The sequence below is a fragment of the Atheta coriaria genome, unplaced genomic scaffold (genome assembly GCF_025399875.1).
Source record: "Atheta coriaria isolate IRGN ID8LTWV9N9 unplaced genomic scaffold, Caltech_Dcor_3.1 hic_scaffold_7_pilon, whole genome shotgun sequence".
NCBI lineage: Eukaryota > Metazoa > Arthropoda > Insecta > Coleoptera > Staphylinidae > Dalotia > Dalotia coriaria.
The window spans coordinates 8,778,836-8,906,651 of NW_027045449.1; the positions used below are offsets into that span (position 1 = coordinate 8,778,836).

Genomic DNA, 127,816 nt, shown 5'->3' on the forward strand with positions numbered 1-127,816 from the left:
TCATAGACACGATCACAAAGCACACAAATTCACTTTGTGTGCCAGGAAAAGTTTAATGCACTTTAATGTTCGCCTGGACGAAATCGTCCAAGTCGATATCAGAAAGCGCACTCGCTCACAACACAACACAAGCGGGGTTGAGTGAGTAGTATTGCAAAATGTTGCAGCCTACGCTGCTTGCAAATATATAGGTGGAGTATTATTGTTGACGTTGATAGGGGTTTATGACCAAGTGGCGGGCGCGTATGCGGGTTAATGCCGTTTAATGCCAGCGGGCTAAGCGTCGCTTTGCATGACCACCCGTTGCGCCAGTTTTTAATAGTTATTCGTTTCAAGTCGACGGCGACGTTTTATTTTCTTGTTTTCTTTTTATTGTTATTTCCAACGGGGTTAATGTATGTTTTTACCATCGCAGAGGGGATTTTTTAATGTCGAAAATGTATTGCATGAATACGTAAAATGGAACAAATCCGAACTAATGTTATAAATGCATAGAATGTAAAATTGTATGTTTGTGACTCTACTATGGAAAAACCACTCGATGAATTTTGATAAATTTTGATTTGGAGATAGTTTAGACCAAGGAGAATAACATAGGCTACTTTTTATCGCGTAAATATAACTTGAAGGGTGTGTAAAATAGTTTGCAAGTTTGTGCAGTGAAAAAAGCGTATTGAAGATGACCGCCGGTACTTACATATTGTATATAACACATCCCTACTCCCTACTAATATTATAAATGCGAAAGTCCTGATGTTTGTTACACTTTCACGCAAAAACTACTTAACCTATCATCATGAAAATTTGTACACATATTATAAGTGGTCCCCGAATAGTTATAGGCTACTTTTTATTTAATAAAAAAAAATATTTATTAAAAATTGTTTAGCCAATAATACCTCTGCATCTGGCTATTTGACTACTTTAACGCCATCTGGCATTCCAGCAATGAAGCTCAAACCTAAGCACTATAGTACCATCACACTGTATTATCACACTGTATTACCGACAGCTACGTCAACATCAAATCCAATTGACTACACTATGGAGACTGTACACTATACTTCCATAGACTATACTTTCAGCCATTTTAAACTTCCCGCCATTCTACTTCATTGTTACTTCTTCTGTGACTACAGACGCGTACGTAAAGCTAGTATAAAATAAAGAAAAGCCATATTTCACCCAGGATCAACTAAATATAGCCAATTCGCGTCATATTTCGTGAATTGATAAGTTTTTCAAGGAAATTATTTAAAGAAAAGAGACTAACGATGATTATACTCTCTCAGAATAAAGTATAAAGATGATAACTCTATTTTTATCCACGTATCTTTGAATAAAAGTCCATAATTGTAAATTACAACCCTATTTGTTGATCAAACCTGTTTGTCTTGTATTTTTCCTGAATACTATTTTTATATTCACTAAAAATGCAACTACAAACCTATTTTCTCCACATTCAACCTGAAATAAACAAATATTTCCATTTTCCACCTCCATTGTATCCCAGACACAAAAAAAACATGTTTTACCAAAGAAATACACGATATTAGATCAAATACAATTTGTAAGAGCGCCGCACGACTCACGTCATCCTATGATTGACAAAATGTGCTCCGCCTTTGAAAGCGTTGCATGTCTTCTTTGAGTTGAAGTATAACGCCGAGCATACAATGTGCGCCAATGTGAGTGGCAATCAAGTTAATTAAACCTGATAATTAAATAACAAATATGTGTGTATCGCGTATCGTGTGACAGAATTCGACTTGAAGGGGAATAAGTGTGTATTATCACATTACTTAATGCGTAATTCGATTTTCTTCCGAGACTTCCATGTATGAAGCCAACGAGAATGAAAGAAATTGCCATCCAGGGGAAATTCAACGCGTGCAAGTTATTTGATCATTTAGAAATGACAAAAACGCGCAGAATTCGTTTCGAAGCAAATCAAGGAGATGTTTATCTTGTTTACGATTTTTTTTCATCCGCGTCAAGAGTTAAATCAATATTTATCAATAGGAATTAAAAGAAGGAAGGAAATTTAGAAATTTAGGTTTTACCTTATCAGATTGTGAAGTTGTTTCATCTTCGTGATCACTGCAGCAGAAATCATCGGATAACTCGCGCACAGGAGACCAAGTTCTGTTTAAAACAACAATGTTTTCTTCGTCGCTAAGCAACACATCCCCGCACTGAATAATTACGTTTCTTTTCCTTACCACTTCACTAGAATTCGACATGTTTGTAGAGTTTTTCCTTTTAAATCCGCGCGATAAAAACTGTGAACAAAAAATAAACAAAACACGAAGAAACAAAAATGTTTCTCAAGCGAATTTCGTACACCTTGTAACTGAAACTCAAAATAAATATAAAATATTATTATTATTACAATAGTATTAACTATTAAGCGCTACTTTTAAATTATAAATTAGTTATTTGTTGCAAAATTTACACCGCACGCGGTATTTGTATTTTAAGGTTATATAGTTAACTAACATATTTCGTCTGATCTTGGCACTAACAGATAAAAACAGCATGCAAAAATCAAATGTTATTGTTTGTTTTTCACCTTGGAATCAACGATACACCCAGCAATAGTTTAAATATAATCACAAACACTTGTTTTATCAGAGTCACCTCACATGCCGATACAAATAAATACCGCCAACAGACTCAAGTTGCCATCTAGCGAATATTTACTAAAACTTTAACAAAATCTAAAGCTACCTGCACCCAATTGTAATACTTCACACTTTTAAAACTTTTTAAGTCATAAAAAAATTATCGATTTATTTAATTAATCTCAGTGATTATTATGCCTAACTTTATTAAAATTGATAGAAAACATATGAATACACAAGATGCATCAATAAATCGTAAAATTTTACAATGAATAACAAATGGTGATGTCGCATATCATCATACATTCAATAAAACAAGAATAAAATTATCCCTGAACACATTGGACGGTTAGCAAATTAAAAACTAAGTAATTCATTATAAAATATAGATTGCAGCACCTAATAATTAATCTTCGATTGTTACGCGTCTAGCATAGAAAACGATTCTCTAACTCTGTTCAATTTTTAACTAATTATCATCTAAGCAAATACTACAACGTGCATTGGCCGTCAAATGTAGATATAAAATATAAAATAACAATTAGAACAAATGTATACTGCTAGAATCTTAGATACTTGAATGATTTAACATTGCGTTTACATCTAAAGTAGCCTAAAAAGTTCAGACACTCATTGAATCGCTTGGACGATCAGCAAATGCTGCTTTTGTAGACACTTGCATAGTACGGGGTTATCCACTGTGATTTTCTTTCATATCGAAAGTCTTATGTACACTTACTTTGCACATTATTACATTACATGCATTACGAGTTTACAATTACAGCTAACTTAAGTAAAATACATTTACATAAACATTCTTACCATTTTGATGGTTATAGATAGATCTCAATTAAGTAATTTGTATAAATTTAGGCATAATTTACATATAGCATTTGTAACACAAGTTTATTTCGTTTTTCTGTTCTTTTGTTTCGCTTCCACGAAGATAATTTTTAATGTTTAATCAACTTGGTTGTAGTGTTTGTACTATCATTCATTCCTTTTGCATAAGAAGCGTTGTTGAGAGTATTCTCACAATAAGAGTATGAAAACATGTATATTATGGCATTTGGTAGCTTGGATGTGAACATGTGAACATGTGAACTGTTTCGATCTGAAATGATAGCCTAGATGTTAATATATCCAATTAACAGGCACCCACTGATGCTCAGAGGACAATGCATCTAATGCATCAACAATTTGGCGGAAAGTCGAGTCGAAATCATTGTTGGTGATGACGAGATCGATGTATTTATCATAAGTTCGTTGCAGTGATGCTGAATCTTCAAGAGTTTTCTTTAAATCTTCTTCCTAAAACGTTAAAATAACATTAAACAACTCATAACCTGCATAAAGCACTAAATATTACAATACTGAACAAATTTATTGATTGTCGTGCAAATATGATATGATTTTTCATTACCTGTGCATTTAGTGAGTGCTAATCAAGCTAGATTTGCATTAATATGTAAAATAAACAAATTACATACCTCATATAGTGATGCTAAAGACTCCAATGTTCTGGCTCTTCGAGAACTGTACCTAATTGAGCTTTGGCGATCAAACTACATGCCAAAATCAAAATTGAAACGAAATTAAAACAAAATCACAATCACAAAACATGAAAATATTAATGATTAACAAGATGCATAAACATTATTGGAAATCTTTTGATTCTTACCGCAAGATTTCTGCTGGAATTCCTCAAATTCGAATTGTTCTTGCCAACATCATATAAAGTCTTTAAATGTTCCATTCCGGGCGCAGCAATAAAAATAACATACGGTAGAAACTCCGTACTGTTATGCAGTATCTTTAAAGATGTCGGACTACAATCCAAGACACACATTTTTCCTTGTTTGATAATCTCTCTCATCGTATCCAAGTGTGTGCCATACAAATAATTATTATACTCTCCATATTCTAAGAATTTGTGCTTTTTGATCTCCTCGTCCATCGTTTCAACATCTGTAAACCAATAATTCACACCATTCTCTTCCAAAACTCGTTGTGGTCGCGTTGTCCATGGAATAACAGCTCCAAATTTATTGGGATCTGAATTAATCAGACGATTCTTCATAGTTCGACGTCCAACGCCTTGTGTTCCAATCAAAACAAGTGTTTTTCGCTTGAATGGTGGCATTCGTGTGACTTCTTCATAGATAGACAACTCAGCTTTATCAAAATCAGTGTTACTCTTCGACTGATAGATGATTTTCTTCTTTTTCTTTGAGATCCTTGCTCCGCATATACTGATTTTGTGGACGTAGTCTGCTTCGGGATGGACGAATGCTTTACGACGTTCTTCTAATTCGATTGATGGAATGAGACCCACTGGGCCTTCAGTGCCGACCTTTTTAGCCTGCCACCAGTTGGGATCTTTTTGGTCTAGAATTTGCAGGATGTCTCCACGTTCAAAATGTAATCCAATTTCTTTGCATGGAAGAAGTGTGTCTTCATCAGGGTTATACTCAAATAATGCACGCATATAACACTAGAATTAATAAACAATTAGTAATAAATTAAGTTTAGAAGTAAAGAATAAATATTTACAGTTAGTTTTTTAGCAGCGCCATGTTTTGCATTGCCGTTTGCCATGATTAAAGGTGAATGTGTGACAACCTCCTCTTCATTTTGCATTTGGCCGATTTTCAACGTGACTGAATCCTTGGATTTGGCAATTTCTGTTTGTAGGTCTTCAGGGGTATACACCGAGACATTATTCACTTCAAGAATTACATCTCCGGCATGCAGAAGGCCTTGTTTATCAATCATTCCGCCTTCTAGTATTCTAGCAACGACTAGATTCTCATGATCATCAACTTGTACCTATAAATTCACAATTTTTAAGTAAAAATTTTTAAATTTTTAAATTTTGAATAAAAACTTTTTCTTACAGTTAATCCAAGTGGTTCACCAGGCTTTCGCCTAAGCCCAACCATCCGGAAGGTTTCCCCCGTCATCCCGTTCAAATCTGGCAGGATATCTTCGACTTTGGGACTGGAGACTTTCGGGCCAAGTATCACCTTGGCGATCTGGTCGTGCGTGTCGATGAGTGCGCGAAAATGCGGGCTCTTGATAAGCGTGGCCAATTCACGGACGTCTCGGGATCTTGATAGATGATTACAGCGGATTATCAGCTCGTGCTGCAGTTCCTTACAGTTGGACGTCAGCGGTTCTGGTAACTTTGGTGGCTCTTCCAATCGGTCTTGCACCTTGAAGAAACAAAAGAATTTAATGTTGAGTTTTGATTAAAAGTACATTCACTCGGTGTGTTTATTGTTCTAAAAGTTGTAACCGTGACCGGAGTGTCGACATGTTTCATGTTACTTGTTTCTTCATTGCGTTCAACGGCTTGTTATTTTGCAATTGCATTTTGTACTGGCTTGGATTACAGTTTGTAATAATAATAACATAACTGTTGAAATGGAAGCTTGGTATACGAAATTAAAGAAAACAAAAGTGAGAAGTGATTTATTTTTATTATCATATTATTAATATTATTTGTTATCACGTAGCTTAAATTTAAAATAATTATTATTATGACTTGCAATTCACATGTGTTTATTGTTTATGCTTGAATTTCATATGAATTGTTATTGGGAATTGTTATGAGAGCGTAAGAAATGTTTGCTGTTGCGTGTTTGTTTATTTTACTTTTACTATCAAAATTATTAGCGCTTGACGCCATATTGCTTTGGCTTCTGTTACGATTTCGATTACAAAATGATTTGTGAGGTCAATAGACACAATTTAAGAAAAAAAAAACGTCTGTATTTTAAAAGACAGTTCAAAAAGAGCGTACGAAGGTAGCAGTAGAAGTGACTCGTGTTTAGGGCACCGTACGAAGGTAGCGGTAGAAGTGACTCGGGTTCAGAGCACCGTAGGTACAGAAGGTAAAAGTGACTCGTGTTCAGGGCACCGTACGAAGGTAGCGGTAAAAGTGACTCGATTCAGGGCACCGTACAAGGGTAGCGGTAGAAGTGACTCGTGTTCCGAGCACCGTAGGTACAGACGGTAGAAGTGACTTGTGTTCAGGGCATCGTACGAGGGCATCGGTAGAAATGACTGGTGTTCGAGCACCTTACGATGCCCTCCAACGCCCTCCAACAGAAGACACAGGGCATTTAAACCTTGTAGACATTACTACAGACACTTTTGTAAACAATCAATCATATTGACCGGATCGCACCCTCACTTTTACACTCCTAAACTAGTTTTCTTTTCTTTTCCGAGTTGTCTACACTTCGTCTACATTTTGTCCGTCTGAGCGGTCAAACGACCCAAAAGTTTTGAAGTCAAGCGCATCCAAAGGGTTTACTACCTTTACTACACCTTCCGAGCAGGTAGTTTTAGGTAGACGTATAAAAAACTGTCTGGCCAGTGAAGAATAAACGTTACTTTGGACTTTAGGCTTTAGGGGAACTAAGAAAAAGTGAAAAAAAAGTTTACTTTCAGTTTTTGTTTGTTTCAGACTTTGGAATACACACGAAACGAAAGTCATAAACTTATACTATCGCCATTTATACATTTTTTCCTACTTTATGATAATCATAAGAGTTACTCAGGTGTAACACCACAAACGACGTGGAATGGCCGTTGAGTTACTCTACATCGTGCCACAAACAGGTTTTATCCCTTGATTACTCAGCCGTTAAGAGTTAAGAGGTTCATGAGAACAAAGAACTTGATAAAAACCTTCAAGAAAGTTAGAAAGGCAAGACATTCAACACTTCCAACGGTAATCTACCTTTTATATATTCAAAAAACGTATTTTTGTTCTTTTTTCCCCAAAAAAATTAAATTATGACGCGTGCTTTGACGTCTGTCGTATTTCTTCACATCTTCACACAAAATTATAAAACCCTGAAGCGTGCGTGATACAACCAGGTAATAATTCACTTTCTACGGTGCTACCACCCCTACTGAGCTACCCCAAACAAAAAAAACGTTAAAATTATAAAGATAAGCGAAAAATTGTTTGAGTTGAATTTTATCTTGAAAAGAAAATATCTTTATCTATCTCTTTGTCACAATCCTCTTCTTTTTATATAAGATTACTACTAAAGTCTCCGTTTTATAAATTGTTCTTCTTCCCAGACTATTATGACAACAGGTGTTGTTCATTTACATTCCGCGCGCGTGTCGCCCGGCTGTCGGATATTTTTATTTGCAGAAGCCAGAGGAATGCGGTGTGGAGCAGCAAGGAGAACATACTAGAGCAACAAAGCATTCGTACTGAAGAAGTGAACAAGTAAACAAGTAAATAAAAGAAAAACGAACGCAGAGGACCGTTATTACCGTTATGATTCTTTTGCAACTTTCGAGCTCTTCTGCTTTATGAGCAGTGCGTGGGCAAAATAAGTTCAATAAAGTAATAATCAATTATTTTAGGATAATAAAAACATTAGTCATCTAAAAATAACAGGATTTAAACAATATTTATTTTTATAATAATACTAGCTTTAACCCGCGGCTTCACTCGCGAATATCTAAAATAATGAAGTTGCTTCCGTACGCGTCTGTAGTCACAGAAGAAGTAACAATGAAGTAGAATGGCGGGAAGTTTAAAATGGCTGAAAGTATAGTCTATGGAAGTATAGTGTACAGTCTCCATAGTGTAGTCAATTGGATTTGATGTTGACGTAGCTGTCGGTAATACAGTGTGATAATACAGTGTGATGGTACTATAGTACTTAGGTTTGAGCTTCATTGCTGGAATGCTAGATGGCGTTAAAGTAGTCGAATAGCCAGATGCAGAGGTATTATTGGCTAAACTATTTCTTTATTTTATTTAAAAAATATTTTTTTTTATTAAATAAAAAGTAGCCTATAACCATTCGGGGACCTCTAAGAATATGTGTACAAATTTTCATGATGATCGGTTAAGTAGTTTTTGCGTGAAAGTGTAACAAACATCAGAACTCTCGCATTTATAATATTAGTAGGGATTAGAGTAGAAAACAATGATTTACATGTTTGTTTATTATTTTTAAATTAATATTTTTTGTTTCCTTTGTGATTCATCAATGTGAATCATAAAATTTGAATAAAAAAAAATCAAAATAGATTACGAATTGAATGATTGATAGAAGAACATGAAACTAGGTCACAGTTGTTACTTCATGTTGCACGTACTGGTACACAGCATGACTAACACATTAATTCGCTGCAATAAATAGCAATCTCGTGCGTTAATTAACCGCACGTTATTAACGTTTAACTCGCTTGACCTGCGCGCGTACAGCAGCAGCGAGGAGGAATTCGTACGTGCGATGTTCTCAGGTCACGCGTAACGAGTGTCATATTGCACATATCTACTAGCAACAATAATAAAAACATTCAAACATTCATAGTGATGTATATAGCTATTTATAAAAATATACATCATGTTTTGCTATTTGAAATCAGGTTAATTTTAAAAATTTAATAAAATTGTCATTTTCAGGTCTTTTAATGATTTTTTTCTGTAAAATTGTGTGTCATAATAATATGTATATTAATAAGAATTAATTGTATGTTAATACCATGCGAAATGTATGTTATTAGAGCGATTATTGCATGTTACACATACATAATGTGTTCGTCATTTCGCATGTTCACCTAATCACGCAACTGGCATGAAATTCCGGCGAATTTTCGAATTAAATAATAGCGAATCAAATAAACAATAGGGAAGAGAAGAGTTGTGCACTCAACACGCAACTTTTTCTCGTCTATTATTTCATGTTTCCTCGTAATAATATTTTAGAATTTAAAATGAAAGAAAAAGAAAATCCTGAGAATGTGAAATCAAAAAGAAATAGTTTACTAAAACATACTGTATTATAGTTATGGTTATTGTGTTAGTCATCCTTGTAGACTCATTATTAACTTTTGTTCTTTTGATTCACGAATTTCACAGTCATATGTTATGAATATGACTCAGAATTAACTCCAAAGTGCATTTTTCTGCATTTTTACAATAAAAACAAAAAATAATCGCGTTTAATTTGATTATAACTTGAATTTATAATTATTATTTATGTAAATAATATGCCAATGTGCTATTGCGCTACAAAAACAGTTTTAATTGAGAACAAAACTGTGGGAATGTTTGCAACTAGATTTTTCACTCACAATAATAATTATCCTGCTTAGTGTAGTGCCCTTTTTATTTATTTTCGCATGAAAAGAAAAAGTTTGAGAACAAACGTTGTTATAACTTGTCACAGATTTACAATATAAATGTGTACCAACTAATAATTTGTTCATTAGTTTCTAATCTAAAGTTTAAAAAATACTACGAGATGAAAATTATAGCATAATCTTTGTAAAATGTTAAAAATGTTAAAAATAAAAGAATATTTTACTCAAACCATCGATTTTTGTGGTTAAACTTAGCATATTTAACAGCCACGTTGTAATTTATGCAAAAATAATTCTAAATGTTTAGTGAGAGCGTCAAGCATGAAATATTTCATGTTTGTACTGCTCTAAAGTATCTTTTAAAATATGTTGTGATATTTTATTCGCTCACCAACTCAAAGTATAAGTTAAAAACTAAAAAAACTAAAAAAAAAACTAAAATAAACTTTTTTCTATCACAAATTTTGTTATCTTTGAGTCATGATAGAACAAAACATGAATATTCTCTTATTGTACACAAAACGTTTTGTCGTGAATCGTGAATATGATACTCAAATGCAATAAAATAAGAATTTAATGATAATGGCGCATTGTGTATGCATGATATGTACTCAAATCGCCTTGCATTTTGCATTTACTATCAAACAACATTTGCAAATGGCCTGGCATAAAGTTACCGCATAGAGTAATAAACTTTTGTTATTTTTAACATGATATCTCCTTAGATTAATAAAATATTCGTCGGAATAATGCTTGCATAACTAAACTAAAAATAATTGGACAAAAAACGAATTTCCTCTGCGCAGCAACGCATAAAAAATGAGAAAAAATAAGAAAAGTCACGTTATGAACTCAGGCAGTGTGAATCCGAAAGGAAAAGGAAGTGAGCATGAAATAACGTTACATTTTCAACGAAAAAATATTTAATTAAACTTGAAAACCTTTCTAAAAATTCAAAAAATCAACTTTTTAGTATCCCAAAGTTTTATTTATTATTTTAGAGTAAAAATCGTTTCAAAACGTTTAGGAATTTAATATAAACCAAGATAATTTTATCAAAACCCCAAGTACTCCATATTTATGATCCATTTCACCACAAAGTCGCCGAAAACGCGCCGCAATGTGCAAAATTACAACCCACAGAGCCCTATTTAATGAAAACATGAATTAAGTTTGGGGTTTTTGTCCTGACCCAAGTAAAAACACATTATGTTGATAAGATATAAGAAATATGCCCTCATTTTCCTCACACTGAAGTTTTACATAAAAAAAAGAAAAAAAATCGCTTAAAAAGTCCATAAAAGTCTATAATAATAAATTATTGTAAAATATCTTAAAGAAAACCTAAAAATGATTCCACGTCTAGTAAGATGCGCAGTGTTGCCAGCTCGCGAAGCGTTGCGCGGCGCGTCAACCGCGACTTTCACAGGTGTGGCCCACGGCCAGGTAACAACGCGCTTAATCCAATCGTAGACGCCTTTCGCACGTACGCTTATCATTCCTACACCTGTCCTATACGCGATAACGCGCCCTCAAATGATAATGCATAATATTCAAACATTTATCATTATCCTGCGTTATCCTTTTTATTCTACCGCAAAATAATCAACCTATAACACGTAAAAAACTAGTTTTACCTTGTTTTTCGACCATTCGTAATCCTATATGCGGCGGTGCGTCATCCAGGCGGAATGTACACTTTATACACTCAATAACTACACTAATATTCAACCAAATTAATTTTTTTTTCTTCAATAATATTAAATGAATAAATTTGTTTGTAAATATTGTAAATTTTTGTGAGTCATTTAAAGGTGCGCGTCGCATGAGGTGTGTTCACCAACCGCTAACGAATGGGCAAGCAAGACTAAACTATACGTCTTTCGTTTGCGTCCGCGATGGGCGATGGACGATGGTAGGAGTAGAATGCTTCGCGTGTGGTGATGGTAAAGTTGGTAATGTATCAACTGCCGCGGCGCGTCGTTTTTGTTTCGTTGTTTCGTCGTCGGTGGGGACCGATGCATACGATTGCATCGGTGTAAGTGGTCCCGTGAGTCCAACGCACAGGTTAATTGCGATGGGGTATGGTAATACCACGGCAACGATGAATTACAACACAAAAATTAAAAAAATGTTTTTTATATCTATTAATGAGTGAATAAATGACGAAAATATAAAAAACTTACCATTTCTTTAAATAATTCTTCGTAATTTTCCATTTTTTGTTATTTTTTGTTATTTTTTGGATAAAAAATATAAAGTTGTTGTTTGTGTCAAGGAGAAAATTGAAATTGCTTAGCCCTGCGACACTCCACAAGATAAATAGAAAAACATACAAAGTTTGCGCAAGAAAATAAAGAAAACACCGCAAAAACGCTGTGGAAATAATGAAACTTCAGCCGGGCGCAAATGTCGCTGGAATTCCACGACAAACACTTCAATAATTCAGCGTTTCGAGTTTCTTTGAGTTCGCACAGTTTCCTTTCCGTCCTCTGAGGACGTTTTTTCTTCCCGGACAGTTTTCTTCCATCAATGGAAGACGAAAACTTGTAACTCTTAGAAAGCTTTTAACTTTTCACAACATTCACAAATTTATTTCGTATAATCAACAAAAAAATAAATAATTTTTGTTTTTCTGGAGTATTATGAACGTGCATGGATGAAAAGCTTGGGTAAACTAACTTTAAATTGCACTTTAGATGTTGTAGAACGTAAAAATCGCTTTTGTTACCAGGTTACCGCCTCATGTTCCGCCTTTATTGCCAAACAAGCTAATAAATATCGATGTAACAGACGCCAACTTAAAATCAGCAAAGATTTGATTCTACATAACAGTCGTCCTAGTTGGGCAGCAATTTCCAATATCCTGGCAACTTTGCCAAACATCATAAATCACGCAAAATCACAACATTTTTCTACTTGAAAAAGCAATTTAGGTTATTTTTCCTTACAAATCTGAATATTTTTGCCAAAAAGCTGTATTTTTCAAACATTTACCTTAATATTTTTGTGAAATATAAAATCCTCTATTTATTTATGAGTACTTCTCACAATTTTCTCGTTTCCTGGGGGAATGGAGTACTATTTCGTGTAAAAATTGTCGATGCAGAATGCATTCGCGTCGTGCTCGTAAAGTTGGCGAGATTGAGAAAAACAGCTGCGTACATAGTTTATTGTACCCGGCGCGAGCTGCATGCATGTCTGGTCCTTTGAGGACGCCGCAAACCACTGCGATTTCAGGATTTGAGGTTGTGGCGCGATGCCGGCGTGCTTTTGCCGCATCGGAAAGGCGACAAGTCGATCAATACTGTCTTGGGGCTGCCGCCAGTTGCCAGACTAGTCACGGTAATGATAACAGACAAAATATTAATGAAAAAAATATTTTTTTTACTTTTAGCAGTTTTTCTATGGTTTTGAGGCACGAAAAGTGGTACTTTAGTCACGGATAACCAAAAAAGTACTTTAGTCACGGGTTTTAGTAACGGGGTGGAGCTTACGCCTGCGTATTTGCCTACGGTGCAACACAAAAATATAAGAAACTAGCTTTAACCCGCGGCTTCGCTCGCGAATATCTAAAATAATGAAGTTGCTTCCGTCGCGTCTGTTGTCACAGAAGAAGTAACAATGAAGTAGAATGGCGGGAAGTTTAAAATGGCTGAAAGTATAGTCTATGGAAGTATAGTGTACAGTCTCCATAGTGTAGTCAATTGGATATGATGTTGACGTAGCTGTCGGTAAAACAGTGTGATAATACAGTGTGATGGTACTATAGTACTTAGGTTTGAGCTTCATTGCTGGAATGCTAGATGGCGTTAAAGTAGTCAAATAGCCGGATATAGAAGTATTATTGGCTAAACAATTTCTTTATTTTATTTCATAAATAATTTTTTTTATTAAATTAAAAGTAGCATATAACCATTCGGGGACCACTAAGAATATGTGTACAAATTTTCATGATGATCGGTTAAGTAGTTTTTGCGTGAAAGTGTAACAAACATCAGGGCTTTCGCATTTATAATATTAGTAGGGATGTAATGTGCCGTTGTAAAAACGTTGTTAAAGTGCCATTTAGCGCACTTGATACTTAATATTCGATTTTCGACTATTATTTACAGAAATAAAGAGAAAAGCAAGATAAAATAAATCTGTTGTAATAATGCATGGCATTATGCATTAATGTGAGGTCGTTACTTGAACATGAGGGCAAAACTTCCCCACATAAAGTGGTGGAAGGGAAATTCGAGTCGAGTGCAACGCCAACTAGCCAGTAATGAGGATTATAATGTCTACAGACGCAGATAATTATTTGGCGCCGGATAATTGCACGTTTCAGGTTTTTACTCCGATGATAAATTGTTCTCCAAAGAAATCTGAGTGAAAATTCATTTAAATAATTAAGTAAAAAATTAACTTCATTGTCTCTTTAAGAGATTAAGTGACTGAGTAATAATGAATGACATTCTCTCAAGTATTTTAAAGTGGCATACGTAATTGAATTAATCCACTGCACAAATTTAAATTTATTTAAATAATAAATACGGAAGATTATTTTATGTTATGTTGGAATAATCTGTACTTAAATTTAGTTGGTTGGTGTTTTAGTGTTTTAGATTGCCGTTGGCGCAATTTGCCCAGCGGATTTTCGAATAGCCGCTTTCAGCAGATCATAATTTCCGATTCACTCCGTTGTGTAAATAGACTGCGCGGTGTTGAAAGACATGTGTAAACGTAAACAGTGAGTGCAACTTTGTGTGAACATTTTTAAAGTCGTTACAAGCACGCAGTGAAAACTTGAACATTCGAAACATGATCGTATTTATTTTAGGTTTTAGCGTATTGCAAATGACCTATTTTATCGATTTTCAATAGTAACTGATAATTAGTAAAAAAATTATCAGAAAATTGCCTAGAGGTGTGAAATAACCGGTATTGACACCCGGTATACCGGTGTTTCTATGAATAACCGGTATTTTTTATATACAATTTATAGTTTACTGATTTCAATCAAATATTTTGTTAATTTACTGATTGTAGAAATACTTAATTTTATAAACACCGGTATTAATATCGGTAAACCGGTATTTTTGTCGAAAACCGACTTTTTGCAATACAATTTATAGTTTATTAATTTTAATCAATTATTTTGTTAATATACCGATTACTTTTATAAATACCGGTTTTTAAAAACAAGAATACCGGTATTAAGCCGGTTTTTTATGTATTGCAAAATAAAATGTCTCAAATTCATCATAAATTGTAAAACACTTTTCAGATAAATTTTTTTTATGTTACCTTGACTAAATTTTGAAATACAGGACTATCCATCAACCCCTTGAGAAAGACCAGATCGGTTTCGTTGATCCCATCAGTGCCGTCCAGCTCGTCGATGTTATCTCGTACGTGCTGAAAAGCAGCTGAAACAAAAATAAAAACATTCCCTTTAGCAACTTATTCAACGTGAGTTTTCTTTTTCTTTTTTTCCCTTTTTTATTTATTTTTATTTTTCGTTTGTAGAATGTTAAGAAGATAATCTAATTCGGCTTACTTCCTTTCGCTTTTAGCACTTCGCATTTCGCGTTTCGGCGAAACCGAGAAAGGCGGAAATTCGATTCGCATGTGTAAATAATCGATTAGGCCCCTTAATGCATTTTATATTTCACCGTTGAGCTGTTAAGTAAACGAGAGTGTGTTTTATTTAAAGCCATCGACTTCTCTCGACGATTTCATGCATTTGAAAATAGCCGCGTGCGGAAATTATGCGCCTGCGATGATTTCCAATCGGAGTTTATTGATATTTGATTTGTAAACATAATAAACATTAAATTCAATCAATTTTTCCATTTTCAGTTTTAAAACGTCAGTTTTTTACGGTTTTGAGACACAAAAAGTGGTACTTTATGCACGGGCGTGACTAAAGTACTTTAATCACGAGTTTTAGTCACGGTATGGAGATTGCACCCTAAAATTTACAGAAATTACCTTCAGATTTGTTAAATCTTTTGCAAATCGTATAAAAAGGGTTGAATTGCTTGAGAAATTGCATTGCGCCTTAATCTCAACCAGAAATCTCATAAAAACAACCTTTGGATTCCTTATCCACCTAGCTTCGCACCGAAATTCAAAACGTGAATTCCTCCATAAAATAAATCGCATCAGCACGAAACGCAAACCCAAAAAGAAGCGCAAATCAATATCAAACTTGGTTACCACTGGAAACTAAAAATGCGTACGAGTCCTTTGAGTCCTTCGATTCCTTAGGTAACGGGAAACAAAGGTCGGTAACAAAAGAAACATTAATTCTCGCATTCCCTGTTTTGATTTACGACTTAATTCCAATAAAAACTGCTCCGACATAAAAACAGAAAAAAGGGCAAAACCGAAACCGCACGTTGGCACAGGATGTTACTTTTTAACGTTGATTTATACGCTCGCCCATGGAAAAATTCTATTTCCGTGAAGAATTGAAATTAGATGTACATTTTGTTCGTTTTCAATCCCAAGTGAATAAAGTGTAAAGTGTAGATAAAGTCGAGATGAGAGAACGTTGACGTCTTGAATTATACTCGTATACTCTCATTGATGCGGTTCATTGGGCCGTGAATATGGGCATTCATTTCCGCATGACGGATATTCATGGTAATAACATGGAAATTACCTCTGGAGGTGCAAAAAACCAAAATGAATAAAATTTGTATAAAATTAATTAAAAACTAGCTTTAACCCTTGGCTTCGCTCGCGAATATCTAAAATAATGAAGTTGCTTTAGTCACGGACCACCAAAAAAGTACTTTAGTCACGGGTTTTAGTCACGGGTGGAACTCGCGCCTGCGCATTTGCCTACGGTGCAACACAAAAATATAAGAAACTAGCTTTAACCCGCGGCTTCGCTCGCGAATATCTAAAATAATGAAGTTGCTTCCGTACGCGTCTGTAGTCACAGAAGAAGTAACAATGAAGTAGAATGGCGGGAAGTTTAAAATGGCTGAAAGTATAGTCTATGGAAGTATAGTGTACAGTCTCCATAGTGTAGTCAATTGGATTTGATGTTGACGTAGCTGTCGGTAATACAGTGTGATAATACAGTGTGATGGTACTATAGTACTTAGGTTTGAGCTTCATTGCTGGAATGCTAGATGGCGTTAAAGTAGTCAAATAGCCAGATGCAGAGGTATTATTGGCTAAACAATTTCTTTATTTTATTTTAAAAATAATTTTTTTTATTAAATAAAAAGTAGCCTATAACCATTCGGGGACCACTAAGAATATGTGTACAAATTTTCATGATGATCGGTTAAGTAGTTTTTGCGTGAAAGTGTAACAAACATCAGGACTTTCGCATTTATAATATTAGTAGGGATTAAACGTAAATATATATTTTTGAAGAAATTGTTGGTTTAGGTGAAGATATTTGCTTTGATATTGCGTGTAATGTCAAAATTTTGTCAAAAAACAGTGAAAAACTGTGTAAAATTGTGAAAACTTGATAGCACATGACCGGGAAGTGACGTCAGTGTTGAGTTGTGCTTTCTGATTGGTGCTTTACATGTTTTGCCATATTTTTGACATTTTTTTGCCTTTTTTCCTTCATTTTTATTAAAATTATCATGAAACTTGCATTAAAAATCCAAAAAACGTTTTTTTGTGTTCCAAGCCTCAATTATCATTAAATAATTCCATAATTATTAAAATCTTTACTTAATAATAATATATTTTATTGTTATTAACCGACAGATGCAATACCACGCGCCTCTTCTGCTTTTTTCCGCTTTTTTCTCATTTTTTCCTATTTTTTGCTAAAAAATATAATTTATTAAATAAAAAGTAGCCTATAACCATTCGGGGACCACTAAGAATATGTGTAGAAATTTTCATGATGATCGGTTAAGTAGTTTTTGCGTGAAAGTGTAACAAACATCAGGACTTTCGCATTTATAATATTAGTAGGGATTATAACCAAACCTCAATAAATGTATCATTTATAGAATAATTAGAAAAATCAATAACCTCACATTGCAACTACTTGACGATTGCACCTTTCCTTTGTATGTGCAACACCACGTCACCTGTGCGTTTTATCAGGTCAAGGTAAATGCTAATTGCAGGCCTGCGGTGACTTTGTAAAGTCTTTAAGAACTATTTTAGTACTCGTACACAAGCAATTCTAGCCTTTGAAGTATTCAAGTACATAACCTCATAAAGTTCCCCTCTGCAGTATAAAATATTCTTCTCTATTGTGTTCCAAATGGCAAAATCGATTTGTGGCTAATCTCAATCTAGGCAACCCTAAATACACGTAATGAAGACAAAGTAGGTTGGTGGTTGCTGGTAATTTGATGATGCAAATGCAGGTAAAGAGGGAAATTTAATCAAAACACCAATCTTCGAGGTGAAACTGCATCAGCGTTAATATAAACATCGTAAAATGGATTACGTGACGTTTTGTTTGGAGGAGATGACGTCTGATGGTGTGCAGAACAACACGGACATCATACTGACTTTAGAATGAAGTGTTTTACAATATTTTAAGTAAAATTTTATAAATATTGGTTTAAAGGATCGAATATTGGAGATATTATTAGATATTGTTCATAAAATCACTTTTAATCAACTTTTGGGGATGTATTAAAGTAGCAGGAAAAAATATAAAAGCTTTTTTGTGTTCCTGTCCTGGAAATTGATCATACACATTGGATTTTATGTCAAAAGTAATCAATATTAACGATTATGATGAAAGTACCTCTAAAAAAGTATATTTTTCTACTTACACTTTTAAAATTTTAGTTTTTCAAGGTTTTAACATACAAAAAGTGACACTTTATACACGGTCGGCCATAACCGTGACTAAAGTACTTTAATCACGGATTTTAGTCACGGGGTGAAACTTACGCCTGCGTATTTACCTACAATGCACCAAAAAACAAATTTTATGATAAATTTAATAAATTTATCAACAATTATAATAACATAACCTCTAAAATTATATTTTATAACTTCCTATATATCTTTCATGATAATATCATGAAGTTTGTGTCACGTTTTGTTTTGAAGTGTGAAATAAAAATATGTCCTTTAATTAAAACCGTCACCAGTGTATCCACCCGGTGGCCATTTTGTAACACGATGCTCTTTAGTGTTATTATGCGTGCGCGCTCGCAGGGGTAAAATTAAAGTTTAAATGTTTTCTACGTGCGCGGGCGGCGTGCGTGCCTCGTATTCAACTTTTCCAACTGCAAACTGAACTGAAACCCACTCTGAGGCACACCCCGACGATGGTCGTCCTATTATGTTACATTTTCAATGGCTACTCCGGCGTCCTTTTCACATTTTGGCGTGTTTCATGTTTGCTTTTATTACTTTTAAACCGAATAAAGGCAACACGTTCAGAATATACAAGCATAGAGAAACGAAAATGAGTGAATGAGGTTAGAGGTTGAATTGACGCATGCAGGAAATGATTTTCAAGTTTTTGCGTGTTTGGATTGTTGGAAAAGTACGCATTATGTTAATTTCTATGTAATAATAGCTGGGTATTTACATAATGTCTTCAGATTTGCAAAAAAAATTTTTTTTGTTCTAAAAACAAATAAAACATAAAAAAATTAATTTTAAGCTAAAAGTAATTATTTATTAATTATTCGAGGCATAAAATGTAATTCCTGGCACTCTAGAAGTTATAAATCATTTTCCGCGTAATAATAATACACAAAAGCTGTAAATTTCACTCTGGAAAGCTTTCTAAATTGTAATTCTAAATATAACCAAATAAAATGAAGTGTTAATACTCCGCCACTTTGTACTTTCTGCTCTTTCACTACTTTCGTGCTTTATCACTGTAGTATAATGCAGCAGAACGTTTTTGTTTGCACTCAAAAATGCGCAGTGAAGCAAGAAAGCAAGCAAACATAAACTTAACATATAAGTTGTACGAGTGTCTAGTATTGTACAGGAAGAAAGAAATTATGCATTGTGCAGTCATTTGTTTGAATGTTTTAATGTTTCAAGATGAAGATGAAGCACGAGTGAGCTTTTACTTAACTGCACTGTATTGTGTTCTACTATCTATGAGGGAACTAGAATAGAGACGAAGTGACTGGATCACTTTATACTACTTTAGTTAAAAGGGTAAAAGCATTTATTTTATGTTTATACTCAGAGATGTAGTTCAACTTGGACAGATCTCTAGGAAATGAAGAATGAAGACTTAACAATTAAAATAAATTGTATTTTTTATTGTTTTGTTTTATTTTCTAATTATTTTACTTTTTATTTCTAAATCTATATATATATAAAAATGAATTGCTGTTCGTTAGTCTCGCTAAAACTCGAGAACGGCTGAACGGATTTATGTTATCTTGGTCTTGAATTATTCGTGGAGGTCTAGGGAAGGTTTAAAAGGTGCGAAAAATTCGAATAATTGCCGGGAAAATCCTCAAAACAGCTCTTTTCTATAGAATAAAATTTGACATTGAGATATAATCATAGTTATAGTTAAATAGTTGAATTCGAGATGGCGCGCTGAAGTGCATTATTGACAAAACTTTGTATAATTAATTTCTTTAAATTAAAATTGCTAATCTTATTGTTAGAATTGACTCTTACTACGAGTATGTCTAGAACAAGAGAGTAAAAACGAATTACATTTTTATTAAACACAGCCGGAACGAAGTCGCGGGCAACAGCTAGTTTTGTATAAATTTGTTACTAAAGTTTATATTTTTAATAAATATAGAAGTGTACGTCGTAAAAATGATGAATTTAATAAATTATTGTGATTTATCTCAGCATTTCAAGATGCTGAGATTCTCTTGAGATTCGGAGGATTTCTGTATGAGTTATTACCGGGTATGAAGCGGAAAAATGAGCAGAAATAGTAATAAAATGTAAAAGAAGCAGAGCAATCGTGCTGGCTAAAGAAAAGCAAACAGGGATATTAACTAAGAAATGCGGAGCGTATAAAAATAAAAATTTTATTTTACTGCTGCATGTGTGAAATGTTGTGATCTTTATTGCTTTGGAAAGTATTCGTAATATTCGTGAAAGTGCAAAAAAGTAATGAGTTATAAAAGATTTGATTAGTTTTACTCGTAATTTAATAAAATTCATAGGATTTTAGTAGTGCACGTGTGAAATATAACCTCAAACTTCCCCTTCTTTAATTATGTTACACGGAACTACTACTGCATATCCCCCACTACTTTTTGCGGGTAGTACGCAGGTATAAAGGGTAGTGCAGAGCGACCACAGCGCTCAGTCGTACCTAACTCATCTAGTAACCCAATTTTTACTTTTTTTTGCGTTGTTTGGGTTGCCTATACTTATAATTTATGTAAAAACTCAACAAAAAAAAATGAATGATTTCTAGTATAATCCAAGCACGTAAAAGATAGACCACTCCTAAACCACATGTAGGAATCTCGAGTATCATGATTCATCTTGTCTGAAAGTACGCGTACGAATTGTTAATGTTACCCAAAAACGTGAGAAAATTCTCCAATTAAGTAAACAGTAATTATGCAGCGCACAAACGCAAGAGAGTTGATACAACATCTGCTTTCATCCAAAAAATACGTAAAAGTGCTGCGGGGCATAATTTCATTTTGGTTTATCGCAGTAATTGCACTTGAAATTGCAACTTTCCTTCAACGCGCTGAATCTCGGTTAAATAAACAAACCGTTAATGTTTAGTATCAATTTAAACTAAATTAAATTATTTTACTTTAGTTATTTATGAAAATATTCAATATAAAACGCCTGACGTACTTTTAATCATAAAAATAATAATTGCAAATGATTATTTTATTGTTTATTGCATAAATTTATCGCAAACACAAGATTAAATGCTGTTATCATAGTGGTAGTCGAGCATTACCGTTATCGTTGTGCTTATCATCACAATTCATTTCCTTCATGCTCGCGAGCAGCTCCCGCTTGTCCTGCCTCTCCTTCCTCGAGCCAAACTTAACCATATTCGCCACTTTTTCACTTATCATTTTATCACCACACAAAACAATCACATTTTATATTTGTTACAAACGCACATGTGACTATCGCGCGTCGACCGACTTAAGTCAGGTTGATCACACTCACTCACAGGTAAACACACGTACAACAAGAGGTATGCATGAAACCAGTTCTCTTCTCCTCGCGTGCTTGACTCACTTCAATTCAAGAACTAAACCTCCAACTGGCTTTAGAAAGAGTTAAGTTGACTCTACACACCTCAAGGAGAAAACGCGTCTGGTGCAGATGAAAGAGGTGGCAACACGATGTTTTCGTAAAAAGTGCGCGAGTTGTGCGTCGCGATGTGACGCAGTCAACGCCCGCGTGGTAAATGAAGCGCCGCGTTTTCATTTCCCGACGGTGGCGTCGGCGTGGGCGTCGCGCCTACCCGGCAGGCCGGGTGCGGATGCGCGCGAAATGGAGAAAAGCGCGGAAAAGCCGGCGTTGCTATAGATACACGCTTCATTGGCGGCTGCTGCCAACCCCAACGCCAGCCGTAATCCCGGCTGTTTCGCGGGTATGTCATGCGGAAAGCTTAAATGTGAATTGTTACGCCCGGAGCGAGACGGATGGGGAAATAACAACCGGAAGTCGCCAAAAATTTCTAAACACATACAGAGAAATACAAAAAATGTGAAAAAACATCGAAAAAATCATTTATCAATGTTAAAAATGACAAAACGTGTTTTTTTCTTTGATATTAGGTATCCTTTTTATAGAGTTTCTAGACGAGTAGTGATGTAGTATATCCCTACTAATATTATAAATGCGAAAGTCCTGATGTTTGTTACACTTTCATGCAAAAACTACTTAACCGATCATCATGAAAATTTGTACACAGATTCTTAGTGGTCCCCGAATGGTTATAGGCTACTTTTTATTTAATAAAAAAAATTATTTTTTAAATAAAATAAAGAAATTGTTTAGCCAATAATACCTCTGCATCTGGCTATTTGACTACTTTAACGCCATCTAGCATTCCAGCAATGAAGCTCAAACCTAAGTACTATAGTACCATCACACTGTATTACCACACTGTATTACCGACAGCTACGTCAACATCAAATCCAATTGTCTACACTATGGAGACTGTACACTATACTTCCATAGACTATACTTTCAGCCATTTTAAACTTCCCGCCATTCTACTTCATTGTTACTTCTTCTGTGACAACAGACGCGTACGGAAGCAACTTCATTATTTTAGATATTCGCGAGCGAAGCCAAGGGTTAAAGCTAGTAATTTATATCCTTCCAAGAAGTGAGCACTTGAGTGAAACACATATATTTCCTGTTTTTGTGTTTTTAGGGTGACTGGGCAACTGGAAAATTGAAACAACGATAGGGAAATGACGAAAAAGTCGAAACAAAGCACCGTGCGTGTTATACATACATAATATGTACTAAAGTGACACCCACACTATTTATTAAAAGGGTGCGGGTGCGTTTTTCGATTTTCCGTGTGTCCCACATTTTACTTTTACTTCCTGCTTGCTTGCAACGCCGATAATTGATTATTTTTCAATTGGAAAGCACAGAATTTAATGAAAATCAATCGATTCATGATTACTTTATGAAAAAAACAAAGAAAATCAATACTTTGCGCGTATTTTTCACTGGAAATCACTTAATATTAAATTATTATTTAATTCATTTAATAAATGTCATATTGTGGTTGGTTTAACGTGTGTTATTCTTTCATATTTTGTTGAATCATACGGACTGCTCGTAAATTTGATGAAACTTTGCGAAATTTACGACCTGTGAGCCGCTGAACGCCGTGAAATGCGACTATAAATAATATTACTTTGCCGCCCCCAGAGTTTTCATCTTTGCAACTATATTTACCTATCAAATGTTGTATAAAAGTGGTTTTCATTTGTTTCTCTTGTTAAATCTTAATATTTAGCAGGGATATAATGAAATATTAAATATTAATATTTCTGGAACTGTTTTGATGTGAAATATTTTTATTTTTAGCGTTTTCAATAATAGACAAATGCGTCACCGAGTTTCCCACACACTTTTTGAATATTGATTTGTTTCCAGCTCGCAACACGACTGCGAATATTGCAATCAAATCAAATCATAACTTTTGTATTTAAAAATATTGTTTTTATAAGGATTGATGTTAAGATTTATTTAATAAATTGAACATACCTGATCCGGTGAGTTCTTTGCCCTTTCGCCGCCGCTTCTTACTGAATCTCCCCATGACCGGCGCCGCCGCACGCAAACCGCACGCTTTCCACCCGCGAAATAACGCGCCAAGAGAACAAACAACCGCGGGAAAAGCATCGATCACATCGCCACGACATTCTGTTTTCCGCGCCGGTTTTCCGAACGACGACGTCGAACGCCGTCACGATCGACCAAACCAGCGCCGGTACGCATATAGAAACTCACCTGCTTGCTGGAAATCGTTGCAGTAACATCAGCGTGGGCGCTTGAATAAGGATTAATCGATGATTACAGTTTTTGCATGGTGCACATGCAAAGGACCAAACACTAATAAGTCGATATGTATTCAACTGTTGAATATTTAACGACTATAGTACAGCTAGCGACATCTACAGGTTATTATTGTAACTTGTTTGTGACGGTTAGAGTTTCGCATGCGCACTTTGTGTTTTAAAGCACAACAAAACCATAACCTAAGTTTATTTTTGCACTGGCGGTATTTCACGTTCATTTTCTTTCGTATTTTCTCAAAGAGTGTTAGTAATTATAGTGTAAAGTTACTTAAATATAAGTTTAGTGTATTATTTTGTGCCAAGTATGTTATAATTATTGATTTTATGAGGACAATTAGATTATTTTATGTTTTAGAATGTCTTCTGACTTCTCAGACTTGCTTTTTGAAGCTGAGAAGCTCACTCATGATATTGAGGGGCCTTCAGAGCTTCCTAAGGTAGATAGGTCATTAAGACAAGTTTTGGAAGCTTCCTCTGATTTGTACACAAGAGTGGCACAGTCTGGATCAAAAGATATTCAAGCGTAAGTTATTTTTGTATATAAAATAAAGAATTAAAGGATTAATATTTAATTTTTTGTCTTAGAAACCTTCTCTTGGGTTCAAAAGGCATAGATTTACCAAGAATTTCACAAAAGTTAGATGCCATCAGCAGCAAAAGAACTTTAGAAGCTATTGAACCAGTTGATGAGTTTGATTTGGACTCACTGTTGGAAAATGAACTCAGAAATTGCATTTTGGGTGTGATAGAAAGCGAACATAAATTAGTAAGTGTAGAAAATATAATATTTAAATATTTATATAAAATGTTGGTTAAAAATGAATTATGACTTTAGTGTTACAAGCAAATTGCTGAACAAGCATGGGAACATGAATGGGCTGAATGGAAACAGGAAAAACGCAAGATAATGAACGCCATGGTTGGCCCATCTGGCAATTTCATCCATCTTGCAACTCCTGATTCCATTGTAATGGACAATCCAGTGATTGCTTCACAATTTATGACTCAACAGGAGGCAGTCTATGCTGGAAAAGTCATCGAAATGAATAAAAGACAAGCTAAAAATGAAACCAAACCAAATCTGGTTAAGTATTTCGCTGCTACAGCTGAAGAATTTAAAGACACTGTAAGTATATTAAAATATCATCAAATATTTCTTAAAAAAACAATTTTTATTTTTTTAAATTCAATAATGTAGAAAGTTAATGATATGTGGGAAATAATGAAATTCATGACGAATGTAACACTCACCACACACGGAGAAGACCCAATCACAGCTCGTAAACACAATCTAGTAGTAATGGACCTCGTAAATCAAGCGAAAAAATACTTGGAAACGCGTTACAAGACCTACATGTGTAATGTTATCACTGAAAATCTGGCAGCTGCACAGCGAGGAGGTATTCCCGGTACTTACACTCTGGTGAGGAGTTATCTTGGTGTTAGGCTCCAAGGAGGATATGTTGGTTTCCTCGACGGGACAATCGATGAGCGCCCTCTGTGGCCTATGGTGTATTATTGTTTAAGAAGCGGTGATATTCCAGCTGCAATTGAGTGTTTAAACAAAGCAAAGTAATTTTATTCCAAAAATCATCATAATTTCTTAGCTAATGTATTAATTTATAATTTAGCGGACGTCAAAGATTCCCAGATTTACTGGAACTCCTCGAAGCACTGAATAAAAACCCCAAACATCCAGATTTGCACAAATTAGAAGCAGCAGTTCGTTTCCATTATCGTCGATTGATACGCAACGACACTGATCCATTCAAACGCATTGTATTTGCTGTAATGGGTTGTTGTGACATTTCTGATGAACATTCCGAAGTTGCACGCACGGCGGATGATTGGCTATGGTTGAAACTATCTCTGGTTCGCGTTGATTACGAAAAGGAAGACCACATTGATTATTTCGAGTTTCAACGCACGATTATTGAAGAATACGGCGAATCACACTACGATGCAGCCAAACAACCACATTTATATTTTCAGGTGTTAGCTTTGACCGGGCAATTCGAAGCGGCCATTGAATTTCTATCTCGTATTGAACGTTATAAAGTACACGCAGTTCACATGGCGATTGCACTTAATGATTGCTATTTATTAGCTGGCCCAGAAGATTATTCATCACCTCTGCGTAAGTTAACACTAAAAATGTTTATGTTTTCAAGTATTAATGTGTTTTATATTAGTTATTGTGGATCCCGCCGATCCGAAACCAGCAAGACGCTTGAATCTCGTCCGATTAATTTTGGTTTACGTGCAGAGGTTTGAAATCCACTGTATTCTCGAAGCATGCAATTATTTCTATCTCCTGCATAAGATTCATGACTCGGAGAAGAAGAATATGTTCCAAGTTTGCATCTGTGATCTCGTGCAGGAGACCAGAGAGTTTGAGAAAGTGTTCGGTAAGGTTCAACGCAACGGGATTAGAACTAAAGGTATCCTGGATCAGTTTAGGCATCCGGAGATCACTGTTGAGAAAACAGCGCATATGTTGGCTGATCAATTGGTGCGCAAGGGAATGTATGAGGATGCTATTGATTTGTATGATATTGCAAATGTAAGTTTACGATTTTTGTCATTTTTTATTGTGTTTGTGATTGTTTTCTTAATTTTTTGTTATTATTAGAACCAAACTGAGGTTTTGAATCTTCTATCGTCACTCTTGGCTCAAGTTATAACCCAACCATCATCTCAAGGTTCTCTAAGGGATAGAATGACAATGAAAGTGAAAGAAATCTATGAAAGATACTCCATGGATACATCTAGGTGTTCTGCTGCATCAGCAAACGCTTTCTGTAACCTTAAAGATTTGTTGATTTTCTTTGATCAGTACCACAGTAAGAATTTCACTGCTGCTCTAAAGGTAAATGTTTTATTGTTTTATTATCTGCGTTTTTTTTTTCATTATGAAGCTTATTTTATTGTTTAAAGTGTTTAAACGAGTTGAAAATCATCCCAACGCAAGCCTACGAGGTAGATGATCGTGTCTCAAGTTTCAAATCACTTACATCTGATGTTTGCAAAGTAATTCCGGACGTTTTACTCGCCACAATGAATATTTACTTTGCTCAATATCAGAAAATCAAAGATAATGAACACTTACCAACAAGATTGCAGGATTATTCAATTGACAAAGTAAGTTTTGAAATAATTACACATTTATTGTTATTTTATAAATATTTTTCAGCAATTGGGTGTTATAAAAGAGCAGGCACGCGTACTGACCAACTTTACAGGGCTCTTACCGTACAGAATGCCAGGAGACACTAACAGTCGACTTGTCCAAATGGAAATACTGATGAATTAATTAATATTTGTTGCTTTTCTTTACAATTCAGCCACTTCAGGAGTGGTGATGTATTTTGATACGCATAAATCCGATGAAAAGTCTATTGTTTTGCCTTCTTTCATCTGAAACATATAATATTATTATAATGAATTTAGATAGCGTTGTTTATACGTTTTTGTAATCAATGAACATTGTTTTGAAGGCGCAGAAGTCGCTGAACGTTGCAAGAATTTCAAATATTTCGCCTTCAAGATCATTCTGCCGCGTCCTGGAAGCAAAAACATGATTTTTGTTATGATATCAAGCTAGAAATAGGTTTTAATTTAAATACTTCAGCTCCTGCTCGAATTCGCTCATTTTAAAGTGTTGCACTCGATTGGTCAACTCGTTTTCCAGATATTTTTCTACCGTTTCAATATATTCATTGAAAATATCCGTGTATGAGAATTTATTCTCTTCTGTGTCTTCGAATTCATGCCAGTGTTTCTCCATGAATGCCCCGTGCATGTCTAGAAACTCTGTGTCCATCAATATGTCTTCGATGTGACCGATTATGGAGTGGAAATGTTTCTCATCGTCGTCCAAACAATGATTTGCATAGTAAGTTTCCTCTGTAAATACGTGAAACATGTAGAGAATTGTTTAATATGTGTTTCTTTGTTTGATTTATCAGTTAAAATGAAGATATTGCAAGATAATTTACCAAAAACTTCAACCATTTTGATGAAGCACGTGGAACGAATAAATTTGGGTAGTTTTTGTTTGAGGTATGATAGATAATGCTTTTTGCAAATAATTTGTCTAATTTTGTTGAGGTGGAATGAGTTTATTCGTTGCTTAGTGACACTGTGGGATACAAACAAAACATCAAACTAACATGATTGAATTTTTTGTATTGTGAACGCATTTTACTTGCAAGTTTGATCAATAATTTGCATAGAGGCTTACACTGCATGCAAAAGTATGTAATACTGTAATAACAGAAGTGGAAATCACTGAAATTATCTGGTATTTCCTAATAAACAATGTTGCTGTAGACTTTAAGCATAATTACAACAATTGCAAGCTGATTATGGCAAAGTAAGATAAGCAGTCTTAGCTTTGGCTCAAAAAAGCGATAAAATGCATATTTGCTACACTAATGTGGTGCAATTTTGTGCAATTGTTATTTTAAGATATTAACAGCTTGTCATCAGCTTGTATTGTTTGTATTGCATGGGTTTAAAGATGATTGCATGGGTACCTACTTCACCTGTGGACCTTCCCTCATTTTAACCTAAATACTCGAAGATGTTTCGATTAATAGCGCTAAACATGTGCTCTAAAATTTAATTTATGTTATTCCAATCAAGTATTATTATAAATAACTACTTATAATGCCAGACGATGATGACATTGATTTTTCTAGCATTGAGCTACCCATCCAAAAATACGAATGTAAGTTGCTTACAAACAAAGTAAAAAAAGTACATAAACATGCTAATTGTTTTATTTTAGATCTAGATCACACTGCAGATGTTCAGTAAGTATATTCAACTTTATTTTAATAAAGTAAATCATATATTAATACATTTTTTATTACATACAGATTACATTCTTGGGGAGATAGTCTTAAGGAAGCATTTGAACAATGTGGCATTTCAATGTTTGGATACATGACTGAGTTGGAAACTGTGGAAATAAAACAAAGAGTAGAGATAAAAGCCACAGGGCATGATTTAGAAAGTTTACTGTATGGATTTCTTGATGAGTTATTGTACTTATTTAGTTGTGAACCTAATTTAATTTGTTCTAAGTTAGAGATAACACAATTCATTACAGAAGGTGAAGACTTTTCAATTACTTGTTTGTGTTATGGGGAAGAATTCCACCTTGGAAAGCATCCCCAAGGCACTGAGGTGAAAGCAATCACTTATTCTGCAATGGAAATTGTGAATGATATTGAACATCAGGATTATGAAATATTTGTCATTATTGATATATGAAAAAAGAATAAGAATAAATGTTTATTTAGGCAGACTAGGTGTATGACTCCAAGAAAATTCATAATGTACTTGAAAAATCCATGAATTTGCAAATTGCAATTGTAATATGAACAAATAATTGCAAAAACATAATTTTCTTCCTTAAAGATTAGGAATCATGCTTTGTGGTATCATAACCTAAATGTAATCTGATTAAATTTTCCATCACGCGTTGCGGCATCTGTTTTCATATATAACAGATTCATTAATATTAAATCTTAAAATACAATAAAGATGACACAAAAATATCCAACTGATTGGGATGTGGATAAGTACTACGACGATACAGAACCAGATCAACATTGGGAACTAAGAAAACAATTTATGATCACTCACAAAGGCACTTTTTCCGAAGAATATCTTGTAGCATTGGCTAGAACATTCACCAACATTGAATTTATGGGCTGCAGGTAAACAAATTATCAATTATTTAATAAACAATCATTTATTAACACTCTGAATAGTTATCCAGGTCCATTAATGGTAAGAATTGCTGAACTTTCCAAAGATGTTGCTAAGGACTACAGAGAAGCAAAGAAGGGAAAATTACAGAGAACATTTGTGAGTGCGAAGAGTGCTGCTGAGACAAGATATGGAGGAGGTAATAACATGTTATAATAATATGTTATAATAGCCAATAACATAATTTTATATTGTTTTATTAATATTCTTAGATAATAAATTAAATTTGCATTGAATTTTCAGGCAAGAAGGAAGAATCACGTCCAGGCAAATCTCGCTAACGTTTCATATTAAATCCACTCATAATCTTTTCATATTTTCATAACTTTTTATATAAATTAATAGATTACTTGTCACTATTCTGCAATCCTTCAATCGAGACACTCAACTGCTCCAATCTTTGAATTAAATGACTCATAGTATTATAAGACTGCCGGAGATTATCCTCGGCGAGTGACGGCGCGCTGGTTGTACCCAAATCAAAGTGTAGCTTGGCGAGTTTCTCTTGCTGCTCGCGAATATTTGTCATTTGCTCCATGGTACAGCCACTGGCAAACGCACGCAGTTTCCCTGAATGGAAGTCGTCGAGGAGTCCAAGCAGGGCGCGTTCCATGTGACGCACATCGGGAACTTCGGATAAAAATGAGTGATGATGCACTGGTTTGTGTGGTGGATCTACTACTTTAAATTTCATGCAAAACATAAAGTAAATAAACTGAATACACTCATAATAAACAATAAAATAAATGAATTATGAAGCAAATCATAACTATTGTGATTGTTTTGTTGTATAATTCATACCTTTGTGAATATTTCTTGGTCTAACTGTAGCTGTGGTTTTTGTTGGCTCCTTAGCAGCTCTCTGCTTTTCATTCACAAAGAGAATACTTGAATTTGTTGTGTTTGTGCTCTTTTTATTCAGATGATTTCTATGCTGTTTGGATGCAGAGCTGTGACTTGTATTGCCTGATGAGGAAATCTACCAGAAACGTTAATTTATCTATTTTTATGCTTTAAATGGTTTTATTAACTACCTTATTGCTTCTAACTGGTGAAATGACTTTAATTTCAGTCACTGTGTTGTCTGTGTCATCCTGAACAATGCTATCTTCATTATCACCATCTGAAGATACTAACTGCTGGAGTTCTGACTCACGATCACCTCGGGATTCCATCGTGGATGTTCTAATTCAATTAGAATTGCTGACAAAACTTATTAGCAGTCAATAAAGTTGACTTCAAATCTTTGCGGCTAGACAAGTGAATAAATACTGGTTTAAACACTCAAAATGACCATTTGTACTAAATATCTCATAAATATTACAGTATTATGACTTTCGGAGTAGTGTTACTAAATATCTAATGTATATAACAAAGGAATTAAATGATAAGCAGTGATTATTGATAATAAAGTTAATATTGTATGGTTAGGTGGTATTGACAAACATCTGTCAAACATCAATTCAAAGTTAAGCAAGTTTTTTGTTTTTAAAACTTTTTACAATGAAAAATTCCTCAAAGAAATTAATAACTACTATTAGTATATACATTATATATCATTTTATTCATAATTATCTATGTTTTTATAAAAATATTGTGACATTTCATTGACAGCATTCCATGTGTATGACTGGTTTCGCATTCGCTTCGTTTGTTTGAAAATGGCGTCCACGCAAAGGGCGTTCACGCAGAAATTATCCAAGTAAATAACATAAAAATACATCAAACACATAAAATATTAACGTGGTTTCATGTTTCCAGGGCTCATCCAGCAGAAGTGCGTCGAAATGTCTCTTGTCATGCCTCGAAATGCAGTCGATTGTCCCCGTCTTCTTCAGCGGTATGTCTGCATTCATTTGTTATTTTTAGAAATAAATGTATGGGTATAATATTTTAGAGCTGGGCTTCTGATGTAATCGAACCTATTGAGTTTGAAGACTTTCTATCACAATATCAACTGCTGATTGATAGAGATCCATTAAGAGGAATACTTGATATTCCACCAGGGGATGTTAGTGTTGAGATTATCGAGAGACCCATCAGGACAATCAGACCTATAATACCAGAAGAAAAAAGGTTTTTAGTTGTTTTCTTTGATTATTTTATATTTTAATGAGTAATTGTTATTTATAGTGAGAGTTTACCACCACATGTACAAGCATGTGTTTCCTGTTATACTTCTGATTGGCAAGTTGTGAAATATCAGCAGAGAAATTTGAGCAGCAGCTATGGATCAAGACACAATCTACCAAAAGCTTTGCATTCAAGCCCAAAACAAGAGTTTGAGGTTGATTTTCAGCCTACTTTATCTGAAGTTAGTTCAGAATTTGGTAATTAATATATAAACTTAATTTACATGCAAATTATTAACGAAATATTTTATTAAGACTTGACCTCAGCGCCTGGAAGCAGTCGTCAGAGTGTAATATCAATTAGTTCATCATGTAGTGAAACATTGACGCCCAGAAACTCCTGGGCTTCCTTAGATTTGCGGCATTCAGCTGGCGATCCGTTGATTCCTGAAATTCTCGAGCATTCCGCTCCGGAAGCTTTGGATCAACTCAACGAAAGTCGCAGGCAAGTTGAGCGGCAGGAAGCTTTGATGTCTCTTTCACCTCAGCCTCAACAACCCGATGAGGAACCAGTAGAAAGACGATTGACTGCTGGACCACCAATGGAACACATTGGACATCGGATTTTAGTCAAATGTCTTCAATTAAAGTAAGTTTAACTTAAATTTACGAATAAAAACACAAAATAATATAAATATTTTAGTCTTGAACTGGAAGTTGAGCCACTCTTTGCATCCCTTGCTTTATACGACGCCAAAGAGAAGAAAAAAGTATCGGAGACTTTCTACTTTGATTTGAATAAAGAAAATTTAAAGAGAATGCTAGATGATCATATTCCACTGAATGACACCAGTACATTGGCAAGAGGATGTATATTTGACATCACAAACCCATCTCCGGATCTTTTTCTTGTGATTCGACTGGAAAAAGTTCTTCAAGGGGATTTGAATGAGTGTATAGAACCATACTTAAAAGATGACAGAGTAAGACTTAAAAATATCACATTTTCCAAACAAATTATTAATTTTCTGCTTCCAGAATCGTGATAAAATCAAAGCAAGCGCTGTAGCAACCTGTGAACGCCTTGGAAAATACCGTCAGGCATTCGCCTGGACAGCAATCTACTTGATGAACGTAATCAACGGCGGAGTGAATGAACCTGACCGTGAAAGCACCGGTTCCAACAGTAGCACAAACAGTCTGGATCGTAAAACAGCCAGCGGTGGTCTAGAACAATTACGTCGACGTGCCCAAGATATGGGCACACTCACCCGGCGTGGATCTCTGGAACGTCGTGAAAAACGCCGCTCTTGGTCACCGGATCACCTCGCGAACAGTCTGGATAACTTCAGACCCATCACACTCACAGTCACTTCATTCTTCAAACAGGAATTTGAGAAATTAAAAGATGACGACCTGTATAAATTTCTACATGAGTTAAAACGTCCGAATTTAATCATCAAGAAGATGAAATGCATTCCTGCAACACTGCGATTGGAAATAATGCCTTGTCCATCCGAGGTAAAACATTCTTTGACTTCGGAATTAGAAAAGATACATCCGTATCATGATGATACAGCACGACCTGTGAAGGAATTACTAGAGTTTCCGGTTAAGGAGTTATTGAATCCGCATTATTTGTATAGGAATTTGCTGTTTGTAAGTCCGAAGGAGTTGAATTTCTCGAATCGTGGTGGATCAGCGAGGAATCTAGCTGTCCGGGTGCAGTTGATGGCTGGAGAAGGTGAACAGCATGCTTTGCATAATATTTTCGGCAAGAGTAGTTGTCCAGAGTTCACGAATGAAGTGTACACAGCTGTGACATACCACAGTAAGACTCCAGTGTTTTATGATGAGATTAAAATGAAGCTGCCGAATGCCCTGGCTGATAATCATCATATTCTCTTTACTTTTTATCATATTTCGTGTCAGAAGAAGGTGGAACAGACGCAGGTTGATACACCAGTTGGTTATACAGTAAGTGAAACGATTTATTTAAATTTTTATTAATTTTTTTATAAAAATTCATATTTTATTGTTAATTTTACAGTGGTTGCCACTTTTAAGAGAAGGCAGATTAGTCTCTGGAGAATTCTGTCTTCCTGTAATGCTAGAACCACCTCCCTTGAACTACAGCTACATTCCTGCTGATGTATGTCTACCAGGAACAAAATGGTTGGACAATCACAAAGGATTGTTCACTGTGTGCTTGGATACTGTCTCATCAGTACACACGCATGATCAAGCAGTTGAGCGATTTCTTGCTGCTTACGATTGTGTGCATACTGGTATCATTCCATCGAGATTAGGTGAAGCTGGATTGGCGCAAGAACTCCGGTCTTCGATGAGTGGCCTAGCTGGTGCGAAACCCGAGTTAATCGTTCAAAATCTCCCGTTGATTTTTGACAGTATCATTCAATTACTTGTACAGCCACCGCGCCTAGCCGAGAAGACGTTGAATATCGCACATATTGCTTTTGAAGCTTTATGTTTACTCCTAGAAAGAATTCAGGTAAAAAAATATCAGTTTTTTAATTTTTTTTTATAATTTTTATTGTTTAGACGTTGCAAGACTTACAAATGGATCACCACGGAAGAATTGGTCTTCTTTCAACTTACATCCAATACCAATGTCGAATTCCCCACGCAATGTGCAACAGCGCACAAAATTCTCCAACTTATGAAACATCATTAACTCGCAGCAGTTCAAACCCTGATTTAGAGATATCACAACAACTCTCTCCGCGTGGTATTGATCGCGTTGCGAGCATGCGTTCCAATATGGCGGGCGAACCAACTCCGATTTATAATAACTGCCAACGCATCCTCTATGAGGAACTTGCAGTTCAATGGGGGATTTGCAACGGAAGATCACGTGATCAAAGCATGCAGAATGCTTGGTTCCTCTTTGATTTGATCATCAAAAGTATGATTGAACACTTGGCACATACCGGTAGTCTTGATGCACCGCGACGTTTGCGTTTCTCACAACAATTCATGGATGATATCGTTCATTTGGTGAATTGTGTGACGTCTGATATAATTTCGCATGCGAATGATGGAGATATTCGACGTGCGCATAAGTTAAACGCAGGATTAGCCTTCTTTTTCTTTGATTTGGTGTCGATTGTCGATCGGGGGTTTGTAATGCAATTATTGCGGACTTACACGAAACAAGTCCAGGCGAAAATCTCATCGATGCAAGATCCTGCGATGTTGTTCAGTCTGAAAGTTGAATGTGTGAGGATAATGTGTAGTCATGAGCATTATGTGCCTTTGAATTTGCCTTTTGCGACGCCATTCATGACGTCCGGAGCGAGTGTCTCGCCCAGTCCGAGTGTAACTTCATCAACAAGTCAGAATTCCTTCCTGTCGGGACCTCCGGCGAGTCAGGAGAGAGTCAGCACCTTTGCGGAATTATCATCGGAATATCGCCAGCATCATTATTTAACTGGCTTGGTCCTAACTGATCTTGCAACTGTTTTATTGGAAATGCAGTGAGTGTATACTGGGTTGCCTGTTGTCTGCATGCAATTTATACTTAACCTATTTTATGCGCTTGCAGTAATCCGAATCTTCACGCAAAGGCAGTCGACACGATTCGATCACTGTTATCCTGGCACGATAACGATCCGCGCTACATTTCGCCGGAAGCACGTCGGCGTGTTGCGGCGCTTTATCTGCCGCTGTTATCGGTGGCGATGGATGTGCTCCCGATCCTCCATCAATTCAACCACGACCGGAACGATCGTTTCGTGGAAGACACGCCAAGCACCAACATTAATCAAGCTGTGGCGTTGGCTATCGCTGGTGCGCCAACAAATTGTGATGGATTTCAAACGGTAATTACTAAAACTCACATATAATCACTTTAAAAGCAAAAATTTTATTATATTACACAGTTACAACATCGAAAAACTGCTGTGTCATCAGACGTCACCCGCCAACTTCTACTCTGTGTGTTGTGGGTGCTCAAAAACGTGGAGACTGAATCCCTCAGTCATTGGATGGGTGAGTTGTCCACAAATCGCATGGCTACACTTTTCCATCTTTTGGACGCGTGCACATCTTGCTTTGAATACAAACCGCGTCGACGAAGTCATCAACCCTCGGGATATGCGCATGCACAAGTCCCGCAAGATGTAAAAAGTCGTCTGGAGGACATGATTCTCGGTCAGGGATCCGCTCGGGAAATGATGCAAAGGCGCAAAGCGCAAAATACTTCATCTGCATCATCAACCACTTCGGAAAAAGTACGTTGGCGTAAGGAACAGATGACATATCGTCCATCGGAAAATGTAGATCGACCGCGCGAGGATATGTCTATTGATGTGCATTTAGAGGGACATTTAGCTACGGAAGCGTCTTTTATTGTACTGGATACTTTGGAGAGATGTGTGGCGACTGTTTCACTCTGGGATAATCAACAACATTTGGTTGGGTTGGCTCTGACTGTGTTATTGCATGCATTGGCTAAGAATCAGAGCACTACTGTCCTACCACATATGTTTGCATCGCAAAGATCTTTAGTTTTCAAGGTAAGGATGATTAATATAAAGATACATTGCATAGTGCTCTAAATAATCGGTAAAAATATTAGTTTCACAGTGCTTTGTTTGATGAGGAGAGTGATCACTGCGCAGACTTGTGTTTGTTGTTACTGAAACATTGTGGGTCACACATTGCTTCAGTGCGTTCACAGGCAGCAGCTTCATTGTATTTACTCATGAGGCAAACATTCCAGATTGGTAATGTAAGTACAAGTACATAACCTTATTTTAAAGCTATAGAATACATCATAATTTTCCTAATAGAACTTTGCGCGTATTAAAATGCAAGTCACGATGTCCCTGAGTTCACTTGTCGGTACATCAGCTTCATTCAGTGATGATTCTCTCCGGCGTTCATTGAAAACCATTCTGGAATATGGCGAGCGTGATGCAGAGTTTCAAGAAACTAGTTTCCCTGAACAAGTACGCGATTTAGTCTTTAATCTGCACATGATTCTCTCTGATACGGTGAAAATGAAAGAGTTCCAAGAGGATCCGGAAATGCTGCTTGATTTGATGTATCGCATTGCGAAAGGTTATCAAAACTCGCCGGATCTGCGCCTTACATGGCTTGCCAACATGGCGCAGAAACACATGGAGCGTGGTAATCACTGCGAGGCAGGAATGTGTCTCGTGCACTCTGCTGCATTAGTCGCTGAATATCTTGCAATGTTAGAGCCACTGCCGCATTTACCACCGGGTGCAGCAGCGTTGGAAAAAGTCTCGCCGAATGTACTCGAAGAAAGCGCTGTTTCCGATGATGTTTTAAGTCCTGACAGAGAAGGCGGTTGTCTTGGATTTTCCGAAGGTGGTTTCCTTGGTTTATTGGAACACGCTGCAAATTCTCTATTTGCTGCGGCCATGTATGAACCCATGAATGATATTTACAAGGTTTTGATTCCCATCGCCGAAAACAGTCGCGATTTTAAAAGTTGTCGAATATTCACGGAAAGTTACACGATGCGTACACTAGAATCGAGCAATTGCATGGAAAACGTGTGTTTGGCACGTATTTTCGCGTAGGATTTTACGGATCGAAGTTTGGTGACTTAGACAAGGAGGAATTCGTGTATAAAGAGCCAACGTTGACGAAACTGCCGGAGATATTCAGTCGTTTAGAGGTAAGTCAAATATTCGCGTCATAGATGAATGATGAGTTATTGTTGGAGGCAAGTTTAATGAGATATTAACTTTGTATGCGTGCAGAACTTTTACGCGGAGCGCTTCGGATCTGACAACGTCGTGATCATTAAAGATTCGAATACAGTCGACGAGTCGAAATTAGATCCTGATAAGGCATACATTCAGATCACCTACGTCGAGCCGTACTTCGAGACGTACGAACTGCGATATCGCCAGACGCATTTCGATAAGAACTTTAACATTAGTAAGTTTCACATCAAAACCGTCTGCGATTTTTCGGTTTTAAATGATTCATTTCAGAGCGTTTTGTGTATTCAACGCCATTCACGCCGAGTGGTCGTGCGCACGGTGAATTACACGAGCAGTATAAGAGGAAAACCATTCTCACTACAGCCGTGCATTTCCCGTACGTGAAGACACGCATACAAGTTGTGCACCGCGCACAAATCACACTCACACCGATCGAGGTGGCGATCGAAGACATACAAAAGAAAACAACCGAATTGGCTACGGCCACCACACAGGAACCCCCGGATCCGAAAATCCTGCAAATGGTTCTACAGGGATGCATTGGTACGACGGTTAATCAAGGCCCGCTTGAAATGGCGCTTACCTTCCTGCCTTCCGATGGCAAACCGCTAACAAAGCATCAGAATAAATTACGGCTGTGTTTTAAAGACTTCTCAAAGAAGTAAGCATTTATTTTTTCATCTTGTTTAGTTATTAATGTATTGAATATTAATTCTGTGCAGATGTCACGATGCACTGAAAAAGAATCGCAATCTCATCGGCGCAGATCAAAAAGAATACCAAAGAGAACTGGATAGGAATTATAAGCGTTTTACAGAACGTTTGCAACCGCTGGTTAATCCGCAAAACGTTACGGTTATTAATTCTTCCAGTCCGCAGAGACAACGACAAGAAGCAACGCTACGATGGTAATTGATTAAATAATTCGTCCCAGGTGAGTCGCTGCAATATCAAGGAAAGATTCTCATCAATATTTAAACATATTTATACGCTAGTAATCTACGAGTATTCCAAAGCTAATTTAATTTATTTACTGCGAATATCAGATTTGCAATTTATATATTCTCTAGGATAAGTACTTATTTTTATACTTGCACCCGAATATAGTATTATATTTGCTACGAAACTAGAATAAATCATGATTGTGCTTGAGAATTGCGAATTTGTTTGTTTTGTGCGTTTAAATGGTTGCCTATTACAATATTGCGTTAATTATTACTCTGGCACTAATTCAATTATTTATAACATTGTGCTGAGCTTAATTGAATTTACTTAAGCAGATAAAGCAGGCATTTACACTGCGCCATCGGACAATTACCATAAATTGAATTCAATCAGTCGACCCGCAATGTTTGGTTATGCGGGCGCTGGGGAATATTCGGCTAATATGTATTATCAGCCCTAAAGTATATTGCAATGATACTGATTTTCAATAAGAATCTTGTTTTGTTTATTTCTGATGCTTTGTAAAGCATCAAAACATTGTTGTTGATGAAAATATTGTTTAGGTGTGTACATAGGCAACCAACAATACACGTAAAAACCGTTACTTGTACATAACCTACAGAGCATCATTGTAAAAAAGTTGAGTGTGTGGATGCGTGCATTTTGAAAAGTTCCGAGTTTTTAAGAAAACAAGTTTAATTGCAATGATTTGTCACGAAAATCCAATCCTGTGCGTGGGCGGTGCCGGCGCGAGATGTATTCTCGTCGATTGTGGGTGAGTTGTAAATGCACACATGTAAATGCATGCGATTCTTTGCGGAGCGTGGGGATGCGGTTAGCGGATGTAATGGCGCGGGCGTCGGGTAGAGATAGATGCTGCTACAAACGATGCGAAACACAGAAGCGCCGTATGTTGTTTGCTGTATCGCAGATGCGCTTGGGAGGAAGGAAAGGAGCGCGAGGGCTGCGCGCGGCAGCCAGCCAGCCAAACCCGCTTAACTTAAGTCTTTTCTGCGCTCTTTTCATTGTTGAATGAACCCGGGCGTCGGTTGTGCGTTGCAGTAGCCGGTCACACAATCAACACACACAACGCATTCACCATAAATCATGTGTACATGAAATAAAAATTTAAACATACAAGTGAAGATATACAAGACAACAAATCGTGGAATGGAACAATCGCAAGTGAGAAATTCAGCACGAATCTCCCTCATCGCTCACGACGAATGCAACAACGGAGGGGAACATTCAAGAGAACACGAAATGTTACCTCAACTAAAATACATCCACACACATATTCAACAGCGTGAATAACGTGCACTATGTTCCGGTGGTGATAGCACTCGCAGTCGCATCGCATTTGCGGCACCTCCCGGCCCCGATGGTAGTAGGATGGTAGGATTTGAATATCACCGGACTCTCTCGTCTAGGAAAGCACGCGCCGCGAGCTCGAATGCGATAGTTGTGTAAGAGCACGCGGTGCGGTGTGTCGTGCCGGCGCGGATCGGGTGCCGAAGGTCGCGATTTTTACTATTGTGCCGATGCGCACGTTGCTCAACCACCGGCCGACATCGCGACTTAACTTAACTGTTAAGTCAGGACAGAAACATTGGAATTCTGCGGGCGGTGCGAAAATGTCAACAATGGGGACAAGTTAAAAGTCTTTAATATTAATATTTGTGTGCGTTTACAAAGTGTTTTGTGGTGTAGTGGATCGAACATTTGTGGATTATAATAAATACAATCATGGTAAGTATAAATTTTATTTTTAAACATAATAATTGGCTCGTTTTATGAAAAAAATGAATTTTTGCTTCCCAGAAGTAGGAGTTTATTATTGGTAAAGTTTAATGATCTTTGTTGACCACAACGAGGATTTTCTGAGGTTTAACTGCTTAAAATTAATTTATTTTAAGTAACTTATTGAGAAATTCAATTTTGTTTATGTTAGCATATTAGTCATCGAATTTCGAAGAACATAAACAAAATACTGTGTAATCAAGACGCAAATGACTAAGTTTTCAGAAGAAGTTATAACGTCACACATGGTTTTCATTGTGAATCGTTTGAACTTGGGCCACTTTCAGGCTTCGCTTTGGTTAATTAGCTGCAATTACAACTTCCTGCCGGCTTCGGCAATTTCAACCCAAGATCACGCCATGCCATGCCAAACCAACCGTTAGTCGAATCTTCATCTTCTTCACGCTAATCACAGCTTGTTAAATCTTTTGTTTACCAATCACGCGATGAAAAAATTAGTAAAACTTGCGTAAGTTCACATTTTTAGCACGTTTAGTCAACTTTGCACAATGGCGTAATACCTACGCTCGTAAATGTTGTAATATCACTGCCAGTAATAAACTTTAACGATGAATTATCGCGCGGTGCGGTGAAAAAATTCGATTCCATAACTGAGCCGTGACATTCCAAGGTCAACGCTGTTCCGCGTTTGATGTAAAATTTATTGTAACAATCCCACTTCGCGCTAGGATTGTGTATTTCTTTAATAGTCATTTCATGCGACATATTCGGCTTTTGTTCTCGATAACAATGGCGCACAATAATCGTCTTTAATGAAAAATGTGTAGAAAATAACGATCACGAAATCTCGTTTGGTTCTAAAAATTTATTTAATTACATTTGCACGCGGTTGAAACGCGAAACAATTACGAGCAACAAATTGGTATTTTTATTATAGCTCAACGGAGTACAAATACTCCTGTATCCTTGTAGTTTTTGTAACAAGTTTCGTGTTCGAGTTCTTGTTTCGGATGTTTTTGTATGGAGTATTCGTATGTTTGCATCTTTTGTTCATGTTGCTCTTCAGGATCACGTAGAACACATTTAAATTTCTGTTCTTCTTTTTTTGTTCACCCAGTGAATTTCGAGTACAATGGTCTGTTACCTTACGATTAAGTAAACTGGGCATTAAATTGTCGTAGCGAAGAACAAGTGGTTCACAAGTTTGGTTTGCTTGATGCTCGCATCGTCGACGTCTTCGTTTTGGCTGCAAACCAGTCCGGTTTCTTTTGAATTCCACCCGAAAATCTTCCAGTCTTTCCACTACCTGCTCGTAAATATCTTTTGCGAATATTTTTCTTCACGAAATTCTATTGTTGACAATCCGCGTTGACCACACACCGGAGGGTCGCTGAGAGATGAAAGAAGTACATAATGACGCAGTGTACGTAGGAAAGCGAGAATGTGATTTGACTTCTTTGGTTTGTAAATCATTTACAGCTTCTTTGCACCTGGCAGGTTGGAATTTTAAGTATCGCCAGGGCAAGATCACGGCCAGTTACCGTTTTATTACACGTACAAATTCTCGGTCATATTGTGTTTGCACACATTATTAAAATATTAATACACTAGCTTTAACCCTTGGCTTCGCTCGCGAATATCTAAAATAATGAAGTTGCTTCCGTACGCGTCTGTAGTCACAGAAGAAGTAACAATGAAGTAGAATGGCGGGAAGTTTAAAATGGCTGAAAGTATAGTCTATGGAAGTATAGTGTACAGTCTCCATAGTGTAGTCAATTGGATTTGATGTTGACGTAGCTGTCGGTAATACAGTGTGATAATACAGTGTGATGGTACTATAGTACTTAGGTTTGAGCTTCATTGCTGGAATGCTAGATGGCGTTAAAGTAGTCAAATAGCCAGATGCAGAGGTATTATTGGCTAAACAATTTCTTTATTTTATTTAAAAAACAATTTTTTTTATTAAATAAAAAGTAGCCTATAACCATTCGGGGACCACTAAGAATATGTGTACAAATTTTCATGATGATCGGTTAAGTAGTTTTTGCGTGAAAGTGTAACAAACATCAGGACTTTCGCATTTATAATATTAGTAGGGATTAAAATATTCATCGATGCTTAACTAAATTTTATGTTTATGCTTAATTAACTATCATCCTGATAAGCATATAAACTTTACTAGACGTTTACTAGTTTAGTAAATTGTATAGTCCAGAAGTTTGCTTCTGTCCGATGCACGCAGCGAAGTTAATTTATTAAATGCAAATACGCTCTGTAATAATATAGGTGAAGCCGGGATGCAGGGTTCGTTCATCTTGGTAAATGCTAATTGAAGCCGGTCGTGTAAGCGCAACAAAACAAAAAACATCGTCTTCCGTTTTATTCGTGTTTATCCGGCACACTTTGATATTAGTCACATCTTGTGCGCCACATGTTCGAGGATAAAAGTCGCCATGCGTCACAGATGTAGAATGTAAAATGTAAAATGTGTTAAAACATTGTAAGCAAAGATGTGAGGGATCATATGATCACATCCAGCTTGAGCTGGAAGCTTTAAATTGAAGCAGATGACAAGTTATGCATGCGACCAGAAGCAGAAACCTCTAGATAGGCTCAAATGAAGTGAGAAACCCGACGCAACATGATATTCACTACGCATACTAATTTGGAAGCAATAGTTGAAGGAAATTATGATGTGATGATGAAAACAACGACATAAATTCGTTTCTAAAAACTAAAAAAACTTAAAAAAATATTCAGCTGTTTCCGTTAATTTTTTTTAACTTAAAAAACTTTTTTTTGTTATTTATACATGTAACATCTCGTGATTGCCAAGTGCAGACAGGTATCGCACTTAAACGACACATAAAAAGTCGCCTCTGCATTTAAAGTGCCCGCTTCGAGTATCTCTTTGTCATGGCGCGACATTTACATACCCGCGCTGTAAATATTCAAAGCGATGGCAGGCACGGTAGCCGTCCGAGTTGAAAATATGAAATAAATATGAAACTTTAACTTCCCTGCACGGTCGCATTCTTTCTCGCTCGTTGAGGCGTTTGTTGGTGTGATTGCGAAGACCCCGCGGTGTTTGCTTGTCTCTTCCGATAGCGCCTTCAACGCCTTCGAGGAGCAGCGCATGCATGATGCATGTAATGTAAACTTAGCTTACCGAGATTCCAAAGCGGTGAACACGTAATGGAAAATAAGGGACATTCCTCGACATGTGACGCACCTATATCAATATTTTCGAAGGCTTCGGGGACGTCTTCATGGAATATTCAAACTTGTTTTACTGATTTACATTATTCTTTGAGTGTTCCATTAGATTTTTTTATTTTTAACTTTAAAAGAAGTTTTGAGACAGAAAAAGTGATTAAATTACTTTAGTCACGAGTTTTAGTCACGGGTTGAAGCTTCTTAATCAATCTCGTGACAAAAACTCTTGTTTTTGTTTAAATTTAAAAATTCGGTTTTATTTCTTCATTTTCATCGCGAATTTCAACTTAAAAACTCACATCCTCTTCGGCTGACCTTTTGTACCTCGAAAACTCTCTTTTTACCTGCGTTTTACTATCTTCCAAGCATCAGGTCCACATTCTCGGCGAGACTTCTGTTGATTGAACCGCGGTGCCGCTTGAGGCTGCCCGGGAGTTTTATCACTTTCCTGATTTATACGTGAAGTTGGTGTAATTTTTATTATAATCACATTACGCAGGAGTAAAAGAAGTCGGTAACTGTAAGATAATTGATCGTGAAAATTACGTCGTAAACCGCTCGCCTCATTACCGAACGTTTCGGAAAGTTCTTCGTGGAAGCAAAAAAAAGTCGTGCACGAAGGACACGTAATGAAGTTGTATTTAATAGGTGTAGGTGCAATTACTTGGAAAGAAATTTAATGAAATTTAATTTAAGTTTACCACAGAAATAATTTTCTTATTCGTGAAAAAGCTCTGTGTCCGTAAACATTTCACAATCATCAAGTTCAAGAGATGCTCAAGTTTCGCATTACAACCGCCCACATAAAGCTCTTCAACAAGCGGATCCAGGTGAAAAGAGTTGAATACTCGAAACGAAACGCAAAATTTCATCCTGTTTAGTTTTTATTTCGATAAATATCTACGATCCTGTTTAGTTCTTGTTGCTTTTATAAAGATAATCGGCATAAAAGGGCAAATGAAACCTTCTTCTTCTTCTTTCGCGAGAGAACACGACGCAAACATGAGGAATGAACGCAACAAGACGTGTACTTACACGTCAAGCAGGACGTGCAAGAACTAATGGTGCACAACTTGCGCGCGAGATAAGTTCACGTCTCGCAAACAATTATTAAACCCACGCGCACATTTTCACTCGTCAATTATCATCAAACATAACCTAACATTTGAACCTCTTGCTAGGCAACCAAGATATTACATAATGTCATCATAAATATTCAATCGGTGTGTTTTGTATTTGTATTGTTTTAGTTTCCTTTGTGTTGTGCGAGTAAAAGTTCATTGTTTTGTTTTACTTCACTCGGAGATCAATTTTCTTGTCATGTGCCATTAGTATCACGGAAATACGATGTATAGTGCATTGTGCGGATAATTATAATTATCTATCAAGTGTCTTTGTCGGAGTCGCACGAAAATTACATCTGATTAGTCTGGGGACTAAAATTAAATTGACTTACGATCGCGCGCCGACGTTGACTTGACTCTCAACTTAAATGGTTATTACATTGCGCTTTTGCACGATGATCGTTTGTTTGAGCCCGGTACAGTTATATTCTTAAGTTAATAACGCGAATATCAAACACACGCCGCGCGCTTGATGGCGTGTACTTGTGTATGAAAATGTCCAAGTCGCATGTGCGCACTTGAACGCATCGAGTGCACCTACTGGCGTGGACGTCGAGTTAATGACACATTAAATTCTATAATGAGTATCGAGCACGGGCTCGCAGCGACGATATTTGAATATTCGTCACGATTGATTAAGCGTGACACCCTTTAATATGGAGAGTTATTTTCGTGCTTTGTTTGTTTTAATTTAATTTTAATTTAATTCAACGAAAAACAGTTTATTGTAGGCAACCCAAAATACATCTATATATGGTTCTGAACCCTCTAAATGCATTTTTAACAAATAACAGTTATGCTTACATTTATCAATCAGGCAAGCAGAAAACATCTGCCCCGGCCGGAATTCAAGCTGCATTCTGATGCACTCGTATCTCAGGCGTATAATGAAAGGGTTGGGGTCCGTAGGTAATTCCTAATGTAACGCTCGGCATTTTCGAACACACAATATCTATACTAGTGATGGTTTGAGTTAATTTTGTTCGAAACAGACACGAGCCACAAGGTGGCAAGTGGTCATCACCAAAATCCGGCTTATCCTACAGCTGGTTCACAGTTGGTTGGCTGAATATCTGATTTCAACAAGTTTCTACCATCTAACCAAGCCACGAACTCATTTTGAAACTCATCACTGCTTACGAGCATTACATATTAATGTGTGTGGTGCAGTAGATGCACTTTAGGCATATCTACGCGTAGAATGGCTTGGAATTAATGTTAATCGGAGTGCTCACGATGTAATAATCGGGTGTGGAATCACAAAACTTCTATCCAAGACTATAAAAGCAGAGATTACGCTTTGGAAAGTATTTAAATCTGTAACACTCGATAAAATTTTATTTTAAACGAAATTTTCATTTAAAACGTGTTAAATTCTGCATCAGCTGGCGAATAATTTATACTTTTACATATTGTAACATTTAATGTCGATGTATGTATTATGGAAGCGGTTAAACTGATTAAATCTCGGGGTAATGATGATGTATTGCCTCCCGCATACAAGATATTCGTCGAATAAGTCACTCGGCAAAGATATATAGCGGCGCGTAAAATCCAAAGCCGAATTTGTCACACGACACACACACTCACACATGTGCAGGTGGTCGGTTATATTTACTATCGAGCACACGCGGCGCATTTTATTGGCGACATTCAACAAAGCACCCACTATAATCTAGCGCTTACGTAATACACACGCAAATATAAGCGGGCACCGTGCGCGTGGAACTACCTTTTCGAGTTTTCATTATTGTGTATATTTGCACATTATTCTCTGTTGCAGTGGTTGCCTGTGAGGAATACTAATTTATTTCTCGAATAAAGTGCTCAGGTTTGACAAAAAAAATGCGAAAAATTAGTTTTAAGGCATTTTAAAAAGAATTTTTGAATTTTTATTTAAAAAATAAGAAATATTGGGATTTTACGCGGATATACATTTGTTTAATCTTTGTAAGCTGGTTATAAACTCAATTATTCTTGGAAAAATGCCGGTAAATATTTCCTGAAGTCTAAATATGAATTCCGCGTCGCTCAGTTGTATTCACTTGTGTTTTGTTGTGACGCAACGTGCACCCCAACAAATTAGCTGAAAAGTCGTGCTTAAGTTATAAAATTTGCATTGCAATTTTCCGGGATGTTGGGATCATAATTACAACAATATTTCAAATGTTTCCATCGATGTCATGCCTTTAAAAAATATTCTACCTCATAATTGCTTGAAATGAAAATATTTTTCGTCGTTACACAGAGGAAATTACACGTTGTACCTATTGATTTGTGGTTTTTCGTTGATATAAATTGCGCCTTGTACAACGCACGTGATTGTGAATGGTTAGCCATTTCCTAGACAGTCAGCGATTGATGTTATGCCAGCTTGTTGCATCCTTGCAACATCGTGAAATCTCCCGATAACACTAGAACAATGCGCGCTCGGTGTACTCGTATTCCATTCCTCTCCACCTTCGGACGCTTTATTTATTCGCCGATCCTCCGATTCAATGTTCAATAGCAATCGGAATACCAAGTTTCGATTGTTGCTCGAGGATATTCGATCCTCTCATCTCTTCGGCTTCAACTTCTTGCCGTTCATGCGGCTGTTACCGTTGTGTGCGCCTTGTTTATCGACTCGACGGGGGCCGACAATAACCCAATGAAACTATGAATAAATCCAGCGCTGTTTGCGCGAGCATTTATGAGATTTGTGAGTATGGGGTACGATGGTCTTGCGGCGCGCCGTGTATTGATGGTTAAACGCATCGCCCGCTTTCATAAATCAATTTGTCGTTATTGCAAAGCGCTTGTTACGAAATCGTGCGCGCACGAAAAAGCATCAATAACGTTTTTGTCGTCGTCGATATCCAGATATCCAAACCGTTTCCGATTCAATTACGTTGATACTTTTACAAAATGCAGAAAAATGATTAATGCATTACTTTAAAAAGTTATTACTTATTAAATCACAGGTTTTACTGATACCAACCTACAAGTATAATATTTTTACGATGCAAAGTCTTTATTTATAACTAGCTTTAACCCGCGGCTTCGCTCGCGAATATCTAAAATAATGAAGTTGCTTCCGTACGCGTCTGTAGTCACAGAAGAAGTAACAATGAAGTTGAATGGCGATAAGTTTAAAATGGCTGAAAGTATAGTCTATGGAAGTATAGTGTACAGTCTCCATAGTGTAGTCAATTGGATTTGATGTTGACGTAGCTGTCGGTAATACAGTGTGATAATACAGTGTGATGGTACTATAGTACTTAGGTTTGAACTTCATTGCTGGAATGCTAGATGGCGTTAAAGTAGTCAAATAGCCAGATGCAGAGGTATTATTGTCTAAACAATTTCTTTATTTTATTTAAAAAATAATTTTTTTATTAAATAAAAAGTACCCTATAACCATTCGGGGACCACTAAGAATATGTGTACAAATTTTCATGATGATCGGTTAAGTAGTTTTTGCGTGAAAGTGTAACAAACATCAGGACTTTCGCATTTATAATATTAGTAGGGATTAAATCTCACGTTTATACTTATACCAACCTACAAGTATAATATTTTTACGATGCAAGTGTATATACCTTATTTATAATTCAATCTTGCGCACAGCGAGTGTGAGACTAAATAAGATTTTCTTTCCGAACGAAAATAATCAAGTCAGCATTGATGAAAATGGAAATGTTTACGCCCAATGGGCGGCTGGGCGACTGCCGACCGGTAGCATGTGTTGTATATTGTAAATAAACACGTGCGCGCACGTACCGAACGTGCATACTCGACCATTGTATAATGGATTAATTAGACGGCGCGCGCGACGCCAGATCGAAAACCGAATTGTGAATGCAACAGTCGACGGGACGCAGCCTGCAGAAAAACATGCGATGCATGTTTTCAACAAAAATTAGACAAGGCAAGTTGTGTACACAATCGGGAAGACGCAAACAATGTAAGTTTGATTGTTAATTGTCTACGAGTACGTAAAACAAACATTGAAAATTTTAAGTTTACTGAACTTATTTTTACAATTATAAAGAAATAGGTTACCGAAACAATCCAAAGTAAAGTTTAATTTAGTATACTTAAGTCACTTTATCATTTTTTATGTTTAGGTAATATTAATTCGGTATTATCTACTTAAATTCTTACGTTTTACGTAATTTTTTATTTTACGAATAGCAAAGTATTGATTTTAACTGCGTTGGGAATTATTGCGATACATTTATTTGATTAGCGTTAAGATAAAGCGATATCATTTAGATAACACAAAATGTTAAGTACCACACTGCGTATTTTTATTATGTTTCATGTTTGTTCAGTGATAAAAACGTAAATTTGCACGCATAGGTGTCGTTGTGCAGTGATATCAGTCGTGAGATTGTCGGGGCGGTGACCAGCGGCCACAATCGATTGCATTGTTTTTTCAGCGTTTTCTAAGCGCGTTTCAAATGATGTAATATGTTAATGTGTTACTTAAGGTGTAAAAGTTAATTCGCGGACATTCAAAGGCTTTTATTTGCTCGCGCGCGCTGATAGCGGATTGTTTTTACGAAACTAAGTCAACTTGGGTTGTGACACACGTAGCTCAGTCAGATGTAGACACTAGTACTGAACAGATATCGAGTGTATGACTGAAAACATCGTACGTTTTCGTTTTTGTGAAAATGTATTGGATGTTCTCTGGAGTTTAACCTTAGGATAATTTGAGTTTTATTATTGAGTAAGTCATTGATTGAATTAAATTTAATCTGAAAATGATTAAAATAAAACGAGCCAATTATTTTGAAGTAGATTTATGATTATTATGATGATTATGTTGGATTTGATGAATTTGCAGGCTTCCCACACGTCAGCACGTCCTTTGACTTGTCAAAATGGCGCCTACGGAAGACTCCAACTCGGAGACGGCCGATGATTCGCTATCACCAGCTGCAGAAAAGAGAAATTCTCTAAACAACAAATTCCGTGCGCAGTATCATAAGTTACATCGATCGAAAAGTCTGACTGGTAATGTGGAGAGTTTGAGAAGCCGTTTTGAAGAAGTACAAGTAGAACCCGAAGAGAAACAAGGACCAAAACCTAAAATTTCACTTGTGAATAAAGCAGACTTCAAAGTTGAAGTGAAATCAGAAGTTGAGGAGGATAAGTCAATTCCCATACCTAAAAAGCGACTGAGTAAAGTACCAGTTGCAGTTCCAGTGCCAGAAAATAAACAGGTTGAAGAGAAACCCAAGGAACCTTTAAAGAAGTCTGTTTCCATTGAAGTGGATACAGTCAAAGAAGAAAAGAAAGAAAAACGAGTATCATTTTCGTTTGAGTCTAAGAATGATTCACCGCCAGTGCCTAAACCTAGGGTGTCGTTACCAATCACACAGGTGATAGTCGAGACAACAGTCATTGAACCGGAGAAAGTCTCCCAAGTGGAAACTGTGATAATCAACGAACCGCCGACGCCAATTAATTTGGATCAGATTGATTTCGCTGCACCCGAGGACAGGCATCTTGTAACTCGATACGACGATTTCGAAGTTGGATCAGTGGAGAACATTAAAAGGGCTCTTGACGTTTTCACAATGGAACCGAAAAAGAAACGCAGTCCGAGTTTCCGCTCCAAGTTGATGACTATCTTCAGTAAGGATAAAGACAAGAAACCGAAGGATAAAGAAGACACGAAGAAAACGAAAAAGACTGAAAATGCTGTGTTTGCTGATAATGCGCAGAATGAGAATTTTAATAGACATTCCACTCAAAGGCATACCATTGATACACCTAGAAGAGATCCCAAATCTTTACCAGCTAATCATCAACAGAGTTTTCATGATGCAATGCATCCGGATCAGAGGATGGATTTGGAGCATCGATATGCAGCGATGCATATTCAGAATTTCCAACAGGCTAGGAATAGTTTTGAAGCACATCAGAATCAACAACAGTTGATGAGGAAACTTCCACCAGATCATGGTGTTTATAACCCTAGTGAAGATTATGTGTGTATGGATAATAAAAACGACTCGAAGAATTATATCAATGTTCCTAAGTATGATAGTTCGTCAACTAATACGATAGAGAGTGAGAATTCGACGACTTCTGTTAATCCTCTGCAACAACTTCAACAGGAGCGTTTGGCAATCAGATCCAAGTTTTTCAACGAAACTGGAACTCCTCCTAGAGCACAGGAGACCAATCAGAATGTTCAACTTATTCATCCCAAGGCTGCTATTCCGATTAATTCTGAAAGACCTTTGCCGAATCCTTTCCAACAGTCGCAACCTAGCCCACAGCAGAGGAATGAAAGTCCTTATCAATTACAGCAACAACCACAGCGTTTGCAAGATGAGAATGACTTGGCTGATAGTGGTTATGGTACAGTTTATGACAGAAACTCACGACCTATGAGTGCTGGTTCTAGTGACATTAGTGCTGGATCTATGAACGGCCCACGAAGTCCCAGTGTAGAAAGAACCAAGTTGAGGTTACCACAGAATCGAGAGAAAGTTGAATTGCAGCCGAGGCTTAGAAGTCCTATACCTCCGAGTGAGGTCAGTACTGATAAGTTGATTGCTACTGAATTATTGAAGACGAATAAGAAGAATGATAAAAAGGATAGGTCTAGCCCAAGTCATCAAAAGTTACAACTTGAAATTGATTATCCTGAGCTGCACGAAACAATTTGTGATGTGGTTGATCAAACTTCTACAAATCAGAATCAAAACGAGTTGTCTATTACTTCGTTTAATAAAAATGATGTTTCTTCAAGTTCATTTAACGTCACAGACAATAATACTAATGGTAATATGACTGATAATGAAATATCCCGGAGTACTTTATTGGAAGCAGGGGATTGGCACCGGGTGCAAAGAGATTTGGCCAGTTCACCTTCATTGAAGAATGTGCAAATCACTACTAATGCTTTGGTGCATGTTGATTCACCTCACAGGGCTAATACACCAAGTCAAGATGGTCGCTCGCGATCAATAACACCTAATATGATGGTGCGACGTAATTCAAACACCTCTTTACAGAGGAGTCCACCAAAACAAGAAATACGTCAGAATGTAGAAGCTTTCTGTTGGAAGGAGTTGAAGAAATTAAAAGAGCAAGAGGAACAACAAATGCAAAGGTTGGTTGGACCAATGATCAGTTCCTGTGGATACGCTGAAGATCCTATTAGAAGATCTAGAAGCATGGCTGTTACTCCAAGGGATACCAGACGCAGTAGTAGTTTACCCAGGGAGATTCGTCAGAGAAGAGTTGATGATATCGAACTGAATGCTCGAAGAATGGCGCAGCAACAGAGGTTTAATACTGGTCCCCAAAGAGGAGGTGATGGACAGACTAGACCTATTTTTAATCGTGGTAGTCTCACCCAGCAAAATGCTATCGATCAACCTATTTATAGCAAAAAGGTTAGCTTCAGAAGTCACAATACGCAGAATAATACAGCGTGGCCTACCAAGAATGGTTTCACGCAGAGTCCTCCACAAAGACGCTTGGATGCTGATTCTAATGGGGTTACGGGAAGGGAAAGTTTGGAGGATGATGTGTTTCTGCCGCCGGAAGGTGGGCCTCCATCAAGGGATGAAATATTTTTGTTGAATCAACAGAGGCAGAAAGAATTATTACTTGCAAAGGCACAAAGAAGTAATGCGCCTGTATCTACTATTGATAGTGGTACTGCATCGGTTGTGGACTCTGCGAGTGTTATCAGTGAAGTACCTCCGATGAGGACTATCAGGGAACCAATTTATGCAGCTCGACCTCCCATGCAAAGTCAAATTCCTAATAAAGTTATGAATGAAAACATTTATGGTTCAAGGGGTCCACATAATGAACCAATCTATGGTTCTAGAAATGGTGGTATGCCTCGAATTAACGAAGGTGCTTACAATGGCAACATGGTTCGGAATGAAGAGCCCTATGGGACAAGACAAGCGAATGAAAGCATTTATGGTTCTCGTCCTAGTCACAATGAGCCTATATACACTTCAAGGCCAGCACCTCCTCCAAGTCGTAGTATGACTGAAAGCCCTTATGGGTCTAGAATGTATCCCAATGGTATGCCCCAAAGAGATGAGTCTATCTATGGTTCAAAGTCATCCAACATGGTACCTGAGAGTGTTTACGGTACTAGAGGTTCTGTGCAAAGGGAACCCATTTATGGGTCAAGACAGATCCAGCCTCCAAGAATGGAGAGTCCCTATGGTACTATGCAGAATGGTCAGAGATATCTGCCTGGATATCCACCACCAGGTCATCAAGAACCCGTGTATGGTTCTAGGCCTCATCTTCAAGCTCACCCTCATTTTCACCCTCAAAATACAGAAGAAATATATGGTTATCGTAGGGGCAGTGGGTCAGTTAGATCAGAATCACCTTATGGTGCAAGACCACCCATTCCAAACCAACAATATTACAACAGACCACGGCTGAGTCCTTCCAGTATAGGACCACCGTTACCCCAGGTGGTCCAGGAAGAGGTACCATGTTACCAGGGTTAAAACGTAGTAATTCCCTACGTCAACCTGTAAGCCCCGAGTCTTTGTACGGTGGTCGTCCGAATTTCAACAAACCACCTTCGGGTGTACAATACCGTCAACGTCAAATTGACCTATCACCTCCTGGTCAGAGGTATGATCTTCCACCAGGTGATTCACTTCCAAGGCAACAGGAACCAATTTATGGCACCAGGAAAATAAACACTGTTAATAATAAAGTTTGCGATATTTATGGGAATATCTATGATGCAAACAAACAGACTCCTTTATCACCACCACCCTTACAAAAAGCGGGTGTGTTGTATGGTCAACTCCAACGCAATTCAAACGCACAACCAGTGGCGTATCAAAGCCACCAACAACTACAACCGAACAATAATTTCCAACGTGGTACACGTCTCACTGCTAGTGTGAACGATATGCATCGATATAACTCCAATGGTAATATGGGACAGATTACACAAAGGACCGAACCTCCTTCGCGTCCTTTACCCCCAATACCAGATGAACAACAGAAAAAATCACGATTTGGTTTCGGACGCAAGAACAAGAACGAGAGCGGCAAGGGTAAGTGAGCAACGAGTTTACAAACTCATCTCATCTCACACACTTGCATTCTTCACTTGAATGGGTTATTAGTAGAATTGAAATGGCAATTAGGTTGTTTTGATTATGAGATTCATGTTGTAAGTTTAATAATTTATGAGCACGAGAAACAAATATTGGAAAAATATGAGTTATTATCAGTTTTTCTTCGTTTGCATACAATTTGCGATAATATGCACTAGTTAGGTTCTTGTTTAATATTATTTCATATGATAATGACGATACAGTACAGAGTATGATGATATATAACGTAATTTATGCAATGCACAGGTATAAATAATTGTGATTGTACGTACGATGATATTTTGTATGATTATTTTTTGATTGTTTTGTCAATAAAAACGATTTTGCGATGAATGTTATGTGTCGGTCGCAGTTTATTTTGTTTGTGCAATTTATTTATACCCGTCGTATTCCTTCCCTAATACATTTCAATTCTACGAGTATCCTTTTCACACACGTAGGTTATGTATATGATTTTTTTAATTTTATGTATGTGGGAATTGTTTTTGTGGTTATTACTTAAAAATTTACCCGAAGAGAGAAAAAAGGGGAGATGTTACCTGCGAGGTACCCGCAAAAAGTGGAGGGGGTAGTTGCTAGCAATGCACTCCGGTTGCATATCTTCCCCCACCACTTTTTCCTGGTACAGAGCTGTGAATACTCTCTAGATCCCCCTTTCTCTTCTCGTTTTGGGTCCGTGATGTTTGAATACTCATCAGTCGTATAAAACAACACCACTGTCGGGTCTATACTCGTCGGTTTAAACATAATCCCTGTTTCACTCTGGATTTCGGTTTGTTCGGAATGTTTCGATAGTTTAGCACATTCTAGTCGCCGTAAACGACAATGTGTATTTACTATTTGTTTAAGCGACCGCATCTGTCTATTTATCAACTCGGGGATGCTCTCCGACGCCCGAGCAAAATTTCCTACCACCCGGGTTTCTAATGGAGAATGTAGTATTCGCAAACAGTCACCAACAATTCTCAATGTCTGTACTCGTATTTCTAAAAGTGTGTGTGGATTGCAAGCTGGCATGACGGGTGCATGTCCCAACAAACGCACACGACGTTTACGAGCATTCAACTGCTTTCATTGTTTTGTTAGACTGGACTATGGCCAATCGTGGTAATAAATAAACACAGATTTGTCAACTGACTACTTCATTAATACACGCTACGAGTAAAACGAGTGCTTGGGAAATAATTCTCAAACATTTTGACGCGAAATAAAGTTTAGATAAAATTTATTACTCTTGCAATCTCGAAAATCTAAAAGTATTGACCATGTACCATTTAACTACATACCCTGTGGATAATAGTGATAATGGTTATTAATATTCGAAGCAAATTCAATTAGTAATTTCATTTCACGCCAATTTATCGCAGCGAATGGCCCAATTTTTCGCAACCCGGAAGTCTGATATTATTTTAAGGCAAACTTCGGACAGTTTCATTCTTGCCCTTTCTGCTTTCTTGCTTTCTACACGGGTAAACGAAGTGAAATATGCCGCACACATTTATTTAGTTTTCTTATCTTCATTTCGCTTGTTCTACCGCTGATAGCAAAGTTCTGGGTGTTCACCGAATAAAGTAATTCATTTCTACGAATAAAACTCTATTGCTAGTTCAATTTCTGCCAACAGCAGCAGGGTTTGTTAGTATTCTACTAGTGTTTGTCTCTGGTTGTTTTACAGAATTTGATTTAGAGTCAAAAATTTGATATTCCGTATTAAAATCGTGTGGATTTAGGTTTTGATGGATTAGTTGTAAATGAAAAGTGTTGTTTTGCTTGGATTAGAGTTTTCTGGACTTGGATGGTCTGATTTTGCAAGGGCGTGATAGTCAGGGCGTTCACCCTCTTCTCTGGAGCTCGGCTCGCAGCTCCTGAACTCAGCCCACCTACGTTCGCACGTTCTCCCCGCTTTTGTTACTGCACCGCACGGCCACAATCGGCGAGAGCGTGGCCAGGCCTAGTTCAACGGGCGGCCGTCGTTTGGCGTCGCAGCGCCTCTATCGATTATCGCGGGCGTGACGTCACCCTCCAGCATCCCACCCTGATGCTGGATGCTGGCGATGCCGGCGCCGCCGTCGAGCGTTGCTCTCGCCGGTCGCACCCACACACGCTTAATGTCGCGCCGGGGCGATTCACACATACGTGCGCACATCCACCCCTGCTGCTACTGCTACTGCTCCTGGATGATTCCGGCATCCTCCGGCGGCCTACTACAACACATCCGCGCTCGCGACTTCGTGCAGCTAGCACGACTTGCACCACGGCCTAGTTCGACGGACATTGCACGCCGAGATACCGCGATTGTAGTGATAAGTTGTTCGCGACGCGACACCGCACGCGATTGCAGTACAATAATAACAGTGCGACGACAAGGTGTGCGCCGCTATTGCATCCATTGAGGCTATTGAATAATTGAAGCGGAATTGCGACTATTCCGACAACAACAACATTGCGTAAGAGGCTGAGAAATTGGAATTTGAAGCGGTTAGATAAGGGGGCGGGTATTGACGTAACGCCTACGTTTATTCTGTTAATAAGGAAATTATATTCAATTATTGATTAAGGTGAGGATAGGATAGATTAAAATTTACGCTCATAAGTGTTGGTTTATCATCGGAATATTGTAGTGATTGTGAGGGTTTCATTCATGTTATGACGTAATTGATGTTCGGGGTTGTTTCGTCATGCTTGTCACGTTTTGAAAACGCCCAATGTTTGTCAACAAATCGAAAATCTTGACTGCGGCATTCAAAAATAGAAAAAACATTATATTTTGTTAGTTATCACCTTCAAAAGTGGTTATTTGTTAGTTTAAAGCAGAGTTTTGTAAAATTTTACGTTTTTTTCGTTTTCTGAGCGCGTTTTTCATGTTTTTCCTGCGATTTCTTTAGATTTAATCTTTTATACTGATACATTCGACATTAAAGTAGTTTTCCCGCAGATAGTATTGTCCAAACGGGATTATTTCTTAGTTCAAAGCAGAGTTTTTTAAAAATTTGTTTTTTTCTTGTTTTTTGAGTGATATTTTCGTTTTTCTTTGGCGATTTCTTCAGATTTAATCTTTGATTCTGATACATTCGACATTAAAGTGTTTTTCCCGCAGATAGTATTGTAGATATTTGAAAAAGTATCCAAAACTTTGGCGAAACTATTCCGAACATTCGGTTTCACACTTTCAAACATCTAGATTGAATTTTTTAACATCTGCCCGCCGGCGGTTTGATCGCTTTTTATCGACACGCTTTCCCGGAGCTTTTTCGGCGAGTCCGTAACTCAATCCCAAGATAGCAACTTTGACTCCAACTTGGTGAACTTTTTGCCGAGTGTGAGCGCATTGTAACGACATGCTAATAAAGATTTCAATGGTCTTTTCACTTCACTCACAGCACCACAAGCGTCATCCGAAGGCGAAGTTATAAATGAGCTTAAGATAAGATTCGGCGACAGTCAAAAGCGGAGCAAAAAGCTTGTTTAAAACGACAAGAAAAGACGAATAACTTATTCGAATCAAAAGTTTCCAGTGTCACTTCTTTCGATTTTTAATTTTAAGTTGAAAAAAGTTAATCACCGTCGCGAAAACGTTTTAAATAATAAATTTAAATTCCAAACACCGACATGAATATAAATTGTATCAACTAGTTTTCATAGTGGAAATATTACACGTTTCAATCTTCATTTATTCGCGGCATCAAATTGAAAATCGACCGGGCGCCTCCGCCAAAAGTGATAAAATTTTACGCTTTTCATATATTAGACGCGACTGTCATCCACGGCGACACCTTATCACTATTAATATTCACTTTGGCATTGTTGGCAAAGTAAAACTATTTTTGCCACTCTGGAAAGAAAATAATTGAATTTTAACGCAAAATATTAAAATTCCAAAACATCTAATGAGTTACAGAAGCACAACTTGCGAATCTAAACTAAAGTTTTGTCGAAAACTTTTACGAACGAGTCTCTTGAGTCCCCTTGTTACTAAGCACGGTTGAAGGAGCCGCAGCAGCGGCTGGAATATGCAAAATCTTCTTGTTTGCTATTTGTCCTCATCCAGGACAACGGTGTATTGCGCTGACGTTATATTGCAGTTTAGTTACTCGCTGAGCGTCGAGAGGAACTCAAGTTAATTGCCTGCTTTGTGCATACAAGCAAGCCTTCAACTAGGAATATTTTACGCAACAGCTAACTTATTGCGCTTTAAGGTTATACCCGCTCACGCCATCTATATCCGCCTAGTCGTAGTCATAATTTTCTGTTATGTATCGTTGAGTAATGTTGGTTGTTTTGTGTATTAAACAGGTAAACGAATGTAACTTGCTTGTAACCGAGTAAATTAAAACGTAACGCGAGTGCGAAGCGCGAGAGTGTGGGAAACTAAACAGACAGCGGCGCCATGTTGATACGGTGGAAGAAGGACAAGGACAAGGAGAAGGGCGATAAATCTTCGAGCGGACAAAAGAATTCGTCCTCGAAGAAGAAACGCCGCGGCCGAGACGGAGGTAAATAACGTTAATGCACTATTATATGATATCATATCATGTTTTTTTTTCGTTAAAAATTTTCTTATTTGTTTACGTTTTTGTATCCGGTTGTTTGTTTAGAGGAAATTCACCTAAAACTATTTAAATTGGATTGTTTTTCTTCTTGTTATTGTACAAAATGCGCAAATAAGCAGTATCGACGAAGCATCTCATTTCCGCGTTTTCCGATTTTCCGCATCGTCGGCCTACGGTTTACCACCGCAGTGGGTAGTGAGTTTTGCAGAGTCAATCGATTCCGTCTACTCGAGCATTGGAATATTCCAATATTCGTCTATATCCCAAACATTTGCCATCCTGGGATCACCAGGGAACTCCTCACATTGGCATTACGTTCGAATTTCCTTTGCGGTTTGCATCTTAGCTATCAGATACCATCTTCTTCTATTACACATATTAAATCTTGCATTACGTGTCTCAACAATTTCAATATTCAAACATTGTGGATGTGTATGATGACATAGTTTTCAATTTTGGGAAATTCGAGACATACGCCATGTGTTTAGCACTTTGATGCTAATTAATGCTAAATTATTTGCGCAAACATCAACAATTCAACAGTGTGTTTCATGTTGATAAAGTTGCCTATGTTGCTGAAGCTAAAATTTAATTTTAGTGAATATTTTTATATTTTTGGCATGGATTTCAAGGAGAATATTCTCCAAGGACACTTTAGTCACGCACAATTCAGTTTTTATAGCAATATTCACCATGCACGAACGCACACATGATTACAACTCATCTCTACAACTTTTTTATATCCGGCCATTATCCTTTTTTCATCAGGGTAGTAACACACTACGATTACGGGCCCTTTGAACGCTTTCACTGATTTATCATTTATTGGTAGTAGTCCTCTACCTGGGTTTGACGCTTTGAAACCCTTTTCCTCTTCCGGGAGAAGGGCTAAATGTACTTTTGACAGTTCGACTACGTGTAGTACTTATTTTCGGGTTTACCCTTTACAGATGACTAGCTTTAACCCGCGGCTTCGCTCGCGAATATCTAAAATAATGAAGTTGTTTCCGTACGCGTCTGTAGTCACAGAAGAAGTAACAGTGAAGTAGAATGGCGGGAAGTTTAAAATGGCTGAAAGTATAGTCTATGGAAGTATAGTGTACAGTCTCCATAGTGTAGTCAATAGGATTTGATGTTGACGTAGCTGTCGGTAATACAGTGTGATAATACAGTGTGATGGTACTATAGTACTTAGGTTTGAGCTGCATTGCTGGAATGCTAGATGGCGTTAAAGTAGTCAATTAGCCAGATGCAGAGGTATTATTGGCTAAACAATTTCTTTATTTTATTTCAAAAATAATTTTTTTATTAAAGAAAAAGTAGCCTATAACCATTCGGGGACCACTAAGAATATGTGTAGAAATTTTCATGATGATCGGTTAAGTAGTTTTTGCGTGAAAGTGTAACAAACATCAGGACTTTCGCAATTATAATATTAGTAGGGATATGCTTTCAATTTTTTTTTGAGTTGAAACACTCTGTATGTGAATATCTGTAGGCTACAGTTTAGTCCATTGAACTCTTCACCCTGCTTTACTCCTTTTTTCTCATTTATTCGGGATTTCTATTGGACTGCTCCCTTTTTTTCGGATTTCCGGCTCGACTGCACTCTGAAATGTTTTTATATCAGCGGTAATTTCGCCGCTGATACTCCAGAGAAAAAACGAAAACGTTTTGCTATTTACAGAGGTAATTAGAAGCGATAGAATTATGAAAAATTTACGCAGCCTAAAATGAATTATTCAACGCGAAAAACACTCCGACCGCGCCCTGAAACCTTTTTTTATTTTTTCTTCTTATTGCTAATCACGAAGCGCGTTAACTATTATCCCCACGCATTTTATTATCATTAGCCATTAAACCTTTATGTTTACGTTTGTGTTTTGACTCTTGGTGTGCAATTTAATTTTTTTTTAAAACGAATTTTTTGCTTTGCATAATTCCCGTTTATGATGCATAAATTCGCGCTTTACGATTTGCGAAAATTTTAATTTTCATACACGTGGCACTCGCGAATGCATAAATATTGTGTTTATACTCGAGAGTTTGAAAAAGCCAACGCCGCGATAAAACAAACCGACGGGAAATAAATGATCGTAAACTGTGCGAAAAGCGGCGCTGCGTTCTTTAATTGTTTGCTCATGTTTAGGTGTGTAAACGTGGACATTTGCAGGAATAACACTCTAGATGGCGCTGTGTGCACCGTTTCCGCCGCGAATTGCGCTTGTGTCGTTATTTTATGGAAATGTGAAAATCCAATTATAAATTGTGCGCCGCGATAAAAATTTCCTGCTAACGAATACAACAGCGGTGAACGCTTGTTATTAAGTACAAATTGCTCCCGGTTGCAATGAATTAAAGTAAATTAATATTAAAAAACACATTTTGAATTGTTTAAATTTTTTTTTATTAAAAAACAAATTTATTGTTTTTTCATTTTTGATATTCATATATTGTTTTGTCCAGATCTCGGCGTAGAATTCAAAGAACGATTTATCGTCCTGCGCCGCAGTTTCTTACGTTGTCCAATTTCGCGTGCGGCCATATTTCACTTAGGCGCGTGTTGGGATTGTTGGGCGCATCCCGAACATTCTAAACAACAAAGCATGCGCGCCTTGTTACGGCTCCTAAGTTCGCCGCGTTCTTGTTCTAAGGTACAGCTGTACGCTTGTATCGTCGTGCCTTGCAAATAAGCGTCGCCGTGAGAAATTGCCGCCGATGATATATGTAGTTTTGAGTGTGTATGCCGTGCCATCGGGGACGGTAATTTCGTGCGTTTGCCGGCGGAATAACTCGTGAGTAGCACAGCTACCAGTGTGTTACCGGTCATAGGTTATATTGTTTTCTCAGGTTGCAGTGTAATAACTCCCAGCGAAGTAGAATCGAAATTTATTTCGCATTCCAATGGTAAAACTTTTCGAATTGGGGCAGAATTTACGCATTGGTTGCCTATGTTAAATACTTAACATGAATTCCAATAGATGGCGTTACTTGTAAATCGTAAATCTTTGATTTTTAAATGTATCGAAGTGGATTGACCTAATTATTCACAACCCTCGTGAACATTGTGTGCATACATCATGCGAGGGTGAATCCACACTCCTCCAAGCGTGTATGCTTATTAGGCCGAGGCCGTCGCACAATAAACGCGCATGAGTTGTCCAAAATACTACAACAGTCACTGGGGTGACACCCAAAGGGGGCGGAAAGTCAACGAACTCCCAAAGGATCGGCCTTTCCGCGCTATTAACTCATCTATGTCATTCGCGTCGACATCGATCTGCATACTGCGCGTGTCACCAATTTAACCATTAGCCATTGATATAAAAACGAGGATAAATTATGCATAGCTATGGCTGGAAAGAAAGTCATTAGGGATTTGTAAAAATGGCGTAGTTTTTGCATAAAAGGGTAGCGTAATAAAATGAAATATAAGTAATAAAAGTTATGATGGAGGGCGGAAAGTAATGAAATGCAAATAAGTGCGAATGAAATTGAAATACTAGGTCAAATGTTGAATTGTAGCCAGGGAGTAGTCCTAGGATTCATGAGATCAGATTTTAAAGTCATGGAAGTAGGATTAATGAAATTTTTATTAATTTTTCCTAAAAAAAATATTTTTTTAAATTTTGTTGACCTATTTTCTTCCAGTTTGAATTTGCTTCTTACTTTTACACTAGTTGAGCTCTTCGTCTTCTCTTAAAATATAAATATCTCAACCAGCGTGGGTTTTCCCTTCTGATACCTTCGGATATTTACCCCGCGTATGGCGTATCGGTGTTGTTGTGGCGTTTTGCGTCATCGCGTTTCTTGCCTTTTTCCGCTTCCACTTACCGGCTGACTGGAGTTGATACCGATACCCAGCGTCGTCGTCCTTCGTCCGCCGTCGAGTTACGACGCATCCAACCTGCTGAAATATTTATTAGGGGATGTTGTCCGTAAATAAATAACATAACGAAGAGTGCGCGCTAGTGAAAGCCGGAAAGTTTTCCTCCCACTAGGCCTGAAACTGGTACAATTTTAACAAATATTTATATTATATACAATATACAACTAGCTTTAACCCGCGGCTTCGCTCGCGAATATCTAAAATAATGAAGTTGCTTCCGTACGCGTCTGTAGTCACAGAAGAAGTAACAATGAAGTAGAATGGCGGGAAGTTTAAAATGGCTGAAAGTATAGTCTATGGAAGTATAGTGTACAGTCTCCATAGTGTAGTCAATTGGATTTGATGTTGACGTAGCTGTCGGTAATACAGTGTGATAATACAGTGTGATGGTACTATAGTACTTAGGTTTGAGCTTCATTGCTGGAATGCTAGATGGCGTTAAAGTAGTCAAATAGCCAGATGCAGAGGTATTATTGGCTAAACTATTTCTTTATTTTATTTAAAAAATAATTTTTTTTATTAAATAAAAAGTAGCCTATAACCATTCGGGGACCACTAAGAATATGTGTACAAATTTTCATGATGATCGGTTAAGTAGTTTTTGGGTGAAAGTGTAACAAACATCAGGACTTACGCATTTATAATATTAGTAGGGATGTGTTTAGAAATTTTCAATATTTCTTCACCACTACACCGCCCCATGTAATAATCTATGTTTACTCTTCGGTAATACACTTCGACTCCGCCGGTTCTACTTCTACTTGTATTTACAAGCGCAGGTGTACGAATGCTCGGGTACTCTACTCTCCCTGGCACAGGTGAAAGTCATGCGCGTGTCATACGAGTCCGCCCCGCGCGTCCAGCATCCCGGCGCCGCCACCACCCGAAGCAGCCGCACTCGCCGCGAAATGCTCTCGTCGCGAGCAGCCGCCGACCGAGTCTGCAAGTGCAAGCGTGGCGGGGGTGGCGCACAACAGGTACTCGGGATGCACTTACACCCAACGCAGCGATCTAACTTGTTGTGAAATTTGAAATATGTGCGCCGGCGATGAAACGCTGTAATTAGTGCTGTGCATTTACTACGCTAAATTAATTGGATATATTTATAAACATGTTTGTGTGGAGGCAATGCGTATCGTTAGATGGAGGTAAGAAATGATGAAAATTATTTTCTTTTGTTTTGATTTTGGAGAAAACTTGATTGAATTAATAATAAATTCATCACTGTGTGTGGGTTTTCAATTTTCTTTTCATACCGCAACGGATCAATTTAATTTTCCGCCCGTGAATTAAGCACGAATCTCGCGTGTGCGAAAAACGCCCTGTTTGCGTTTCACCTCAGAAACTGCGCAGATTAAAGATTCGTATTCGTATCGTAACCAAAATGAAACTCTCATACAAATATAGCGTGTGGTAAAGTTTAAATTACTCATATTACATTTTAAAGTACAAATCCACATATAAAATATATTTTATTCAAAATATCATAATTTTTTAATTAAATTACAAAATATTTTTGTGTTTTTGTTATCACTCGGTATTAAAACACACATAAAATGCTTGTTCATGCTCATACACACAGCGTATGCCCCTCTATAGACATAAAAAGCAAAAAAATTGAAAAGCGTTGCTTCATGGTGTTTTTCGCCGATGAGAAATCCGATGAGATAACGCCGTCTTCCAGGCGGTGAAAACTTTTTATGTGCCAGTCATGACACCGCATTCTCTGTTACGATTCCTGCTTGTTTTTCTTATATATGCTTGTTTATTCTTTGTGATTTTCACGTTCCCAGCACGAGAAAATATTGATTTCTTTCATCGATATAATTTAATCACATCTAATGATTGCTAATTTAATTTGTGGTGAAAAAAAACTTAACGAAGATAAACGGAACTTCTTATTTCGTTAGTATTTCATTGTCTTTTATTAAGCGAAATAAATGTGTACTTAGTTAATGAAAACTGAAGAATTGTACGAATTTAATCCTCATTCTCGTCCTCTCGGACGTTTAATTAATTTATAAGCTTTCTTAACTTATATTTTGCAATTTAAAACTTTGTAGTGCGGTTGCAAAATGAGTTATTTTAATTTTTAATTATTCCAACGCAAATTTTTGTTTGTTGGCGTTGGCGTTGGAATTTTTATATTCCAGAATCGTCTGCCATGTTTGCCCGGCCGACGCTAAGCGCTTTTTAAGTCTTTCCACTCTTCCAGCTCAAATTGCACTCGACGCGTTTTATTTGTCGTGCGACTATTCAGTTTCGTCCTTTACGACCAATGTCCTACGTTCTTATATTTTGTTACTCTACATTTCCGGCTCTTTGTTATGTGACCTCGCGGTGATAAAAACACGAAACGATCACATTTACATCATATTCTGTTTTTAAACGAATAAAAATGAAAATAAGACTTCAAACACACAAGAAAAAAAAACACTGCAAAAGACGTTAGATGTAAGATATAAGATATAAGGAAAGTGAAGAGGGGTTGCTGGGTGGTGCCGGAGAGAAATGTTCGTGACTGAAATATTTATTCGCAATATTTTCGCCGAGATGCATTAAACGTTCCGCTCGCATGTGGCGTAAACGTTTGCGTCGTTCAAACCATCATACGTGCTTACCTCGCTGCCACCAAACCCACCAACAACCCTTGTTGACCGTATAAGTAGGAATAGAACTATGCACGTGCCCGACTTCAATCATTTTCGCAATTCTTTCGAATACAGAACTATTTATTTAAATTTAAAAAATGCGCTGTATTCGCGTTCTGGTTTAAATAATCCGGAAAAGTGCTTTAATCAAAGTTCCAGACGTGTGGGTACATGTAACTAGGGATTCACTCGGAGAAATTTATGCGGACGAGATGAGAAAACCGCGTAAACTCGAGCAGCATCGCGGCTAAGTTAGTTAAACGACACCGGTGGACCATATTTAAACCGTCGGCGGTGGAGACGGCTTCCGCGGTGAATGCTTTTTCTTTGGAGACACCGCCTGCAATATTCGGCTTTTGAAAAGCGGAGAACCATAGCTAATGCAGTGTACGGAACATATTTACCAGATGTTGCAAAATTTTTAATTTTTTGGGTAAAATCATTGAAATTTAATTAAAACTTTAAGTAAATAGTTTGTAAAAAATAATTTTTATATATTTGGGACACTCTGTATATAAAACAAGTCTAAAGGAATACTCCACACGTCTGAAACGCATTTTCCCAGAAAAAAACCGAAAAACTCGATTTTAACCACATGCGACCGATAAAAGGGTTTCTTACCCTTTCAAGCACCAACAAACAATCCAATGGTGTGAAATAAGACCGTTTGAAGTGATCACACTGAAATCGAACGTTAAACCGCGCGAAAATGAGCCAAGTTTTAATTAAAACCGAAATGATGAAGGATTTCACTCTGAATTTCCCAAGAAACCCGAAAAAATATTGAATTTCAAGTATTTTGAGTATAATTGTAAGCTTTTATCATAAAACTTGACCTCGTTCCCGCCCAGCCGTTGCTGAATTATTAATCGACTCGGTTTCGCCTCACTCAGTCAACTTGTGAGTGAGTTTAATATCCAATTCAAAACGGGCGCGATGGGGGAGTACATTCCCGCTTCAATTTCTCACCGTCTAGCCGCTTTCGCAGGCTAAGGTAGTGGAAAACAAACGCACACTTAACGTTTTCGTCGGTTTGCTCAATTCGCATTCGATCTTATAATGCTGATTGCTTTGATCGTGCCGGGGGGTGGAAATCGAACGACTTCCTGTTGGGGTAATCATATTGAAAGACTTAAGTGGAACGCAAAATTGATTCTTTATTGAGTTTATTTACCTCCAAGAGGGTTGAAATGGGAAATTTTTGTAAAAATTTTTAAATGTTTTTAAAAAATTCGATAGAAAAATAATAGCGGCGTTTGGAGGATTGTGGCGTTGATGTGTGTGCTCGCGCGTTGCTATTATCGACCCCTCGCGATAGTGGGGAGGCGCGGGCACACGCAGCACCCGGCGGCGGCAGCAGCAGGGCGGCGTCGTCGCCGTGGTCGCTGCCGCCGCGACGACGTAGTCACGCGGCGTTGCTCGTCGACTGCGGTACGCAGCGGCTCGCACCACCTCGCGAGTGCGTTCATACCATCCTCGTCATTATCCCACGTGCCAAAAATGTCATGACAACCACAACACTATAATTTCATAATTAATATCTATTTAAAAACCTGTTGATTTTAGTGATTTTATTAAATGTAAATGAAATGTGTTCATAATAGTGGTTTTATTAGTGTGGTGACAGTTGTATTAAATTTAAACAAATTACAGCATATAAAAGTATGAATGGTTCGTTCACTCGCGTCCGGCTTGCATGTCCGCATGCTTAACGCAATAATGGCGAATGTAAATAAACGTGACGCGTCGTATTTGCGGCGCTGAAAGTGCGCGAGACTCGTGAAACATTTCACGACCGTCTTGTCTTGTCTCTCCGTGGCGTTTCAAGTGTGTGGTGGATGTGTTTACGAAAATAGTTTCGAGTTGCTCGGTTTATTACTTATTATAGCTGTACACATAAAATTGCATCACTCGAGTTGATTTCATGTTTTTTTCTTGTTGTGTCTGGTCAGAGAAATGGAAGAGTTTTTCACTTAACTGAGCAATTATCGATCGGGGTTTTAGGGGTTTTCAATAAATAATCAAGACAAAAATAATCAAAATTTTATTTTTGCTTAAAACTTTGTAAATAAAACTTAATTCACTTAATTTTTCGTTGTCATATTTACATTTAGTAAAACTTTTGTTTTATGTTTATTTTGAGGCTGAAAATATGCGTTTTCTTTGTTTGTGCAGGCATTACGGAAACTGCCTACCATATACAAGTACATAATTTAAATATAGAACACACACTCATTTTTATTGATATATGCATTCAATTTTCCGCTCAAAACGTTTACGCAACATGAAACCGAAAAACATGCAAAACACATGCAATGCATAAAAATATGTAAATATGGCGCCTCCACCATTTTGTGAGTTTTTAATTGTTTTTGTTAAATTCGTGCGAATTTACTGGCTGCGAGTTTCGGCGGAGTTGAAGTTTCGCGCGCGCGCGGGTGTTCATAAACATATTTCATATTAAACAGCATTATAACCTGAGAGCGTGTGCCGTCCCCGTGCAAACATCCCGCGGCGCCCCGAAAAGAACGAAAATTACGCGCGCGCACGCATTATGCCCTCCTAAGCACCTCGGGTAATTGGATGGCGAGGGTGCAAATTCTCATACACCGAGATATCCGCGAGCGTGAAAAGCAAAGCCAAAGGTGTATTAATATTCACGGCAAACATACATTCACACACGTACCATGATTCATTATTTTCCAATCAGGGATTTAACTTAGTTAATATGGAATAATGAGAGGAAATTGTATCAAGACAATGGAAAAATTAATATTTTTTTACTTTTTGAGGAAAAAATTAATATTTTGAATCAATTTTTGAGAAAATTTAATTTTTGTGATTTATTCTTAAATTTTTTATTTTGTGGGTTTAGGTCTATCCAATTTGACATATTATACAATCCGGAGTTGTGAAGTTGTCGCTGCGATATGATATGTAGGCGGCTAGCACGAAATTGTGTCTGTATTATATAGCAGTCAAAGGACGCTGGGACATTGCATCATAAATACGTCCCTTCGTTGTTTCTCTCTCGCTTTTCATCCAGATTCGGCTTCCCACTCGGTTTCCCACTGACATACCAACTTGCATTGCGTTGTGGGCTAATTTCGAATAAATATTAACGATTTTTCGCATAAAATTGATTCCATTCTGTTTGCCAGGCGATAATTAATTAACAAACCTATATTATTTGCACTAAAACAACATGAAATGTTTATTTAAAAAGTTATGATGTTTAATTATAACTTTTGAATAAAAAAACAAAATTTACGTTTTTTTTGTTTCGGATTAATTTAATGAGTTAATAATTAATTTTCCGGAAGTAAAATATCACGATTGATAGTAATCATCATTCAGCAACAAACAGAAACATGAATATTATCAGCTGCATCGATATTTTTGCTGACTAAAACAAGTGCAACAAAGAAAAGCACCCGCATTACTTTTTACCCTTAGTGAACAGCGAAACAAAGCATTCCCCAACACGCAATTTATTTCCACCGAGTGTTTCATGTTGTATTTTTTATTTCGCTTGTCTTTTGACAATCGTAGGCCCTAATTGGCCGAGACAACCTGTAATGGATTAATACGTGCGTGTTAGAATTATGTGAGGAATTAAATGGCCAGCGAGTTGGTAAATTACAAGCCGCGCGACGCACGATTGTAGTAAGTGTATTACTTTGCCATCCGAGGGCATTAAGGGCGGAAAGGGTGCAGTCGATGGTCATGCTCAGACTACGAGTAGTGAATTATGATGTGGCTTAATGTGCATTGCACACGCGGTGTAAGGTGATTGATAAAAAGGGATACAAAGTTGAAATCTTATGATTTTATGTTTTTTTTTTTAATTTATTCGGAAATCTTTGAATATTTTGTATGTTTTTTTTCTTTGTGGTGTATGTGAGTATTAGTATATCACCTCCGCAATGGATTATTTATTCACAACGCAATGAATGAAAAGCGTCCGAAGCGCCCGACGGACGAATGAATGAATTCGCCGGCGAACACAATTTCCAGTTTAACTGCAAACCCCAAATCGAAATTGAAATGCACCCGCCTCGATGCTGATGGTGTTCTATTTTAGCTGATCTCTCGACTGCCAAATAAAAACGAACAAAATGAGAGAAAACAGTTTCAACTGCAATTGCAAACAATGTATTATGGCGGGGAATATTCACAAAAGTTTAAATTTGCGTATATTTTTAAAATTATTAGATTTTGGCATGGGAAAAATAGGAAAATCGCGTAATTTTCAAATTTACAAACAAAAAGTTGTTTAGTTGCTTGTTTATTGAAAAGTCAATTTAAAATCCCATCAACAGCGCTAATCAATGATAGAATTTCTATTTTTTGCGTTTTTCTACTTTAATTTAGTTTTTTTCACGTTTTTGAAACATTAAAAATTGTATTTTAGACACGGTCGTGACAAAAGTACTTTAGTCACGGGTTTTAGTCACGGAGTGGAGCTTGCGCCTGCGCATTTGCTTTCCGTACAGCACAAAAACACAAAAATTGCGTAATTTTAAAATTTACGAACAAAAAACTCTTTCTATTCGTTTGTTTATTGAAAACCCAATTAAAAATCCCATCAAAAGCACTAATCAATACCACAGTTTTTATTATAATGTTTTTCTAGCAAAACCAAAAAAAAAAATCCGTCCGGAAATCATTTTCCATCGAAAACACCACTAATATTTAAAAACCTACTAAACTCTAATTAATTAACGAACATGCATCACTAAAACGTGCGCCCCGGGCGTTTCCAATCAGTGAATGTCAAGGATATTTATGATAGGAAAAAACAATTAAAATTAAAATGTGTTCACGATGCAGTCGCTGCTGTAACAACGACGAAGACGAGGATCGCGCGCCTGATTCGGAAACGTGTTCAGGTACTACACAAACTGGGGGCGCAGATGAAATTACGCACTAAATTAATTGCTCATTTGTTTGATTAACGATGTATATTGCGAAGGTGTATCGTTTGCAAATTGCCATCTATTTAATCTTATAATATCTAATACGGTTAATTGATTCATATTATTAATGTGTTTTTAATTTTCGTCGATTTATTTTTATTTCTTGATAATTTAATGAATTAATTTGCGTTGTTTAACTTGTTGTAATGTTTTGATTGTTAATCGAATTCGTTTGGTGTGTTTGCAGAAGAAGAATGGAATTCAGACGGAAAACGAGGCGGATTGTCCGGCAGCGAGTCTGGTGAGTACTTTTTTTTTATTCTTTCGTTTTTCATTAGTTTTGTTGACATTGTCGTCGTTATTGTCACGTTCGACATTCGCGTGCTCCTGGCGTGTCATTTTCTCTGCTGCTGGTGCATTTTTAAAATGCTTGCGCAAACATTTCTATGCCGGCTTGATTGTTAATTGATCTTAATGTTTTAATTGAATTATACTAGTCACGATAGCAGGAATTTTGTTTACGTTAGTAAACTGGTTTGTGCAGATTTAATGCAAAAAGTGATTAATTAAATTACACACACACAGTGTGTCAGAGTTTATCATATATTGATAAGTTTATTTTATTTTTACTTATCTATCATATTTAAGTAGCACTTAATTTTGCACTTAAGTAAGAATAAATAAACCAATTGGTGTTTTGATATATTTTGTGATTGAATATCACCTTCGATAGCTCAGTTGGTAGAGCGGTGGACTGTAGAATTATAAATACTGTGGACATCCATAGGTCACTGGTTCAAATCCGGTTCGAAGGAAACTTTTAAGTTTTCTTTTTCAAAAAATTAGACATTTACAATTTAATTGTATTTATTTGCTTGTAATTATCTTGGATTGCTTTTTATTGCGGTTTTATTTTTAAATATTATCACACAAGTTTTAAAAAATGTTAAAGAGTGACATAGAAGAGCTAAGTTTGTACGCGAAATCAATCACAGTCATATAGTTATATATTTCAACGTAAGATGGCGCTAATATGCACTTATTTGCATTAAATTCGCGGAAGGTGATACCTGGGCCTTTTCTAGCTCAACGCGTAATCTCAAGTTGAAGGCCAGCGCAGGTAAAGATCAACTGTTCATAAAAGAATTGCATCGTTTTATTTTCGACTCGATATTTATAACAACCTTCGATAGCTCAGTTGGTAGAGCGGTGGACTGTAGAATTGAAATAATTGTGAACATCCATAGGTCACTGGTTCAAATCCGGTTCGAAGGAAACTTTTTAAGTTTTCTTTTGTTAAAATATTAGGAATTTACAATTTAATTGTATTTTTCACTTGTAATTATCTTGGATTGCTTTTCATTGCTGTTTTATTCTTAAATATTATCGCACAAGTTTTAAAAATGTTAAAGAGTGACATAGAGGAGCTAAGTTTGTACGTGAAATCAATCATAGGCATATAGTTATATATTTCATCGTAAGATGGCGCTAATATTCACTTATTTGCATTAAATTCGCGGAAGGTGATACCTGGGCCTTTCCTAGCTCAACGCGTAATCTCTAGTTGAAGGCTAGCGCAGGTAAAGATCAACTGTTCATAAAAGAATTGCATCGTTTTATTTTCGACTCGATATTTGCAACAACCTTCGATAGCTCAGTTGGTAGAGCGGTGGACTGTAGAATTATAAAAATCGTAGGCATCCATAGGTCACTGGTTCAAATCCGGTTCGAAGGAAACTTTTTACATTTCCTTCAATTTTTCTATTATCTCCAATTTGATTAAAAGATGCGTCATGAAAAATGATCCAAATACATTCGAATACATTTTCATTCGGTTCGCGTATTTCACTGCTTATTGCTTATTGCACATTTCTCATACGACAACACCGAGATCGACTCGTAAGACCGAAAATATTTCCCCACACGCGTGGTGGTGCACGATGTGTGCGTCGTGTCGCCGGCGAAGAGCACGATGTTTGAATAAAAGTTAACAAGCTCCCTTTCACAATCCGACGCTTCCTTCGTCGGCTGTGTCGTTTTCGGTCATGCATTCATTCCGTGTTCCAGCCGCCATCCCGGGACGACGACACACGCACGCAGGGTGTCGCATTTGCAATTCGTACCGACCTTCCATTCGTCTCCAGCGCTGCCTTTTTCGTTTTTCATATTATCCTCGAGCACATTCTTATGCGAAAACCAGCAAACCGTACGAATAGAAATAAACCAAAAACACACAAGATTTAAATGGAATAAAAAGCAACCAAAAAATAAAACTTTAGAAAAAAGTGCTTTAAAACGAAACCGTATTTATATTATGGTCAACATTTTGTGCACTTTTCGTGTGACAAAATGGTTAATGGCGCACGTTCGCCACGCTGACAGTCTGGGAAAAGACTCAGACTCAGAGAAATTCGATGCGTAGTTTTATCGACGCGCTGGCGAATTTCACACTTTTTCACGTTTCGCCGGCGCCGTAAATAGTTGTGACTCGTGACACCGGTAACATCCCTTCGAGCATCCAGCGACAGGGCGATGAAAGCCGCAAAGCCGACATGCGCTAGGTTTTCTTTTATGATTAAATTTCGTGTTTCTCAATTCTCATATTAGATATTACATGTTTACACTCCTGGGAGTGGTAGACATTTTTCTGTATTTTTTTATTAACAACTAGAGACACATAAGTGTTTTTTTCATACCCACAGCGCCATCTAACGATGTTTATCTCAAGTTAACGTTGTATAAACATAACCTCATTTGAGTGTTTATTTCACGCGTACATTTTTCAATTTTCTTCAATTCCACACATCTTACGGCTCCAGTTGACTAGATGAAGAGGTTTTCTAGACACCCCCTCACTCGGACTCGCACAACACGTTCGCAGTCTCTTGAGGAGACAGTTTGTATCGATTTTTTGTCCGCCGGCGGTATAATGCCCCAACGAGGATACGCCTCATCCCCGCACACGCGTTTCGCATCCTTTCGTTCTACGGTATGCTTTTGAGGCGAACTTACTCTTTTGCGCAAAGTTATGTGTACGTAGGCGGCGGCAGCGGCGGCGGCAGTGGGAACAAAAAGTGCGCGCAGTGAACGCGTGTTTTTGTTGCTATTGCTGCGAGCGTTTACTGGGAGCTTCCAACTAAACTATCTTTGCAAAATGGGCAAGAAGTGCGAGGTGAAAAAATTGCACGAGGGTAAAAAAGCGTTGGCTGCAGACTCTAAGCGCTTTAAAATGGAAATTGTTAATTGAAGCGTAAATTTAACGAAAATATTATGAGGATAGTTTAGTTTGGGATTAATGTTTTTGATCGGTTGTAATCTCGAGCAATTTTAGATAAGGTCTTTATTTTTAACTAGCTGTTGCCTGCGACTCCGTCCCGGCAGTGTTTAATAAAAATGTAATTCGTTTTTACTCTCTTGTTCTGGACATACTCGTAGTAAGAGTCAATTCTATCAATAAGATTAGCAATTTTAATTTAAAGAAATTAATTATATTAAGTTTTGTCAATAATGCACTTCGGCGCGCCATCTCGAATTCAACTATTTAACTATAACTATGATTGAATCTCAATGTCAAATTTTATTCTATAGAAAAGAGCTGTTTTGAGGATTTTCCCGGCAATTATTCGAATTTTTCTCACCTTTTAAACCTTCCTAGACCTCCACGAATAATTCAAGACCAAGATAAGATAAATCCGTTCAGCCGTTCTCGAGTTTTAGCGAGACTAACGAACAGCAATTCATTTATATATATATATAGATAGATTTTGGAAAGTTGGGGAGTTATTAATTAAGTGGGCTTATCAAAGGAGAATATTTTTATAAACAAAAGCGATTAACAACCTTCGATAGCTCAGTTGGTAGAGCGGTGGACTGTAGAATTGTTAATAATTGTAGACATCCATAGGTCACTGGTTCAAATCCGGTTCGAAGGAAGCTTTTAACTTTTCTTTTCTCTAAACATTAGGGATTTACAATTTAATTATCATTTTTTGCTTGTAATTATGTCGGATTGTCTTTTATAGCGGTTTTATTCTGAAATATTACCAAACAAGTTTAAAACATGTTAAAAAGTGACATAGAAGAGCTAAGTTTGTACGTGAAATCAATCATAGTCATATAGTTATATATTTCATCGTAAGATGGCGCTAATATTCACTTATTTGCATTAAATTCGCGGAAGGTGACACCTGGGCCTTTGCTGCTCAACGCGTAATCTCTAGTTGAAGGCTAGCGCAGGTAAAGATCAACTGTTTATAAAAGAATTGCATCGTTTTATTTTCGACTCGGTATTTGTAACAACCTTCGATAGCTCAGTTGGTAGAGCGGTGGACTGTAGAATTATAAAAATCGTGGACATCCATAGGTCACTGGTTCAAATCCGGTTCGAAGGAATCCTTTTTTTGTTTATTTGGCATTTTTGGAACACAATTCCTATGAAATTGATTAACTCCATCAAAGATATACTTGATGAAAAGATTCTTGGCGGTAATAAAGCCTCAAATTCAGTTTTGAAAAGTCGATCCAACTATCTATCCATCGTAAAGTTTCCGGCGTTGGTGGCCGCTATCATGCGGTATGTAATAGCCTGCTAATTGAAACTACTTGCTGGTAGCTGAGCTGCTACTTGCTGCTCGAGTAACCCAGCGCGAGCCCAGCCGACCGAGAGTCAATTATTTAAGAACTTTCACCAAACTTGTTGGATCTCCCTCTACCAACTGACTCAAAACCAGGCTTTGTATTCGTATTCTTGTCTGGCAGTACAGGCGACGAAACTGTATCTCATTCTACTACTCTGGTAGATTTAGCAGGAGTATAATTTTGATCTACTTTCGCTTGAAATTTTTGGGCTGTGCTCTCGGTGCATTCATAAGTTTGCAACAACCTTCGATAGCTCAGTTGGTAGAGCGGTGGACTGTAGAATTGTAAAAATTATGGGCATCCATAGGTCACTGGTTCAAATCCGGTTCGAAGGAAACTTTTTGAGTTTTCTTTTGTGAAAAAATTAAGAATTTAAAATTTAATTGTATTTTTTGCTTGGAATTATCTTGGATTGCTTTTTATGGCAATTTTATTCTTAAATATTATCACACAAGTTTTAAAAATGTTAAAGAGTGACATTGAGGAGCTAAGTTTGTACGGGAAATCAATCATAGTCATATAGTTATATATTTCATCGTAAGATGGCGCTAATATTCACTTATTTGCATTAAATTCGCGGAAGGTGACACCTGGGCCTTTGCTAGCTCAACGCGTAATCTCTAGTTGAAGGCTAGCGCAGGTAAAGATCAACTGTTCATAAAAGAATTATATCGTTTTATTTTCGACTCGATATGTATAACAACCTTCGATAGCTCAGTTGGTAGAGCGGTGGACTGTAGAATTATAAAAATCGTAGACATCCATAGGTCACTGGTTCAAATCCGGTTCGAAGGAAACCTTTTTTCCATTTTGTTGCTCAATTTCCTCCGCTTTAATAACTTAATAAATTCCCTTTTATTGAATTTACTGATTTTTCCATTACAAGTAATTTCCGGCCGAAAGGTAAAACATATTAATGTCCAACGAGGGTCATTTCCCCAGCACCCCTTCTGATATAATGTTTCTTATAATGCTCCAACCAGGTTCAACTCGCTACAACTATTAAAGACTCTAACGACTCCTGCGCGCTGCACCGAACTTTACAGAAATAATCTCTGCGCTGCTTTATGCCGACGCAAAGAACTTCCACTTCCGGCGGTACGTATGTCGCGTCGGGGGCTACTTTGCGGCTTCGCGACTCTTTCCGAATTGCCCCGTGCGTCTCATCGTGTTGAGTTACAATTTGCCCTTTCATTACGGCCAGCCGTGCACTTCCGTTGTGATCATTTTGTTCTTTTTCTTTATATTCTTTTACTCATTACTCGTACGTTTTACTTTAGAGTTTTGCAGGTTCAGCAAGTTCTAGTTTTTTTGCAACTCAGCAAATTACTTTTCGAAAAAAAAAATAACAAAAAAGAATTAATCCCTACTAATATTATAAATGCGAAAGTGTTGATGTTTGTTACACTTTCACGCAAAAACTACTTAAGCTATCATCATGAAAATTTGTACACATATTCTTAGTGGTCCCCGAATGGTTATAGGCTACTTTTTATTTAATAAAAAAAATTATTTTTTAAATAAAATAAAGAAATTGTTTAGCCAATAATACCTCTGCATCTGGCTATTTGACTACATTAACGCCATCTAGCATTCCAGCAATGAAGCTCAAACCTAAGTACTATAGTACCATCACACTGTATTATCACACTGTATTACCGACAGCTACGTCAACATCAAATCCAATTGACTACACTATGGAGACAGTACACTATACTTCCATAGACTATACTTTCAGCCATTTTAAACTTCCCGCCATTCTACTTCATTGTTACTTCTTCTGTGACTACAGACGCGTACGGAAGCAACTTCATTATTTTAGACATTCGCGAGCGAAGCCAAGGGTTGAAGCTAGTAAGAAATAAACCAAAATCACTCTTCTAATATTTTCCATGTTTATTTTACTTCCGAGATGAAATATGTACTGAAAATGTATGTCAAGTTATCATCCCTGCGTGTTGGGAGCAAATTCGTGGTTTTGAATTTACGAGTGTGTAATACTTTTGCGTTTATGAATCCGAGAATTCCGCGTAAAGTAATGGCGCCCCAAAGTAATAACACCGCCCCGGAGCGCAAAGCCGTCGCTAGTGAAACACCCACGCACCGACGGTCGCGGTGATCCGGTGATGAAATAGTGTTTGGGGATTTCTCTCCCTACGCAGTGCAAACATGTTTGGCAATTCGTCTTAAACTTTAAATACTCAAAACGTCAAAATATCTACATAACACCAACATACTCGTAAAATACTAATTTTTTATTATTTTAATGTTTTTAGTCTTCACTTACCTGATTTTTGAAGAATTGGTGATTACTTTCTTTTGGTATGTTGTTAGTGCCAAAAAATGTTAAAGTATCAACAACAACCTTCGATAGCTCAGTTGGTAGAGCGGTGGACTGTAGAATTGTTAAATTGTGGGCATCCATAGGTCACTGGTTCAAATCCGGTTCGAAGGAAACTTTTTAATTTGTTAATGTTTTTTTGCTGTGAATTTCACTGCCAAAAACATCAATTTTCTATTTTTCATTATTTGATTTACGTCAAAAACATGTTTTGTGTTGGGGTCTATTGTTTTGACAATTGTAAACATCGACTGTTACAAAATATTGATTTTCTTCTAAACCATTGAATGAATTTTGATACATTTTTATATAGAGGTAGATTAGACCTTTGAGAAGGACATGAGTTACTGTTTTCCGCGGAAATGTACCTTATACCTTATAAAATAATTGATTAAAGTTTATATTACAAATCAATTAATCTAGTTGAATATTTCAACGCGAGATGTCGCTAAGATGCACTAATTCCCATTAAATCAAGTTTTACATGTGGTAGTGAAGAGTTACTTGTTGGTGTTAGTGAATGCACATACAGTTCATGTCCCCGTGTGAACCCACATAATACATATTACTGATACACATAACTTTCTGCATGCTTTCTTTGACCCTTGTCCTTGATAACGTAATTTCGCACCCGATATCGATTTGCATTCCGCGTAGTGCGATTGTGACACATTGTATGCCCGCAGATTGTGTGATTGCACGCTGCACACACACCCACACACCACACACATCGAGAGAGTAATACTCGAAGTGCGTTTGCCCTTCGCGTCGCGACGCCGTGTGCAGGCCGCGTGCGCTGTGCGCCGCCAGCCCGCAATCATCGACTCGCGCCGCGACGCGCCGTCTCTCTCGCCGTCGCGGCGTGCATATCGGAGGCGCGCGTCGCGACGCCGCCGCCACCGGCACACGGCGCTTACTCATCCGGCCGTGTGCGCCGAGAATATCGTATTTTAGCGTCGCCGCTGTTAGTCGTTTGTCGCCGGGGACGCGACGCGAGTCGGCAAAGGCATTCGCACCGCGTGTTGTATAAATACACCCCGGTAATAATTTAATACGCATATTAAAAGCAATAATAAAAATTACACAAACAGTAATTAATTATGATAATGTGTTTACTTAACTAGTAATATAATTAGTATAAATATAAAAATACAGTCGGTTGAATTTCACCCTTGAAGAGTAAAAAAAAAAATTGAAATTTGATCTGTGGATTAACAAGTGCCCGACAAGTGAGTTAAAGTAAAAGTAAATTTTGTGACTCAATACTCCCCTCACGGATTATGTAATTAATACTTAGACAAAGGTAAATAATGGTTATTTTTTTAAATAAAAAATCAATTTAATTCGTTAAATTGTGCTGAACTAAACCGAAATGAAATGAAATGAACCGAACTCAAGCTTAACTAAAAATGGTTTTGTCGTTGTCGTTGTCGTTGATGGAGGCACAATGCGAAGAAAGTTACAATGCGTATAATCGCCCTGCATGGACAATAGGCTAGGATCGAAGCCAACGTGGTCGGTGTTCCATTTTCCTTTTCTATGAGTGAAAATGACGAAATTTAAAAATAGCATATATTGAATATTTTTTTGCTTCAAAAATTGCTTTTCAATTTATTCACGAAACATCTGCGTGCATTATTGATCAAAGTAATGCTTTTTACGATAAAGCTACTCGTACATACATACTCGTACATAGAGACAGTTTATTGGATACTTAAAGAAGTATCCAACATTTTCCTATACATAATCAATAACCTGACATTTGTGGTAATATAAAATGTATGAAAATGATGCATTTTTGGTGTTTCTAATACCATTATTACCCTGTTATCTGACTCTAATCATTCTATCTGAGGTGTTTTAATAAATGATGAATGCAATGATATTTCTAGCCCCGGTGCGGCGCGGAATGAAATTTATTCGTCTCGTGTTTGAATGCGCATTCATTGCGCGCCTACCCGGGAGTGGCAGTGAGCATAAAAATTCTTTCTTTCATATACGCTGTGTGTGCGTTATTGGAATTGTGATTCTCTGTGCTTCAGTTATTTCAGTCGCATTGAACTCCGCGTACGAGTACAATCGCACTACACACGCAGGAATCATTGTGCGTTTGGTGTGTTGTGTTGTGTTTGCCCCAAGTTGAGTTTGACATGATATTCATAAAATGTATGAGTTGGTTTCGGATTTTCGGCGTGCTTGCATGTTACATTGTGTCGTGAGTGGCGACGCAAATTCCAAGCTTTCCCAGTTATGATTTAATCGATTCGCGGGCTTTTTTTGGTATACAAAGTGGAGTTACCCTTGGAGTTGTTGGGGTTTTATCGTTTATCGCTTGTTAGGGTTTAAATAAAAATATATTTTATTATATTTCTACTTCTAAGCCAGTTTTCAAGGGTTTTAGACACAAAAAGTGGTATTTTAAATACGGGGAGTCAAAGCTGTGACTAAAGTACTTTAGTCACGGGTTTTAGTCACGGGATGGAGTTTGCGCCTGCGCATTTGTCTACAGTGCAGCACAAAACCATATAAAATGCCATTCGTCGTCAGTTTTAATATACTATTTCTCTTTGAACCAAAAAATTAATTTTAAAGCCTTTAATTCAGCTTATATAAGTAGTTTTCCATGTTGAGGTTGGCGTAAAAATTTGCTTGAAAATTCCAATGTATTCACGGATTAACTTTTTTAAATTGCGCGCCTTATACTCTACTCCTTTCAGGATTTCAGAATCACTTTGCGCTTCTACGAGTATATATATATATATATTGTATCAGTATCAGTATCCCTTGGTGCCTTGCCCTTTTCGCAAATTCTTTTCTAAGACCTTTTTAAGATGCGCCTTTTATTCAGTTAACTACAGTCTACAGTTAAATGTTTCATGCAAACGGCGACAAATTCAAGCAAAACTCTCTTAGGTGCTGGTATTTTCGCACTTTTCCTTAGCCCTGTTGTAGATTATGGGTCAAAAGGCTGCGCGCTGGAGATTGAATACATTCCAGACCTTCGAGGCTTTGGATATTTGCATAAATAATCAAGTTATATCTACAATTTGCATGCCAATACGCCTGACCTCATTGGGATATTGTACTGCGCTGTTCACTTGGTTAATCAGAGCGTAATTTTGGTTTTGATTATGGCGTATTACAAGCAAATTTGGTGAAAGGAATCGATGGCTATCTCTTTAAATATTACGACTTGCTTTCAACCTTCGATAGCTCAGTTGGTAGAGCGGTGGACTGTAGAATTATTAAAATTGTGGACATCCATAGGTCACTGGTTCAAATCCGGTTCGAAGGAAACTTTTTGAGTTTTCTTTTCTCAAAATATTAGGAATTTACTATTTAATTGTATTTTTTGCTTGTAATTATAGACTAAGAGCCCGTGACGGCCTGACTTTCGTCATTTTAGGAAAGCTGAAATTTTGTCCATGTGTTTCTCCAACACAGGTAAGAACGATCCCCAATTATGAAACCTGGATCGTGGTTCCTTTGGCAGTTAACAGCTAACAAAGATGTACACTTGATGACCTATGTTTCGTTATTTTAACAAACTCCATTTTTGCATATTTTGTTCGTAACATTATTATAACATGCGCTGCTCATTGCCAGATACCTGGTATGGTTCCAACCCTAGCCAGACACCCCTAAAGTATAATATTTTTTAACTTTTTTACTTTCGTTATATTAGGAAAGCTGAATTTGATACACATTATGCAGAGAACAATGAAATGTTACGAACAAAATATGCAAAAATGGAGTTTGCTACAATAACGAAACATAGGTCATCAAGTGTACATCTTTGTTAGCTGTTAACTGCCAAAGGAACCACGATCCAGGTTTCATAATTGGGGATCGTTCTTACCTGTGTTGGAGAAACACATGGACAAAATTTCATCTTTCCTAAAATGACGAAAGTCTGGCCGTCACTGGCTCTCGCTCTATTATCTTGGATTGCTTTTCATTGCGGTTTTATTCTTAAATATTATCGTACAAGTTTAAAAAATGTTAAAGAGTGACATAGTGGAGCTAAGTTTGTACGTGAAATCAATCATAGTCATATAGTTATATATTTTATCGTAAGATGGCGATAATATTCACTTATTTGCATTAAATTCGCGGAAGGTGACACCTGGGCCTTTGCTGCCTCAACGCGTAATCTCTAGTTGAAGGCTAGCGCAGGTAAAGATCAACTGTTCATAAAAGAATTGCATCGTTTTATTTTCTACTCGATATTTGTAACAACCTTCGATAGCTCAGTTGGTAGAGCGGTGGACTGTAGAATTATAAAAATCGTAGACATCCATAGGTCACTGGTTCAAATCCGGTTCGAAGGAAACCTTTTTCATGTTAAATTTGAAAAAATAAAAATTTTGTTTTAAGTTATCATATTTTTATTGATCTGACAGCACATTCGTTTTAAATAAGATGATCATTTGGAAATATCGACATTATTTTGGGAAACGATTCATGCGCACAGCCATGTGCACTCTTCTCCGCTCGAGTGGTAGGTAGCATAATGGATCAGGTGCTAAAGTGGCCGAAATGTATTCAACCGCACGAGCCATCGCTCCCTGCGTGCTCGATTGAAATTCAAATGCGTCAACTGCGCCAATCTCGATGATACCGCAGCACATGGCTGCACCAAGAGCACCGCCATCGCATTTTCTACAAAATGCCGAGTTCCTACCAATATATCCGCCATTTTCTCCTTTGTTCCAACATTCTTCTCTTCTTTATTTATTTCGCTTGTATGTCTCTTGAATTGGAACCATTATTGCTCAGCAGTTTACTGATGATGATCCTCGGTATCCGCGAGATATGCGGCGTGCTCTTGGCGTGCTGCTTCAAAAGGACTTCAGACGAATGCACTTCATGCTTGTCCATGGTATACCTGCAAAGTGGACAAATTTCATCATCATATTTTATTTTATTCATTGTAATCACTGTTGATGATTCTCTAGCGCAACATTTGTATGGCAACAAAATTTGAAATTGAATACGCACGGATCATCGTCCTGCGGGTCTGAGCTAGGCGTTAACGATGCCGCACTGTCAGATCGTGGGTCGCTGTGGTCGATAGCGTCCTGGAATATGTCTTTAGTGGGAATTTTGCTGCCACACAAACGCAGCTTCATCAATTTCTTGTTGTACATGTCGCGGACTGAGGTGGTTTTCAGAGAAGGTTGTTTGCTCTTACTGAGTTTGAAGCGTGATGACTCCTTCTGAGCTGGTGGTGGTGGGGGTAGATGTGATGATTGTTTTACCGCTGATCGAGCAGGAGGTACCTTTGCATGGGACACATGGTGTGATTTATAGTTGACTCCGATACCTACATCAACAGTTGTGTAGGTTGCTCTTAAAAGATCCAGGATTTCTTCTTTTGTAAGTTTTTTAATATCCGGTTGGCGAATTGTTTGCGTTCCGAGATGTCTCTGCGACATGGATGCAATTGTTTGATCATACTGTGCCTGGGAGTCTGCCATAATAATGTCATGTTGGACTTCAGCCTCAATGGTCCTTATTCCATTACATTGTATTCCCCTGGTTACTCTTTTCACACGTTTTTTACCATCTGGGCAGTCTTTATGTTTCTTTTGATTTGCTTTCGAGGGTTTCTCATTAACAAGCCCTGAATTCATTATTTTCTCTACCAGGATACCATCGGAAGGTATTTCACCATCAATGGTGATATCTGATAGATTGATGTAGTCTCTTACTCTTCGATGTCTCAACTTGCGTTGTCTCGCCTGTTGAATCTGGTTGCTGCGAAGAGTATCATGTATTAAGAGCATACGTTGGATCATTTTGGTGACGGGTGGTTTCCGATCATACATGTTATTGGGGCTGTAGAGTTTGGCATTTTTTCGAGCAGCTACTGCATCCGTCAGTGGGTTTATCGGAGAGTCAAAATCACTAACTTTACAGAGGGAATTTGCTGCTTTGTGGTACACTTCGTACTGTTGACGTGGTTGGCGGAACACTCCACGCTGGGGCCGTGTGTAACTTTCTGTTATGATGGAATACCGCGATTGTTGACCCGGCCTCTCGGAGGGCGCAAATTTTGATTGCATTTTCTTTTCGGGTCAACATAAGAATTGAGTTTTTCCCACTAATACATTGCCTGATTTTATTGTTGGTTATTATACGTAGAATTTTAAATGTGCTCGAGTCGAGAGGTATCTATACTAAATTAATTTGTTGAATATTTGAAATTGTCAAAAAATAGGAATCTATCATCGTTGCCTTGGAAATTTTTGTTTTTTGTACTAAATTTTTGAATATTAGTAGAATATATTTAATTTTAAGTATCTGTGTGCTAAACTGCACTTTAACAACGTTTAGCGACGTGATAAAGTACTTTAGTCACAGTTTTAGCCATCCGTTATTAAAGTTCCCCTTTTTGTGTCTTAAAACCGTGAAAAAAAGTGGCGCTTTAAAGGTGGAAATATAAATATTTACTACAAACATTAAACTTGAACCTTTCATGATGTTTTCCAATAGATAAACCAAAAAGTCCATTAACATCTAATTTTAATGAAGATGAAAATTGGTTCCTTAAGTACCCGCAATCATGCAATGCGGTTTACCGCACAACTTGCACTTGCTGCTCAATTATTAACGAACCACTGCAAGCTTAACAATCAGACAATGAAACTTTCAACTGGTGGTTGATTGCTTCTCGGTTGGCAGTCGGGCCAATTGAATTATTAATTCACTTATCGACACCATCGGTGATTATTCGTACGTTGGCTTTTATTTATCCATAAAAAAAACGAAATTATAGCGCTTTCCCTAATGATAATAACGATGATATTCATAATCGTAAGCGTTGACAAACAAATTGATTGTTTCTGGGGAGAATCAGCAACTTGATTATAACTTTAGCCACTTGGGGAAGTGCAGAAAGCCGTGAAAGTCAAAATTCGGAAATTATGTGGAATGTACTCGTAGGAGACTTGTGTGAATTTCAATGTGTAGCAAACTGCAAACTTGTTGCCATCACAGGCCAAACTTTAGCAGAGTACTCGTATAAATCATGATATACTTAGTGTGATAATGTACATTGTGTTTTGGGACGTGGAGAGGAAACCACATCAAGAGGATTTTTAGTAAAATTAAGTTTGTTTATTATTACAAACTTTGATAGTGTAAATAATTGTATATTTAGTATCAAGTGGCTAAACTGGAGTTTTAGTCACGAGTGTTTAATCAATCGAGTGTTTAATAACGTTTAGCCATATGATGCTTACGATATTTCTCCTTGTGCTACACCGTAGGCAACTGCGCATGCGCAAGCTCCACCCCGTGACTAAAACCCGTGACTAAAGTACTTTAGTCACGTCTTTGGCTGTCCGTGTATAAAAGTGTGCGCTTTAAAAGTGTGAAATAGAAAAAGTAAATTACTGATAAACATTTACTACACTATTTTATATTTCTGAAGAAGAGTACTTCCTTGTAGCTTCTATTCTTGATGATTCACTGTTTACACTTTTACGTTTACGTTTACATCAAACTCTTAACGATTCTGTTTTCAATCTTGAATCCTCCACTCAGAAGCCGAAACTGAAGGAATTCCATCTCGATACAACTCATGAAATCTTTCCTTTTACACTTCGGGATTAGTTCGATTGCGAGCGCGGCTGTTTGTGGTTCGATATTGCGTCCCGAAGTTATAATCATTTTCGCTGTCGCGGTAGTTATAGTTGTTGATTGAGTCTTTGATTCGCAATTGGATCGACTCGGTGGAAGTGAGTGAATGAGTGAATCATGACCATCGGGTCGGATTTTCGCCGGCTGCGTGAGCGCAGTGAACGATTTGCGCGCGGCGTTTGGATATTGCTCTTCTCGCAGCGAAAGCTGCCGGATTATATTGGTAATAATGGCGCGGGCGATTTTACGACCTGATGGGCACTCGGCGCGCATTTGCATCGGTTTATTGCGATTGATGCATTAACGACTTTGCGCGCCGAACCAACTAAATTTCAACTAAACCAATTAAATTTGCAACAACTTACTGACTCCAACAAACAAATCGAGTTATTTATTTATTTAATGGATTGGATTTAAATTTAAATTTAAATTTAGTTTTTTGTAAGTTGAAGAAAAAAATGAAAGAAAATCAATTAAAAGCGTGAATTGTCTTTGTTCTAATCGGCGGTGGTCGCTGAGTGCGGGTTAATTGATTTAAGTTCGTTTTACTGCTTTTAATTGGAATGCATCACTCTGGTAACGACGAATTTAATTAAACTTTCCTGCGCCTTTTGTTTTCTCAACTTTTTTCATCCAACTGTAGTAGGCATAGGCTTTTTCTACAGATATACGTATTCACAGCCAAAGCTTGATTACAATTCACAACAGTTTCAATACAACCGCGAAACACTTTCAAATTTTTTCAATATTTTTTAGCCACATCCATCAAAGTCCTTTTTATTGTTTTAAAACTCCTCCAAATAAAAAAAATGCATTTTTACTTTTTTTTTATTTATTCTTGGATAAATGTGGGAAGCGTCCTAATGCTTGAACTCAACGGTTTGTAAACTTGCGTCGGGTGCGATTACACGGCCTGGGACCGAGGCTAATGGCATCGATGTTTAGATTATACTCGTTTCTTTTAAACGCTCGTTCCGATCCGGTGCGGGCGTTTTCCAAGCGTGCAAACATTGTTATCTTTCAGTATGGTCCTGGGAGCAATTAATGATGCTGCAAATAAAGAAATTACGAACTATAGTGGTTTGAATTTGTGTGTTATGGAGTGGACACAAAATAAAACACGTTTTTATGTAAACATATTCGTTGGTTTGTTGGGGCAGTGCCTGTCAGTGGAGGAGAAGTGTTATCTGCGCAAGACTGGTATTTGTTATCGGTGTTAGCGCGCGTCACTCACGCTGCACCTCAGTGTGATCCGTGATTGATTCGTGTGCGCGTCGTGCGTTTCTTTAATTTTTAATTTTCGATTTTTGCGTTGAATTTCATTAAAATTGAAGATATTTAATGTTAATTAGTATGTGTAGTGTTTTTGTAATCATGTAAGTGTTTTATTTTTCGTATTAATTGAATATTTTAATATTTGCACATAAAAATCGGTTTCATGTATATTTTAACATGCATTTCATCGGTGAGACTACGCGTATTCCAGTCTTATCGCAGGCAGGCATTCTTATCTCTAAACAAAACTTGTTTTTAAGATTTATTTCGATACAAAACACTATTGGTATACATTCTAGAATATTTACATGTTTTGTTTTGAAATTTTATTTTATTTGGTTGAATTTTATTTTATTTTATTTTCAACTTGCGTTTTTAACGTTGAATTTCCATTGCATTTGATTGCACGCAAGTTATCTCCCTTTTTCTGTTGACAAGTGGATGGTTGGCAGGCGTTTGAGGTATGAAAGCTTTTCCTTGAGGTTCCGTCGTTTCGTTTCGTCCTTCTTTGCAATCTCTGACTGAGGGCGGCGTCTCGCCACTTCAAAACTCGTCCACATTCACCCAAAACGCCTCTTGGCATACGCGTATACGACGCTCTCATAGAAAATCAATTTAAATCTTTATACAGGGTGTTTACACAAAAACATTTATTAAAATTAAAAATATATTAAATTATATTTCATTGAAAACATAAATATTTACAAGTATTTAAATTTATTTTGATTAGAAATGAATTTAATTTTTGTGTGCATACTGTATAATGATAAACATTCTTTAACTTCCACCAGTAAAATTTCGCATCTCGCCGCTTGTCGCCCCCATCCTTAATTATATCAAGCAGGGCGGAATAGCATTCATCGTTCAATGATTCACTCGCGCGCAATATTGCGCCGCCAGCCGAATCGAGGAAATTGAGAAATCGATTTCCACGATTTGTATATTTAGCGACGGCAGCAAATTGCAGCCGCATGCGTTGGCGATTAAACGTCTTCGTCGGAGGCGCAACGTGCATCCATCATAAACTTCTACATAAAAACGCGTTTTTTTCATCTCACACATTAATTAAAACCCGTATAACTCCACAGAAAAAAAAAAAAAAGAAATTTCACACTGTAAATTTCGATGTTTGTATTGAGTATTGAAAGATTTCTTTCTTACACTTGATTCGTTTTCCAGTTCTAAGAACTACGAGAACGGCTATAATTAGTTTGGTTTATTTTTGTTTCTCGTAAATATCACAGAAGCAAATGTTAACCTGCTAACTAAATTGCATTGAACTTAAAATAAAAATCGTCGGTAGTAACACGCGAACAAAGCAAAAAGAAAAGAAACGAAATGGAATGGAATGCGAAATGTAAATGTAAAATAAAAGGTTGATGTCAAGCACTTGACTTTCCACTCGAGACATAAATATCTCGGCAATTAGGGAGCTCGTGCCGAAACGGCCGGCTCGAATTCAACCGCGCCCGGTCCGAGTATTTCGGTATTTCCGAACAGTGGAAATATCTTAATTAACATCAATTTCATTTAAGCAAATTTGCTCGGATCGGTTTAAATTAACAGCTACAGTTTTACAAAATAAACTTTTACCTATTTTTCATTTTTTCTTTTCTTTTTAAAAAATATTTTAGTTTTTAAATGAATTGTAACATGTGGCGTCACAGCGATCACGTGACAAGGTATTGGCGTTTTGGAACGAAATTTGAAACGCAATTTTAAAAACATGATTTTTAGGCTTTAAACATTTAAATGAGCATATTTGTATGTTGAAATAAATAGTAATTGCTTACATACAATGACTATTATTTTACAACATACTATATTACTCGGCTCAACTGTCCTAGTTTTTATTTATTTCTGGCTGAAAGCGAGTAACTACCGAAATCATGTAATGAAAATGAGGAACGCGCGAAGTAAACCCGCTTGGTGTGTGCGTTTTACACATCGCTGAACCAAAATAGTCGCATCATGGCTATTAATAGAGGTTGTGGTGCAAGTCGAGCAGGAAATCGTACTTGCCTCTGTGCAAATATTTATGTGACATGAGCACAACAACTAGTTTTACATTACATCAACCTTTTGTTTCATTTATGTAAAACTAGCTTTAACCCGCGGCTTCGCTCGCGAATATCTAAAATAATGAAGTCTGTAGTCACAGAAGAAATAACAATGAAGTAGAATGGCGGGAAGTTTAAAATGGCTGAAAGTATAGTCTATGGAAGTATAGTGAACAGTCTCCATAGTGTAGTCAATTGGATTTGATGTTGACGTAGCTGTCGGTAATACAGTGTGATACAGTGTGATGGTACTATAGTACTTAGGTTTGAGCTTCATTGCTGGAATGCTAGATGGCGTTAAAGTAGTCAAATAGCCAGATGCAGAGGTATTATTGGCTAAACAATTTCTTTATTTTATTTAAAAAATAATTTTTTTATTAAATAAAAAGTAGCCTATAACCATTCGGGGACCACTAAGAATATGTGTACAAATTTTCATGATGATCGGTTAAGTAGTTTTTGCGTGAAAGTGTAACAAACATCAAGACTTTCGCATTTATAATATTAGTAGGGATATGCACAGTTTTCAACATTTGTGTATTTTTGAATTTCAGGTGGAAGAAGCGACACCGATGGCGACTTGAGATCGCGAAGCCGCAACAATCGCCGAGACGATCCACGCCGTCACACGCTCGCCGGCGAGCAGTACGGCACCATGTCCGGCCAGGGAGGACCTCTTTCACGCACCATGGATTTGGAGGTAATGTCCAGTTAACCCTTTCTATAATCACTCACAATGTGTACGCAAACGTGAGTTTAATCTACTATTGCGGGGAGGGTGTTTTAAATGCAAACCATCGCGTTTTGATGCAATCTAATTAAACCGATCTGATACGCTTGGATACCTTGCCCGGCAAAATAATTACAATTATCGATTGGTCAGGTTTCGGACGATCCCTTCACCCTTCTACCTTCTCCCAGCGGGTTTGAATCTACACTCTATGATTGCTTGCACGACTTGGACATACAGGGTGTTTATTCTTTAGAGATATCAATGATTTTTGCTTGCGTTATCATTTTGGTCAAAATAGAGTAATAAAACGTCAGTGCATGCCCAGGGGGAGGACAATGTATAATTCTCCAATTAGGGACTGTCGAATGTAACGTGTTTTGACACGCACTGCTGGTTTGGGTTCGGACAGAGTTTAAAATACAGAAAAATACAAAAATATTTCTGGGGAGCAGATGGTCAGTGTAATAATTGTCACCTAAGTATAACAGATAGTAGTTACACTAAAAGGTGATAATAGAGAAAGGAAAAAGTCAGTAATTCGATTTCCTCGCCATTTTCTTCCTGTTGAAATGAAAATAATTAGGTTAGGAATTTATCGTGTTAGTGTTTCCTTTTTGGTGGACAGTAGACTCATTCATTGATGAATGTTTCACTCACATTACACATAAATGACCGTACAAAATTTTATACAGGGTGTTATGCTACATTTTTACTTTTTATAATTAAAAAGTATTTTTCACGTGTTTTTTATGTTCAACTAAGTGTATAGTTGATAATATTAGGAGAATTTGATACCACTTGATGTTTTGATGTTTCGATGGTGCCTGTAGATGCGCCGATTCGAATATTCTGAAAATGTGGGTGGTTCCGAACAAAATAGATGCATTAAACAGTTTACAATTCCCAGCGGCTGAATGTGTGTCCGCACCGCTTGAGCGGCGTTCGCGTGTCGGTGCGTTATTAAGATAAACTGGCGAATGCGATGACATCATGCGACATCGGCTCGGTTTCGTCTGCCGAACGAGGAGGCGCGGACATTAATTAGCGCACATTTCACGCGCTCATTCTCCGTTGCGTTTGTTTCGTGCATTCAGTCGCGAAACGCCAATGCAACAAACAAAACACCGAAAATAAAATTATGTGGCACTTTTATTAAATTCCTGTATAAGCGTTTAATTCGCGCTTTAAATTCCTCAAAATATCTGGGAAATGAATATTGTAATGTTGTGCTAAGAGTAGAGTTAAAATGTCGGTGCAAAGTTTAATCTCGCTGCCGGGCAATTTGCAGCTGAAGATTTTCCCGGAGAGTTCGTTCACGAAAACAGCCACCGGCACGCGGCTGCGGAAAAAGGTGCGCTTCGAGTGCGACGAGCCTAAGAAAAGCTTTGAAACTATTCCGCTTGAGAATCCGGCAATTAGTGCTCCTAAATGTACAAACGAAGAAATTCAGAGTGAAAAAGTACAAGTCGTGCAAGTTAAACTTCTTCCGAATGTTCAACCTGAAACCATCCCGATTTTAATTCCTGTTAAACACAATAAAACTAACACAAATGATACCAAAGTGTGTGAATTATCGAAAGATGCAACAAAGGTGCGAAATAATGCTCCGATGCGTATCAGCACCGATCGTCCTCTTAATGTTAGGATTATGTTGCACGCTGCTCGCGATAATCAGCACATGAGCTCGTCGAGACTTCGCAAGGTAAAACCACCAACAGACCATGCAACATGTTTTTATTCTTGAATTTTTACCACTACATCTTCATGTATATACTCGTACAAATCTTGCATCCCCTCATCGTATTGGTCTTCATGTTCATCTGTATGCGCCATATTGTAACGAATATTTCAGATCACATCTGAGAGAAATCCGTGATCGGTCTGTACTGAGACTATTTGAGTCTGCGGATGTGACAGGAGGACTTCCAATGGCCGGAATCGGGATTGCCGGAGGTGCTGGCGTCCCGCATTTTGAAGATCCCAGCTACTTCTCCGAACCGGAATTTGACTCCGAGTATCAACATCAGCACATCCACAAGAGCAAGGTAAGCAATTTGAAAAATCAATATTTTTCGAAAATATATTAGTTATCTTTTCGTCACAACTATAAAAATATCATATATAAATACTATCTCTGCTTACAATCTAAAAAGAAGCACGTACACGTAAAAGTAAAATGAGTTAACAACCGAAACAATAATTTTTGTTTGTTCGTCATACGTTTACGCTGAATGAAACTAGAATGATTTTTGTGTTCTCGTGATTGACTGGTAACAATTGGTAACAATTCAAACCGGTAACATACTCTACTTTGATAGAAGTAGAAGTTTCCTGGTGTATTGTTCTTTGTGAATTACCTAAAACACTCGGCATTCCGTGTTGGCGGGTGTGTAGAGTGCGCCTGAGTAGAGCTTCTTGGCAACGCTCCTCCAGCTGATGACTAGCGCCTTTGAGAAGGGTTCCGGGTCGCAGCCAGAGCAAACGCTCATCACGGCCTTGACCTCCGCCTCCGCTGGTTCACGCTCTTCCATTTTCATTTGCTGCTGCAGCACGGGTTCGTTATCGCTGATGCCAGCAAGACCATCGAGTAGACTCTGGTCTAAACCTGCTAGGACACTGTCATCGATCAGTTGACCATTGGCCAGGACCAATTCACGTTTTGTTTTATCTGTTTGGCGTCTGTTGCGTTTGTTCTGACGCTTGAAAAGATTATGATTGTCATCAGAGGCAGGTGCGCTTGCTTCCGCATGGTTGATGAGACCACTATTCAAAAGGGGACGTCCCCAAACGTGAATGTTTGCTGGGAGTAAGAGGATAAGTCATTTTGGTTCTGGGAGGTAGGCAGGAACAAAGATTGTGATTGTGTATTGTAATCCTGTGGAATAGGTTGGGGTGCTGGTGGTTGAGGAGCAGTTTGAGATGAAATACTATAAGATGGCTGAGGTTGGATCCCGAAGGCATTTTGTGGAGCTGGTTGACCAACACCAAAGGTTTGTGGCCTTTGGTCAGGTTGAGCTGATTGGGTCAATTGCTGCGTGACGAACGATGGCGCAAATTGTCCATTTAAATACTGCGATTGGAATTGCTGACCTTGGATGAGTTGCGGTTGTTGTTGTGCAGCAATGTTCAACGCCGCGCCGGGGTCAAGTTGTCCTCCGGTGATCAAAGGATGAGAGGGTTGTGTTGGGCGAGCGGTGGTGACCGGGGCTGCGGTGGTTGTAATTTCGGCGCCATTGTGATCGTAGTGATGCGCGTGGTGATGCTTGTGGTCCTTGTGTGCTTTGCCGGCGGTGAGCGCAACTTTGTACAATTGCAACATGGTGAATTCACCCAACATGCCTCCGGCGCCCTTGGGCGCTTCGTAACCTTCTTGGAATCCTCCGCCGAGTTGACTTTGTTCTTGCCCGGTGATTGCAATACCTCCTCCTTTGATGGTATGACCAACCAACTGGAAATTAATTTATTTTTAGTAAAATTTTTTTTTGAAAAAATGAATTGATTACTCTGTTGTGGAAGCCACGTCCGACACGTTCAGCGTTCACCCAGATCTGCCATTCACCAGTCTTGCCGTTCCAGCTTTGACACGTGTGATACCATTTATTCAATCGCAGCGGGTAGTTGAGGCGATAGAGCGTGTGGCCATTGACGGACATACTGTAATAGCTGGAGCGCATCGAGTTGGAGACCCAGGAGACGATCGCCTTCGGTTGTCCGTCGACTGCAAGCGAAAATCGATCATCAGCTTTTTTTGACACATCAATTTGTTCCGCAATTCCATTAAACGCAGATAATGTCTAACATGTGGCCTAAATAGATTTCTACCGCTGGTATTCCGCGTGCGTTCATGCTCGAGCGACCCACACACAATTAGACGACGATAAATTTCAACAATTTCGCCCATATCAGGCGCGGTGAAATTCTTCTCGAAATAGTTTCCACTTGATGTGATATAAAATCCGCCGTGCGCGCAGACAAAGCTTAATTCGATGAGCGTTTCGTCATATGCTGCGCAGCCAAGCCGGTTAGAAAATATCGCATCAGAATGCAGCCGCTTTAAACTCAAATTTGATTACTATCCGGTGTAATGAAAGTAAAACCAGTTCACGTGTAAATATTAAATAATACAAGTGTTTGAAAATTTATCAGATTAATCTTTTAATATTTTATAAACACTCTGTATATTTATATATATATATAAAAATTTAATGTGTAGGAAAAAATCGAGTCACGTTTGATCTAGAATCTAGATGAAAGCAAAAGTTTCGGGTCTTGACTTGTGTTTAGCACCTACGAAACTTTCAAAATTGTCATTTCTAATTAATCTCTGGGTCTCGACTGTGGCTGCGGCTGCGGCTGCACGCTAACGAAGATATAACCGTGCGATACCGCGTGCGTGTGTAACAAACACTTTCCTTATCCTAGCGTTGATCGCGCGCTTTTTGCTCCTATTCGAAATCACAACCGTCTCAACCTTAATTGCCGTGCGTAATTATTACGCCAGAATTCGTTAAAACGACATAGGATTTCAAAATTCTTACGTAATACTAAAATTTCATATCGTGAGCAATTAATAACCATTGACACAACCAAAAACGTCCTCGAAATTTTATTTATCAACTTCCATCTTTAAAAGCTAGTTTTTCAAGGTTTTGAGACGCAGAAAGTTGTACTTTAAACACGGACGACTAAGGTCGTGACTAAAATACTTTAGTCACGGGTTTTTCGAATTTTGAAGATTTAAAATGGAAAAGTTCTAATAAAAAACCGTCATGTGGAAAATCATAAGCATCACGTGACTAAACATTATTAAACACTCGATTGATTAAACACTCGTGACTAAAACTCCAGTTTAGCCATTTGTTACTTAATATTTTTACTATTTTTAAATTTATTACTCACCAGCATAAGAAAACAGTGGATGATCATTGCTGTGATTGAGGAATTTATTCCAGAAGCACAACGTGAACTCTTTCAAATCAGGCACGTCGGTTTTATACTGGACGTATTGAAAATACAAATCCTGATTGAATCCAACTTTGTATAAATCACACTGACCGCCAGGGTATGCGGAGCTGGCGGCTGATATTGCTGGGCGACAAGACTAGAGAAGGTGTGTGATGGCGCCGCTGGTTGATAATGTTGATAAGATGATGATAACGAATCATCCTGACTGCCTCCGTGTGGTCCTAATAATGGATGCCAGTTGTTCACATCCTGCGCGACTGCAATGCATGGCAATACTATGGCTAACACTGCGCTCAACATTTTGAGTCTTTTTGTTTTTGATTCTCCAAGTGTAGTAGTTCCTCGATTTTGCTCGGTTGGTTAGTGTCCACTTTCAATATGACATTCTGTAAGCAGAAAAATCAACTTTCACAATGTTTTCCATGATTAATCGTTGGTAAAATCGGTAAAAATCGGTGAATAATGAAAGGAAAATTATTTTCCATGATTACAAGCGTGAACACATTCACACTCGCTGTCCATAACGGAAGTTATGCACAACAGCGTTAAATATAGCCTTACGTGTGTTGATGTAAACACCAGATAAGGTTTCACACGAAAAATATTACCGACGATGATTAGCAAGTAAATTGTATGAAATTGTCGATCATTTTACGCGCGAACCGGCCACTCGGAAATGTTTGCGGATTTAGTAAATTCAAAATAGGAATATTATCAATATACTTTCTTTCCGAGGTTGCAAATCACTGGTTACGCCGGCTGCGAGATGAAAGAAGTGATTAACTTTACTGTTTACGATTATTAAATAATATTTCGCTCGGGGTAATTTACGCGTTCGTCTAAATCAGCTAATTTTACGAGCAGAAATAATTATTTTAACTGATTTGCTCGGTTGTAGATAATAGATAGTTATTTGTGCTGCAATTTTGACATGCAACGCGAACGTTTTGCGCAAGGCTTTGAAATCAATTTGTTTTTCAGTGTGTGTTGCATATCTGACAGGTGATCTTCAAAAGTTTATTACGTAATGCACAAAATCAGATAAATCGTAAATCATTAAAATAATTTGTTTGGTTTTTAACTTTTTTTTACCAATTTTTATTTTTTAATAGTTTTTTGTTGTGGAGAAATAATTTTTGATGTTAAAAGTTATGTTGCACACAAAATAACAATCAATTGAAGTTGTTAACTTGTTTTATTTGTGTTTGGAACACAAATTCAATCGAATTTCACGAAATATTTGCTTTATTGATGATTTTGTTTTACGATTTATTCATATACGCTGCACAAAATTTAATACCAATCATAAACAATAAACTAGTGAAATAGATCACGTTATTATGCGATTGTTATGTGAGCAAAACAACAAAAAATTGAATTTTTATTTGATTCAGCACTCAAACACACACGAAACACTTTCTATTCGTTTAAACTTCACGTTCACTTAATTTAATATTTGCTTTGGTTATTTGGCAGTCACACTTGTATTATTTAATTAATAATATTAACGATCGGATTTCGCTCACAGCGGATAGAAACTAACTAACTAAAATCACTTTTCAATTTTTTTTCGTTTTTTTTTGTTGCGTTTGGTTCCAGTTTGTTCGCAAATATTTACGCGCACGCTAACGAGGGATATCAAATTTCGTTTTCGACTGATTTCGAATCCGTCGCGAGCACTATTCGCGACCCGCGTTTCCGAACGGCTTTTGTAATCATCGCCGCTTTGATTTCCGCACTCATTCGCCAATCAAACACGGAAAAACCTATTTTGACAGACTAACGCACACACAAAATACATGCAACTCTCGTATTTTGACTATTATTGAATATATAATTTAATTGAATTTAATCATCAAAAGTCATAAACATTCATTAAGTTTCACTCTGGAATTAATAATTATTTATTAATATAAATTTCTGCCGTTGCGGTTTGATTTATTAATTATTTCATAAGCGTGAAATATATTTATTGAATTCAATTGAATTTCTGCAAGAGTTCAATATTTCTATCTAGACGTTCGTAACGCGATCGCATGAATAAAACGAATAAAAAGTTGTACACCGTGTTGCACTTGTAACGAGTTGTGGAGTTGAAGCAGTTGTTGCCTCTCGATTCAGAATTATATAACGTTCAATATATTTCTATCTAGACGTTCGTAACGCGATCGCATGAATAAAACGAATAAAAAGTTGTACACCGTGTTGCACTTGTAACGAGTTGTGGAGTTGAAGCAGTTGTTGCCTTCTCGATTCAGAATTATATAACGCACGCAATCGGAACGCTGTTACGCATAATTAAATAAACTCGCGTTTTTTTATTAAATCAGAGAAAAAATCTAATAAATAAATTATGTATTTATTTATTTTAATATTTTATAATTAAAAATTATTTTCTTTTTGTTTCAGGTGAGTTTTTTCGAATTTTTCCTATTTTTGATGATTCTACGTTTGGTGAGTGATTTTAAGTTGATAAAAAAATATGTAATGTACTCACACACGAACAAAGTATCCAAAAGCGTAATCAGTCACTTCCAACCAACACTCACCGGTGCCGTCGAAGAACTAACCGGCTTGAGCTCGCCGTCCGCACGTTATTACTTCCAGCTGGTGGTGAAGGCGCCCACCTTCCTTTTTTCTACTTCTTCGGCTGTACTAAAGCCTTTAGCTTCCTCTCATCGTCACGCCAGCACAACGCCGCTCACGTCCTTCTCTCTAAGTGGGAAATTGTAACATTACACAAAACACAACATTTTTGCCGTGCACTCAAGTACAAATCAAACGTACAAAATGCTTAAATATTAGACTTTCGCTTCATTTTGACTCTGCGTGAGAAAAACGTGTTTCTCATTGTATTAGTTAATTATTTAATTAATACACTCAACGAATCGTGATTTTAGAATGTTAGAATGTTTAGATTCGAACTATTTCTTAGTCTGCTTCGATTCGGTTTGTTTTGATTGATTAGTGATTAGTTCAGAGTGTCAACATTAATTAGAGGACCATTAGGATCCGTCCAATCGCTGTGATATACCCGGAGAGTGTCCGGAATATTAATCGAAGTCTGGCTCGCATCCTACGTGCCGCATGCACCTCTAATCCCATGTTTGTTGTTGCATTGATGAGGCTGTCGATAAGGAAACAGGGCTGGGTATTGGTAAACCATCAAACTCCTGAAATGCAAACTTGAGTGCTGAATCTAGGATTAAGCCCACTGTGAGCTAAGCTGTGATGAAGTCGTCTTGGTTTATCACGCATTATCGAATTTCAAATCCGCGCTGCGCTTGCAAATCCACATCGTGATTAATTATTAATCCGCGCGGTTTGCAATCACTGACTGATGAAAAGTTGCTTAATTAATATCTCTACATTTTCCATTATATTATGGATCAATTTGATTGATGATTCAAAAACAAAAATTTTCACTTATTTAAAATATTGCGGTTTTAACATGTTAATATTCACGGCTTGACACATGATTGTTGATTGAACACATGTTCATGATGTTATTGTTCATGGGTAATGGCTTGTGTTGTGTTGATGTTGACGTATCCTTAGAGCGAAGAGAATCAATTCACGACGGCGAGAATTGCGATGTTGATGTTGATGTCGCAATGATTATGCATTACTGATTTATAACTTGAGTCGTTTCTTTTACTATCGCTGTATTCATGCGACGACGGATTTAATCGGCGTGCTTTTGCGATGAATACGAACCGCACGCGTTGAGCCTATTGAAATCTTTACCTATTCACTAGATGGAAACGTGGTAGCTGGCATAATATACTTTGTTTACTGTTTACTATGTTTACAACATTTACATATTCGATTTCAACGCGATTTGCATTTACACGACTACATAACCTGGTATTTTAGCTACTAGCGATGTGTAGCGCCATCTACGAGTGAGTTTTATTACTAAAAACATGATATCTAACCTATAATCATAATTTTTGCATTGAAACATTGAAAAAATTGATTAATATTTATTTTTGTTAAACAATAGCGTGAGATATGAAAAAATAGCTCCAGGAGCTTTCATTTAAACGTAATTAAGCTGATTTAGATATAATCAAACGGCGTTTTTGTGCGGCACCTCGTTAGAAGTCATAATTGCGCCTCCACTTATGGAATCCGACCTTGAAAGACAAAAGAAACTGGCAACAATAACGCGCCTCTTGTGCTCGCGGATGATTAGTGATCGGTTTTTGTGCGCAGTCATACGTTTATACCGATGAAATACCAAGAAACTCGTACTCATGAATGAGATTGCGTGATCTAGATCCGTTTCACGACTTTACAATGTCAAAAATGTAATTTACTAATTTGCGCTGCGAGCCGGATTACAAAATAAGTTGAATTATTTTTTCAAATTGGAGATATATTAATGATTAAGTTTAATCGCAGCGCACAATCTGGTTGTAATTTTAAGGCATCATAGTAGGTTTTGGAATTTCATGGTTAACTTGCTGAATAATAAATATTTGCTGTTTTATAATTCGTTCGGTTTGCGATTGCGAATGTGTGCGTTGACGTGTCGAGTTCATTACCGACTTATCGGTGCGTATTTAATGAAACGCATAACTAATTGAACATGCATATTTTATATTTTGCACTAATTGAACACTAAATGCGTATGGTGAATGCTGGATTTATTTGAAAGGCTTTACCCGGTCGATAATTACACGGATTATTTATTTTTAGATTTTGCATTAAAATATTAAAATATTTTATAGTCAATTTGATAGGTTAGAATTTTGAAATATAGGCAACCAAGTAAACACGTTATGAATTTTTACGATTAATTTTAACGGTACCCTTGGAACAGATTAATTTTTGAAAGTGACTGGAAACTATTCATTTCCCGGGCGTTTGCACTCAATTTTCTTTATTAAAGCAGCGTGGAAATGTAAAAAGTTTGTGAAACTTGCCGAAAATACCAAGAAAAAGTCTCGAGCACAAAACTTTGTGTAATCATTCATCAATTCATGAAGGTCCACAATAAATTTCACAAACACTCGAAACTTTGAACATTACACTTTACGAGTATTTAATTTTTTAACTATTTTCTTCATTTATTTGTGTATAAAATATTTATTATCTCTCGACGGATAAAAAAATGATTGCGATACGAGTGATAAAACGAAATGGCAAAGAAAGTTATTCTAAACGTTTAGCATTTACCGTTTAATCGGTTGTTGTTGGTGCGTGGTGTGTGTCGGCCGCTTGCAAGTTGGAACAAAAGGCGATAAAACGCGGACATTAAATGAAATTAAGTGAAACGCGAAACAACGAATAAGAACGGCAGACGCTGGCGCGGAATACGGAAAGGCGCAATCGACAATCACATTAAATTGTAGCAATTTGCAATCTAGCTGAAAAACCCAATCAACACTATTTCATCCACAGCGCCATGTTTAAACGAAGAAACGTAATAAAATACATTTGACTTTGATGGAGTTCGATTCCATTACTATTTATATTACTATTTCTTCTTTTTTATGAAATACAAATAATCGCGTAAAACGTTTTGAATCGTTTATAATTTCTTGCATGGTTTTATAGTTACCTCATGCATATTAAATTTCTGCTTAATGCAAAACGCTTTCAATTGCAAACGAAACCGTTTTTATGCGCCAGGCATCCAAAGGAAACGTAAATAAAAAATGCGCCTAGTATTACAATAAAAGTAATAAGGTAATTGAATGAAATATGATAATCTACGCGCGGCGATAATCACACGACGTAAGAAAACAAACCACATTTGCGCTCTACGTGCAAATAGAAAGTAACTTTATAAATTAATTTTCATTTTACTGCTTAAAAACTTAAAAAATTAATATTGAAGGTTTTTAATCGCGTAAAATTATTTTATTTTATTTTAAAATTAATTTTAATTACCAACGAATAACGATAAAATTGTTTCGTGATGTAATCCAGTGTCGCAATTGTAAATTTGTGCTCGTGAATCAAATTACATTGAAAAGAATATGGAACTCGAGTGCAAATTGAATTGTGATTGCTTTTGTTAGTTTTGCGCGGCCCACGAGAAACAAACACGAAACTTTACTGTAACTTTACTTTAGTAACACTAGACAATACGAGAATGCTCAATGCTAATAAAATAATTAACGAGTACAAGTATTAAAGATGAATAAACGAGTGAAGAATGAAGTAAAGGACTAATGAATGCGACTGTGTTGCCAGATCAGGTTTGTAAGAACTAAGAGTAATGCAATATTACTCGTATTTCATTAAGTAAGCAACTGCAAAATGCACTGCCACTGCAATTACGAATAGATAATTATCTGTAATTTAATTGCAGAGTGTTTAGTAACTGCAACACCTTCTCATTTTACATTTTTTTACATTTTTTTACATTTTTCGATGTTTAAATGTGTAATTAATCAAGAAACGTGCTTGAATTTGTTTCCTTCGAATTCGGATTCGTATGTTAGCAGTTTTTGGTAGTTTACGAGTTGTTTTATCAAGGTTTCTTCCACTTACGAAATTACCTCACTCAAACACACGCTGTAAACCACACCCTGATGTGTATTTACAATTTATCACTCGCATTCACACACTTTATAAAGTATAGAACTTTAGTCGTACATCAAAATCAAATTTACACATAATTTCAACTTTTTGTTGAATTTTAATTTAATTTTTACGTTTTACGCTTTCATGGCATTGAACTAGTGTGTAATGATTGAAATAAATAAATTATGATTTATGATTTCTATAAAATTTAACATTTTTCTGCCTCTTGCAGTAGTTATTATATTTGTATGGCGATTTAATGAAAAAGGCCGTTGAATGCAATTAAAATTTGAGGCGAACAAAAGCCCAGTTCGTTAGCGGCGCGCCGCCTTGAGAATAAAAGCAAATAAAAATAAAGCGCGCGACGAACCGGGCGAGAAAAGTGGAAAACTTTCAGGCGTGTTGGACGACTTGTGAAAAGTTTGCCGTCGACGCGGCGTCTAATTGCAAGTGAAAATTAAATAAAGTGCAAGAAAGGAGGCGCAGGCAACGCCCAAATGTCGGATGCACAAATGTTTGCCTTTGATAATTAACGAAACAAAAATACAAAATAATAAACACATACCCGGTGTTTATAACATAAAAACTTTTATGTTCAATACATAATTTATATTAATTTAGTGTATACATAATATATTATATATATTTATTGTAAAAATTATACGTGATTTTAGATTACAAATTTTTGAGGGAGTTGTACCTGTTTTGCCACGAGGGCATCTTCAGTAAGTCGTAAACTAAAAGAGATAAATAGGATCGAATCGCAGTGTCTTAACCTACGGAAAATTCTCTATAAGATAGGCTAGTTCAAACGGAAATCAGAGAGAAAATAATTTTCACTCCTAAGAAAAAATGGGCAAGGGGGGGTGCTTGATACTTTTTTTCGACCATTTTTGAATGCGAATATCTTCTAAACTAAAAGCGCTAGAAGCCCGGAAAATGTAGATTATGAAAGAAAAGAAAATTCTCTATCAGATTAGTATTTAAAATTATTTAAGTTCAAAGGGTAAAAGATTGAAAAATGCAATCAAAAGTGATAAAAAGTGACATTTCTCAATTTTTGCCCATTTTTTAAAATTGCGAATATCTCGTAAACTAAAAGAGATAAATAAGATCTGATCGCAGGGTCTTAATCTACGGACCAATCTCTATCAGATAGGATAGTTAAAACGGAAATCTGCGAGATGAAATTTTAATCCTTAAGAAAAAATTGCCAAGGGGGGGTGCTTGATACTTTTTTTCGACCATTTTTGATTGCAAATATCTTCTAAACTAAAAGCGCTAGAAGCCCGGAAACTGTAGATTATGAAAGAAAAGAAAATTGTCTATTAGATTAGTATTTAAAATTATTTAATTTCATAGGGTAAATGATTGAAAAATGCAATCAAAAGTGATAAAAAGTGACATTTCTCAATTTTTGGCCATTTTTTAAAATTGCGAATATCTCGTAAACTAAAAGAGATAAATAAGATCTGATCGCAGCGTCTTAATCTACGAACTATTCTCTATAAGATAGGTTGGTTCAAACGGAAATCTGAGAGAAAATAATTTTCACTCTTAAGAAAAAATGGGCAAGGGGGGGTGCTTGATACTTTTTTTCGACGATTTTTGATTGCGAATATCTTCTAAACTAAAAGCGCTAGAAGCCCGGAAACTGTAGATTATGAAAGAAAAGAAAATTATCTATTAGATTAGTATTTAAAATTATTTAATTTCATAGGGTAAAAGATCGAAAAATGCAATCAAAAGTGATAAAAAGTGACATTTCTCAATTTTTGGCCATTTTTTAAAATTGCGAATATCTCGTAAACTAAAAGAGATAAATAAGATCTGATCGCAGCGTCTTAATCTACGAACTATTTTCTATAAGATAGGCTGGTTCAAACGGAAATCAGAGAGAAAATAATTTTCACTCTTATAAAAAAATGGGCAAGGGGGGGTGCTTGATACTTTTTTCGACCATTTTGACCATTTCATAGGGTAAAAGATCGAAAAATGCAATCAAAAGTGATAAAAGTGACATTTCTCAATTTTTGGCCATTTTTAAAATTGCGAATATCTCGTTTTGATTGCGAATATCTCCTCAACTAAAAGCGCTAGAAGCCACAAAACTGTAGATTATGAAAGAAAAGAAAATTCTCTATCAGATTAGTATTTAAAATTATTTAATTTCATAGGGTAAAAGATCGAAAAATGCAATCAAAAGTGATAAAAAGTGACATTTCTCAATTTTTGGCCATTTTTTAAAATTGCGAATATCTCGTAAACTAAAAGAGATAAATAAGATCTGATCGCAGCGTCTTAATCTACGAACTATTCTCTATAAGATAGGCTGGTTCAAACGGAAATCAGAGAGAAAATAATTTTCACTCTTAAGAAAAAATGGGCAAGGGGGGGTGCTTGATACTTTTTTTCGACCATTTTTGATTGCGAATATCTTCTAAACTAAAAGCGCTAGAAGCCCGGAAACTGTAGATTATGAAAGAAAAGAAAATTCTCTATCAGATTAGTATTTAAAATTATTTAATTTCATAGGGTAAAAGATCGAAAAATGCAATCAAAAGTGATAAAAAGTGACATTTCTCAATTTTTGGCCATTTTTAAAATTGCGAATATCTCGTAAACTAAAAGAGATAAACAGGAACGAATCGCAGCGCCTACACTACATAAAACTTTAATTTATTTCTGTAAAATTTGTTTAAATGTGAAAGTAATTTTCTTTGTGACTACTACAAGTGTTTGTATTTCACTTTCCATCTGCGAATAATACATTTACACTTGCAACAACAGATTAAATATTACGTGCTATGAATTGATATATTTTTTAAATGTTTGCTATCACTTAAGAGAGTTAAAAGGCTTCCAGGCAAGTGAATATTACGCGCACGTCGTGCTCTCGCCGAACGTGTTTTACACGTTTCATTACGAGTACTTCCACTTGCAATTTCAACGACGCCATAATATTTAATTCATCAGCTGCATCAAGCCGAGATTTATGCGAGGTTTAACATTTGTAATTGTAAATAGGGCTTGGGTACTCGCCACAAGATTAGAAAGTAAAGTACCGAATCAATTTGTCATTATTTGACTTCAAAATTACGCCGTATAATTAACAAATAGAGACTGATGTGATATGTAGATGTGGAATTAAATGAGTCGGAGCTTCGAATGCGCTGAAAACCGAAAATCATTACGCGATGCGGTGTCGCTGGTTATCTGGATGTGAAAGATGAAACGTGAAATTTCCTGATGATGGGAAATCCGCGTGTGGTGTGTTTGCTTTACATTGCGGGTCTGCATAGATTACACGTAATTGAATTACAATGGGAGCACTCGGATGCGAGCAAATCAAGATGTTTTTCCGCTTCATTGCGCTTCCATTTTCGGCAAACAAAACAAATTAGTTGGGACAGGCAAATTCCGAATTATTTCGAAACTAAAATGTGTCTAAAATAGAAAAATATTAAATTTATTTCTATCTGTATTTATTTATTAATATATTATAGTATATAGTACTTTAGTCACGATCTTTAGCCATGGCCGTGCTTAAAGTACTACTTTTGTACTATATTTCTTGATGTATTTTAGTGTAGGTATCTCTTAAACTAAACTAAGTAACAGAGTAAAAGTTGTTATGCCTTATGCGTTGGTAAATTTGAAAAATTTCTGAATCGAATTACGCCTGCAAACTAAGCCCGCCGGCCTCCGAAGTAAAATATCTTCAATTGAGTTTGACTTGTGCGCAAAATGAGATTATCGTATGTTCCATACACAGTTTGATTTTCGTTCGGCAAGTTGTTCGCGGATTGTTAACGAAAGTACGCGACCGAGGAACTTTCATCAAATTGCCCAAAAAATGAAAGTCAATTTCAACCGAATTGTGAACTGTAACAATCGAGTTAACTTAACCATACAAGACAAGTTGCAGTAACATTGTTTGTATATCGCATGATGATATCTCAGCGATTTGCGTAAATTATTATTATGAACACAGAGAATCGTGAGTTTGGAATATAATAAATTCACAGACGAAAAAAGAAACGATTGTTTAATTAAATCAAATCAAATTTAATGAGCATAATGAACCGAATGTTCTTTTCGGCAATTTGCTTTCTTTTGTATTAAATTAAATGCTTTCATTGCTTTCACGTTGAACACAAAAATGTTTGGAAACATCAAAAATAATTAATAATTATTATTAACGTGCGTACTAATGTTCACAACTTAACAAAAACGTTTTTATGCATGTTCAAGATGGTTTTCTATAAAATAGGTACATGTAATGTGTAGAAAGAAAAAGTAAATTACTAGACGTGACGAATCAAGGTCGTGTCTGGCGGGATCACGTTTTTTCAATGACATTGGCAATCAAGACGAGCAACTGCACAATAAACCAACGAAGAAGTATAAAATTTATATTTCCTTGTTAAATTAATTACGTAAGATGTTTTTTAATGCAGAATCACAGATCAATTACATCCATTCGACACTTATGCAATTATAAATTTTTATAAAACACTAGCTGTTGCCCGCGACTTCGTTCCGGCAGTGTTTAATAAAAATGTAATTCGTTTTTACTCTCTTGTTCTAGACATACTCGTAGTAAGAGTCAATTCTATCAATAAGATTAGCAATTTTAATTTAAAGAAATTAATTATATAAAGTTTTGTCAATAATGCACTTCAGCGCGCCATCTCGAATTCAACTATTTAACTATAACTATGATTGAATCCCAATGTCAAATTTTATTCTATAGAAAAGAGCTGTTTTGAGGATTTTCCCGGCAATTATTCGAATTTTTCTCACCTTTTAAACCTTCCCTAGACCTCCACGAATAATTCAAGACCAAGATAAGATAAATCCGTTCAGCCGTTCTCGAGTTTTAGCGAGACTAACGAACAGCAATTCATTTATATATATATATATAGATAAAACTTGAAAAATTGTATTTAGTTAACTTTATATTTGCAAGTAATAACACACTTTATTTGCACGTAGCTAAATATCGAGAGTTTTGATAGATTCCCGAAGGCAGTGATTGAATCAGAAAAATGTATTTCATTAGAAAGTGATTTTTAAACACCGGGTGACTGTCACGGCCCACGGTTGATTTATTATTAAGCAAAACAACTCACTGACTCAGGAGGTTTGCACATTAATTATGCCATCTGTTTAACTAAACATAACTTTACTACCTCAATACTTTATCCAGCAGCTGTTTTCAATAATTTTCCACTTTTTGCTTTTCATTTACAAAAGATTTATTTAATTGTTTTTTGCTACTTGATTGGCAAATGATTCTCAATAACTATTATTGCGCAGGCACCATGCTGTGATCGATTATAAACAACAATCATGTCAAAAGAACAAAGAATAACTGTTATTGTAAACATTGTAAAACTTGTTGACAAGTATATCCATTTAGCGGTTTATTCATACATACAACGTAATTAATTATATATTCAAATAAATTAATGTAATTATTCATCTAATTAAAATTAAAATTTACATTCGCAACGTTTTGTTCGTAAACGCAAAATTCGAAATTGTATACCAACGATTATCTAATGACTTTCTAATAGTATTAGATTAAAAATATCATCAACGCATTTGCATTATTTAACTGAATAAACTACTAACAAACATTTTAATGACATATTAAAAGCATTTCCGAAAAAATTTCGCAAGTTTAAGATTTATCGACGTTTTTAACATTTTTGCAATACGAAAATTTATGATCGTCGTGATTTCCAAATGCGAAAGTAATTTGTCAAGTGGGCCAAGTCATTCCGAAGTGCATTGTGCGCTAAATTTGTCATTCGGTCATTTGTTCATTTGTTTTAGCGGTTTCCGTTTCACTCACAACCATCAATTTTACTCCGCTTTACAAAAACATCAAGAGGCAAGCCCGTAATACCCACATGTCGTACTCGTGTGTTATTTCGACGATAACTTCGCATACGCATTAAGAAAGTTCTATTAAATTGCGTAATACGATTCGGAAAGGCCCCGCCAGTATGAAGTGTTCCACATGTATGACTGGCACAAGTACGACTGCTACTCGTAAAACATAAACTGCGATTTTTGTTGGAGAGATAAATAGTGCAGAGTGCACATAATATTGAAATGGTGGTTTAAATTACCCAGGTTGCTGGTAATATGAGTTTGAATTTCGAATTCCGGAAGTATGAGCGCGGAAATTCTTCGCATTCCGCGTGAGTCTAGACCTAGACGAGAGTGTTATAAGAGAAATGAGCAAAATTGATATTTTGTCGGAATTACTCTGATATTACGCTATTGCACAGCGTAGATAGGTATTCAGTTGGAATTTTAATTGTTTTTTGATGGAGCTGACTGCAAGAGATTGATTTTTAGATGTTTTCGATATGCTTTGCTGCGTTTATAATTTACTGTTACTAGTCTATGAGTAAGGTTAGGAAACATTGAAAAACACTACACGTAATCTATGCAAATGTGATTTAAAGTGTTTATATAATAATTTTTTTAAATTTAAATTTAATTTTTGCATTTTTACAGTTTTGCAATAGAAAATTTGCATATTTCATCAAATCCGCTACTTATTCTGTCATTCAAAAAGTACTTTCCTAAAAATCTAGTTTCTTAATACCAAACAACTCTAACACAATCGATAATTGATCTAAATTTGCAATACGATTGAAAGTGCAGTGAATGAAAAAATTGCTGGCAAATTAACAACATGCGGTTTTCATTTCCCATTCGATAAAAACCATTAAAACTCAGTTCGCTTCCATGTTACCATAAATAGCAGTTATTGCTGCAGTCGCTTGAAAAAATAATCCGCGAATGGACGACATAATCGTCAGCGGGTCAGCACAGTTACCTACTTTGCGATAAGTCAACCGTCGATGAATGTGGATGACCGCTACTTGGATACTAGTTACTTGTTACTCGTAACTCTATTATGGGTTTTTACTTTTTCGGTAATCGACTTGGTTACGCTTTCGTTGACCACGCACTTATATTTTGCATATACCTACATATTTACGAATATTATTACCGAATCTCTCGAGTGATGTTATAATATTTTCATGTGGTAATAAATTTACGTTGTTTTGAGAAAATTAAGTTTTACTTTTTATCCAGCAGATGTTTATGTTTTTACTTAAGATATTGACTAAATAAATTAATATTTCATCACGAAATAGAAAAATGTTGAAATGTAAAACTTAAAAAACGTTTTTTTTTTCAATTTATTTAAACATAAAACTTAAATAAGTAATTTAAGCATCAATTATGTTTGAAAAAACGCTCATAAATTTAATCATAGTGTTTTAAACGTTTGTACAGCTTGTGAAATGACGAAAAAGTGTCGCAATTTTTTTCGGTGTGGATTGATTGGCAAAGTATTAGTTTATCAGGCGTTAATTGGATCAATGCGGCGATGGGATTAATTGGCCTATCGATCGAGAGCGCACAATCACAAAATTCACTCGACGGTCCACCTCGCTCTAATTTGTGACCAACGACGTGCATTTACACGCATAAACAACACAATGACGCAGTTGTAAAAGTAAAAATGATTTAAAATTTAGCTTAAGCGACATGTCGCAATATTTCTAGAGCATTTTTAATACAACTTGCATTTTTTTCGTGACAGGCGATTGTTTATTTTAATCCGTAGTATAATAACCAATTAATCTATTTGCAGGCATAAAATATTATGTAAAAAATGCATTCGCGAAGGTTTACTTTCGATTTATGACATAATTATGTCATAATTGTTTATTTGTAATATTATTCAAATCCACCGACAATTTCGTCGCGTGTTGTTTAATTTAATTAACAATTGCGAGTTTTTAATGTCACGATCATGTTATAGTAATATAGTGACAGGTTATAACTTAATTCAACACGTTTCGTAGAATATTTGCGATGCGTGCTAATTGTGTGCGCAAGTGCACACTTGCGTGTAAAGTGGCGATTAAAACACTTTCTATTGCATTTGCGAGTACTTCCTGCGACGAGGAAGACATTGAAGATAATATTTATTTTACTATATGACCCAAGTTACCATTTGGCAACTTATTATGCAATACGTATCTGTTGTATGAGTAATGTGGGTTGCCTATATTAATGTCAAACTATTTTTTGCTAATCTGAAATAAATTGGCTTAGAATTCGTTTTGAAGATTATATTTTGATAGTTATTTGTGTTTTTGTTTTGCGGTTTTGATCAAGTATATCAACTAGTTTGATGTTTCATCATCTAGGTTAGGTTTTGCATCGTTTACCGTCTGACATTCCGGCATGCCAACTGACGCAAGTCGCTGCGCAGCACTCGTGATTGATACCTAAAATTAATAGCGACTTGTGGCTTCTTGCTGCCGAGGAGAAATCAGCGTGGCATATCATGATCACGAATAAATTATCCTGGCATGGGACGAACTCCGACCCGGGCCATTTGTCCTCCTCCAGGACAAAAACTTTTGATACTAATGTCAGTTTATGACCCATTTTACTCATTGCTACAACTTGTTTTGCACAAATTTAGTTTCGGCCTTTAAATTTCAAGTCTAGAGCAGTTGAAAAGTTTTTCGTTGACATGCAACCGGCTATGGATGAAACTATGTCGTGTTTATGCGCAATAATCTTTGGTTAAGCTCACATGAACAACAGGGCAGCTTACAAAATACAAAATGCCTGTCGGCAGTGGATTTCGATGACATTCAAATTACATTAATTATTTACGCTGATAAATGTGCAAGAAGCAACCATGTTGAATATTAATCTCATTCATTTAATTAAAATAAAAGAAAAACAAACACAAAACAAAGAACACATATATTTGGTTTACTTAAAAATTTAACAACCAGTTTACTGGTGTAGTTAGACATCTCGCGCTGGTGCTTAAATAATGTAATAACACATAAAACCGCAACAATGTGGATTCTAAGCACCAGAAGAACTTGCACATTTGTTAATGCGCTGACATTATTGCGCTTGTCGTGCGGTTTAATTAATACGCCGAGTGGAATTCGGCTGCGATGCGCACAATTTACAATTTACACACGATATTAATGAAGATGCGTTTAAACTCTAATTAAATTTGTAGTTGTTAACCTACTTAGATAAATTATTATTCAGATCATTTTTAAATAACGTTAAAATTAAAATAATTCATTATCTGGTTGCTGGACGTAGTCTACCCACTAAACATGTATTATTGTACGGTGTGTTGCCTACGTTAAATTATTTTATGTACATTTGCCTAGATATTCTGATTTTTCGTTTTGTGGTTGATTGCGTTCACATTTTTCGGCAGAACGGCATGACAGTCTTCAAAATGGCACCGCCGAACACGCGCACAGGCGTCTTGGTCCAGCTGACGATGACTTTTTCATCCACAAGCGGCGCACCTCGTCCCAGCACACAATTCTCATAACTGAGCTCAACCAAAAACATTCCCAGAGTCTTATCGGCACTCTCTACGACATTGCCAAGCATATAATCATGTCCGCCATGTTTGTAGGCGCGTTTTACTGGCCCGCCATATTTAATCTGCACTGTTTGGACATTATTATTGGTCCCACCAAAGAGTTCATAGGGAAATCGTAGTTTTGAGCGTAATTCACGCATGTCGAATAAATTATACAACTTTTTAAGCATCGATTGCCCGAAATCCATTAGACCCTTAGGTTCTCGGGTTGTAGTTGTGAAGTAACCCACCACCGTAGGGGTATCACTTTGATAATATGGTGGTGTGGGCTTCAGGACGTATTCGGAATATGAAGGGATGTACATTTGACGGCGGTAGTTGTTGGTTTTTTGCTGGTAGAGATGCTTAGGTGGGGTTGTTGATGAAGCTACGAAGTTGAATGCGTAGACATCACCTTCAACTCCATCGTCTAGCCCTTTATCGAAGTCGGTGTATTCTTGACCGATGACAATGTCACCTTGACCAGGGATGATTACATCTCTTAACTAGAAAAATTTTGGAAGTTAATTTATTGGTTTCTGATAGATTTCTGACTTACTTTGTAGTTTAACCCTGTCTGGATGAGTTTTCCATTGTAGTAGAAGCTCCACGTGCCTGTTTTCGCATTCCACGATGGACAGAAATGATTCCAGTGGTTTTCATTGACGTTTATCGGGATTTTAAAGACATCCTGCTCGAGAATCGCCATGTTTACATAGAGTCCTCTATCGCTGACCCAAACTCGTATCAGTCGGTCTCTTTCATTTCCTGAAATTTTAAAATTTTTAGTATTTTTATTCTGTGTGGCTATAACTATTCATCTGGATGATCTTGTTGTGCAGCACTTGAATGAACTGACCCATTGATCTCGTTTGTTATTATTTTTGTTCAACCGGGAAGGACACGCACGAGCGCAGAGCTCGAATTTATTATTATTATGTGGTGAGTGTGCAGGTTGCGCACGCTCTTAATAAACGGTTATGGTGTGTCATTTTTCTCCGGTTTCGGGCGGCAAATCGTCATTAGCTCGGATACTCACTTGAGTATGAAAACAACGGATGCGAAAAGTTGAGGTTGTCGCTGCGCATCCACAGGCAGAACGTGAATTCGGTCAGCGGCGGCACGTCCGCGAGATACTTGAGGAACTTGAACCGGTAACAGAACACAAAACAATTTGTAATCGAGACGAAGAATGGAAGAATGAGTAAAGTGCAGTTGGAGGTAGAAGATGAATGAGGATAAATTATGATGGAACACTTTGGGCTTACCTGGATGTAGCCTTTTGCGTGAGCGAGACCTTATTGATGGTGTCGTAGGGTGAGATGTAGGCGCGCCGGATTTCGCCTGCGTCTGTGCCCACCATTAGGTTGCTGCCGCGTTCGCTAATTACGAACAGCACCAGCAACTGTATCATTAATTTCGTTCTTGTAATTAATTCCATCATGCTTCGCTTGGCGAAAAATAAAAAACGGTATCTGCAAACGAAAATTGTGATTTGATTTCACGCGTTTGGATTTTTATCATCGAATTTTTAACGTGTTTACAGTTTTTAATTGCTAACGGCATTAATTATTTCATTATTACACAAGACCTAGATGTTTATTGAATGTTACATCATACCGTTTAAAAAATCATTATCAATAATGTGTTCAAATTGCATTGTCGATCAATATTGAAGAAAGAGAAATCAAAGTGAAACTTTTCTGACAATAGAATTTGACGTAGATCTCGTTACTTACCGAAAACTAAAAATTTCACTTTATATGCGTCTGGGGTAAAATCTCCACCCTTCACTGACGAGTTATCACACACCGCAAACTCGGAAATTAAAATGCACCACCGCGCCTCACGCAAATCATGGTATAAATTTGATTTAATTCAGTCTGAACGCGATTGTGTGCACGTTCGCCACGCTCATCTCTTTCGCTGCCAACACTGAATTTCTTGCGCGCTCGTCTTCTGCGTTCGGCGGTAGTCTCTTTAGTTATGATTAAAAGAAGCACCGGAACTTGGATGTTGTTTACCCAATTACGCGCTGACGCTCGGCGCCTCCTTCCTTTACATTCCATCGCCGTCGTTTACTCTTCGCATCATGTGCATTCCCACACCGCTCAGCTTTTTATGTCCCATCGATGGCGTTGCAATATTTGATGCTTGATCGCTTCTACAACGCGTGAATGGTTCAAGGAGCACTTATTTTAATTGCGTTAGGCTGTGCGTAGGTCAAATAAATGTGCGTTTTGTGCGAAAAGCTGCGCGGTGGAAGAACATGCCGGAGGCGAATGACTAATGAAGTAATGTGTAATGCTTGCTGTTGCTGGGCCTGGGCAATAAATGTTAAAAGGGCACTTGCTAATGCAAATCATGCAGATGGGAATCTTATTTGAATTTGTGATTAATTTGCCGCGTTTCTCCTCAATATGCAAATTGGAGAATTGTTACAAGACCATACAAGAATTGCGCATGATATCCGGACGTGGATAAAGGTTACATGATTTATTCAAATTTATTTATTAAAATTAAATACAGGTCTAAACATAGGACATAAATTTGTTTAATTATAAAAATATGCTTGACTGGGAATCACCTGAATTATTATTTATCTTTTTCGTTGCACAAACTTGCAAACTATTTTTCACTTCCTTTAAGTTATATTTTCGCGACAAAAAGTAGCCTATGTTATTCTCCTAGATCCAAAATATTTCCGACCCAAAAATTATCAAGATTTGTTTAGTGGTTTATGCGTAGCAGTGTCACAAACAAACAAATACAAATACTGTTTATTTGAATAAGTTGTTTTCACATTTTCTCCGCTTTATATTTTATTTTAATTCTTTGCTTGGAAAAATAATAACAAAATAGTTGGATACCTCCGCACTGCAATCGCACTAATAATGTTTTGCATAGAAGAGCAAGAGCACAAACGAAACGAACAGAAAACGTTATGCGCGACATGAAAAACGCGCGGCGAAAAACACGGTGATGTTTAAGCGGAATCAACGAATCGGAAAAAATTGGCATGAAAACGTCTTCGGCAATCATTTCTCCCTGCAAAACGTTTTTCCTAGAAAATCTCCGCGTTTTGTTTCTTTTATGTCAATACAAAGTGCTTCGAATTGAAATATTCAATACAATACAATATTTGAACAAATCAATTGAAATTTATTTATTTGTTTTAATACACTAAAAGCAACAAAACATCAAGAAAACAACTAAAGACATACATTAAATAACTGACGTTTATTGGCTTTGTTGATTTGATTCCCTTTACAATCGTTTTGGCTCATCCGAAATAAATCGAAATAAAATGCTTAAAAATACAAACAATTCGCATTTTCGCTTCTTGCCCAAGCGGAACCAGATTACGATCGAAAATTGAAAAGTATTTCCAGCGCGCAGGCAAGAAAACTCGATTCGATGCGAATCTACTTGAAAACAAGCGAAGCGATTCAATCTGATGCGATGCGCTGCAACGCGACACATGACAAAAGTTCTGTTTGCACAATGCGCGCGCCCAACTCCGCCAAAGTTTCCCGTTTCGGTTATTGCCATTATACGCGAAAACTTCCACGCAAAGTGAACACGATTCCAAACTTCCACACAAGTTAAAACCCAACTAACCAGGCAAGTATCATAAGTATCATAATGAAAGTTAATAAACCTGCTTGTTATTGCTTTCCTTCGAATTTAAGCCCTGGTAATTACGTCATAACTATAAATTTATCCGAGGTGATGTGTAACATTACTCTCTACATGCGCATAATTGTAACTGATGTGTAATTACGAGCAGGTGATTGTAATGATGATTTAAATGAAGACAAATTATCGTCATAAATAATAGTGGAGTGTGCGTTATGGGAATTTTTAAATTTATGAGATTATTTGATGTTTGAGCAACAGAAAGTTGTAAGAAAGGTGTGCAATTGCTTTCATCTTACGTACGCGTTGCGTACACGCGCCTCCAGCGACACAGTATCATTAACTCGAATGAAAATGATGAAAGTTCAGGCCACTTTCAATTAGTCTTTTATTGAGACATTTTTTAAGTGCTCTTTTAATTACTTTAGCGCAATCTAACTACAAGAAATAACTAAAAATAAAAATTATCATAATATACAGAGTGTTTTGTAATTTTTTAATAATATTTTTATATTTATTTTCAGGGAAGTGCAAAAGGTGCTCCATACTACATCGGTTCAACAGCGAGTTTGCCAAGGGCGGGTCTCCTTCGCGCTTACTCTCCAGCAGTGGGTAATCTGCCGCAGGACCGTATGAAAACCCTGCCGACAGGTAAATTATTCATAGACTAGCCGAACGCCCTCGGGGTGGCGACCCCGAGTCACGTTGACGATGACGGACAGTCGGTATGTGTGCGTGTGGGAAAAAATGAGGGTTGCCTTGGTGACTGGGGCGAGTATGTTGATTCTAGGATGAATGAAAGTGACCATGGGGCATCACATGCCTCATGATGTGCAAGAATTGCGAGAAATTCTGCGAATTTTTTTGGGTTAAAATCTCCGAGCGGAGAAATTTAAATGAAATAATTCGTTTAATGTAGTGGCATTCATTTTGCAATTGTGCTCTTGTTTCTGCATATTTGATTGCGCCCTCGCATCCCATGTTTGAATATTAGATTACACAATCTGCCCTTAAAACTGTCAATAAACCTGCTTGTTTTCCCTGCATGATCATTTAAAATTCATGATTTCACATTTTTTCAACTTTTTTTTACTTTTTCAATTTTTCAATGGATAAAAATGCTTTTATGAGTTTGCTTGCAAAATGTGTTTGTACTGTGACTTGTGACGAATTTGATTGTCTCATTCTATGTCCTGTGTGTGCCCAAGAACGACAAAAAACGATTTTTGTTTGTTTCTCTGTTGTCTCTGCAAGGTGCACCCCCGAAACCGCAACGCGCGTATTCTAGTGGTACGGCCCGTTCCGGTGCGGATGGTGCGGGGGCGCGTGCCGCCGCCCCAGACCGTTTTGCCCAATTTGCCCAAAGGCCAAACAACTCCCTCTATAACATACCAGGTCGGTTCACTAGCGCTCACTGCCCGAACAACCACAACAATATAACCACTACTAAAACCATCACCTCCACAGCCTGGTTGCAAAAATACAACTAAAAAGCACAAATTAATAGAAATTTGGTTTAAAATTACACATTGGCATTTGTAGACATTTTTGTGGCCAGTTGCATCCAGTGCGACCATGTCTCCCTTCACCTGACACAAATTCAACTGTAATTTAACGCTATTTACAACGCTTTTAATTAAATAACTAACGACTAAATTCGAGCTGCATTAAAGTCCGATCAAAGGTCTGCACACGCGCGAAATTAACACCATTCGAAACAAATAACTGAAACTAAAAGACACAAAAACAATAATTAAAGCGAAAATAATGTCAAAGAAACTAAAAGCCAACAATTACTTTTTATATATTGGTGATAGTTCTCCGTTACTCTCCATTGTCGTATCGTTTACAAACCGATGGTTATAAACTTACAAAGAAAGTTAATAAACGTGTTTATTTATGGACTTTCTTGACTCTTGTTGGAAAACTCTCCGATGATAATAAAACACCGTATTTATTAAGACAGTTATAGCGAAATTTATTAGATAAAAGTGAAATGGTAGTCAATTAAAAATGAAAACTTGCAACCCAACCCAAACGCACAAAACACAACCCTTTTGTTTTGTTGAATGTATCACTATCACTTTTATCACTCTATATATTAACACATTACGATAAAATCACATTGTTCTAAAATTCATTAACGTTAATGTTTCACATTGCCCCCGCTTTGGTGTGCCCCCGCCCCTCACCACCTCCAGCTGATTAACCAGTTCGTGTAACTTAATACACTATTAAAATATTGATTAATGATTAACGCTCGCCCGGAAGTGCGGCGCGAGAGTCTACGCTAACGAGATTACCTGTTTCATTATAGATGGGTACATGTCATCGCCAGAGAGAGGCTCCCGGTATGAGGAGGCCTACTACAGTCAATATGGCGCTCGATCCGGATCGATTACTCCTGTCATCGACGAAGAAGTCAGGTATTATTCGATATAATTTTTTATTTGATTTTTAAAGGTATTATTCATGTCTCAAGCACATCAGCGCAAAAATTTAACTTGTCTCGTTTCTCAATATTTATTAATTCATTTAATATTTCTAATATTAATCTGGTGTCATCTTGTTTGTGTAATGTGATGATTTTATCTCTCGACTGCACTCTTCGCTTCTTGATCGTCGAATGTGTTTCTGCTTAAAGCGACACCGAATTGATCGACGATCAATATTCGATATACGGCGTGAAAATCGCGCCGGGAGGACCACGGCCCGCACCCAGAACACAATTTTCCACGCCTGCAGCACCCCCATACGATGCCACGAGGTAACTTCACGCTCACGCACATGACACGCTCACGTTAATTAATATTTTGTAATAATTCAACTAATTTTGTCTTTATGCAATTATTTCTGAGCATTTTACGATTTTTAATTTAAGAAAAGAGGAAAATGTTTATGATTTTATTGCAGGATTCGTGTGGAGCACATGGAACGACAATTGGCCAATCTAACCGGTCTGGTGCAGAAGGCCCTTACGCACCAGACGCCGGCGACGCTTCAAGTGCCCTCGACAGGGCGCGACTCGTATCGGGGTGAGTTTTTATTTAGTTTTTCTTCTACCACTCTTTGTTTTTCACATGCCAGCGAGGCACGCTCGTACGCCAAAGTATGCAAAATGCGAAAATCGTATACGGATCTCCGGCTTAATGAACGCGACGAGCGGCAAATTATGAACTTCGCTAATTAGCTTGGACTTGCCATCATCTAGGATGCATTCGTAGCGTAGCGTTTGGGCGTTGGTTAAACACGTGCACGTTGTTGACGCTTTGTTGCATCACATTGATTTTACACAAGCATACAGAGTGTTTTTAGAGTTATATTAATATGGAAATTAATAAAACACTCTGTATATTTAATTAAATTAAATTAATTTTATGAATTTGATATTTTTTATATTTTGTACATTCAATACAATTGTAAGTTGGAAAACAATTAGCGAGTGTACAAAAGGACACGATTTGAGGAATGACTTTCGCCATTATGTTGCAAATGTGCTCGAGTTTACGTTTCTGGTCTGTTTGTTTGTTTGTTGATACTCTTTGAATACCGAAAAACAAAAATGTGCGCCACCCGTTGGTGTGCTTCGCTCGATCTCTCTGTGTGCGCTTCCTGCATCCCCGCATTCGTTCGTCAGATGAGTGCGATGTGAACATGAACGTGAACTCGTCGTCGAGTTCGATGCAAACGCTGCCAGGTTTGTAACTGAAGCCCACCACCGATTACCAACCAAAACCCTCCGCCAAACAGGAACCTATACTACAACAAAACGCATACACTAAATGAAATTTGCAAAAAAAAATTGCTAAATATTTTTTATTTTATTTTAAGTCTGCTTTATTATATTTAGAATTTATTTGGACACCTAAATGAAAGAATTCACATCTGCATGTTTTGATTTCACTGATTTAGCACTCAAAGAATTTTTATTTTGTTTGAAAATTTTATTTTCTATTGAGATGGGACCTGATATTAGCTGATTGTTTTCGATGCGATAGCCCAAAAAAATTTCGAAGCGATTTACAGACAAGTTGTTACACATAATCTAATGTATATGTTGGCAGATGACACCTACGTGCGTTCAGAGACAAAACCGCCCAAATTGGGTAAAAGCGGCTGCCGTAAGTTGGCATTTTCGAACCTATAGGCATGCCCGAGACGTTGAACATGTTGTTGTTACCCTATTGTTGTTATCAACGCCATCGTTGTCGCGCGCCGACAAACCAAATCTTCTTTTCGTCCGCCAGCATGAATAGTTTATATTCGTACATTTCTGTGTACATACGTAAATTCTGCGAAGAATTACCTCTCGAAATCGATGTTGTGTTCTATTGTTCTGCATGCTTTTCCCAACAGGAAGCCCGTCATAATACACCCATCATGGTGGAAGTATTCGGCATGTACCCAGCTTAAACTTCATCTCTATGAGCTTCTCATTCAACGCAATGTGGGCGTGCGGCGCTAATTTTTCCGATGTGTGTGTTTTAGATAAAGTCGTTTCGTTCGAGAAGTCGGTGTCGTTCAGCGACGAGCCGCCGGATATGAATTCACCCAAACAGCACAGTCCTCAACATTCAGGTAAATACAAAACGCGCCCAGCAGCTCGGCAGGAATGATTTTTCGTTGGGTTTTTTTTATTTTGAACGTGTGCTTTTACGAAGAACAAACAGCATGCAGTACTTTGTTTTGTTTTTATTTTTGACTGTCGAGGGCGTCCAGAGCGCCGTGGACGCGCGTCGCATTTTGTCGTAACTCGCAAAAATCAGCGTAACAGTTCGACGTATTCGTATATTCTTTAGTTATAACAATAACACGCTTCAAACAGAGAGAATGTACGTAGGAATTTACAATTATTTTTCCTCTGGCTTATTTGTGTAGTGTAGCTCTTAGAACTTTATCAATTTATCAAATTGAATTCGTTCCAGAATTGCATCATGGCGAGAAAACACTGAAAGTCATTGTTCGCTTAATTGCGACATGGTTTAAGTTGTTTAATTTGCTAATTTAATTATTAGCGGACTTTAAATGAGTCATGCTTTGATAAATTGATGTAATTCTGGGCGAGTTGTTTTCGTTTCCATTTCTTGTATTGTAGATCTAATTGAAACCCAAAAAATAACAATTTGGTGCATGGTTTTAGTTTATTTTAACACAATTGCTACTTAAGTTATAATATATTGTATTTATTGTATTGAAACCTCTTGTACTTAGATTGTAGTTGACTTAAGTAATATTTACTTTTATTTTACTTGTAATAATCAATCGTTTTATTATTTTACTGTGGTTTTTATTTATTTATTATTATCTATAATCCTATGCTAGTGTTCTTGGTAAGATCACTCCCAGGTAGAAGACTTTATCCTCTTTTGTATTCCGATTCATTTTGGGTTTGCATGAATTGCGCATGTGTTTTCCATCACACCAGGATGTTGAATGTTTTAGCAACCAGAAGAATCTGAATCTAATTTAATTGGATCACTAACAAAAACGGTTTTTTTGATTCTAAACGGTTGCTTTCTGTAGCGGATACTAAACCTACCAAGCCTGCCATTAAGTCTTCAACTCTTCCACGGACCTCCTCGCAGGGTAAGACCGATACAAACGTTCAAATGTTTCTCAAACGATTTAGCCGTCTTTTTAAATTTTTACACACTTTTACACACTCATATGTTTTTCTCTATTCTTACGAATAAATCTTCCACTACATTTGCTGCAGTTTAAAGTGTTAATATTCGTCTCACGTTTATGACATGTTCCGTACTCTGCAAACTTTTGCCAAATCTCGTTTATTTTTCTTTGTGTCGTGTACATCACTGCGCTACATGATAAATGACCGTCGAATGAAATAACGTGATGTATTTTGTTGTTTTTCTTGGGTGTTTAGAGCGAGATCGATTGAAACCTGCGCCGCCTCCGAAGCCAGCTTCTTTGTCGCCGGGTCAATATGATGGGCGGCATATCTACAGAGATTTACAATTAACTCCGGAGATGTACAATCAACTACGAGGGCTGCAGAAAAAAGCGAAGGATCTGCGTGCGGAAGTTAGGAATTTAGGATTATCACGAGCGCAGGCGCATTCGGTCGAAACCATAAGAGATACTTTATTAAGATTAAGAGCTATGCTTATGGTTGGAGAACAAGTCTGGCAAGCTGGTAGGAAGAAACTTTTGGTTTTAAAAACATTGCAACAGGTTAACCATCCCGATTGGTTTAGGAATGGACCAAGAACGTGTGCATCTGAGCCGTGAACAAAATCAGTAGCCGTTGATAAACAGTGCGTGATTGTGTCCCGGTGCATGTAGCTTCTCTCGTAAGACTCGCCGGATGGAATGTTCTCTAAATAAAGAGATTCGTGCGGTAGTATTTTGCGCTTCTTGTGTTTCATTTCTGGGAGTGTGGGACCGACAAAATCAGCCTCATCGTCAGAGGCAGCCGCCTCCTGGTCGGAGTTTGCACGCTTTTCGGTCATTTTATAAACCAAAACAAATCAAACGTAACCACAAACCTTACACCGGGCTGATTTAGTGTCGTATAACGCTACGTGAGGCGCTCCTGTCATTTGTCATCATCGGTCGTGCTCACCGGTTGTTGGAGGAAAACTTCGAGTCATTCTGCGCTAGTTATACAGAATTCAGAGCTAAATTATTGGATTATTTTCGAGAAGAGTGTAGAACAAGTCGTCATCAAGATGGTAAGTGCAAGTTATATACTGATACCGTTGCTGATTGGGTTTTTATATTGGAAATTTATTGTTTTAAAGTTTAGTTTTTTTTTTGGTTATGTGTACTAGAATGATACGTGATTTTTATTATTCTTCAGAGTATTATGTCCTACAATGGTGGTGCGATGGTGGCTATGAAGGGTGATCAATGCGTAGCAATTGCCACCGACAAACGCCTTGGAATCCAGGCTCAAACCGTTGCATTAGACTTTAAAAAAGTGTTTGAGATGGGCCCCCATTTGTATGTGGGTCTGCCTGGTCTTGCCACCGACACACTCACAGTCATGGAAAAGTTGCGTTTTCGCAAGAATCTTTATGAGTTACGCGAAAACCGTCAGATAACGCCTAAGGTGTTTAGTTCAATGGTGTCCAACATGCTCTATGAGAAGCGCTTTGGGCCGTTTTTCGTGGAACCAATTGTTGCCGGCTTGGACCCACACACTTATAAGCCATTCGTGTGTAATATGGACTTGATCGGCTGCATCAACGAACCGGAGGACTTTGTCGTCGGCGGGACAGCGTCCCAGCAGTTGTATGGAATGTGTGAGGCACTCTGGGAGCCAAATATGGGACCAGAGGAACTGTTTGAGACCATTTCACAAGCACTCATGAACGCGTTCGATAGGGATGCTGGCTCAGGTTGGGGCGCAACCGTTTATATAATGTAAGTTTTCTTCTGCATTGCCAAATATTCTTTCATTAACTATTCGTTTATTTGCAGAGAGAAGAACAAGATGACGGTAAAAGAATTGAAGACACGTATGGATTAAGCAAATACTTTACACATTATTACTTATAAGTGATACTTTTCTCTTTTTATAATAAATTTGGTTGGAAGGTGGAATGTAAGTTGTGTTTAATCGTTAAATGATTGTTTAAGAAACCCTTTACTACATGGATAGTCTTTCAAACCTTTAAATGACTGGGAATTGCTTTAAAGCTTGATTTAAACCTTGCTATTTTTTATGATTTTGTAAATCCTGTTGTGGAAAACACCTTATATCTCGCAAACGAATACATTTTTTTAAGAACAGGACCTTTCTTATTAAAAATATTTTCGGCTGAAGAACATGGCCGAACTTTTGAAGTTAAATTTTTTTGGCCGAAGAACATTTTTTCCTGCGAAATCGAAATAAAACGCTAATAACTCCTGAACTAAAAGAGCTAGAAGAAAAACGACGGCAGATTCTTGATCCTTAAAGGATACTACAATTAAAGTAACAAGTATTTATGTTTAATATTTTAAGTAAATCAAAATAAACATTCAATTTCATTTATTTGTCTGTTTTCTGGCGTTCTATCACACTGATACTACCCGACCGTCTTATGCGCACTTTGGGTTGCGGGGTGAGACGTCGGTTTATCAACATCACGTCAACACCGAACTTTTTGTGCGCATGTCCGGCGCAGGAAGCGGCGCAGGGAAACAAATTAACGTTATTCCGCAACGCACGCTCAGCATCATCATTCAGTGCGCGACATTGACTGCAGTTACAGCTCCGCTAATAAAATTGTCAATAATTTATTAAATCAGTAAAAAAGTGTTGCTACCAAGTGAAAAACATTCCTCGAGGCACTCACAAGTAAGTTTCTTTTCATTATTTTCATTTACGCCTTTTTATTAAATCTGTAATTTGTAATATTTGCACGCGACATTGTTTCATGTGGCGTTAGACGCGTGTTTGCAATATGGCCGCGATTCAAACGTCGTTTTCACGTTCGCAACCACCAAGTTGCGTCATCACATAAATCAAGTCATGTACTTGCAATGCGTCTAATTGGAATATTCGGATGTAATTTTATTGTGCAATCGACATGTGGTATGGGGTGATCGCAGTTTCACCTTCTCGAAGTGTACGCGGCGATGTTATCAGCTGTTTGTTTGCTTTTCACATGTTTCAAACGGTAACTTTGCCGCAGTAGAGTGCCAATTGTGCAGCACTGCTAACACAAAGAGAGGCCATGTTGTTGTTTTGAATTTAACATTTCAACACCATACGGCACTGCTGACGCACTCTTATTTTTATTTTCTAGCGTTACATTTATCATTTACTTATTCTTTAGTATTTTGTTACATTTTAATTCTGTTTTATTTTCTGTTTATTGCGTGCGACGTTGTTGATGGTGCATTACGATCGGTTTCTCAATCCACTTCTTGAAAACGTTCCTGTTTTCCATCACAGGCATGTATATTAAGAAAATAACTGTAATTGCTATTATTTCTCTTTTTACATAAAATTTTCTGCTGTTTCTAGATGACATTTCAAGGTCACCCAGAAGATGTCCAGAATTAATCTTACTTTCCCAAGAATGGGAAAAGGTTCGAACATTGCTGTAACGTCTATCCAATCTCTTTGATGATTTTTCTGTTACTAATTTTTCTTTCTGCTTGTCATTCAGGTACATATTCGATATATTGGGGCATTTTTGAAATTCGGGCGCGTTCGTTTTCGGTTTATGTACTTTTTGTGTCTACTAATATTTCACACCTTCATGTTTTAACTAACTACCTCTTAATATCATTATTACTTTATTATTTTTTAATTCTTTTAATATACTTATTTTTCATAATTTAAAAATATCCTTGCCCTTTTAGATTAATTTATCATTTATTTATTTTATTCTTAAAAAAAAATTGTTCCAAATATCTACCAAATCATCCTTACCCAGTATTTTTAATCTTTGTTTTGATTCACAGGTATGAGTGATAAACGATATTCGCGAGAGACCTGGAGAGGTGTAACGAAATACTCATCGAGTGCGGGTCGCGACGCGTTTGATTTAACCATTTTATTGAATCGTGTTCAATTAGCTACCGAAGGAGGGTCGTGCCTTGTCCCCTTTCACCTGTTAGGGAAAGTACGCAGTGTTTACAAAAAATGTATCCGAATATTCGACAAATCGAGTGCGGGACGCGATTAAAAATCAGAAAGTATCGCGTAATCCGTATTGCACTATTAAAGGGCGCGTTAATAATAATTCCAATTCCATGGGGGTTTGAACGGGGCCTCAACGGACTTCAAGCATCCTACCAGCGGTTTGGACTCAAGATTGTATTAAAATATCAACGCCATAAGTAGTGAGTACACCTGACACCAAACAGGCTGTCTTGTATCTTTATGCCCCAACATATGCACGTGCAATCGTCGGTATAGCGTCGTATTTAACCCCATTAAATTGAAGTATTTTAATCTTATAGAGAATAGCTTGTAGAATAGTTTCTGCGATATGTACCTATTCATCTCTTTTAGTTTACGAGATATTCGCGATTGAATAAAATGGGCAAAAATTGAAAAATTTCACTTTTTAGAACTTTTAGTCGCATTATTCGATCTTTTACTGTAAGAAATATTTTCACGTTCGCAACCACCAAGTTGCGTCATCACATAAATCAAATCATGTACTTGCAATGGAATATTCAAATGGAATATAATTGGAATATTCGGATGTAATTTTATTATGCAATCGACATGTGGTATGGGAGGAGCGCAGTTTCACCTTCACGAAGTGTACGCGGCTAAGTTATCAGCTGTTTGTTTTCTTTTCACATGTTTCAAACAGTAACATTGGGGCAGTAGAGTGCCAATTGTGCAGCACTGCTAACACAAAAAAACGCCATGTTTTGAATTTAACATTCCAACACCATTCGGCACTGCTGATAACGAACTTTTATTTTTATTTTCTAGCGTTACATTTATCATTTACTTATTCTTTAGTATTTTGTTATATTTTAATTCTGTTTTATTTTCGGTTTATTGCGTGCGCCGTTGTTGATGGTGCATTACGATCGGTTTCTCAATCCACTTCTTGAAAACGTTCCTGTTTTCCATCGCAGGCATGTATATTAAAAAAATAACTGTACTTGCTATTATTTCTCTTTTTACTTAAAATTTTCTGCTGTTTCTAGATGACATTTTAAGGTCACCCACAAGATGTCCAGAATTAGTCTTACTTTCCCAAGAATGGAAGAAGGTTCGAACATTGCTGTAACGTTTATCCAATGTCTTTCATGATTTTTAAAATTTCTGATACTAATTGTTCTTTCTGCTTGTCTTTCAGGTACATATTCGATATATTGGGGCATTTTTGTAATTCGGGCGCGTTCGTTTTTGGTTTATGTACTTTTTGTGTCTACTAATATTTCACACCTTCATGTTTTAACTAACTACCTCTTAATATCATTATTATTTTATTATTTTTTAATTCTCTTAATATTCTTATTTTTCATAATTTAAAAAAATCCTTGCCAATTTAGATTAATTTATCGTTTGTTTATTTTATTCTTAAAAAAATAGTTCCGAATATCTACCAAATCATCCTTACCCAGTATTTTTAATCTCTGTTTCGATTCACAGGTATAAGTGATAAACGATATTCGCGAGAGACCTGGAGAGGTGTAACGAAATACGAGTGCGGGTCGCGACGCGTTTGATTTAACCATTTTATTGAATCGTATTCAATTAGCTACCGAAGGAGGGTCGTGCCTTGTCCCCTCTCACCTGTTAGGGAAAGTACGCAGTGTTATAAAAAATGTATCCGAATATTCGACAAATCGAGTGCGGGACGCGATTAAAAATCCGAAAGTATCGCGTAATCCGTATTGCTTAAAGGTTGCGTTAAAAATAATTCCAATTCCATGGGTGTTTGTACGGAGCCTCAACGGACTGCAAGCATCCTTCCAGCGGTTTGGACTCAAGATTGTATTATAATATCAACGCCATTAGTAGTGAGTACACCTGACACCAAACTGGATGTCTTGTATCTTTATGCGCCAACATATGCACGTGCAATCGTCGGTATAGCGTCGTATTTTACCCCATTAAATTGAATTATTTTAATTTTATATAGAATAGCAAGTCCGGCGCAGGAAGCGGCGCAGGGAAACAAGTTAACGTTCTTCCGCAACGTACGCTCAGCAGCATCATTCAGTGCGCGACATTGTCTGCAGTTACAGCTCCGCTAATAAAATTGTCAATAATTTATTAAATCAGTAAAAAAGTGTTGCTACCAAGTCAAAAACATTCCTCGAGGCACTCACAAGTAAGTTTCTAGCATTATTTTCATTTGCGCCTTTTTATTAAATCTGTAATTCGTAAAATTTGCACGCTGCATTGATTTATGCGGCGTTAGACGCGTTTTTGCAATATGGCCGCAATTCAAACGTCGTTTTCACGTTCGCAACCACCAAGTTGCATCATCCCATAAAACACATAATGTCTACAATGTATCTATTCCAATTAGAATGTAGTTTAATAGTGCAGTCGAAATGAGGAATGCGGTGACCGCAGTTTCAACTTCGCGAGGTGTGCGCAGCGGCCTTATCAGTTGTTTGTCTGCTTTTCACATGTTTCAAACGTTCACTTTGCGGCAGTAGAGTGCCAATTTTACAGCACTGCTAACACAAAGAGAGGCCATGTTGTTGTTTTGATTTTAACATTCCAACACAATTCGGGACTGCTGATAACGCACTCTTATTTTTATTTTCAAGCGTTGCATTTATCATTTAGTTATTCTTTAGTATTTGTTACATTTTAATTCTGTTTTATTTTCGGTTTCTTGTGTGCGACGTTGTTGATGCTGCATTCCGATCGGATTATCAACCGACTTCTTGAAACCGTTCCTGTTTCCCATCGCAGGCATGTATATTAAAAAAATAACTGTTCTTTCTATTATTTCTCCTTATGCTTAAAAATTCCTGCTGTTTCTAGATGACATTCCCCGGTCCGCCACAAGATGTCCAGGAGTAGTCATGCTTTCCCAGGAATGGGAACAGGTTTGAACATTGCTACAAAGTTTTTACATTGTCTCTAATAATTTTGAATTTTTCTGTTCCTACTAATTGTTCTTTCTGCTTGTCTTTCAGGTACATATTCGATTTATTTGGGCATTTTTGTAATTCGGGCGCGTTCGTTATCGGTTTATGTACTTTTTGTGTTTACTAATATTCCACTCCTTCATGTTTAAACAAACTACCTCTTAATATCATTATTGTTTTATTATTTTTTTATTCTTTTAATATTCTTTCATAATTTAAAAAAAATCCTTGCCAATTTAGATTAATTTATTATTTATTTATTTTATTCTTAAAAAAAAAATTGTTCCGAATATCTACCAAATCATCCTTACCCAGTATTTTTAATCTTCGTTTGATTCACAGGTATAAGTGATAAACGTTATTCGCGAGGGACCTGGAGAGGTGTAACGAAATACTTATCGAGTGCGGGTTGCGACGCGTTTTAATTTAACAATTTTATTGAATCGCGATAAATTAGCTACCGAAGGAGGGTCGTGCCTTGTCCCCTTTCACCTGTTAGGGAAAGTACGCGGTGTTTATAAATATTTATCCGAATATGCGACAAATCGAGTGCGGGACGCGATTAAAAATCGGAAAGTATTGCGTAATCCGTATTGCTCTATTATAATGCGCGATAAAAACAATTCCACTTCCATGAAGGTTTGTACGGGGCCTCAACGGACTTCAAGCATCCTACCAGCGGTTTGGACTCAAGATTGTATTAAAATATCAACGCCTTAAGTAGTGAGTACACCTGACACCAAACTGGCTGTCTTGTATCTTTATGCGTTCAGTGCGCGACATTCTCTGCAGTTATAGCTCCGCTAATAAAATTGCTAATAATTTATTAAATGAGTAAAAAGGTGTTGCTACCAAGTGAAAAACATTCCTCGAGGCACTCACAAGTAAGTTTCTTGCAGTATTTTCGTTTGCGCCTTTTTTTAACCCTGTTATTCGTAAAATTTGCACGCTGCATTGTTTTTTACGGCGTTAGACACGTTTTTGCAATATGATCGATTCAAACTTCGTTTTCACGTTCGCAACCACCAAGTTGCATCGTCATCTAACAGAAATCATGTACTAATAGGAATATTTGGATGTAATTTATTTGCGCAATCGACATGAGCTACGGGGGACCACAGTTTCAGCTTCGCGAGGTGTGCGCGGCGGCCTTATCAGTTGTTTGTCTGCTTTTCACATGTTTCAAACGTTCACTTTACGGCAGTAGAGTGCCAATTTTACAGCATTATCCTGATGAAAATCTTCAATCTTTCACAATCAACAATTCGTTGGTAGCTATACTCTTTTAGTTTAAGAATATGAATTTTGAAAATCGCCGAAAAAAGTATCAAGCACCCCCCCTTGACAATTTTTCTTAAGATGTAAAATTTCATCTCTCAGATTTCGGTTTAACTATCCTATCTGATAGGGTGGTCCGTAGATTAAGACATGCGATCAGATCTTATTTATCTCTTTTAGTTTACGAGATATTCGCGATTGAATAAAATGGGCAAAAAGAATTGCAAAATGTCACTTTTTAGCACTTTTAGTCGCGTTTTTCGACCTTTACTGTAGGAAATGGTATTTTATATCTTTATCTGATAGAGTTGGGGAAGTTGATAAATATTTTTAAAGGTTAGATGGCGCTTATGATGTACAGTTTTGCATTAAATATTGCTTGTTGGTGACGTGAAGGTGCACACCGTGTCCGTGGCATGGATCACGCGATTTCGCGCAAGGGATAAGTTTGTTTACCTGCAGGTATCGAATCTTTATTTCGTGGAATCAAAACACACCGTTACTGTTTATTATATTTATTAGGATCGTAATTTTAAGCAAATATTCTTCAATTTATTCATGAATCTAACTAGCAATTTTATTTTAATTCTAATACATTTTTATTATCTGCAGGACTAATGTGTTCCCTGGTAAAGGAAAAACGATGCATGTTCAAATTAAATATCTCTTAAATATTTGATTTAAAATCGGGCAATCTGTCAGCATAAGAAATCAGAATTACGCAAAT

General features: G+C 37.0%; 13 protein-coding genes, 1 long non-coding RNA gene and 10 other non-coding genes across 30 annotated transcripts; 18 read left to right on the top strand and 6 right to left on the bottom strand.

Annotated features, from left to right (window-relative positions):
• Positions 1-2,813: 2,813 nt before the first annotated feature.
• vari (MAGUK p55 subfamily member vari) lies at positions 2,814-24,210 on the bottom strand. Of its 4 annotated transcripts, none has more exons than XM_065307308.1 (7): positions 23,913-24,210; positions 15,045-15,166; positions 5,522-5,839; positions 5,178-5,453; positions 4,306-5,118; positions 4,115-4,189; positions 2,814-3,935 (listed from the first exon to the last, which is right to left on the bottom strand). In XM_065307308.1, the coding sequence occupies exons 1-7, from the start codon at positions 23,965-23,967 to the stop codon at positions 3,759-3,761; spliced, it is 1,836 nt and encodes a 611-aa protein (XP_065163380.1). In that variant the 5' UTR covers positions 23,968-24,210; the 3' UTR covers positions 2,814-3,758. The 4 variants fall into 4 exon arrangements, with proteins under 4 accessions (XP_065163380.1, XP_065163379.1, XP_065163381.1 ...); XM_065307307.1 differs by lacking the exon at positions 23,913-24,210 and adding an exon at positions 21,622-22,010; XM_065307309.1 differs by lacking the exons at positions 4,115-4,189; positions 23,913-24,210 and adding an exon at positions 21,622-22,036.
• A 165-nt stretch (positions 24,211-24,375) lies between these two features.
• LOC135795804 (nuclear pore complex protein Nup93-like) lies at positions 24,376-27,622 on the top strand. Its single transcript, XM_065307591.1, has 10 exons — positions 24,376-24,528; positions 24,582-24,749; positions 24,812-24,992; positions 25,062-25,352; positions 25,425-25,798; positions 25,858-26,363; positions 26,419-26,789; positions 26,859-27,095; positions 27,164-27,367; positions 27,420-27,622. The coding sequence occupies exons 2-10, from the start codon at positions 24,583-24,585 to the stop codon at positions 27,537-27,539; spliced, it is 2,451 nt and encodes an 816-aa protein (XP_065163663.1). The 5' UTR covers positions 24,376-24,528; position 24,582; the 3' UTR covers positions 27,540-27,622.
• Positions 27,373-28,049, bottom strand: LOC135795810 (ADP-ribosylation factor-like protein 2-binding protein). The gene is made up of 3 exons (XM_065307601.1): positions 27,853-28,049; positions 27,693-27,789; positions 27,373-27,643 (listed from the first exon to the last, which is right to left on the bottom strand). The coding sequence occupies exons 1-3, from the start codon at positions 28,047-28,049 to the stop codon at positions 27,560-27,562; spliced, it is 378 nt and encodes a 125-aa protein (XP_065163673.1). The 3' UTR covers positions 27,373-27,559.
• On the top strand, positions 28,000-29,538 carry Archease (protein archease). Of its 2 annotated transcripts, XM_065307598.1 has the most exons (5): positions 28,000-28,121; positions 28,195-28,288; positions 28,930-28,958; positions 29,019-29,043; positions 29,110-29,538. In XM_065307598.1, the coding sequence occupies exons 1-5, from the start codon at positions 28,016-28,018 to the stop codon at positions 29,504-29,506; spliced, it is 651 nt and encodes a 216-aa protein (XP_065163670.1). In that variant the 5' UTR covers positions 28,000-28,015; the 3' UTR covers positions 29,507-29,538. The 2 variants fall into 2 exon arrangements, with proteins under 2 accessions (XP_065163670.1, XP_065163671.1); XM_065307599.1 differs by lacking the exon at positions 28,000-28,121 and having other exon boundaries at positions 28,210-28,482.
• Positions 29,539-29,659: 121 nt separating this feature from the next.
• Positions 29,660-30,770, top strand: LOC135795811 (partner of xrn-2 protein 1). Its single transcript, XM_065307603.1, has 3 exons — positions 29,660-29,955; positions 30,010-30,146; positions 30,251-30,770. The coding sequence occupies exons 1-3, from the start codon at positions 29,780-29,782 to the stop codon at positions 30,286-30,288; spliced, it is 351 nt and encodes a 116-aa protein (XP_065163675.1). The 5' UTR covers positions 29,660-29,779; the 3' UTR covers positions 30,289-30,770.
• LOC135795807 (coiled-coil domain-containing protein 28A) lies at positions 30,189-31,465 on the bottom strand. Of its 3 annotated transcripts, none has more exons than XM_065307596.1 (3): positions 31,042-31,465; positions 30,809-30,986; positions 30,189-30,685 (listed from the first exon to the last, which is right to left on the bottom strand). In XM_065307596.1, the coding sequence occupies exons 1-3, from the start codon at positions 31,180-31,182 to the stop codon at positions 30,354-30,356; spliced, it is 651 nt and encodes a 216-aa protein (XP_065163668.1). In that variant the 5' UTR covers positions 31,183-31,465; the 3' UTR covers positions 30,189-30,353. The 3 variants fall into 3 exon arrangements, with proteins under 3 accessions (XP_065163668.1, XP_065163669.1, XP_065163667.1); XM_065307597.1 differs by having other exon boundaries at positions 30,189-30,637; positions 31,042-31,464; XM_065307595.1 differs by having other exon boundaries at positions 30,189-30,688; positions 31,042-31,463.
• A 156-nt stretch (positions 31,466-31,621) lies between these two features.
• On the top strand, positions 31,622-38,957 carry Zir (dedicator of cytokinesis). Its single transcript, XM_065307590.1, is given in 17 exon segments — positions 31,622-31,709; positions 31,769-31,847; positions 31,905-32,083; positions 32,141-32,337; positions 32,395-32,728; positions 32,783-33,062; positions 33,118-34,056; positions 34,130-34,591; positions 34,642-35,576; positions 35,645-35,921; positions 35,982-36,617; positions 36,680-36,832; positions 36,894-37,554; positions 37,557-37,750; positions 37,836-38,016; positions 38,073-38,463; positions 38,525-38,957. Coding segments are annotated over 17 exon segments (6,129 nt in total). The 5' UTR covers positions 31,622-31,668; the 3' UTR covers positions 38,715-38,957.
• Positions 38,958-39,764: 807 nt separating this feature from the next.
• On the top strand, positions 39,765-90,432 carry LOC135795812 (uncharacterized). The gene is given in 6 exon segments (XM_065307604.1): positions 39,765-40,496; positions 49,683-53,337; positions 53,340-53,907; positions 70,227-70,280; positions 88,495-88,640; positions 90,349-90,432. Coding segments are annotated over 5 exon segments (4,455 nt in total). The 5' UTR covers positions 39,765-40,496; positions 49,683-49,719; the 3' UTR covers positions 90,418-90,432.
• Positions 70,703-70,794, top strand: TRNAY-GUA (transfer RNA tyrosine (anticodon GUA)). The gene is given in 2 exon segments: positions 70,703-70,739; positions 70,759-70,794. It is a non-coding gene; the product is annotated as a tRNA-Tyr (tRNA).
• On the top strand, positions 71,163-71,254 carry TRNAY-GUA (transfer RNA tyrosine (anticodon GUA)). Its single transcript is given in 2 exon segments — positions 71,163-71,199; positions 71,219-71,254. It is a non-coding gene; the product is annotated as a tRNA-Tyr (tRNA).
• On the top strand, positions 71,623-71,714 carry TRNAY-GUA (transfer RNA tyrosine (anticodon GUA)). The gene is given in 2 exon segments: positions 71,623-71,659; positions 71,679-71,714. It is a non-coding gene; the product is annotated as a tRNA-Tyr (tRNA).
• TRNAY-GUA (transfer RNA tyrosine (anticodon GUA)) lies at positions 73,819-73,911 on the top strand. Its single transcript has 2 exons — positions 73,819-73,855; positions 73,876-73,911. It is a non-coding gene; the product is annotated as a tRNA-Tyr (tRNA).
• On the top strand, positions 74,279-74,370 carry TRNAY-GUA (transfer RNA tyrosine (anticodon GUA)). Its single transcript is given in 2 exon segments — positions 74,279-74,315; positions 74,335-74,370. It is a non-coding gene; the product is annotated as a tRNA-Tyr (tRNA).
• On the top strand, positions 74,861-74,952 carry TRNAY-GUA (transfer RNA tyrosine (anticodon GUA)). The gene is given in 2 exon segments: positions 74,861-74,897; positions 74,917-74,952. It is a non-coding gene; the product is annotated as a tRNA-Tyr (tRNA).
• On the top strand, positions 75,321-75,412 carry TRNAY-GUA (transfer RNA tyrosine (anticodon GUA)). The gene is given in 2 exon segments: positions 75,321-75,357; positions 75,377-75,412. It is a non-coding gene; the product is annotated as a tRNA-Tyr (tRNA).
• On the top strand, positions 76,982-77,072 carry TRNAY-GUA (transfer RNA tyrosine (anticodon GUA)). The gene is given in 2 exon segments: positions 76,982-77,018; positions 77,037-77,072. It is a non-coding gene; the product is annotated as a tRNA-Tyr (tRNA).
• Positions 80,162-80,253, top strand: TRNAY-GUA (transfer RNA tyrosine (anticodon GUA)). The gene is given in 2 exon segments: positions 80,162-80,198; positions 80,218-80,253. It is a non-coding gene; the product is annotated as a tRNA-Tyr (tRNA).
• On the top strand, positions 81,198-81,289 carry TRNAY-GUA (transfer RNA tyrosine (anticodon GUA)). The gene is given in 2 exon segments: positions 81,198-81,234; positions 81,254-81,289. It is a non-coding gene; the product is annotated as a tRNA-Tyr (tRNA).
• Positions 81,324-83,177, bottom strand: LOC135795806 (uncharacterized). Its single transcript, XM_065307594.1, has 2 exons — positions 81,960-83,177; positions 81,324-81,846 (listed from the first exon to the last, which is right to left on the bottom strand). Exons 1-2 carry the CDS (start codon positions 83,024-83,026, stop codon positions 81,693-81,695), a joined length of 1,221 nt encoding a protein of 406 aa, XP_065163666.1. The 5' UTR covers positions 83,027-83,177; the 3' UTR covers positions 81,324-81,692.
• Positions 90,433-90,520: 88 nt separating the features above from the next.
• LOC135795523 (coiled-coil domain-containing protein CG32809) lies at positions 90,521-119,536 on the top strand (the record flags this gene model as incomplete). The annotated part of the gene is made up of 12 exons (XM_065307231.1): positions 90,521-90,718; positions 113,799-113,925; positions 114,529-114,669; positions 115,592-115,700; positions 115,919-116,041; positions 116,188-116,309; positions 116,912-116,971; positions 117,339-117,395; positions 117,643-117,852; positions 118,798-118,860; positions 119,159-119,428; positions 119,490-119,536. Coding segments are annotated over 12 exons (1,527 nt in total), but the record flags the coding sequence as incomplete, so codon positions are not given.
• On the bottom strand, positions 90,742-96,246 carry LOC135795805 (uncharacterized). The gene is given in 6 exon segments (XM_065307592.1): positions 90,742-91,470; positions 91,473-92,121; positions 92,177-92,391; positions 93,573-93,749; positions 93,752-94,024; positions 96,136-96,246. Coding segments are annotated over 5 exon segments (1,668 nt in total). The 5' UTR covers positions 93,939-94,024; positions 96,136-96,246; the 3' UTR covers positions 90,742-91,030.
• On the bottom strand, positions 108,987-111,637 carry LOC135795699 (uncharacterized). The gene is made up of 5 exons (XM_065307462.1): positions 111,375-111,637; positions 110,904-111,110; positions 110,675-110,780; positions 110,195-110,403; positions 108,987-110,141 (listed from the first exon to the last, which is right to left on the bottom strand). The coding sequence occupies exons 3-5, from the start codon at positions 110,721-110,723 to the stop codon at positions 109,467-109,469; spliced, it is 933 nt and encodes a 310-aa protein (XP_065163534.1). The 5' UTR covers positions 110,724-110,780; positions 110,904-111,110; positions 111,375-111,637; the 3' UTR covers positions 108,987-109,466.
• A 274-nt stretch (positions 119,537-119,810) lies between the features above and the next one.
• On the top strand, positions 119,811-120,840 carry Prosbeta3 (proteasome subunit beta type-3). Its single transcript, XM_065307600.1, has 3 exons — positions 119,811-119,966; positions 120,095-120,660; positions 120,718-120,840. The coding sequence occupies exons 1-3, from the start codon at positions 119,964-119,966 to the stop codon at positions 120,764-120,766; spliced, it is 618 nt and encodes a 205-aa protein (XP_065163672.1). The 5' UTR covers positions 119,811-119,963; the 3' UTR covers positions 120,767-120,840.
• Positions 120,841-123,718: 2,878 nt separating this feature from the next.
• On the top strand, positions 123,719-124,250 carry LOC135796059 (uncharacterized). Its single transcript, XR_010549227.1, has 2 exons — positions 123,719-123,968; positions 124,056-124,250. It is a non-coding gene; the product is annotated as an uncharacterized lncRNA (long non-coding RNA).
• Positions 124,251-127,816: the final 3,566 nt, after the last annotated feature.

Coding starts and splice junctions, on each gene's coding strand:
- LOC135795810 (XM_065307601.1), bottom strand. CDS start 28,049: ATGGACACAGAGTTTCTAGACATGCACGGGGCATTCATGGAGAAACAC. Junction 27,790..27,852: donor GAATTCGAGCAGGAGCTGAA/GTATTTAAATTA, acceptor TTTTGCTTCCAG/GACGCGGCAGAATGATCTTG. Junction 27,644..27,692: donor TGTTCATTGATTACAAAAAC/GTATAAACAACG, acceptor TATATGTTTCAG/ATGAAAGAAGGCAAAACAAT.
- LOC135795804 (XM_065307591.1), top strand. CDS start 24,583: ATGTCTTCTGACTTCTCAGACTTGCTTTTTGAAGCTGAGAAGCTCACT. Junction 24,993..25,061: donor TAGAAAGCGAACATAAATTA/GTAAGTGTAGAA, acceptor TTATGACTTTAG/TGTTACAAGCAAATTGCTGA. Junction 26,364..26,418: donor AGATTATTCATCACCTCTGC/GTAAGTTAACAC, acceptor GTTTTATATTAG/TTATTGTGGATCCCGCCGAT.
- LOC135795807 (XM_065307595.1), bottom strand. CDS start 31,182: ATGGAATCCCGAGGTGATCGTGAGTCAGAACTCCAGCAGTTAGTATCT. Junction 30,987..31,041: donor CACCAGTTAGAAGCAATAAG/GTAGTTAATAAA, acceptor CGTTTCTGGTAG/ATTTCCTCATCAGGCAATAC. Junction 30,689..30,808: donor ACCAAGAAATATTCACAAAG/GTATGAATTATA, acceptor TGAAATTTAAAG/TAGTAGATCCACCACACAAA.
- Prosbeta3 (XM_065307600.1), top strand. Junction 120,661..120,717: donor GGCGCAACCGTTTATATAAT/GTAAGTTTTCTT, acceptor GTTTATTTGCAG/AGAGAAGAACAAGATGACGG.
- LOC135795699 (XM_065307462.1), bottom strand. CDS start 110,723: ATGCGCAGCGACAACCTCAACTTTTCGCATCCGTTGTTTTCATACTCA. Junction 110,404..110,674: donor TCCGTTGTTTTCATACTCAA/GTGAGTATCCGA, acceptor TTAAAATTTCAG/GAAATGAAAGAGACCGACTG. Junction 110,142..110,194: donor AGACAGGGTTAAACTACAAA/GTAAGTCAGAAA, acceptor AAATTTTTCTAG/TTAAGAGATGTAATCATCCC.
- LOC135795806 (XM_065307594.1), bottom strand. CDS start 83,026: ATGCAATCAAAATTTGCGCCCTCCGAGAGGCCGGGTCAACAATCGCGG. Junction 81,847..81,959: donor GACCCGCAGGACGATGATCC/GTGCGTATTCAA, acceptor TCCACTTTGCAG/GTATACCATGGACAAGCATG.
- LOC135795811 (XM_065307603.1), top strand. CDS start 29,780: ATGACACAAAAATATCCAACTGATTGGGATGTGGATAAGTACTACGAC. Junction 29,956..30,009: donor ATTGAATTTATGGGCTGCAG/GTAAACAAATTA, acceptor CACTCTGAATAG/TTATCCAGGTCCATTAATGG. Junction 30,147..30,250: donor TGAGACAAGATATGGAGGAG/GTAATAACATGT, acceptor TTGAATTTTCAG/GCAAGAAGGAAGAATCACGT.
- vari (XM_065307307.1), bottom strand. CDS start 21,742: ATGATAAGTGAAAAAGTGGCGAATATGGTTAAGTTTGGCTCGAGGAAG. Junction 15,167..21,621: donor TGATAAGCACAACGATAACG/GTAATGCTCGAC, acceptor TTTTTGTTTCAG/CTGCTTTTCAGCACGTACGA. Junction 5,454..5,521: donor GTGAACCACTTGGATTAACT/GTAAGAAAAAGT, acceptor GTGAATTTATAG/GTACAAGTTGATGATCATGA.
- Archease (XM_065307598.1), top strand. CDS start 28,016: ATGCCCCGTGCATGTCTAGAAACTCTGTGTCCATCAATATGTCTTCGA. Junction 28,959..29,018: donor ACCCATCCAAAAATACGAAT/GTAAGTTGCTTA, acceptor GTTTTATTTTAG/ATCTAGATCACACTGCAGAT. Junction 29,044..29,109: donor GATCACACTGCAGATGTTCA/GTAAGTATATTC, acceptor TATTACATACAG/ATTACATTCTTGGGGAGATA.